Consider the following 110,013-nt stretch of genomic DNA (forward strand, 5'->3'; position numbering starts at 1 on the left):
TTGATCAGTCCTGACAATTATTCCATTCTTTTTGCCATACCTTCCAGTTTATTGGAGTCTTTGCATAGTCCAGTTGGGTGCTGGTCTATTCTATAGAGTGTTTGGTCTAAAACTCTATCTCATATTCTTAGACAGGTAATGAGCATTTCCTCCCTTGGGCTCCCGCTTCGTATCCCACAAACTCCTACATGTTTTGTGAATACTGTACAGATGTCCCCCTGTGACCTAAATCCCAATATTCTTGCCAAGTTTGTGATAGTTTTAACCTCTGCTTTGTTTAACAGTAAACGTATGTCAATAACCGGTTGTTTTATTGATTGTTTAGCCTGCCTGTTCATTTCCTTTCAACCATACAACAGCACAAACTCAAAGGAAGGAGGTATCTAAACCCTGATTTTGTAATCGGAGCAGCACATAAAAACTGTCATACAATATATTCTGCCTGCATGACGTTTTTCCAAAGTTTTATTCTGCTGTCAGTTTAATGGCTGTAATCATTAATGTTGGACAAGATGAGGGAAGCACAATCCCTCGTACACATCAAATATAAAAATAACAGAAACACGCTTCGGCTTGGATGATTGGATGATCTTGGAGGATTTTTTAAAATATTCACAACCAGAGAAAGAGCAAGCTCAAATCGTATCAGCGGCAGCTAGCACTGGCAATTCCTGTGCCGCAGGAGTTGCCTCTGTTTAGAATGATGAGAATCCATAATACCTGTAAGACTGACGGGGCACCTCTTCCAAACAGAGGCAACTGCCGCGGCAGTTGTGAGCTTACCCAGGAGGTGTTGCAAATGCAGGAAATTGCTCTTCCTAGGATTCATGTTGAACATGACATTAGAAGAATAAATGCCGCATTTTTGATCGAAGTTTATCCATGACCCTACGGGGTCTATAAACCCAGTCCGGAAGGTGTGTGCCCTCCTCACACCTTTAGCAACAGCAGGTTTAAGCTGTGTCCCAAAACAGCGGCCGCATCCTTCGGGGGCTGCATTTGTAGACCGATTGCGTCACAGCGGCCGTGATGAGGCCGTCCAATTTCAAAGACTCCTTCTCATGCAGCTGACAAATGCAGCCTTCTTTTCCCAGATTCGGAGGATACAACTGATGGATCCTTCATGGCCCAACATATCCCAAGATTCATTGCGTGCCGGTGAAGTTGATTTTGATTTTAATCGAAATGGTGACTAGTGGACCAGCAACGGGATAATTCACATTTAAAATGAATTATTGAGTTTTAACTTACTTGAATATCTACCGATACAAATGTTAAAACAAAAAACAAGGAACCTGATCAGATCACACTTATGTTAAAATGATCGGTTAAGTTACGTGACGCTATTAACTAACTAGCTAACGTACCAGGAGCCGCTTTGCTATTTACAGCAGATCGTCCATTTTAAACTTTTAACTTAGCGTTACATCTTTTATACTTCTTTTATAACAACCGCAGCAGGTTGCCAGGAGACGGGAGCGGCAAAAGTCTAATTTTGGAGACCGCTCGGTCTTCAAGGCTGGGTCCTCCGAAGGCTGCAGTCGCTGGATTGGGACACAGCTTTTGCCAGATGACAACGACATTTGTGCACCAACAACATGGTGCAGGGATGATGTATTTTTGTAGGTTAGTATCTCACTGGTTACCTGGTTGCCCATGGGATTTATCCATTGGATTTTGGATTATCGCAGAAAACTAGCTCTGTGGCAAACACAATTTCATGATACTTACATGTTTTTCCAGCTGAATAACCTTTTTTATGAATGCAATTGCCAGAAGTTAAAAGCTAATGTTCAGAAGTAGAAAGCTAACGTTAGGCTATAAACGAACTACACCAGGGTCTTTTTAACTACATTTTACCAATGTCTATGCATTGAAATTGCCTATCTTTAGCTTCTGTTACTTTAAATTAATGTTTTATCATTCAGGATTCCACTGAGGCCTACCACATTAAGAGCCATTTAAGCACATATTTTTGGATTTAATGATATTCACCATCCCCTAGTTCATGTTCCGCCGTCTCCTGGTTAAATTCACGCTTGATTGAAAATAAGATGTTGTGCAGACTTAGTCGTCTAGGAACTTGAAACGCGTCAAAATCTGGAGGTAGCCCCTCCAGGTACACACAGCTCTGGTAGGTACCTGATGGTAGTGATGTCCTGAGAACGAGGGTTCGAGAACGATGGTTGTTTTCCAGGGGATGTTAGAAAATGTGTCTGGGACTGTGAATTAAACTCACTAACAACACTTCTAGGGGGTACACTTTATTTTTTTCCTAATAATGCTACATTGTGAACAACAAATCTGTGTTGAAATCTGTAGGACGACAGCTAGTTAACGTTAGCTGTTATCAGCCGGTGGGATGCAAATAAAAAAAATGCACTACAGGAATGTACAACTGTTTTTGATTTGTTTTTCATGTGTTTTTTGTGTTACAAAAAGGCTACAACTGCATTTCGTTGTGCATCCCTGTAATGCATAATGACAATAAATTATCCTTGAATCCTTGATCCCCCCCACCCCTCCACCCCCAGAGCACGATAAGAGAGATAAGCAGGATCTTTTCTTTATTTTCATTTTTTATTTTAATGAATCAGTTATTAGATGTTTCACTGAATGTGGGGATGTTGGGGAAACGGGAGCACCCGGAGACAACCCAAAACATCACATTTCATCTTCTACTTCTCCCGATATTGGAGATGGCTTTGCCCACAGACGAGAAGAACCTGCAGATTTTGCAACACTTTTCTGTTGGTTTAGACTGTTTTAGCTCTGTTAGAAGGATCCTGATTACATTGGTCCCAATGATGGGATTGGAAAGCTCATCACCTCCGAAGACAAAAGTGGGGACACTAATCTTTGCCACTGGATCTCTAAACTCAAAAGTGAGTTTGAGACATCCGGCAGGCTCAAATGTTCCATCAATTCCCTCCATTTTTGGAATTTTGTTGCCTTTTCTGTCGTTTTCATCATACTTATACTTCATCCTTGGCAAATTTTCCCCCATCCATTTCTCATCAACCGCTGTCATTGTAGCCCCACTGTCCAAATAGGCTTTAGTTAACTTTCCTTGAATTAAACAGTTAATTATCATAACCTTTCCTAATTCTAGGGCCTCTTTAACATTTCCAATGGGCTGGCACACAACTGAAAAAAGTTCAAGAACGTCCATGATTCCTTCCTCTGACGTTATTCTTTCTTCTTATCAAAGTAGATCTGTCTGTGGACACAGAGCAGATATGTGAAAGTCGGCGTAGGCTGGATTTATTAATACGGTCGAATATCTTTTATGCTTTCTTTGTATAACGTACTGGTCTGTTAGCTTAACAATGAGTTATGTCCTTGGGGTTATAAACTATTTATAATACAGAATAATAATATGTATTACTTCAAAGTCATCAGAGCCATTCTTGAACTTGACATCAAGATCAAAGACTGTTCCATAAACCCGCCCATCCAAACAAAGTGGGAAGCCAAGCCACTGTTGCTTAGCAACGGCCAGTTTTGTCAAATGACAACTACATATTTGCACACCAACAGTGGTGAAGGGCTAATATATTTTTGTAGGCCAACATTAGCATCGCACTGGTTCCTTCGCACAAGCTGATCTTCCATTGGATATTGGATTAGTGCAGAAAATAAACTCTGTGGCAAACACATGTTTATGACACTTACACATTATGTTAAGCAAGATAATCTTCACAAATACACTCTCTGTTCTGCTATTCTTTAAAACTATTTGATGTTGGATTCTATAACTGATGTTGGATTCTATAACTGATGATGATAATTTCATCAGCTGTTGGGCTCCACAGCTGACCACGAATGTTCATAGCATAAAGTCTGTCCCTTTTCAATGCATTCCGATGGGCTTGAACTGCTGGATTGATTGTTTATTATAAAGTGGATCTAGCCTGCACTTCATAAGAGTTGGTGAAGTTTTAACTTATGTGGACAAACAAAAAAAAATTGTTTTTTGTTGATTTCAGTTTTATAGAGCAGGTGACCTCTATAGTACAAAATATGTGGGATAAAGAGTGGGATAGAGTTTTGAACAGATCAGAAATGTTGCGGAAAGACATAATGAGGGGTATATACGTGATTTCAAATAAATCATGTATCACTGACGTGGCTCTGGATCCCATTCTACTTTTGGAGACTCTAGGAACCATAAATAACCCTTCATTCTGAGATCGCAATGCTCTATTAGGGTAATAGGGTTCTACGAGCTCCTTAAGATATGATGGTGTCTGGCCATTTTGGACTTTGTATGAGGAGAAGGATTTAAAATTCTACTCCTGATTTTACAGGGATCCAGTGCAGAGAACTAATGCAGGAGTTATATGATCTCTTTTTCCTAGATTTTGTTAGTACACGAGCTGCAGCATTCTGGACGAACTGGAGAGATTTAAGAGACTTATTAGAGCAGCCTGATAATGAGGATTTTTTGCAATGTAACATAGCTGAAAAAAAGGCAGTTTTTGACATTTGTTTTATGTTATGAGTTAAAGGACATATCCTGATTTTTAACGGTGGTGCTGGATGCCAGGGCAATACTATCAAGAGTAACTATATCATTTGATAATTTATTTCAGATGTGTTCAGGGCCTAGTAGAATAACTTCAGTTTTGTCTAAGTTTAACACTTTAGAAAGTAGCAGGTCATCCAGGTTTTTATGTCCTTAAGACAGGCTTGGAGTTAAGCTAACGGCTAGATTGATACACTTAATAGTGTATCATCTGCATAACAAAGAAAGTTTATGGAGTGTTTTCTAATTATATTGCAAAATGGAAGCATATATAAGGTGAATAAAATTGGCCCCAGCACAGAACATTGTTGAACTCTGTGACCAACTTTGGTGTGCATGGAGGATTACATTTACGTTTGGATACACAAACTGAGATCGATCTGATAATTAGGACTCAAACCATCTTATTGCGGTTAATTTAATGCCAATCAAATGTTTTAGTCTCTTTTCTAGGGATATGGTTGTCAATGGTGTCGAGTGCATCACTAAGATCTAATATAACAAGTAGAGAGACAAGTCCTTAATCGGATGCAATTAGAAGGTCATTAGTTATTTTCACCAGTGCTGTCTCTGTTCTATGACCATTATAAATCCTGACTAAAAATCTTCAAATGAACTATTGTTATGTAGAAAGTCACATAGCCGATTTCAGACTGCTTTCTCGAGGATCTTAGAGAGGAAGGGAAGGTTAGATATAGGTCTATAGTTAGCCAACACCTCTGGATTAATAGTGGACTTTTTAAGAAGAAGTTTAATTACAGCTACTTTAAAGGACTGTAGTACATGGGCTGTTAGTAAAGACAGATTGTTAATATCTAGTAAAGAGGTGCCAACTGAGGATAAAACTTATTTGAGAAGCCTAGTAGGGATGGGGGTGGAAGGTTTAGATGTAAAATAATTATAGTTAATTGGTGGAGGTTGATGGGAGAATAGCAGTCTAAATATATACCAGGTTCTACAGCTGTTTCTAAGGTTATTGTATTTGAGGATAGATTGGTACTGGTTGAGGACCAGAGATTATTGATTTTGTCTCTGATAGTTAGAATTTTATCATTAAAGACATTCATGAAGTGATCTATAGGAAAACAGTGAGTCGGTTTCTGTACACTCTGACAGAAGCCAATCGAATCTATTAATGAGATGAATGCAGTACTAAGGCTATCATTATCGACATCCACATTGAAACTAGTGAATGAAACTCTGAAAAATGATCATGACCTTTAATTGCCTGTTATAGTTAGAGTGTCTTTCTAACAATAAAGCCAAAATATTGAAGCAACTGGAAGCTCTAAAAGGTTAATTTGTAATGTAAAAATATAGTTAAGGAAGCAAATCAGAATTATAGTATTGACTATACCTTTAATTCAAATGCAAGCGGTTTTCATATGAAAGAGCACACTATTGTTTTTTGTACACTTAGTTTTTTTTTTACTTAATTCTCTGAATTTAAGTATGAGTTGAATATTTAAAGCTTGTACAGCGAATGACAAGAGAGATGTGCAGATATTATAATTATAATGCAATTATTGTGTTTTATTTATTTCAACCTGTTATTAGGTGTTTCAATGAATGTTAGGAAAACCGGAGCACCCGGAGTAAACCTTTATGAAACACTACAGTAGACAACACACAAACTCAGAAAGGACCAGGACCAGGAATGGAACCTTCACCTTCTAGCTGTGAGCTCACACTGTTGACCACTTAGGTGGCCCTTAGAGCTCAAGTCCTGCCCCACATCTAGGTAACCTCCTGCTCACTGGTCTCTGTCCCTCTATGATGAAGGGCAGAGGACAGTGGAGGAGACAGTACTGGATGGGAGGCAGAAGTGGAGCTCTTTTTTAATTCATTTTGAAAGAAAAAAGAAACCTCAGACTTTCTTTTTCCTTCAAGATGAATACCATGTTAAGAGATTATTTACTTGTTTTTAGTGAATCAGTTATTACATGTTTGTATTCACTGAATGTGGGAAAACCAGAGCACCCGGAGAAAACCCAAAACACCACATTTCATCTTCTACATGTACTGATATTGGAGATGGCTTTGCCCACAGATGAGAAGTACCTGCAGATCTTGGAACACTTTTCTTTTGGTTTAGACTGTTTTAGCTTTGTAAGAAGGATCTTGATTTCATTTGTTCCAATGATGGGATAGGGAACGGTTTCGCCTCCGAAGACAAATGTGGGGACACTAATCTTTGCCACTGGATCTCTAAACTCAAAAGTGAGTTTGAGACATCCGACAGGCTTTAATGTGTCATTAATTCCCTCCACTGTTGGAATGACGCCACTCTTTCTGTCGCTTTCATCATACTTATACTTCATACTTGGCAAATTTTCACCCATCCATTTCTCACTCACTATTGTCCTTGTAGCCCCACTGTCCAAACAGGCTTCAGTTATTATTCCTTGTATTGAACAGTTAATTATAGTCTCCATTCCAAATGCTGGCGCTTCTTTAACTTCTCCCGTGGACTGGGACCTAGCTAAAAAAAGTTCATAAACGTCCATTACACCTTTCTCTGACGATCAAAGCAGATTCGTACCGGACGACTGTATAGGCTGGATTTATAATTACGGTTGATTATCTTCAATGCTGTCCTCGGATTACGTACTGGTCTGTTATCTTAACAATGAATTATGTCCTAGGGTTATAGACCCTAATATAGAATAATAGTATGTATTACTTCAAAGTCATCAGAGCCATTCTTGAACCTGGCATCAAGATCAAAGGCTGTTCCTTAAGCCCCGCCCATCCAAACAACACCAGAAGCTAAGCCACCGTTGCCTACCAACAACATATCTGAACTATTGACTATTTAGCCATTATCCAATCTGAAAGTTTGTTACTATAGAGGAGTTTTCAAATTCCTTTGCTAAAGGGAGAGATGTCTGCAATCTGAGAATCAAACAACCCCGGCAAGCTAGACTTGGTCAGTCACAATTGAGTCTCCAGCTAGTCGACCATCCCCGCCCAAAAGAGTACCTGCTAAATCCGAGCTAGTAACATGGTGATAGCAAAGCACATCGCTTATTCTGTCATGGGTGCAAGAACCAACAGTAAAGTGTCTGTGTAGTCCCATCATCTGAGGATGTGAAGGCCCAGTGGATTGACATTTTTTTAGACTGAAATGTCCACTCAACAATGTTGTTTTGCTGTTTATTTTGCAGGTTAGCCTGCTGACGTTAGTGTTAGCATGTTAAATGGAAAGTACTTGTAGAGCGCTTTTCTATTCTTTTGACCACTCGAAGCGCTTCAACACTACATGACATCTTTCACCCATTCACACCCATTCATACACTGATGACAAGGGCTACCATGCAAAGTGCCACCTGCCCACCAGGACCCTATCTAACAATTTATACCCATTAAAACAGCGCAGGCCCAGCCTGCGGGAGAAATTTGGGGTTTAGTGTCTTGCTCAGGGACACATGGACATGGCATAGCAGGGGATCAAAACGCTGATCCTCTGATTGAAGAACGACTCTGCTCTGCACTGAGCCACAGTTGGCACAGTTTACAATTGTGGATCCTGCAGGCTGGAGCAATGTTAGATTTAAAGTTATGTCATTCTGCGAGAAACTGTGTGTATCGTATGTACAGCCCAGGATCATGGCAGTTTGTGGAATAGTCAAGGAATGAAACAAATTGATTTTGTGTGCAGGGACACAAATTGCCTGTGTTTTTTCGTGTCGCTCAGCATCAAAATGCCAGAGGAAAGTCAATGCGGAGCCTTATTCGTGGTGAACACAAGAATTAAATGCATCTACGAAAAAAAGCAACAGTCACAGCAAGTGACGTACTTCATAATATTCAAAAAGACGACTATCAGTGGGCAGGAGGGGAGGTCAATGTGTCCAACAGACAGGACTTTAAAGCAGAAGACCAGTGATCGACTGCACGTTGTGGTTATATGTTTGTAGTTTTGTTGCCTTAACCTAACTGTTTGTGGTTTTGTTGCTGCTAACTGTTCTTGTTTTTTTCATCCAAACTTAACTGTTGGTTTTTGTTGTCTAAACCTTACTGTACGCAGTTATTTTAAGGCCAGCCATGATGTTTTTCTTGAGCTTACTTAGGGGTTTTGTTGCCTTAACCTATCTTTAATATAATGCCACCCGGCAAAATGTTGAGTCGTGCAAAGTGATACAAAAAAATTAAGAATAAACGGACAATTTGTGTCCCTATAAAACCAATAGATAGCATTTGTTGACTATTTTTTTTACAAACTAGCGTGTGTGCAGTGCCTCTTTGAGCATTACACAGTGGTGTGATCCTTAAAATATACAAAGACTCCATCATGTGACGTTGTGTAAGTGACTGACCAATGAACCTACAGCTCCTCTGTGAGATAAAATGTATTAATTCCTTATATTTCCTAAATCCCTCCTGTTTAGGCCTCAGTGCTCTCCGAGAGGTCGTGAACTCTACACTTGGTGTGTTTGAGGAAATGGTATCAAGTGCTCTTGAGGGCGAGCTGTGTTTGTTTGTTTAGAGTATCCAAATCCGCCCATCAGATGGATTATATTAAGGACAGCATTTAAAACACACAAGTTCATATAGTTTACATTAATGAAGAGGTTCTTGGCAGGCCTCTTATTAAATGTATACAGTACATGAGCAGCATCTTGTGGCTGTGAGAGGCACTGGCTCTTCGCATGGAGCTTCATGTGACCTACTGAACCGGTCTACACTTGACCATAATATTAAATTTAGGTACATGAACTGTGGACAGATTTAGCAGGAACATAGGTACAGACAGCTGCAAGGAGTTCATGTCTTGATATAACTGAAGTATATTTAAATAACAAATGTATCAACATCATCACAACATTATGTAATTTCAATTCTACACTTTGTTGACAGGTCAAATTTAAAATTCGAAGAAAAAGAACTATAAGCACTATAAGCACTAACTCACAATTAAGCAATGATGCAAAAAAAGAGGAGATCCCAAATATTTCCATCCTGACCAAAAACAAATAAACTTTCTGTGAAGTACTAACATCATATTGTTGCGTGGTTTTAATACACTAATTTATTGTAGTTTTCACAATATTTATTTCATGCACAGATAAATTCTACTATATACAATATTGGTAACATAGTATATCTATTAACCAGATGTCTTATGTTATAAAGTAAACAACACAATGTCATACAGTGTTTAATCAAGAGCCAATATTGTCAAATATAATTGTAATTGTAAATATAAAAGTCAAATTGAGAATGACAGTGGAAGCTCACTGGACAGGAGCTTCCATTATTTCGGTTGAGGGCCCTGGGAGAAAAAAAACAACAAAGAAACAGTGGATCACTGCACAAAAATGTTCCAATGACTGATTTTTAATTATTGTGCAGAATAAAATCTGTTGAAAACATTTGGACAGTTAGTGAATAATTACAGATCAGTTATAGAAGAGGCCTACAGTATGTTTAACACAGTACAATGTGTGTAGTAACATAACAGGTTACTATGTAAGAGATGAAAGATACAAACACATTTTGAGAATAACATGGCCAGCATCTACGAAGGATTGTAAAAAAGAAAAAAGTCAGACAATGGTCATGGCCTAGGTAGTGGTTAGTTATAAGTTTGTGGTTACCTTATTGAGCACACTAGATTTTAACTCAGGGCTTATCTACAAATGGAGCCGCAAGATCAGATAAAATTACATAAAAAATGTCTAAAGTCCCTATCATTTCAGGTTTTAATGTGATTTAGTGGTGCATAGTATAGGTTATTCACAAACAGCTAAGCAAGTATTTAAATTATCACAAACTAATTGCCACATGGTGAACCTGGAGTCTTTGGACCCCCTGGGGGCAGTGGCCATCTTTGCCTGGTTTCTAAGCCTTGTGGATGCTATTCATGCTTGGTAAACTCTTCCAATCCAACACTCATCTATTTTTTGGGAAAATGCATGTACGAGTTTGGAGGCAGTCCTCTCTCCATTGGAGATTTTTATAAAAAAAATTCAAGAGAAAGCGTCCAAACACACACAAGACACTGCACCATTAGCCAGTGTTATTGTTTACACCGATGTTGAATGCGTAGGCAGCGGGAGGGGGAGAGGCTCCTCCAGTTGGTTCAGTGATCACTCCCCGGTTCCCTTCCGACGGCTCCATCGATGGCAGCCTCCTGAAACCTCTAGCTGGAGAACCACCATGCAAATATATTCACCAAGCAGCTTATGTTTCGGATTGGTTCGTTGATTATAGGTAAATATGCGAGTCTCCCCGAAGCTGTGAAAAGGCGCAAGAGAGGAGAGCACGGGAGAAAATAAACGGAGACCGGTCGAGCTCAACTGTTAGCCCCTCTGGGTGAGTGGTCCAACGTTACTCGGCTAGGTAGCTAGTTAGCATTAGCAGCCACTGCAGATTCGGTGTCAACGACACCTTAGCAATTAACCTCTTTCCCCCTTAGATGGCGGGGACGCGTTACTACAATAACTCAGAAACGTGTGGTGAACTCTCAAACCACCAGCCGGGTGACATTTGCCCGCCATGCAGGCCAGGACCACACACCGTTCACGTCTGACAGCTTTAGCTGCGGGGTTTGTCGCAGCTGGTGTTCGGTTACAACGTTAGCGTGCTAACGCTAGCCCACTAGCCCGTTAGCCTGTTAGCCTGTTAGCCGTGTCGCCTAGCTGAGCTTTCTCCGCCACCCTTCTGACCACGTCCCGTTAAGAGAACAAGAGAGACAAGCTCAGGCTGGTTATCGTTCAATGGCATGCCATGTTGACGTGGATGAAGATAAATAGCTGGTTAGTTATCTACACGGGTTTGTCTTTTATTTTTGCGTAACAACGGAGCTAATGCGTGCCTTGCCCACTATGGAGAGGACCTGCCAAATCCAGTTGATATATGGGCGAAGTTATTGGTGCTGATGTAGCTCGTTAATTCACAAAGCAGTTCTTGTATTAAATATATATATTTTGAAATGGTTCATGCTGCTTCTTACTCATTTGTAATCAAGGAGAGCAGTAGTAGTTATATATATATATATATATATATATATATATATATATATATATATATATATATATAATATATGTCAAATACAGCAAAGTGCATGTTTTTGCTACTTAACAAGAAGGTTTTAAAGAAACATATTTTTAAATGGAGTTTGGTGTTCGCTGTTCATATACGTTGTTGATAGTTGACATGTGATTTGTTAATGTATCACTAGAGTGCATAATCCAGCTCCTGTCATCAGAGAGGACACACAGGTTTCATATAACCATAGACATTAAGTTTCGTTTTCTGTGGAAACTTCCAGCTCGTTGAAGTACCAACTGAATTAAACAGGTATTATTTAACTATAAATATTTTAAAGTTTAATTTCAACATGCAATTATCCCAACATAGAAACATTTAGACCAGACAGATCCACACTCACTTTTCCTAAATATTTATTCCTATATTTTTTTCTCCCAAAAACAGCATTTGCATCACTGTTATAATCATTAACATGTATTGTAAGAAAACCATGGAAGCTTTTTAGAATTCAGGAATTTATTTTTAGTAACTGCAGCCAATGGGAACTGGTTAATAATTGGTTACTAGGTAACAGCAGCAGTAGTGATGGACCTTTATATGGATGGATGCTCCGTTTTCTTATTTAGGCTCCTGTAAATGTGTCAGGAAACTGTTCATTCATTAAGCCACTGAGATAATTATTCAACATTTACCTTTTAACTGGCAGCTGTTCTCCAGCTGAAGAAGGAGAGGTTGTTCCCTCTCCTCTCGTGCAGCAGGTATCAAATACTGCGCAATCATTGGCACTCTATCCTTATGGGCAGCTGTGGCTCAGGAAGTAGAGCGGGTCATCCGGGGTTGCTGTTTGTGAATGACTATATTAGCGCCTTGTTGGTTAAGTTAGAAAAATGCAATCCATTTACTACAGCAGTAAAAGTCATGTCATGTTTGAATAGCGCCTTTAAGGGATATTTACATAACAGAAAATGATGTTTGAATAGCCAAAGATCATTTAGTTTAATTTAGGAAGCCAGAAATGTTACAGATCCCACTGCTGACGTCTGAACCTTACCGTTTGCTAGAAGCAAACCCTTTGAATTTAGCCATTTCTCATGGACATCGCAAAACGGGTTAATACAAGTAACATGCTTATAATATTAGTTCAGATGCGGTCTGGTCGGTATAAGTGCCAACTGTGTACATTGTTGCTTACTGTATTCTTGATTGATCAAATTCTCAACAGGGATTAATCATTGATAAGTGACATTTCTCTATTAATATCATTGTAAATGAAATCCACACCTTTTGGGTACTAAGAGAAATAATAATTTTATAGGCATTACTTTAATCTTCTAAAATCTTATGAGAATTTATTTTGGGGAATTTGTTTTGACTAATTGATTGATAAATTGAAAAACAGTGGGTTATTTGCAGCTGACAATGCAGATCTAAACATGATGCGTAGCTTGAAGACTTGATGACATCGGTGAGAGTGTTCCTTTCTGTTTCATCTACTAACTTTAGCTCCCTAAAGCAGCAATACCCAGAATAACATTATTACCATGGCTAACTCATGCTGCACTTCCTCTCAGACTGTGGCTGTACACCCATTTCCTTTTAATGGATTGGCAGACCATATTGCTCAGCTTTGAAACATTCAGTTTCATGTCTCTTTGGGTGTTGGAGTGTTGGCTAGACAACACAAGAGATTTTGAGATATTTGCTCTTTAAACCGAGACAGACTGATATTGAGTCAGTCCGCTTTTCTACAGAATTGTTTTGTTCTCTCTCTGTGTCACAGCTCTGAACAGATGACTATGGTAGTCAAGGAGACGCTAAGCATGAGGCCTCTGTTGTCCAGGCAGCTTCAAGAGGGTTTTCTTTCTTCTCTGTGTATATCACATACTGCTTACTTCTTCTTAATACGCTGCTATATTAATTATTAGATAATACCATACTTTCCTCCTGCACTTGATCATGTTATGATTCAGAGTTTGCATGGAGAGAGAGAGCTGTTCAGACTGCTCTTTTGTGTTTGAGAAAGGGAGAGAGAGGGGGGCAAGGAGGGGCTGTGCACTGCGCTCAGCTCTACAATGAAACAAGATTTTACCCATTTCAAATAGTAAAAATAAAAGATGTAGAGGTCAATGTTGATATTGTGACTGTGTGTAAAATAGCAGGGGACGCTTCCGGAAGACAATGATAAATTAACAATTAATGTTACAGCAGGGCTAATAGTTGGCAGAACTGGCAAAAATAGAGAGGATGGTAAAACATCTAGAGGGCAAGATGATTGCTTGCTTTTCTTAATTAAGGCCATCAGGTCTCATAGGCTGATAGGCTGGAAAGACTCCAGAACAGTAGGAGAATCAGAGGAGCAAGAGTTTCTTGAGCAAGTCCCAGGCTGAATACTGGACCTATTTGCCATTACTTTATCAATAAAAAAATGTAAGAAACTTGTTACAGTCATCATTAGAAAAGCATGGTATTGTAGAGACAGACAGTGAACAATTATATTAATTGTGTCAAACAATACCTTTTGGATTCTTCTTTGAGGAAAAGATTAAGTTAGCGAAGTAAGCCGTTCTAGCTTCCTTTACTACAATATTAAAATAAACTCTGAGATCCTTGAGGTATGTGTGATGCACTTCTAGCCCAGTTGTTTTCCATAACCGCTCTGTCTTACAACACTTACGCCTCAGGGTGCAGACAGCGTCTGTCATCCACAGAGTAGTGTTGTTGACAGCCCTCGTCCTATCCTTAAAGGTGCCACTTTGTCCAGACTGCATTAAAAATTCTACATCATTGAAATTCCTGTTAATATCAAAGCCAAAGTGCACTGAAAACTGCTCGGTTGTTTTCTGAGTAATACAGCGAGAACGCAATGTTCGTTTAAGACACAACTGCTCAGCATTTACAGAGCGATCAAAGAAAATACATTCATGATCACTGATCAGTAGGTCCTCACAACAGATAATAATTAATATATATATAAAATTAATATCAAGACCCAGAGAGAACACAAGGTCCAAGGTGTGACCATCACTGTGAGTGGCGCCGGAAACATGTTGCTTGAAATTAAAAGATTCTGTAATACTGAGAAATTCAGTGGCCACACAATTTGTGGTATCATTGACATGCAGATTAAAATCACCAACCAATAAAACTTTATCCATCTTGATAATGGAAGTCAAAAAGTCTGTGAACTCTGACCTGCTTGTCGATAAATTAAAACGGTTTTAGCCGACCCACTTTATCAGTGGTAGTTCAAAGGTTGCAAAGGGTTCTGTGTTCCTGAGTTGGCATAGGAACTGATTTTTCCAGACCACGGCAAGACCACCGCGGCCTGTCAAACGCAGGGTCCCGATAAAAGAACAATCCATAGGGCACAGTTCTTTAAAATGGATGTATTCCATATTCCGTTGCCAGGTTTCAGTCAGAAATAAGAAAGCCAAATTATGACTTGTGAATAAGTAGGAGACCCACCAGGCCGCAAAGGGGAGCTAGTGTGGACTGTAGGGGTTAGAGGGGTAGGCCTGTGTTTGTGGGATATTTCCATTTGAGGGCATGTACAATACACAGTCCAGCCATTTACTATGTTTCCACGTGGTCTTTTTTGTGGCTAAGAGTTGACCATATGTAGTCTGGAGGGGCAGTTAAGCTTTATTTATACTCAAGCAAGGCACCGCAGTGCGCACCTCCACAGATGGCTCGCAAGTTACGAGCATTCACAAATTTGTTAATGCTCGGCAGGCTGTTCATTGCATTAGACTCCGAAACGCCAGAGGTCGTACAAACAAAATTAATTGTGAAAAAGCCAAAAGACAACAAGTGTAACCGGCAGAACGCCACAAACGAACCTGGACAGTGCGGAAGAGGGATTGTAATTATTTGTAAACTCATATTTCATATTCAAGGACTACTTTATCACCTTTATACACGCCCTGTAAGGAAACAAGTCAAGTATTCTATTTTGATGCAAAATATAGTGTGGAAGGATGATGGTTGTTGTCAGATCAAATCTGACAATAACATCTCACCTTCACTTCAGGTGAACTGACTTTGACCAAGTAAATCAACCCTTCTCCTACATCTTTGGACCTCTATTCGGGAGTGGTCAATCTGTCATTGTACTTTTTTGGGTTGCAGAACGCTATAAAGATGCCTGAGGTGCGGGACCTTAACGAAGCTCTGCCAGAGATGCCAATGGACCCAATCACTGGAGTCGGGGTCGTAGCTTCCAGGAACAGGGCACCCACTGGATATGATGTGGTAAGTTACTGAGCACAACTCAGGACAGGAAGACAGCTGAATTACAAATGCTAAATAATCATCAATTAAAATATAAATAAAGCTGAGCTGCTTAAATATTTGAAAGATGCCACAAAAAGGCTTTGGCCACACTGGTTCTGATATTTTTCTTTTTACTTATTTCAAAAGTGGAGCTTAGCATAAATACACACACTAACGTGGTATCTTAGTGTATCTGTGTTTGCAAGTAATGCTAATTAAGTTGTGAAAATTCCAACCAGTATATTCTGGGTCATTTCATGTTTTGGTGCTTTATAGACATGGGTGTTGGCAGCAGTGAGACAGTGGAAATTTTGTCAGAATTTTTTTGTATTACAACTTTTCTGAAAATGTATGGGTCAATGACATGATGTCCATATTTCTGTCTGAGCCCATTATTTCTTTTTAGATTAATTTTATTAATTCATGACATATATAATTTCATTCAGTAAAAGTTATTTTACATTAATTTAATATAGCAATAAATAATAGGTTTAAGTGACCAAATAGTTGATAACTATAATGTTAATAACTATTGTATTGCATGTATTCATTTGTATATTTGTATTATTATTTTTTATCATTTTAAATGTAAAATCGGATGCTTAAGATACCAAAAACCTGGCCAATAGAATGCAATGATCTTAAATTATTAAAAATTCAAAACACATCCACAAAATAGATATGTGTTAGGCACTGTAGACACTCTAAGGCAGTGGTTCTCAACCTTTTTTCAGTGATGTACCCCCTGTGAAATACTTTTTCAGCCAGGTACCCCCTAACCAGCGCAAAGCATTTTTGGTTGAAATAAAGATGTAATACACAGCGCTGTGCCATCAGTGTCTGATTTATTAAACTGTCAACACTGACGATTGCATTGTTGCATTAAATTCAGTTTATGAACTTACACTTATATTTTATTGAATATTTATTAAATAACAATTTTGAAAGGATTTTTGAATGGATGCAAATTTTAAATATATTTTTAAAAAATCTCACGTACCCCCTGGAGTGCCTTCACGTACCCCCAGGGGTACACGTACCCCCATTTGAGAACCACTGCTCTAAGGGATACTTGCCAAAGATTTCAGTTATAATGAATGGTAGGAAATTAGATGTATTTTAACAAATATGTGGTTGCACCACCTAACATGTTTTAGCCAGTGAAGGTAAAAAATACTTTTAAAAAGGAATTTAACCAGACTAAAGAGAGACTTGTTCAAAAACATTGTTCCACACACAAAAATATGCATTACATCCAATTTGAAAATACTTAATTAACACTAAATTATCTTTTTAGAAGCCTTATTTGTCATTGACCCGTATGTCAGTATATACAATAAGGCAATTTGCACACATTTTATGAGCCAGGCTCAAAATCCGTCATTTTGTCAACATATAAAAGTCAAAGGTTGTTTACGAAGGGATTTTTGTATATCTCTCTATATCACTCCATAAATCATAAAATATTATCCATAGCCATAAAAATGCCCTTTCTGCCATGTTTTTTGGAATACAATGTTTTATAAATCAAGCTATTAAGGGTATATGAACAAACCCCTCTTTAAAAACCTTAAGAATATAGATAGGAATGCAACTGGAAAGTTTGGTGTATACTGAAGTGGAGATTTCAGGCTCAGAGTCTGAAAAAACAATAATTATTAGTAATTGGTGTAGAAAGATTTTGCAAGACACTACAGGACTGAAATTGAAAGTGCATGAAAAACCCTGTTTCATGTACTTGTAATCAAGACATGTGGGATATGCTGTTAATATTCAGGTTTTAGGAGTATGCTTTGCATACATACAGCGCATTCAAAATATGCGTCTCAGTACAGGTTTTTAGGGCAGACTGTGACACATGGCCTCTTACCTGTCACCGCCAGTTTGTCTGTTGAACATAAACCAACTAACCTACAGTTTACAGAGATACCCAGATGAGTATTCATATTAACTTGCTGGCATTACTCAAAACAAAAGTCAAAATATCCACCCTTCACTTATCTGCCTCCAGGTCTCTACAACAACAGACGGCCTGGATGCTGACCTGTGGAAAGATGGCCTTTTCAAATCCAAGGTGACCCGTTACCTCTGCTTCACAAGGGCCTTCTCTAAAGAAAATGTAAGTCAGCTCACCTTACCAACCAGCTATGCATGTTACAATATTATGCCATGCATATATATAGCATTTGAATGAATTGTGTCAGATTCATTTCCGGCTCTGGTCCTGTTTCTCCTTCTCTTCGTTTCTTCCTCTATAGAGCCATTTAGGGAACGTTCTTGTGGACATGAAGCTGATCGATATCAAGGACACCCTGCCTGTGGGTTTCATCCCGATCCAGGAGACTGTTGACACTCGTAAGTTATCAAGTCCAGTAGAAAAGGCATGAAGTCTGAAAAGGATTCAAATATATCTTTAAATCCCCAAAGATGTTGGGCCCTAATAATACGCCCTGCTGTATTCATTTTCATATCACTTTTTTATTTTGTTCCACAAACAATCATAGATGTTTCTATCTGCTAGTGTTAGCGTTAGTGAGCGTTACCACCATGGCTTATGCTAGCAACCAGAAACAAACATCAATGTGATTTTCTTTTGTTCCACAAACATCATAGATGTTTGTTTCCTTCTGCTAGTGTAAGCGTTAGCTAGCGCTACCAACACGGCTACCGCCGACAGCCTGGCTACTGTGCAAAGCAAGAAACAACTCTAAGAATCTAGATTTGAACAAGAAACCAAGATCTCAGTGCAATGATTAAGGCAGAGTACAACTACCAAAAAATGGAGCCTTCATTTTCCTGGGAAATCTTACCAGGTGGCAAACAGAAATGAATAGTAAAAGCAAGGCTTATAGGGAGCCAACCTACACATCAGTGGTGTCATTATTCTAAAGCCATTACATTGTGGGATCAACATTTACTCTGTGTGGATGAGGTTGCTAATACAATTTGCAGTTTTGTGTTATGTCCGTCCTGAGTCCATTAAAAAAATGACTATCGTCATCTTGATTTATTTTTCACATGCCTGTCTTTCTGTCTCTTGTGTGTCCCCCAGAGGAGCAGGCCTTCAGGAAGAGGCGTCTCTGCATTAAGTTTATTCCACGGGACTCAACAGAGGCAGCCATCTGTGACATCCGCATCATGGGACGCTCCAAGCAGGCCCCCCTCAATACACCTTTATAGGGTGAGCAATCGGGTTTCTTTTTTCGTTGTAGACTTAACAAATAGTTGTCCATAGAAGAGAATTGTATTTGAAACAAAATAACTGAGTGCGATTTCATGATTAAGATGAACCTCCTCACTTTTTCTGGTGTTCGTATATGCACTGGGATTTTCTGCTGGAATGTTGGTGGAGAGCAAAATGCACAATGCCAGCAGGTGCGGTATGTTATATTTTTGGCATGAAGTAGGGATGTCACGAGTACAGATGCTTTGGTACCAAGTCAATGCCAAAATTCTGAAAACTTGGCGTTGCTCATTTGTCTACAGTACCGCTTGTACCACAGGTACCATACGTACCAACATCCAGCTGGTACCGGGGGGCTTTAGACTAACGGCTTCTAAAATCCGAAAGGACGCAGGAAACTCTCTATCGACACACCCTATTATTTCCCTAATATTGCTACATTTTGAACAACAAATTGGAAAGAGGTCAGCTAGTTGAATGTACTAAATTTGATATTCATAGCATTAATATAGCCGTGTACAACTGTACACTATAGAGGGGTAAGTCTAACCTAGCAGTTAATAAAGTCTCTCTTCCGCTGTATGTGTAATCCGAGCTTCTCTGTGCTTTTTTTATATAGCCGGGCCGGATGGCCTGCCTTTTAGTGCATGTAAGTGCATTTGAGTGTGCCCTGCTGTCTAGCTCACAGCCGCCGCCCTGGACTGCTCTCATACGGTTGTTACAGTTGATAACGGCGCCCCGACCGACAGCGTAGTTGCCGATGCGTAGTACCAATTCCCGTATTTAGCCCCTTTTAAAGCTAGCTATAAGCTGTTAGCAGCTGCTGGGCAGCACAGTTCTGCTTGGCTAAATAACAGAGCTAACAGCACGTTAATGGAGGTTGCATTGAGTGTCACTATGATACGTTCAAGCTTGTTTTAGTAAAAATGTGTATTGATCCAAGGTCATTTATAAAGTTATCATGGATCAACTATGGTCCTTTACACCACTTTTGACTTGTGACAGCAAAAGCTTTGAAATTTTGACCTCTGTTTGAAACGGGGGGGGAAAAAAAAGTGTAAAAGAAACGCCTCAAAACAACCCCTGGGCATGTTCATCCACTGCATCCTGGAGAAACACACTTCCAGCCTCAATTTTTCACAGAAAGTATTAATAAGAACGCAAAATGTGGGAAAACATCATGCACTCACACTTTTCGGGGCTGGAGCAAAAGACAAAGTAGAAGTGCTTTTGTTAGGCCTGTAACTAAATCTGAAATGTCCTTTTCATTACGTTGTTTCACAGAGAGCTCAACAACATGGGAATCTGGTATCGCATGGGGAACGTACCTCGGGCCCAGGACTCCACACATACACCAACTACCAACAACATCCAGAATGTGAACTCCTCCTCCAGCTCAGCCCCAGTCCCAGCTGCTCCGATGCTCAAGTATGTTCCCTCTATTGAGGTGTTTTTTACACGTGTCTCATGTGTCCTCCCTCACCAAGCTCGCTCACATGTATCCTGCATTTACACACATTGCTGAGATACTCTGCTCAGCCCTTACACAAGGAAAGAGTTCACTGTCCTTAAACAGCATTTCATTAAGGGAAGGGAAACAGAGCTATCTTTAGACCACAGTGAAGTAGGAAACCAGTTTGTAGCCCGCGGAGGACTTGGAGACTTCAATGGGGACAAACAATGGAGCCCCGCTCCCAGCAATGAAAACGGTGCTCATCAAACTGTTTGGCGATTATCTCCACCTAAAATCGACTGTCCCGTCTACATCGCGCTTTGTGCAATTAAGCATGAGGGCTTCATGTTGCATTCAGGTGAACCTGTTAAACTCAACCTGTTGTTGTTTACACTCTCCTGCCATCTTGTTGATCTTTTTTTTGCTCTTTAACAGTTTATTCCCAATTCATAGTTTTCAGTCACGTGACATGCGCGGCGACCTCGAGAGCAAAACAAAGCGCCAACATGGCGGCTCGCGCTGGACTCTCCATAGAGACACAGCACAAGCCGGTCAATTTTCCTCCTGTTTCAACCTACACATGTTTGAGTTACCTCTCAACTGAAGAAAAACAAAGATATCAGATCAAACTGTATGTTTTGGGCACTTGCGATCTCTAAACGGCTCCTGTCGCCATATTTTCAGTCAGTAAAATCCGCCACATCCCGCAAGAGCTCTACTTCGGCAATGTTAACATCTCTCTTTTAGATAAAACCTCCACTTGCTGTCGCCAGGATGAAAGCTTACAATAGTGTTTACAACTCCTATTCACGCAACATCATATGATACCACTAAACCATCTGAAGGCAAGGGCTGTTACTGTGGGGAGCCTGTCCTCCATAACGAGGACGGACCTGAGTGTAAATCAGGAATCTGTATAAAAATGTTCATTCACAAAAGCTGTTTAAAGCTTGACACCACACATTTAAAAATATAAAGCTGGAAATGCAGCGGGAGATGGCTTACTAAAAGAGTGTTAACAGGGGAAAAAAACTGCACACTGTTACATAAACCTCTTCATACGTACACACAGTACATTACGTGCTTATGTAATGAAAACAGACTTTAAAAAACGTCACAACATATATGTTATATAGTAATTTTCTTTACAAATCGAATGTTTTTGCAGTGTCTTAGAAACAGGATTGTTTTCAGATAGAAGTCGCACAGATTATTTTGTATTTATGCTGATGATTGATAATATTTAGGGGTGCACGTTATGGAATCGTTCAGCCGATATGATAACTGATTATTTACTCCTACTCAAAAATCGAATCAAATGGTTAACTTAAGATGCAGTCAAATCTAATTGGGAACCTGTTCGACCTGTGTTGGACCCATCAGTGTTTCCCATAGGATTTAGTAAGACTATGGCGGGTGGACCTTGGACCCTCTTGTGGGATCCAGGGGCCTGATCCCCCAGAAGAAAATGTTATTTTAGTTTATCATTTAACTAAACTAAGAAATATAATGAAATTCATCAATCTGGTACACTTTCAGAGCAAAATTAAGAGGCACGATCTATGAAAAACATTTTTAAAGTTAATATCAACAATCAGCTGTAGCAGTCTTTTTTGTTTAGTTAAGAATGATGCAGGTTTTATGTGTGTCATGAATCCACTTAACTGCACATTTCATGACTAATACATGTAATATGTAATGTACTTGAAGCCTGCGAGGAAATGCATAGTTTATAAGGGATCCCTTAGAGCCCTTTGACTTCGTGTGAAAGTGAGGGCAGGAGAGAAATCGGAAGAGAAAAGAGGAGCCAGCTGTTTTTTCTGTCCTGCAGTCAATTCCTCTGTAACTTTGTACTTAAGACTTTTAACTAAGAAATATTCTTGACTGTTAAGGCCTTTCAGAAGACACATCACTGAACACCAGCACATTATGGACGTGCAGCAAGGGACTGATGTATAGATTCACAGTTTAGTCTCCATCGAACTAACCACATTCTGTGTGTTTTTTTTCTTCTTCTTCTTTTTGTCCCAAGACATATTTCCATGACCCTCCCAGCCAGCTTCAGAGGGAAGAACACTACCAGACCAGACTATGAGCACCAGAACTCCAACCTGTATGCTATCTCAGGTCAGCAGTTTGTCTCCTTCTCACAGCCTCTCCATCAAACAATGTCTTTTTGAAATGTGCCAGTCAAACTCATGCCACAAACGGTGTTGTTGTAAGTGTGTGTAGAAATGAAATTTACATGCAACCATTTCCCCTCTGCTTCAATGATGGGCTTAAGGGGATTGAACTGGGAACAGCCAGACTTTGCAGATGTACTAAAGTATCAGCAAAGCAAAGCAAGCTACAAGGTCTAATAAGATGGCCGATGATAACATTTTATCAGCGCTGTGCAGTTATCTGATTATAAAGCATGACCCTACCAGCCATTAAGAATGAGGTATTCTCTGCCCATGTAATGACGACCATTAACTCTCTGTGCACAAAATAGTGCTACTCTTTAGTTTGAAGCCAAGACACCAGCTTTGTTTGCAACTGATTTTATCTTTTGTGTCTGTGAACACCAGGGTTAACATTGAATATCTTTTTTATTGCCCGGTCGAGCAAGTGAGTCAGAAATCCACTTGCCCAAAGTCAATTTTTACCTGCCCCAATACAAACTCTTTTATTTATTTTGTAGTCATCAAATAACAACAAATACCAAAGTCATTTGTAATATATTTTTATTTAAGTAAATGAATCAGAACAAGTACACCGTTTGTCAAAGAAGCCAAGCTACAAACATTCTTAATACTTTAATGATAATAATTTCAACGTCAACGTTGTGAATGAGGCTTTGGTACAGCCCTGGTTATGGATATTTTCCGGCGACGGAACACGTTGCTGTGATATTGTTGCATCAAGCACAGACACAAGGGAGCCGTTTTGAATAGAGGAGATATTTCTATTAAATAGATTTATTTTTTATTTTAAAGAAAATGTTCATACTCTTTTATAAATATTTAACTTAAACTGTATTGCTTGCAAAACACTTTATATCTAATTCCCTGTTTTACATGTTGGTCATATTTTAGAGTAAAACTTCCTTGTTTTCTGATCCTCCCCTGTTTGCCCTTGTTAGATTTTTGTTAAGTCATCATGCTGTTAATACAAGCTCAACACTTCCTGTATCAATTTCCAATTAAAAGCCATCATTTCTTTATAAGGCTTTTATTGTTAAACATTTGCAGGTCTTTGTTGGGAACAATTCCGTTCACGGTTCACGTGCTACTTTAAGTTACACTGACATCTTGTGGCACTTGTAGGGTACTACAAAATAAAGTTGTGTTGGGACATTAGCACACACACCCAAAATGACTGAAATATGACAATAACACTTTAGATTAGTAAGTGTTGACAACAACATGATTATATTGTTGACTTTATTAGACTAAAGTGCAATGGAACTGTACATATTCTTAGTTGGCATGCACTATATGTGACCGGCACCAGGAGTTTATCAACCCTCATTTTTGACCCCCGGCCTGTATTTGGGATCGGCCATTATTTTAGTTAAACAATTAAATAGTTAATTGCATGTCAAACATTTCTTCTATGACAGCTAATCATCAAACCTGATCTCTATCCCACTTCTCCCAGTCCCTTGGCACTGCTGCCCCTACATGATCCATGATCTGGTTGTTGCCCTTGTGCCGTTAGAATAAGGACCCTTGGTGTTTTCACATTTTTTTGAATTCATGCTTTTTCTGTAACTTCTTTGCTGTCGCTGAAAAAGACACAGTTTGGAGCATTTATTCGTGTTTCTCTTTCAGCAATGGACGGAGTGCCTTTCATGATCTCTGACAAGTTTGCCTGTGCCTCATCCGATGTAAGTTGCCCGTGTTGAGTCTTTCTTTGGTGGCAGGTTGACCTGATGGCGGGTCACATAGTTTATCCTCCCGTAGCAGAGGTGTCCAGACGTGTGCTTTAAACACTTCTTGATTAAATAGCTGGACAACAAACTAACTAACTAACTAACTAACTTGTCATTGTCTATCTTCAGCTGCAGCAGGTGGACCTGATGGGCATTACAATCAAGTCATTGGCTGAGATTGAGAAAGAGGTAAGTTGAGAGATGTAATCAAGTTGGAGTTACTAGAGTCCTGCTATATATATATATTATATATATAGCAACAACTCTGATCATATATATATATATATATATATATATATATATCTATATATCTATATCTATATAGCAGGACACTAGTAACACCTGCAACATATGACTCAGGCCCTCCATATATATCTTACATGCATTAATATCTTCCAATGGATTAAAATGGAGGCCTACCTGTTTCCATGTTGAACCGTGGAATCGGAGCTCCATTGATGATGGCTTTTTTCATTCACCACATACCAGCTTAACTAAGATTGAGCAGACTTGGCGTTGATTTAACAAACTCTGATCAGCTATTCTGGAACCAAAGACTCAGAGTTTCCCAACTCAGGGTTAGTCAACTCAGAGTTCAGGGTTAGGCTTAGAGTTGGTTAAACCAGCTTTATGAAACAGGGCCCCGGTGTGAATCCACATTTTCCATTTATGCACTCAACAAATAGAAATGTTCCTGTAATTACACGCTATTTCCACCAGAGGACAGTTCAGTCCTTGTTCTACTGTATCATTGTTAATCACAGACGTTTGCTGATGATTTGATGAACTCTCTGTAGATATTATTGTTAACATAATAGTGACGTTTGACTCTCCCCCTGTCAGTATGATTACAGTTTCCGCACGGAGCACAGTGCAGCAGCTCGCCTCCCCCCCAGTCCCACGAGGACCTCCCTGAGCTCTGAGGCCTGAGGGTCCCCCTCCTAACACCCTCCCATCAGCAGGAGAGGCCTGTACACAACTACTGAGGACCTGCCCACAACAAACAGTCCCTGAGAAGAAAAGAAGAAAAACTACCAAAAAAATGATTTTTCCCAACTTTTGGATGACGTCATTGTCTCTTTAGTGTTAGTTGTGCTGTTGAATTGTAAAGTGAAACTGAAAACACTGAGAGAAAGAGACACAACACTGAGGGACTCTGGGACTGGCTGAAACCACTACCAACAAGAACATGTGGGCAGGCTTTTAGGATGAGATGGGGAAAAAACAGACCTTTCCCACTCAAGGGAATTGAAAGGAATCTCACTCGTAAGATTTTAAAATACATTTTCTTTTCTGAAAACAATGGAGTTTTGTTACCTGCAATACGAAAGACCACATCTGACCTGAAGGACTTGTTACAAACGAGATAAAAGGATACTTCTGACGGAGGGCAACCGTTGCCGAGTCTGAGAGCAGTCATCATGTTTGCATCATCGAGGGCAAAATCATCCCTGTAAATACAAAAGGAAATATCATGGTAGCATTTTTTTTTCTCAAGCTTTTACTTCCTATTTTAATTGGGAACGATTCTCATTGTTACCTTGATGTTACTGTTAATATACTGGCGTGACTGTGAGTGCACTTTGTGTTTGGGAATTTCAGTGTGCTTCCTGTTTGCCACAGATATTCTGTTAACCACTCCTCCACTGTCTGTACATGAGCCGAGCTGGGCTTCACTATAGAACCACTGTTACTGTTAATAGGTTACACTGCTGGACCTCATATGCTACTATTCTTATGATTTTTGTCAACCATTGCTAATATATTGTCTGGCTTTTCTTTTTTTTTTTTTTTTTTTTTTAGAGCTGGGTGTCATTTGAGCTTTTGTACCTATAACATACTTTTTTTTTTTAATACCTTACTTTGAATTACTATGACTATAAACATGTTTATAAAAAGAAAGAACAAAATCATGGAAAGAGGAGCAGCTCGTTTAATCTTAAACACTCCTTATCTTCTTCCAAAAATGTATTAAAATGTACGACAAGCACAGTACATTTCTTCAGTGTCCTTCTCCCCGTCAGGCTCAATCCCTCTACAACTAATGAGAGTCACTTATGTAACCAGGGTTCTATGAATTCTGTCTGGCTCTGTTACACTAGCTTCCGCATCTCTATACAATCTGCAGTTTACTGTCCATGTTGAGTATTCACTACGTTTAAAAGGAAGTTGGACAAAACCTTTGTTGTTTTGTCCAATGTTATTGGGGGTTTTTTTTTTGGGGGGGGGGGGGGTTGTAAATACTCTGTGCCACTGCCACATTTCGGACAGTAACACAAAAAGGTTTGATACCCAGCCCTAGTTTCTTTACATCATCAGAACTACCTTCACAATTTTTTTTATTTCTTTTTGGTCAATGCTTAAAGGTGCTAAATTTGATATTCAGAGCATTAATATAGCAGCAAACAACTATGTCAATTCGGAAACGTATAGAGGAGTAATGTCTACCTGAGCAGAGAATGAAGTCACTACCGATCTGTGTGTTATCAGAGAGTCTGTGTGCTTTGTTTAGATAGCCGCCCAGCTGAAGGTGCTTTTTGGTGCATGTGAACGTGCCCGCTGGCTAGCTCACAGCCGCTGCTCTGGTTACGTCTGATTACGACATCGACAGAAGCGTAGCAAACAGTGCTTTGCACCGTAAGCACTGTTTGCACTGTCGGCTGCTAGCCGCCGCCATGTTGAGAGCCGTGAGGAGGCAATAGATGCTCTGGATTTCTCATTGAGCACCTTTAACAAACAGAGATGGCGCAGTAAAAGTGTTACAAATAGTTCTTCACACCTGAACAAAGGCAAAGTTGCCAAGCAAAAGTGCTCTTTTTTTTGGGGTGGGGGGTATATTGATTACAAGTGAAAAACCTTTGTGCCTACAGTGCATATTTATCCTCTGTAACAAAGCTACGTCTTTAATTGTGCTTGTTTTCCCATTTTAACATGCTTGTCATTAAGCTCGATAATATTTTAGAAGTTGGATAACTTGAATTATCAGTTTTATTTTTAACCCATTTGACATGTGAACTCAGAACCACTAGAGTACAGTTCTTTGTAACAAATGAAAAGGTCTTACCTTGAGGGATTGTATCAGGATAACTGGCCCTGTGTAACCCTGTAGTCCCAATTATTGATATCAGAATCTTTAATTGGATTTTCCATTGAAACCCGAGAATACTGGGATTTTGACAACAATATTTCAACAGCTTTTTTTACATAAAAATACAAAAACAAACAAACATACTTTTACAGTCAAAGGCCCCATTTCTCCTGTATTTCAAATATATTTGATCATATTTTGTTTTCAGACGTTTTAATTTGCTTATATCGCAATCTCAAACTTTCCTCCGTGTTTACCTATTTTGATCATTTCATCACCGATTCCTACAATACAAGGAAGAAGCGAGCCACTGCTGATCTTCTTGTTTGCCGTTCAAATGAAAAGACTACCAGTTGCTCAGAGGGTCATAATCCTCCTCATTCCCAGTAAGCCTTTATGTTATAGACACAATCTTATTACTTTTAAATGCACTCCAAATAGTTCTCTCTGTGTATTCTGTACCGCTATTGTGTTGAGAAGCACCAAGGATTTTGGTGACCCTGTGTTATTTTGCTTATTTCACTCCATTTGTTGTCTCTGCAATATTGCCAGGTCATAAATGCATTAACTCCTTTTATATTTGACATTGTTGTTCGTGTAATTTATTTGTTATTTCAGTATTTTAAACCGTGTTTTCCTAAAGGCTCTCTATTGTTTTGTTTTTTAAGAAATGTAACGTATAACATTTGTCAATTGCACTGCCAACATGTTGGGTGGGCTGGTGTCCATGTGAAGCTCTGTGTATTTGAGCTGAGTGTTCCCCACCTGCTCTGTAATCAGCTCCACGTATTATTTCTCAGCTGTGGTGTTAACGGGAAACATTTAATGGTGAACCAATATTGTGTCTGCATTAACAAGTAACGATCCTGCTTTGATATGTCTGTTAGTTTGCATGTACGGTGGCATAAGGTGTCGGAGGTTTCAATAGGACAGTTATTTTTGTAGGTTAGTCATCAAAAGTCACCAATTTTGTCTCATAAATAGATTTGATCCACTAATGAATGAACAAAACAGCATCAGTCGACTTTGCATTATAAGTACGTTTTATTAAACTATGATGAACTGGAGTCCTTGACTTGAAGTTTGATTTCATTTTGGTAATGTTAGTGATGTCACTCAACTGCAAAACCTGATCAACATTAGACGTGTGACGGGAATACAGATGGAAGATATTTGAGAGTTGAAAAAATTCTTATTATACAGTGGAAGTTGGTGGCGTGAAGAAGTGGACCCGGAACACCTAAACCAAAGTAAGGTATGACTTCTAGAATTGTCCATCCATGTTTGAAGTTGGGAAGTAAGTACAGATCACCAAAGGGTGATGGCTTCACTTATCCCGACGGATTGATAGATGGATCGGTCCATCTATCAATCAGGAGGAATCAAAAACAAACACTGAACAAACAGTCAAACTGTGGCCAGGATCATGAAGGGGGTTGCCATTATTCTCCAAAAAGGGAGTATAGAGGAGTCCCTCATTGAATGGAACATCCACAAACTCACATGTCTCTGCCACCAAAAGGGAAAGACAAGAACCGGTTTGACCATTTGATGATCAACCTTTACTGGAGACGCTCTCTGAGGGATTTCCAATTGCGAAGAGGAGCCGATATTTCCATTGACCCCCACTTTGTTACAGCAGACATCAAACTAATGCTGAGAGGGGCAGGACCACCAGCCAAAAGAATCCCAAGAGTTCATGTCTGAACTCGTCCATAAAGAAAAACTTCCAATTACAAGTCCTGCTCCCCTGTGGATGTACCATCACCAAGCTTGACTCTAGTGTCACCTTTGTGCGAAGATGTCATATTTTCACACAGGATACCTCATTACCTAATAGGATTGTCAGGTAATTATCTGAGCACATTCAACCTCCCAGTGGGATAAACATTTTTTTGTTTTTAAAGACCTATGACCTTACCTCTACTGAAATGCCACCCCAATGACAAATTACACTAGTTTAAATGGTCTTAGAATAACAGAATTGTCTGGTGGTGTAACCAAAATTGTAGCCTCTAAGGGCTTTTGAGTAAGTTGTCGTACTTCTCTGGGTTCCATTAGAGCTTCAAAGCCCAGTTCACAGCAAGCCTCAGAGAATTAAAAGCCCACAAAAGCCTTTTAGTGTGGTTGTCTTCCATTGCTTTGAATTGGCACACATGCTGTTGGTGGTTCATTTCTCCTGCAGTGTTTCATCTCTGTGTGTCTTTATTTTATCAGTGGTTTACTCACAAACACGAGTCAATTAGCTCTCCAGCAAACATGTGGTATCTCCTGCCGGGAGCTTCATGGAGTGGAGTAGCTGATAAGACATCTGGAGCTGCATCACTGCACCACGACAGACGGAAGAGGTGGAAAAACTAAATGGTCATGTGTAATTGTTCTAAATTACAGTGACAGATTGTTCCAGTTTAATGAAAGGAAATATAAATGCAAATCTTAAGAATCCCACTAAATAAATATGAAGTCAGAGTGCAGACTGAAATACTCTTTTTCTGGCTGTGAGACAAGTTGCTGTTTTTGAATATCATCTTCCAATCCCATGAGCATTACAAATGAAATCCCATTCTTCTCCATTTTATTGGGGTACAGACGGATTCCTCAAAGTTTGGATCATGTGACCTCGATATTGAAGCTGTTCTCTGGTGGTGCTCCGTACAGATCCTTGGCCTGATACCTGTAGAAGTTCAGGATCACACGACGAGGACCTTTAAGTGTTAGTGGTCTCGCTCCGGTGGAGAACACAGGACTTCAGGCCCCAAAAACAGTTTCATGAACATCACTACAGTAAATACTTGATCTTCCTGCATCATGGTCACAATACCTGATCCCCCTCAGAACGGTCTTGAGCAGATGTCCTCAGCATAGTGCTCACCTTGAGATGTGAGTTCCGGGAATACAGTCGAGCTTAGATTTTAGTTTTTTACTCTGATGTCAGTCAGTTGGCAACCTCCAGCTCTGAAAAGTGAAGCCAATGTTGACGTGTCTTAAAACTTGCATTCTCTCTACTGATCATCAGGGGTCGACTCCTCTGGTTCTATAGTAGTCTGGTTCTATAGAAGTCTATGAGAAAATGACTCTACTTCTCTCTTGCGGTGTAAAAACAGCAAAATTCATTAAAACTTCCTACATTTTCTGATTGCATTGGGTGTTTTTTTCTAGTTGACGAGTTAATTCACTCCGAAACCAGCTATTGGAAATGCTGCTCCTTTTATTGTATTTTTTGTGACATTTCAAAAGTTGCTCTTGGTCGGCATTACCAGTGATTCATGGAGAAAGGTACACTGTAGTGCACGCTCTCTCTGATCACACTGATCACACAGCCCTCCTCACAGCGGTTCACACAGTCCACCTCCTCCTGCGGTGCAGCCCTCCGATGAGTGAGACCGATTGTCATTACCTGTAATTAACATGTCAGCAATTACTGTGTGATAAATACTTGTAATGGGCTGATGACAGTGCTGTGCTTGGTTGATTAATAGAGCCCTGACTTGTTTCCACATGAATGGCCTTAGTGCAGCACTCACGGGCTGTGGAGCGATGGAAGCTGGTACAGAGGAGCTGCTGCTCAGCTGAACGGCGTGTTAGGTCTTTAGTGGGATCGCAAGTCGGGTTGGCACCAGAAACAGTAGTTATTCAGATTCTCTTCATATGGCCGTTGTAGCCCATTCAAGTCCACGGATAAATGGCTACAGAGTGCCGACTGGTAGCTGAAGAGGCGCCCGTTCAACTCTGGGCTGCGGACGTGCCCTCAAGCAAGGTACCAACCTGCTAACTGCTTGGGGTGCTGTGCTGTGCTATCATTACTCCCCAGTAATGATGTGTATTATGCGTGTAAATGAACTAAATAACTACAGAGTGAAAATAATTTGCCAACGAGAACTAATACACTTTTGATCACACGTTATTCTGATCTCCGATTTCATTTTGACCACTTCACACCTTCACCTTTAGAAGTCTTTGACTGAAAACAGAATGACCCAGTAGCTTACCCTCTTTTCTGTATATTTCTTATGGATGCTTGGGCATTTGCAAAGACATAAAAACTGGAACTTGTAGCTCAATTATTGAAAGCACGGACTCATGTAGCCTCTCTATTGACTAGTATACTGAGCCATACGCACATTGTTTGCTTTACACTAAGAATGAGATTTTAAAACACGTTTCCCAACAACTTACACACGGTTATCTACATTAGACACACAATTCAAAACTAAAAGCCTTTGTGCTAAATTATCAATAACCGGCACCCAGAATGCACCTTTAAAAGCACCTGTAACAAACTTAGAAATCAAAGCTTGAACACTCTAGATTGGACTCAGGTTTGCTCTTTGCTGTGAACAACAATGGAAGCCTATTTCAGAGAAGAATGGGTGAGTGGACTGTAGTTGCAGTATACTGTATTCTGTTTAAAGTACAAAACAGTAACTATGTTCATGTCTACGAAAGTTAATGGGAGACAATACTGTGAGGTCAATATGGTAACAAAAATGACATTAAGACAACATTTTTTGGTATTGCAATGGTACATTTCGGTTAATTTAGGAAGATCTACTGAAACAAATAGACCAAATATTTTTTTTTTTTCGATTTTCTGAAAGACGACGTATTATGGAAGCAAAATAGCTCAAAAATCTCTTTTTTTTTTTTATTGTTATGGACATATGAGCAACTGAGAATAAACACATTGCATTTGTGTTCATATTCTATATGTACAGCATGCAGCAAGTGAAAATGCCGAAGCCTTTAGATAATAGTGTTTTATATGTAGCACATCAGTGTGCAGTTGGCATGCAGGAAGAGCTTTTATGTGGTGCTTGTGTGTAGAGTTTGGACAAAGACGGCCCTAGTTGTTGTGTTTTAACACGTTGTTCTTGCCTGACTTTATAGCTTCGCTTGTTAAGCCATTTTATAGTGTAATTTTAAAGTGCTTTTACTTGAGTGGGTAACCTGCACCTTACTGAAATTGTAACTAAACCTATAATGTTTCCTTCATGTCATACATACTATTTTATTCATTGAATATTTAAAAAAGACAGAAACAGACCACTGGTTTCCTCTCTTTCTAAAGAACGAGACACACAGTTGGCAGAGAGACCAGACCAGAGTTTGTGTCTTAAGATGTTGGCTTCTTTTACCAACTGTAACCATGATATTTCTCAAACCTTAACCAAGACCTTTAGTTCCCTAATACCGACCCTAACTTAACAAAAGTTTATTTGACATAACTACAGTCTTTCTCTAACCTTTACCATAATTAAACATTGTTGAAAGCAAGACTTTGATATTGCAAAACCCAGATTACAGTCATGGTCATACCAGGCAGCAACCTCTGATTCTGCCGACTGAAGCCAATAGGCAAGTGTCTTAAAACTTGCATTCTCTCTTCAGACTCCTCTGGTTGCAAAAAGAAGTCTGGTTGTATAGAAGTCTATGAGAAACAGACCCTACTTCTCACTTGATTTGTTACCTCAATAAACATTATAAACATGAGTTTATGGTTTAAATCTCTAGTTTCAAGTCTTCTTCAATACAGCATGATGTTCATTTAGGGTAATTTTTCTAAGACAATCTATTTTATACAATCAATTTATACAATCAGAGGAGTCGCCCCCCGATGGCCAGTAGAAAGAACGCAAGTTTAAAACACTTCATCATTGGCTTCACTTTTCAAAACCGGAGGTTTGCCGCCTGATTTTACAGCAGGCTGTTGCACACATCTACCCAGAGTGCTTTGTGTTGGTGCCAACACAACTACTTTAAGATTGCTGCCTAATTTTCCACTGAACTTTCCAACTGCTCAGATCACACAGGACTTTATACACGCAGACATTATAAACAACGTGTTTACAAGGACGTCAGCTGCTACAGATTTCCCGAGAAACAGTTTTACGGGTCTCTTTGACAAAAGCTGCTCGTTAAAATCATAGAAATGATAGAAGTCAATGTGTGGGGCCCATGTCATCAAAGAGCCATCGCTGCTCTGACACTCGTATCCTCATGTATACATGTGTTGCATTATATTTACAGGCAGTGAGTGGCCTCTGATGGTTAAACTCATCAAACCTCCTCTTTTCTTTGCATCTGTTTTATACAACAGCTGCTGGCAAATTAGCTGAAAGAGCTATTAGGGAGTGTGTTGATTAGAGCTCATGCATGGCACACGCTATAGGCCCTGGGGTAAAAATGAGCTGTGGGCCCCAAGTGGACTGCTGATAAAGATAAGATTAGATACATTCATCCATCCATCCATTATCTTTAACCGCTTATCCTGTTCAGGGTGTCCAGGGGGGCTGGAGCTGATCCCAGCTGTCATTGGGCGAAGGCAGGGTTCATCCTGGACGGGTTGCTATAGAGACAGACAACCGTTCACTCTCACATCCACACCTATACGGGCAATTTAGAGTCTTCAATTAACCTAAGCTGCATGTCTTTGGACTGTGGGAGGAAGCCGGAGAACCCGGAGAGAACCCACGCTGACACGGGGAGAACATGCAAACTCCACACAGAAGGTCCAACCCGGGAATCGAACCCGTACCCCTCTTGCTGTGGGGTGAACAAGCCACCCCCTGCAGCCCTAGATTAAATCCAGATGAAGTTAAATTCTGCAAATGTTAAGGCAGAGATATGGTTTAGATTTTCTAGAGTTTCCTATTTTTTCTTAGCAAGGCTAAAACCCTAGACTTTGAATAAGAAGTGGACGTAGTCACTATGAAGTAACCCATTTGTTTGTGGCCTACTGTTTTGAAGGCTGGAGTTTGGCATTTTTCAAAAAGGTTACAATAAACATACAACTCCATTCCCTAAAGCATACTCTGCTTCATGGTCTATTTGACTCTAAATGGACCATATTTACTAAATGAACATCATGCTGTATTGAAGAAGACGGGTTCAATTCCCGGGCTGGACAACCTCCTGTGAGGAGTTTGCATGTTCTCCCCGTGTCAGCGTGGGTTCTCTCCGGGTTCTCCGGCTTCCTCCCACAGTCCAAAGACATGCAGCTAAGGTGCATTGAAGACTCTAAATTGCCCGTAGGTGTGGATGTGAGTGTGAATGGTTGTCTGTCTCTATATGTCAGCCCTGCGACAGACTGGCGACCTGTCCAGGGTGAACCCTGCCTTCGCCCATTGACAGCTGAGATCGGCTCCAGCACCCCTGCGACCCTTAACTGGATAAGCAGGTTACGGAAAATGGATGAAATTAATGAACTTCTATACAACCAGAGGAGTCGCCCCCTGCTGGCCAGTAGAGAGAATGCAGTTTTAGAACACTTCAGCATTGGCTTCACTCTTCTGAGCTCGACCTTACCACCTGGATACATCATGCTGTTGTTAGCTTAGTTGTCTACAAAAACATCCCATTATGGGATGGTTGTCACATGTGACTGATAGTGATTGACTGACATACAGATCACTTAAGTAATACTGTTCTATGTATTGTCCTTTAATTGTTATATAAGAATAAGAAATACACTTTTAGGATGATTTTTCCTGTTCATGTTCTCTCAATGCAGGAGATCTGTTAGGCTGTTTCATTAGTATGAAATTCGACCTTTTTTAAATTTGTTTTTAAGATTGCCTCCCATTAAAATAACATAGGGACAACCAACCCCATAGTGTTTGACAGCCAACCTCACGACGTGGACGGCTGTCACAAGTACAAAAGACCCATTTGAACACAGTAGGTTAAAGAGTAAGGGCGGCTGTGGCGTAGTGGAGAGCAAGGTAGTTCTCCAATCAGAGGGTCGGTGGTTCGATACCCGGCTTCGGCAGTCGATGTGTCCTTGGGCAAGACACTTAACCCCAAGTTGCTCCCGAAGGCTTGCCATCGGTGTGGACTGGATGTTGCATGAATGTTAGTTAGAGTCTGATGGTGGCACCTTGCATGGTAGCCTGTCATCAGTGTGTGAATGGGTGAATGATATGTAATATACTACTGATTGTAAGTCGCTTTGGATAAAAGCGTCTGCTAAATGACTGTAATGTAATGTAATGAGTCTGTCCCTTTAGAGTAAGGACACTCATTCCTACCTGGTGTTTTAGGCTTCCGTTAAGGGGATATAGATGTATGTAATTCCAATTTAAAAACATTCCTATTGTATGTGACTTTATTTCAGCTATCCTGTTTCCTCGTCTTCTGACCAGCTGTGCATTCTGGCCTCCAGTGTAGTTTTTCTGGGCGAGCTTCATCTTTTAACCACAGGGCGTCAGGATTGGACACTTTATGGAGATGGCCCTCCATCCTCCCCTTTACTGGGAGACTCAATGCCGTCATTGGTTTGCTGCTTTTACCTGTAAATAAAACCTCGCTCAAAACAAAGACAAGTATTTCTGTTTTGATTGAAATGATTTTGTTAATTATGGAAATGAAAAAAAAATGCAAACGTTTTCAAGAATTAATCTTTGAGTTTGAGATAAACATGTTCATCAAAAAACAGGTTTCCATGATGCAGTGGCCTCATATTACTCACATTAATAACATTGTTAAATTGTGATACATTTCAGAGTAAACGCCGTGTATGGATCATCACCTCCTTCATTTTACTCACAACTACTGACATTCTAAATCACTGTTCACAAGATTTGTCTTTAGAAATATGCACATTATTTTCTTTGAAATACATTTTTATTTGGCCATCGTTCACAATTCCTTTCGGAACTTTGAAGATTTGCTGATGGTACATAAGCTGCTGCATAACTCATGTTTTTCTAAACTGAAACCACTATTCTTTTTTCCCTGAGATTTCTTCCAAGAATGCTAATAAGTCACAATAAAGATACTAATGTGTGTTGGATGGGCCGTCGGATTTATCCAATCAACCCATAAATGTTCTCATCAACCTCTGTGTTTGATCATATTGACTGGAGGACGGGTCTGCACAATGTGGCCCCCCCCCCGCTTAATTGAACCCGACCCGCGCGCATCTTTCAATACATTTCATTTCCCGTTAATAAAAGCCTCCTCGCGCCGCTCGTACATCACCAGCAGCACGAGCCACAGAGCGGACAGCTGATGACTGTTTTATTGCTTTCCACGCAGCTGATCTCAGGCCTGCGGCGGAGCGCTGATCAATCTGGTTTATTTGAAACCGCCGGATATATGTCTACGTTTCATATCACACCCGTTTAGAATCACGTGATGTTATCTGTTGGTAATATTCAATGATAGAAACATTCATATTAATGTGTATTGTGAAAGCAGTCGCTTCATTATGCAGATTCTACATCAGGCTGCACGTGCAGATTTAATCTCGGTTCCAATAAAAGAGAAGCTCGTCTGCGTTGTGATCAGTCTATAGGTCTACCGTTCAAACGCAAATGTAAATAAAAGGTACATAAGAATTAATACAATTATGGATTATGTTATGAACAGCAGCAGTAACATGAGCAAATGTAGAATATTTCCACATGTTTTATAAGATTTCATGGTGCGACCATTTTCAAAATGACAGAGGTAAATACAGAAATAATGACACAAGTAGATAGAGATACATTGTGATAGTATAGAAGAACAGTAGCCACGATGTTCCCTCAGCATACCCCTTAAACCCCCCCTCCTCAACAATTAGAGACACTTTTTTCCAAATTGCTTGTAATTATTTGGAACTTTTATATTTCAAAATTCAGTTAAATGTGAAATTATATATTTTTTTATATACTAATCAGGATCCTCTTATCTCGTCAGGTCTTCAAATGAGACACTTCTTGGTTGTGTCACTTTTTTGGTTGTCCACAAAGGCTGCTGGGCTACTGTTCCACGTGATGTAGGGTCAACAGCTGATATGACTAAATCATATTTAAGATGCTGCTAGCAATACGTATAGTAATGTAAAATAATGTATTCTTTAAAGTCAATTGATGTAGTGAAATTTAGTCAAAAAAATTACATAATAATATATCATTTTCTAAAAAAACCAAATGCACAGAGAACTGACAGCAGGTGTGACGTCATCATGCAAACGGAAATGTAATAATTGATGTTTTACATCTGCGTGTCGCTCCGTGATGTTAAGGTTTATGTGCTTCTTTGGTTTCAGACAGGACCGTGCAGCTCCTCGTGGAGGCGGATCCATCCGGACCGCCGGGCACCAATACGGGCAGAGCGGCGGAGACTGCGTCCAGCGGAGGCCGGGGAGGAGGCCGGGGAGGAGGGGAGGAGGCCGGGGAGGAGGCCGGGGGGAGGAGGAGGCCGGGGGGAGGAGGGGAGGAGGGGGAGGAGGCCGGGGAGGGGGAGGAGGCCGGGGAGGAGGCCGGGGAGGAGGGGGAGGAGGCCGGGGAGGAGGGGGGCTTCTGTCTCCGCCGGAACAAGAGCTCGGGATGGCACATCAAGTTCAGGACCGTCGGACCCTCCTCGCCTCACACCTCTGGATCTACATCAGCTGATGCTTCTCTCTTCCCCGGAGACTTAAATCTCGCTTGTTTTTTGTTTTTTTCCCACAACTTGGCGGATTTAACAAACTGACTTTTGCCTCGTTGCATAGTTTGTGCCGCTGCTCGAGGCTCTGTGGGGGTTCTCACGCACACGGGTCTCACGGATCTCACGGGTCTCACGGGTTGTGGAAGTTGCAACAGGTCCGGACCGTGCGGACCCGCGCTGCTGTTTGGAGGATGCTGAACGACATTAAGGTAGAGGACCGTCTGCGGAGCGATGCGGGCTCTCTGGATGAGATGATCGGTGAGTTCTCCGGCTCTCTGCTCACTCTTTTCCCCTTTCACCTTTTCTGTTCTTTCTTTGATGACGCTGCTGCAGATTTCCATTCAGATATCTGCTCACTGGGCTTATTGGCTATAATAATAATAATAATAATAATAATAATAATAATAATAATAATAATAATAATAATAATATATGTGTGTATATATAGGTATATTTATTTATATATATATATGTGTGTGTGTGTGTGTGTGTGTGGGTGTATTTATATATATATATATGTGTGTGTGTGTGTGTGTGTGTGTGTGTGTGTGTGTGTGTGTGTGGGTGTATTTATATATATATATATGCGAGTGTGTGGGTGTGTATGTATATATATATATATATATGTTTATTTTTGTGTGTGTATATATATATATGTGTGTGTGTGTGTGTGTATATATATATACACACACACACACTATATTTATTTATATACACATACAAACACACACGTGTGTATATATATATATATATATATATATATATACACGTGTGTGTTTGTATGTGTATATAAATAAATATACAATTATTTATATTATTATTAGCCGATAAGCAATAACATACATCTGTCATCTGTCATCTAAGGACAACGGAACTCGTTTTCATATCTGCCAGCTCATTTCGATATTAAATGTCAACGGGACTATCCTAGATAAAAAATACATGAATGATAAATAAATAAAAAAGAGGAGGTTAGGTCTTGTATCTCATCATCAGTTCCATTCTTCTGTGCAGCTTGTCACAAATCACTGCTCTATTATCTGTAATGATATAGTTGTTTTTTGTGCGTTTTGTTGTGTAACAAAATGAGACTGCAATCTGCGTTTCATTGTGCAATGACAATAAAATAACCTTGTTACATTTTTTTCACTACTATGTTTTATAGGAGTGAATGCTCTTTGGGATGGGGTTACTTTGTAATTTAATCAATAATCTAATAAAATAATAAGGTGTTTTTTTTATCTCGCCCAGATGTTTTGAATCTCCTAACTGCCCGACACATTATATGTTAATTTACCCCATATAATCAGAGGAGTTGTGTGGTCTACATCAATGCTCAGGCCTCAGCTAGGCTATATGAGAATATAACCGATGTCATTGCTTATTAATGTGTTGATGAAGGCCCGCAGCAGGTATGTGGTGACGCAGGCCGGGACATGGAGCGTTATCTTTGCTCTTCGCCATATTAGAATGGAAACTGAGAACATGTCACATCACTGCTCCTCTTTATTCACCTCTTCATGTGATTTCCTCCCCCTTCCTCCCCGTCAGGCGGTGACTGTCTCCGGCGGGCCGTGTGCGAGGGCTGCACGCGGGTCATCTCGGACCGCTTCCTGATGCGGGTCAACGGGGCATCCTGGCACGAGGACTGCCTGCAGTGCGCCGCGTGCCAGCGGCCGCTCACCGCCACCTGCTACGTCAGAGACACGAGGCTCTACTGCAGGACCGACTACCAGCAGTAAGACCTGTCCTCGTTACAGCTGTGGGGCGGGATGTGTTTGGAGTCGGTCGGGGAAATTGAAAGTAGCCTAGCTTGTACCTTTAAAAACATACAATAAATACAGCCTCGTTTAAGCGTTTGAGCCGTGAACTGACGGCTGGTCGGGCCTGTTCAGAAGCACGTAGGCCTACGTTGTGTTCCAAGTTGAGCAATGTCCCTGAAGTTTTTTTTCTTCATCCATACTGGGAAGATAAGATAAGATAAGATAAGATAAGATAAGATAAGATAAGATAAGATAATCCTTTATTAGTCCCGCAGCGGGGACATTTGCAGGCTTACAACAGCATAGAGTAAAGTGCACACAAGAGACATAGTAGAAGAAGACAAGCTAAAAATAAAAAATGAAAAATAAAAAATAAAAATAAAATAAAACAAGTATTATAAATAAGCAATAAAAAAAACAGTAGAAAAAACAACAATAACTGAAATATTATATTTACAGACAGAGAAAAAAAACAACAACTATTTCAACTATTTTTAACTTTTTTAACTATTATTGCACAGTGTAATGTGTAATGTATTGCACAGGTTTTTATTGTCATGTTATTATTGTCATGTGGTCATGTGGTCTATTCAGGACAGTTTTTCTCTCGAAAACAGTTAAACAACTGAACAAGAATCAGACCTGCTGTGCAAAGAAAATCACATTTAAACAAGTGAAACGTGGATTTAAGCTGTGAAAGGTGCACTATTTGAATTGACGAAGTTGGCATAATTTATTGTGGGGCTGCGTTGTTTTTTACGCAAATGGCGTAATTCACAAATCCACTTTAATTACTCCAGGAAAACATAGGCTGCCGTGGCCGTTTCTCTGAGGGCATTACAATATCTTTTTTTATACACCGAATATCTGTTCTATTCAATTCTAATGATCTACTTTTTAATGACAGATATTAAAAATTTAAAATATTTTTATTTGTGAAACACGAGAAAATTGGCAACTGAGATCTAATAAACATGTAGTTGAGCAAATAAGAGGTTGCATTAATACTAACCGGAGAAGCACACACACTAATTGCATCCCTTCTGGATGACTTTATGAAACATGCTAACTCATTGACCTTAATGTTTATAGACCTAGTTCCATTCATTGGGAATGAATCGGGTCTTTAACACACATATATAATAGCTTTAATTATGGCATAATTAATAATGTTGTACATTTAAACAGGAAAATGCGCTGTAGTTAAACGGCTGTTTTGACCTTTGAGTGGAGCGTCTGTATGCAGGTGTTGTGTTATTACAGGATGGGACCGACTGGGCCTCCATATGCTTTAATGCACCTCAAAACACACACAGTAAACTAAACATCATTACGCACTAAATTTATAAATCACAACAGTTACCAGTAAGAAAATTCACATCACACAGCTATTAAAAATGATGCATGATTCGACTCCTACAGTTTGCTGTTGAATATGGGTGTCTTATTTTTAATGTCCTAGGAATATATTGAAAAAGGCACAGGAGAAGAGTGCTAAGTTGTGACCAACATGAGAGTGTTGCTCGGAGCAGAAAGCAGCGTGGTGTAGGACTGTTTCATGTGGTTAACAGAGTGTTGGTGCAGCTGGGTGGTCTTGCCTTTTGAGTTTTTTTTATTTTTTTCCCAGACAGCCTGTGCAGAGCGCTGACAGCGGGCCGTCTGACTGTCACATCATCTCTCTGCTGGGTATCTCTGTGAGCCTGTCTGCTTTTCTTTAAGGGCCCTTTGTCCTGTATAGCTCTGGAGCTTTAACACTCGCTGCCATGTGTCACCGCTGCATGCTGGGGGTCCGCTGACCACAATGGGCAACACGCATCTCCCGTATAGCATCACACAGCAGAGACGTCCCATTCGCAAACAGTGAATTTCACAACACAGATTGACCTTTTAACCTTTTTCACTTATTAGTCGATGTTTCAGTTAGTTTGTTTTCGTAACACCAATGAAAAACAAATCTCTTGTTACACATAATAAAGATGTTGGAGATTTAAATGAAGGGTGTACCAGATTTAATATTAAACCCTGGAACCTGCACAAGACTTAGAACCTTTTATTCGCAAAATATACAAAGTGCACAGATATTTGACTTGGTGATACAGTGCGATGAGACAAAAGCAAGGTCAGCTATAAATTCAAAAGGTAAAAAGTAAAAAAAAAAGATAAATGCAAGAATTATATACAGTTATGTACAAATGCTATGTTATGCCACATACAATCAAAATGAAATACAATCAAATTAGTCAAAAAATGCACAAAAACTTTAACTTGGATGGATATATTTGAAATGTTTATCTTTTGAAATGTAGATGTTATCAAAGTAAAACCAAGATTTCACAAGGCATAGTGACTTACATTTCTCCTTCTTTTATAGCGAGACATTTCAAACTAAACTCCAATATACCAAGCAACAAAAAAAACATTAACAAAAATGAATCCTGGTGTTCTGAACAGTTTCAGTAAAAAAAAAAAAAATCAGAGTTGAATTCTAGGTGACAGCCGTGGTGTATTGGATATTTTTGCATTTGATGAAAGCAAATATACAAGTAAAATTCATCATATAGGAGAAACCCAACAAACTGCTAAAACACTACTTTGCATTTCAGGATGTGGACATTAAGTAAAATGCCCAAATTCTTTAAAATGTATGTATTTCAGCCTCTGGTAAATTTTAACCATTTCCATGGATGACAAAAAAAGGCTCCGTAATTTGATTTAAACAAAATTAATCTATATGTTTTATTATTTATATTTCTTTGTTATTTTTATGTGATCCTGATGTGGCTGTGTTGGGTTTTTGATCGTCATGCGTTACACTGACGGCCAACTGGCAAACAAATCTATCTCATTGTACGTGGAGAAGCTCTGGACAGGACAATTAAACGGCAATAATACCATTAACGTTGTGCAGTTTAAACACTCCCTGGAATCCCATATGGATATGAGAAAAAAAGCCATTTGTGTGACAGGAAACAAGTTACAAAAAAATAAATGTATTTTTATTGACCTAATAAAGCCACATGAACACAATAGTGAATGACAGAAATAGGTTAATATTAGGAATATTTAAAATCATCAGAGTACTATTAGGAATTAGACACGTAAAAGGCATAATTTATGAGTGCCACATAATGATTATTAATACAACTTAAAAGGTCCTTTTAGCTGTCTTTATAACCACGTTATAGTGTGTTCTTAACCAGTGATTCCTCAAACAATTTTTCTTGTGGCCATTTAAAAAAAAAAAAGGACAACATCATCTCACAATTTAATAGAGTCCTATAAGGCGTCTCTACGTCACTCCTCCGCAGTCCAAATATGGTAACTTATGTTCATTGGTTGCGAAAAAACCCAACATGGCGACGGCCGTAATTCAAGATGGCGATGGAGAAATTGCTAAACTAAAGGCTTCAAAACGGCAGTCCACTACCAATGGGTGAGGCCAAGTTGAATGTGACCACTTGTTATATACAGTCCATGGTCCTGACCCGTCTTTGGGAATGACCGCTCTAAACCTTTTATTATTGTCTACATACTGTTGATAATTGGTATAAAGCGTTACTCTACCTTTTACATTCTTGCTTGCTTCATCCCTGTGTGATTGCTACAGTCTTTGTTGACTACAACAGGGCATCCTCTTATTAAATGTTGTTTTTTAATCAAGTGCAGCTCAGGATCAGGGTCAGAGTTTGGTAGATTTCTCTCGGGCTACCGCCTCGCTGTTTTATACTGTGGCTTAAATTGTTCCCCCTCATCTTCCTTCGCCATCCGGGGAGAAAAAATATTGATGTAACGGCAATAAAAGGAATGACTGAGGGTTTAATCACGGCTCTTCAGTCCTCACAGACTCAGCCTTAGAGGAGGTTAACTCTACTGCTCGGTAGCTCGTAGGGTTATGGTCATGTTTTTACAACCAGGAAACACACACACATATTATCAGTAGTCTCAAAGCGCTTACAACACAGTTACATTTACTCCCTATAAAGCAGACAGACATTTATTCAAAGGTGGCTTCAGATCTGATTTATTTTACATATCCACGAGTTCCATTGAACTTCTCAATAAAACATGGCTCATTAGATTTTAGTTCTTAATTTAAAGGGAAAATAAAACAAATTTTCAGGTTCATACTTGAATTTATGGCTTTTTTTTACTCTTTGGTTACACAAACATTCGCAAGTTGTCGCGGTTCTTGGTCCTGCACCTCTGAACTTTAGTAACTTGCCGCGTGCGGGGCTTGTGCGATCACCTGACTTTCACAAATAGTTCACTGATAAAAGCCCTTTTTGCATGTCCAAGGATTTAACAGAGTAGGCCATTTCAGTTTTAGATGCTTTAGAAACAGGAGGTCTTATGATTCTACATTTGAGTAAATATTTTGCAGCCAAATCAAATTGTGTACTGGATATTAATACTTTGTTTCTTTATAATGTCTGTAATACTTGACTTCTCTTAATCTCTCCTCGTCATGGTGGAGGTTGCTTTATGGCTTTATGCCGGTTATACCTACAGTCTATGTGCATTAGGGCTGTAAAGTCCTAGTCGACTGGTCGACTTATTGGTCGATACGTTCTGGGTCGACCAAAATTCTGATTGGTCGATTTTTTGCCGTGTTAATTTCATAAAGTCGTCATCAGGAGGAAAGTACCAAGTGCTAATGGGGGTGTTTTCAGAGCCCTGTTTCACAGCCCCATTAGTCGATTTTTAGTCGAAATTTCAGGGTTTCAGTCGACCAAGAATTTCTTTGGTTGATTACAGCCCTAATGTGCATATCTATGGGTTACACTCGTTGTCTTTTAGGTTCTTCACAGTTCATTTTGTTTGTCTGTCCTCTGGCGTTTCAGAGAATAATGCAGAGCACCATGCATAAATTACAAGCAAAGCTTTAGTAGGGTCCTGCTGTTGCCGTTGTTTTCACTGTTCGTGCTGTTCGCATCGTTAACAGACCCGTCCGTCGCCATGTTGAGAGCCGTGTGGAGGCAACCCCTCTGCTCCAAATGTCCTATTTAGAACCTTTAAGGTTTGAGGCTGTCTTTTAGTCTTCATGAAATCAAGTGACGGGGACTTTTTGAGCGTTCTGAATCCCTGGTGTTAACAGCCATATACTTGTCGTGTCTAGAAGGGAATCCAGGAGTTGGGAAACTATCGTGAGAAAGTTCAGGTTAGGATAGGTCGTCTGGGAGTTTTTGCACGTTTTTGCAACCCCCATATACCTACTCTTATTATTATCTATTCTCTTCAGATCAGAGTAGCCTCTTACAGCAGCATGCTGTCGTACTTTCTCTTCTAAGTACTTTTTCATTTGTTATCATATACAATATACAGTGTGTGTCTCTGTGTGTGGCTGCATCTGTCTCAGGGGTTCATGCAAATCACTTATTTGAAGAAAAAATTGTTTGGGAACTGCAGCTCACATTATTTTAGTAGGCTTCTGATTTAGATGGATAACCGTTTTCCAAACAGTTTTGGAAGTCTTTTATGTTTAAAGATGCTAACACAGGCGCTAAAAACGGCTAACTCATCATCTTCCACTCAAACTGTCCTGATTCCTTCTCCTCTTCTCTTTGACTTTGTCTTTGTAGGTTTTGTCTTTTTTTTTTAAATGTTTTGCTCCTTGCCCTTGTGTGTGAGCCCTCCATTATTCATTTTAAACAAGGACGTATGTGGGACATGTCATTGTAAAACGGAGCAGGTTTATTTTATTAGAAACCAGAGGACCTGGTGTGTTCAGCATTAATCAAAGCAGAGACCCCTTCAGGTGAGGATCCAGGAGTAAATCCTGGACCCAGACACAGCAGGCTGTCCAGGAGTCTAAATACACTTCGGACCCCCTCCCCCGGGAGCGGAGGGCAAAGAAAAGAAGAGGGGGGGTGTACAAAGTCAACCCAAAGCAACAACAGAGGAACCAGCGGGATCTCCTTAAAGCGCTGTTCTGTTTGGATACCACAGCTGATCAACGGCCGAGCTCTGCACTAGAAAAATAAGCCCTCGTGAAAACTTTGCAGATTGGGTTTCATCGACCTCTCCAGACTCCTGCCCCGGCAGCCGCAGGTTGTCCTCCTCCCACAGTCTCCGACATCATCTAACTACAATGATTTATGCCACCGGTCCTCTGACCCCACCTTGACTTCAAACACAGGCAACATGAGTTGCCTCTGTTTGGCACAGTCTGTGGTCGTGGCTTTTAGGAAGCAGTGGAGGGACTTTTCAGAGAGTCAAGATACTGCTACTGTCGGAGGAAAAAACAAAATCATCCTGATTTCTATTGAAATAATGGATAAAGGGGTGAAGTAAAAAGTGATATATAGATTTGGATTTTGAAAAAGCTCTCTGCACAGATAATACATACTTCTTGGGTATTAAGATGAGTGTAAAAATACAGAGGGTGTAACTCAAAGCTATAATCTGTATCTTTTTGTCACAAAAACAACCCAGTCGCCAGAAAAAAATTATGTACAACGTAACTACCGTGAATAAATAACAACCACCCTTAGCTGACTTTCTTACATAATGCTATATACTTAGCATAAAGTCCAGGTCAACTTTTTGGTTTTACACGGGACAGAAACGGCTGCCTCTTGTGTGAAAGTCCTGCGTTTGTTTGCCCTGTCCACGAACACTTAAGAAATGTATTGCTTGGTTACACCTTTTTTCTGGAGACTGGGCTGCACAAAAACACTACTGGAAGTGGATTGAAATTGCCCTGAAATTGCCCTGGAAATTATTTTGTTAGCTTAATTTTCTGTGAAGTAATTCCTATATTAATAAATTGATAAAACATGACTTTCACTTAAACACCACCTTGAAAAAAAGACAGTCTTATGTGACTCTAAATAAAAGTTGTGTAAATGGTAATGATCCAGGGGTAAAATAGAAAAGTGGAAAAAACAAGTGAGAATATTTATAATAATATTTATTATAATATTTTAAAAAATGGAGATTTATTGGAGAAAATGTCTATTTAAAATTGTTGGCATTTATTGCAAGCCTCTAGCTCACACTCTCAATAACACAACAAAGTTGCAACTTTACTGTGTCCCATACATGTATCTCATACGTTGACCAGTGACACCCACGCTATTGAGGAATATAAGGAAAAGGGAAATAACAGGAAACGACAAAGGAAATAAATTAATAAAAAAATTAGAACAAAAAAAATGTATTTGTAAAATGTGAAGTAATAATAATTGTCTTTAGTTTTTCTATCTATAAAGTTGCATAGCTGGACAGGGCACAAAGCACAGTTCATTGCTACATTTTAGATACATTTGATTACACTGTCCCTTTACACAGTCAGCTTCCTGTTGTTTTCTTATCAGACAAGGTTAGGTGTTAGTCATTTAGGAAGTGATCTGCGTTTCTTCCCGCTGACCTCAGAACAGCTTGGCATTCCTCTACCACACTGGGACGGACTCTAAAAGTTGAGAGAGCCACAAATCATTAGGGGCCGCAGGCAGTCTCTGTTGAATGCAGCCGCTCTGAGAAGACGATGATGAATCTGCATCTGAACATTTATGCCATCCCATAAATCATAGCTTAATACCACAGAGTAGCCGTTTGAACTAATCCCTGGTCCACATTCAGTGCTATGTAAAATGATGCGTGAATATCTTTCTTTTCTTTTGTGCTTAAAAATTAAGATTCTCATTATTATTATTACTGTAACTACAATATCTGCCTTACCCTAACTAAGTTTTAGTTGCCCTACTTTAACCATGCAATAGTTGCGATGCTGAAATATTCAGCCGTTTCTAATATTATTAGCCAATTGAGTGGCTGTTTGGCTAATGGCCTTTCCTGGGAAAAAGTTATTTCCAGAGAAAGTTAGTTTTTTCTTGCACTGAGAATAAAGGCATAAACCATATGAGCTCAAGTTGTTCAGAATGTACATATTCAATATTTACAATATACACTCCCTTCAACCTTGATAAAGGCAGCCAAACCAGATCCACTCTTTCTGTCCTTAACATTCACATAAAAGCCAGACATATACACTACGAACCTGTTAACCAGAGTAACTCAAATTCACTCAGAGCCTTTTTTTGTTCTAGGCAACTCAATAAAATAGCTTACTGTAGCTTAGGCTGAACACAAATTTACATTGCACTGTGGAAATATGTAATTAGAAATAACTCTTACCCCAAAGCTATGATTCCCACCGGGATGTACACACGATTAACTGGTCCTGATCATTCTTCGCTGGACAAAACACATCATGTTAAAATAAATTACATTTGTGCATGAATATAACTTAGTTACCTAGCCAGCTAGCAGGTATCGCCCGTGTTGGCATTGTGCCAGACCACTGATGTAGTTCGCTGATCGGTTTCACACAAATCTAAATGATACTACGACAAATCTACGTCAAACTGCAACTTGAATTGCAAAATTATCTTTTGAATTGACAAACATGAGGAGGTGTGGAGTCGGTACACTGGATACAGCTCTGATAGTGACAGCGACCTGTCAATCACAGTAAGCCCGCCCTAAAGCATACTCTGCTTTATGGTCTATTTGACTCTAAATGGACCATCATTTACTAAATGAACATCATGCTGTGTTGAAGAAGACTTGAAACTAGAGATTTAGAACATAAACTCATGTTTACAATGTTTACTGAGGTAATAAGGAATTCAGTCGCCCCCCGCTGACCAGTTGAGAGAATGCAAGTTCAAGACACTTCTGCATTCCCTTCACTTGTCAGAACCGGAAGTTGACGTCTCTGCCTGTATGAATCATTTTGATAGAAAATATTTGCAGGCGAGTATTTCACCTTTTTCCTATCATTTATCCGTCATGCCCCTGGTGCGTAAAGGCCTTAAGGCTTCAGACGGGCCAACCTGCACCTACATCAATGTGAAAATAAAAATAAGCGATGTGAATGGAAACAAAAGAGTTTAGGTTTAAGCATTAAAACTACTTGGTTAGGTTTAGCACAAGGGAGTGGTTTGGTGTGAGTGGATTCATTTAACAGATTTTTGTGTTTCACTTCCCACAGCATTGAAGAATAACATTTAAAAAGTGCCGCAGAGAAACAGTAATTCTATAATCCACAGCCCACATTGTGGGACGTTTTTATCCATATTACCTTGTACCAAGAAAATGGTCCCAATGAAAGCTGCTAAAAGGGAGCTCTGTGAATTAAACAGAGTAACTGGGACATTGTTTCTGCAAAGAGATGTGGCTGTTGAAATGTTATGGTTTAACATTAGTCATTATTTAATATGAATATTTTAAAATCCATAGTATTGTTTGAGGAGTTAATCGGGATGCTTTTATTTTGGATTGATGGACATTTCTTGGTTTGCTAACGATATGTTTGTGACATGGTATAATAAGGGGAAATTTCAACCACAGGGACAATCTGACATCATGCCGCTGTTTTTACGATTGTGTGAACTCCCCCGGCTCTTGTGTTGTTAGGCCTGAGTGAAAGTCAATAGCCAATAAATAGTGGCCGGCCTGTGGGTTTTTACTTTCTAGCAGACATGCCACATTTTTACCACTCAGGATTTTATCTGTGAACATTCACTTCTCAAACCCTGACACCACCTCTGCACTTCATCCATGTCTATGTTCGGGGAGCCGCGGCTCTAAATGTGTCCCGACATGAAAGCGTCCATGCAGTAGATTCATAATGGGCCCGCGGATCAAAGAGTGAGCCACAGCAGCAGAGCCAAACCACCGAGCCACCTGGGGGTGGAGGTTGGGGGGGATGTTGCAGAGGCTACTTTGTCATGTGGGCCATAACACTTGGATTCAGAGAGTGTCCCAGGGTGGGACGGCATGTCTGAGGAGTTTGTTCAATTAATTATTTTTATTACCAGTGACAGGCCGGAGGGAAAAAAAGAACCAATCCTCGCTGTCCCTCAAAACAATAGTTCACATGTGACAGACGTACATCAGTGTGTTTTATATGTCCCCCACTATGTCATGTCTTTGCCCAAGACTTGGCCAGACTACTGATTGTTTTATTGCTTTAGTTTCTCAATTCCACTATAGTCTGTTGTTTTGGCGCTTACTGCCCACCTCCTCCTCTTCAAACACTGGCTGATTTTAAGGCATATTTCCACCAATTAAATATGGACTCAGGATAACTTCAGTTCAATCAGGAGGGACTTCATTATCAAGAGTGATTAAATCGCAATTTACTGACATGGAGCACTATGGCTCTCACGCTAACAAGCTGTGGCTGTGTTCACAAAAACCACGGCACCACTCCCTCATCACTGCTGCACAGACTCCGGCTCCAAAATCCGTAGGTTTGGAGGTATCTTATCTGGGATATTTTGGCGCATCATCCATCCAAGAATGGTCTCATCTAGCATTCATAGCAATACCGTGAAAAATAATGGGCTGTTATTTGAAGATATCCAACAAATGTATTTTGTATGTTATCCACGTAATCATGGACGAGGACGCACATAAAAAGACTGCTGAAACAGACACGGGAGGGAGGATTGGTCCAACAAACAGCGATCGTTCAGCCAGGAGACCACCGTTTATTCCACGTATGAAACGAGAAGCCAGCATCGTTTTTGTCACGTTACCTCCGTGGTTATTTAAAGTGGCCCTATTATGCTTTTCCACTTTTTCCCTCTTCTTTAGTGTGTTCTATATATTTTTGTACATGTAAAAGGTTCGTAGAGTGTAAAACCTGAAGTCCACGCCTAAAAGGAGTTACCCTCCCCCTCAGAAGCTCCTGAGCTGCATGAAACGGCTCCATTGAATTCTCTCCTTCGCTTCTGTAACATTATGAGGTCATAATGTTACGGAAGTGACGTAAAACTCCTTCCGGCTAGTTTGACCCTCAAACAACGAAAGAGAGAGATGGAGCTGAAGCTCCGGAGGAAGAGTTTTTTGAAATGTGAAACGTTGACTTATCACAACAGAGCGGGCTAGCTGACCAATCAGGGCAGACTTTGCTTTCTGGAGGGAGGAGCAAGCTCTACACCGGAACATTTCAGAGAGAGTGTGAGAAGAGGTGCTGCAGGACAGACAGGATGAGAAACATAAGGCGGATTATGAGCATTAACGCATGTAAACATGTTGTAACTGTAACTTGAGATAAAAATATGCACCCGGAAAAGAGCATAATAGGGCCTGTTAAACCCAAATTATGATCTTTTTCCTTAACCTAAAAAGTCATCTTTCTTGTTTATAATAGCTAAGTAGTTTTCCTGATAAGACAGAAATTTATTTTTAAAAGACTGCATGTAACAAGACAAAATTGACACGTCTTGCAGGCTTTTGTAGGAAAATGCACAAAAAGTAAGAAGTAATTGTTTTGCAGGACATCATACAGAGATTTTTATGTGGACGCAAAAGTAATTGACTTCTGGGAGCACGGTGACATCACCACTACAAAGTCTGACGGGTCAAGAAACAAAGATCATCAAGATTCAGACTATCAAACTAAAAGCAAGCGCACCGGAAATGTTAATGATCTCTTATTGCATAAGAAAATGAAGCACAAAAAGTTGAGTGAGCTTGATCCTAAACTGGGATGGACGTTTGGCAGTCAGGGTACCGGTCACCTTCGTTTTACTGATCTAGAAGTTTGTTTCCTACCTGTCTGATTGTCTGACTGCTCATGTTTTCTTGCCCTGTCAGAAAATAATGACATTATTGTTGGTATGACTGAAGACAGCAGCTCTCTGCTCTGACAGAACCATGTTTGCCAGTCTGTGGTTGGCTGTGTCTCTCTCTCTTTCTTTCTCTCCCCTCCCTCTGCTTTCCCTTTCCCCCTGTTTAATCGTTGTATCAGCGCTGCTGGCCTCTCCTGGGAATCTGGCTGGCATCTAGAAGGCTGAGACGACTCAAGACCCCAAGGGCTCATCCAAAACCTGCCTGCTCCAAGCTGTCCACGTTATTAGCTTCCTGCTCTCAAAGGAGACATTCACACACACACACACACACACACACACACACACACACACACACACACACACACACACACACACACACACACACACACACACACACACCAATACAATCACACCCTCCTTCACTCTGTCTTTATGATTCTCTGTTCCCTTTGCGTTCTCTTGTGTTCTGCCTCTGGTTCTCCCCGGAGGAACATGCAGAATACAGAAACCGTCTCCACCTCCAGTGTTACAGTAATCACTTCATTGATATTCCTTGCCTAATTATGCTGCTGTGGCTCATTTGCATAAATCTTGTCCCTCTTTTTAATAATGAAGACAAACAGACGTCCGTTATGTTGTTCGTCTCTTCCACTGCAGCATACATTATGTCTGCCTCTGGTCTGCTCTCTCTCTCTCTCTCTCTCTCTCTCTCTCTCTCTCTCTCTCTCTCGCTCTCCGTTTCTGCCTGCCTGTCTCTTTCTCTTTAGACAATACCTGGTGTCAGTCTGTGACACCAAGGTGACCAACCCATTGATTTTTTAACCTGCCACTTGCCCCTTAAAGCTATAGGCATCGCTGCCCGATCAACTATGGATTATGAGGCAGAGCAACAACTATGGCAAATGTTTGTTTCAACGAGGTGGCAAACCTTTGGTTCTGCTGAGTGAAGCCGATGTGGAAGTGTCTCACAAGTTGCATTCTCTCTAATCCAGTCCATGAGGGGGCGACTCCTCTGGTTGTATAGAAGTCTATGAGAAAATGACTCTACTTCTCTCTTGATTTATTCCCTCAGTAAACATAGTAAACATGAGTTTATGGTCTCAATCTCTAGTTTCAAGTCTCGTTCAATACAGAATGATGTTAATTTAGTAAATTATGGTCCATTTAGAGTCAAATAGACCATAAAGCAGGGGATGCTTTAGGGCGGGGCTACTGTGATTGACAGGTCGCAGCTGCTACTAGAGCTGTATCCTGCGTCACTACGTAACAAAAGAGGAAGACTTTAAATTCCTATTTAAATTTCACAATATTCTAGAGAACACTGTATCACCTTGTAACGCTTCATGTTGACTGTTAGATGCTTTTTCTGAACAGAAACTATCATTGCTGCTGTCTGTTTAGTTATGTTAGCTGTTAGCTCTGTTAGCTTTGCTAGTCTCATTAGATGTTAGCTCCACAGGCTGCTAACAGCCAACTCGGTCTCATCTTGCCAACATGAGATGTAAATAAAATATGCTTTCCTGATCCTTCCTGCATAATCAAGAAAATAATGCCAAATACAGGCTATTGTCTTGTCCATATATCCAGCCAGCATTACACCTCTGATATTTCTTAATTCCTCCATGACCACAGCAACAAAAACAAGCTTAGAAAAATCAGATTTGCAATTTTATTCTCTCTGCATTAACATATTTTAAAATCCACCGCAATGTATTCTTACACGTAAATACCTCGTGGAACTAGCTATGGGGGATTTATTAAGTTCTGCATTAAGACACGAAGCGACGTCGCTGATGAAACAAGTGACAAATTAAATATTCTCAACACTGGATATTTATCATGTTTGTATCGTAGTGTTGTGGATCCAGGTATTAAATGAAAAACGGGATCCAGGTGCTACTTTTTGATACTACAACAGAAGTTTCCAAACTTACATAGTGGCTTTAAATATTATGATGTTAGATTTGAAATCTATTGGTCTGGCAAACATGATCATTCTGTCCGCAGTTAACTGATGTCACTTTACAGGATTTCTGATATCCCTTTCTGCCATTTGGTGCCACCAAAATCCAAAGTTGCCAAGTGCAGCTTTAAGGAGATAATTCCAAGCTATTCAAATATACAATGTAAACAAACATTTTCTTTGTTTTTCAGTGCAGCATCAATTTTGACAATCTGGAGCACAGAGCTCACAAGTGATTGTCAAAAAACATTTGTCTATCTGCTGACACGTTGCAAGACAGGAAGGAACTAGTATGTTTACTACAAAGAAAGAGATGAAGACATGCAGCGATATTCTGTCTCATTTTCAACATTTCTGAAGCTGATGTTATTCCACACACAACTTTAGATAGCACTTTTTGGAAACGGAGATTGTTCTTCTCATCGATCCCTTATGTTAAAAGTGACCCAATTCAATTATACTTCATCAATTGATGTTCCATGTTTGAGCCTGTGGCAATCACCCACACACACATGGTAGTTTGATTGACATGTATCAGACCATCTACCACCTCCTCGTCACAGCTATTGTGCTCTGGCTTCATAGCTACATTGTTGACATTTCTGGCTGGATTAAGGCCAGCTCTGTGAGTAGATGGCCCGTCAGTAAGTGTCTATGCAGTCATCAGAGCCATGAAACGTATCCTCAAACAATGGAAAGATTTTGTTATTTTTAATGCAATTTCTTATACGCTTGATGAGCATCAGTGTGCCTGCACAAGACCTTGCTGTGATTAGACAACAAAATAGTTCGAAATAAATACGTTTGATGTACTGGGTGAAGTCTGGGCTTCGTTAGGTTTAGGAAAATCATGTTTTGGGTTAAAATAACTACAAATCATCATCTGGGTTAAAACAACTTTGGAAGTGGCGTCACTTAAGTATGCAAGTTAATTGACAAGTAAGTCATGTTTGGGTTAAAACAACTATAGAAGTGGTTAGTTAAGTACGGAAGTTCCCCGATAAAAATATCAATGTTGACTTCTGGTTTCACACAGGACACAAACAGCTGTCTCCTGTGTGAAAGTCTCGTGTTTATAGACCTCTCCCCTAAGCGTACCTGTTGTTCTTTAAACTTATTCACCTGTCCTGACTCATGCTTACGTGGGTTATAAAGGAACCAAAGTGTTTCACTTTTCATAAGTATAGCTACAAACAGTGTATGAGAACAGCCTAAATCACGACACAGGCTTTTCTAATCTGAACCTGGGTTCTCCTCCCCCTCACAAGAAGTTTCTATAAAACAAAGACCCAAAAAACACCAGTCTTGGTGCAACACATTCACCCCCACCCTGTCCTCATTTATTACTGGGCCTCAATAAAATGATCTCATCTCAGAGGTTGGAAATGGTGAGTCAGCATATTTGTCTGCTATTTTTGTGGCAACGTATGTGTTCAGAGGGAGTTACCTTTGTGATATCTGATGTGTTAGGCTTAACACATGTGACCCAGAACAGTGCTAAAGAGTTTGTTTGCCTTTATCTTCCATCTAGTTCCCCGGGTTCTCTGCAGAGTCTACTGCAGTGGATCATTAGGCCCTTTGAAATATAGAAACCATTATCCAATTATGCAGTTAGAGTGTCTGAGCATTCACAGAGGTCATCTGATCTGGTAAGTTCAAATACCAGCAGTGACATTTTCAGAGCAGGCCTGCTGGGCGCACACTGCACCTACATGAGAATGCGTGAATGTTTCAGAAAAGCACCTCTGTTCGTGGAATGAAGAGTCTATCTTGCTTTTTCAAAGCTCATATTCATTCAAGAATTCATATTTTCAGTCAGTCACATGAATTTTGATGGTCTTAAGTATTTATTATGAATGTCTGTTAAGAGTTTTGATCTGATAAGTCAACCCTACAAAACTACGCTCCAATACAACTAAGATGCATTCTCAAATATGTTTGCGTGGGAAACGGTTTGAACACGTGATTAACGTTGTAAATTAAAAACAAAACATTTTCTTTTTTACATGTAGCATCTTTGCCTTTTCTTGTTCTAGTTTATTGAACCATGGCTAAAGCACTGGGGATATCTTCAGCACATTTTCTGTGCCGTTCACAGCTTTAAACCCTAACGTGAGTTTCAGCTCCAAATGACACAAACAATAAAAGAGAGCGTGGGTGTTTCAACTGCAGCAGTTGTTTATGAGGCTCAGAGCAGAAGGACTGACTGCTGCTGAGAGTGAGGGCAACCATATTTTTATGTGATCTGCTCATGAAAATCACTGCTGTTCACTGAACACTGTTGCAAGTTGTGTTTAGCTTTATTCTTTGAAAACCTGGACATTGTGGCTTTACGGACCTTTGCGTTGTAAACGTGTGTATTTATGTCCAGCATGTGTGTATACATACGTGTGTGAGGTGTTAGTGTTGGCTTCACATGGGAATATTGGTGAAATGCTTTTTTTTTTTGCCAGTGACGGACACCATATTAGAAAAAATATACATTTCTATTCCCTTGACAGTTGTACGGCTTAAAGAAACCCAGTCTACACTGTGCTACAGGGTGACCGGTGAAAGATGTAAAGAGTGACTAGATGACATACAATATAAAGTAAGGCAGACTTACACTACATGAGGTCATTGAATGCAGCAGCATCATGGGTCACAAAAACCTACTGTGAATTAAAAACAATCATATAACTGATCTTTTACTCATTGTATTATCCACTCAGAAACTCCTATTAATAAAGAAACCCTATCAGTAAACAATACAGTAAAAGAAAAATTTGTGTAAAAATACATTTATTTAAAAACCCTTGTGGCAGTGGCCCAGATGTCCGTCAGATTATATTTTGGTGAGACTCCCGTTCTCACTCCTGATTCGTCAATGCCAACGATTGGTCAGTGGTCTTCACGTCTGATATCGACGCACCAGGCTTTCAACTAACTCTAATGTAAACTCATCTCACACTCACAAAGGATAAAGAGCAAGAAGTCTGCTTAGGACGGAGTGATGGCGGAGGAGGTACGGACAGATGGACAAACACACAACTTTCACCCAAGACACCGCTGTTCGTGTCCCCTGTGAAACAAGGTCTACGTCAGCATATTTTATCTTAATTTTGTGACATAACTTCTGCGCTTTTCTAACGGCAGTTACGGAACAAACACACTTATTTGAACCCAAACCACGATGTTTCCCTAAACCTAGCCAATTATACCTAAACACTTAAAATATCTACGTCGGAAGTTTATTTTTAAAGGACGAGTTGGTAGCGAGAACAGGTTGACTGCAGAAGCCTGACTGGCAAGCACGATAGATTTTAACCCCTGTATCAATAGAGCAACAAATAAAAGCAGTCTAGCCCAGCATAGCTAATGTTGCAGGTTTTTTGTAAAACATGAATCTGAAAAACAACAACTGAGAATCAAATGTCTTGATGTTTTTTCTCAGTATATGAGTCAAATTATAGAGCATGCGGTAGGTTGGCAGTTATGACATTTCTCACAACATGCGCTACATATAACCATTATAAGCTCATTACGTCTGCAACAACACTCCTCTTCTGCCTGCTGTCAACTGCCTCCACCTCCCCAGCCTCCCTTAGTTTGCGCTCTTAATCATACGTGAATTTTGATGTGCTCAGGTAAATTAAATGTTGTGTATCTGAAGCTCTGCCAGAGGTTGTGAGCTAAAAACTCTGTCTCAAGCTTGACCTGATTTGTTCCAGAGCTTAACGTAAGCAGAGCCACACCACCAAACCAAAATCTCGAGTGATCTAAGATAAATTGGACGTTTTTAGAAGTCATTTTTTGCGACACCAATAGAAATGATGAGAACCCACACAAAAAGACGCGTAGCAGCACCATCAGCATCATCAGCACAGCCTATAAAAGTGAAAGGTCATCCCTCCTTTGCCCTCTCTGTCAGACTCAGAGCCAGGTATCAGTCGGTGGTGTATCAATTCTGTCCTGTCCATGGAGAGGACTGTGGAGGCTGGGCGGGGGGTTTACAGACACTCCGAGACAACCTGCACTGCCAGCAGTGATGTATTCTTCCTCAAACAAATGTCGGGCTGGAGGATGGGGGGGATCCCCTGGGAAATAAAGTCTGCCTCCATCCACAAACCCCCCTCCCCTCTTTATCTGCTCAAAGCCGTGTCTATTTATGAGGGTATAAGTGGTGTTAAGTCCCTATGCCTCCAGGATGTTTATTAGTAACAGGTCCAAGCTGACTGACACACTCAATGGAAATTATGTCTCACCTTTGATGCACGTAGATTAATATGTCTGAAGGCATTCATTAAAAAACCTCTCTGTTACAGAGCAGTCATTTTCAAACTAAGACAAGATGAGACTATCTAGAAGAAATATTCACTTAAAACGAACACTCGCAATGCCCCTACCAGCGGGAAAAATACCCAATGGCAATATAGGGCCCCCCTTACCTTAAGCTACAGTGTTATGCTGAAGTCTTACACAACCTCAATACGCAATGTACAAGATTTCATGGATGCAAGCCAACATACACATACATACATATACAAACACTGCACACACATCACCGAGGCTAATATTGTTAACAAGAGACACAACAATATAGACTGTAAGCTTGTTCTGGACCAATACAAAGTGTCCTTAGGCCCAAATGATGTGTGCTAAGTTTTATAATTAAGACATAGACAGACACACATTTGACATTTACACTTGAAATGGAAGCGCATGACACATACATTATAATTAACATGTTCAAAAAATAGGAGTGGTCCTTATTGCCTCCAACCACTGCATGCATTAATCCTTTCATTTGTAAATTCAAGGATTGCATTCATTCATTTATTATTGGCATGCATTGTAGAAAGACTCAGTGTGCTTGCAAAGTAAAATAACTGTATTTTGCAATTTTTACAAAATACAGTTACTTAAGTATAGGGGTTTGCAACATGATGATATTGGATCATGTTGGATTTAGCTTTATTTATACTTGTGTGTGGCACCGTAGCGTAGGCCTCCGCAGATGCAGCTTGAGCTACTAGCACGCACAAAGTCGCTAATGCTCAGCGCGCTGTATGTTGCAATATTTTCTGAAATGCCAGAGGACATACAAACAAAATGTACTGTGAAAAGCCATAAAACAACGTACCTTTACAGAGAGATCGCTAGTATTTGGCTTCAGTGCACATTGTATCACTAGCTGTTCTATAGCTCCAGTGTTTCCTTTGCACAGATCCTTATTGTTCTCCATGAAGTTTGCTTAGAGTGATGTAATGTAGGTAGCCCTGGTGCGTTTTATCTGGAGTGAACACTGCACCAGACTCCATTTAAAAAATAAAGCCTTTTAAATGCCATATATGATACTTAGGAAATGCCACATATATGTCCGTAACCACAAGGTTGGTGGTTACTTAGGAGGTGTCCTTGAGCGAGACAATTTGGCCATTGTGGGACTAATAAAGGCTTAAATTATTATTATTATTATTATTACTTATATGGCATGCAGTTAACACATCAGTCATAATTTCATTTTAATGAAAACTCAAATCATGGCAATTGCTACTGGTTTTCTTCACCACTGTTTGGGAAAATGGAAATACAGTGAGTAACAGGCAAACAAACTTTAAAAGTGACCGATTTTCTTTTAAAATGTGTGCTGTGTAGTGGATGTTAAATTTGAGAATGGAATTTGGTGTGGTGTTATTGTTACCTATAACTAACTTTTTTAAATAGGGAAATAAGTTTAGTTTTGTTGTTCAGTAACTTGCCAACTAGTCTTCAAATCCAACATAAAAAAGAACTTTGGTAAGATCCTAAAAATAAGATCCTGGAAAAAATCATAGACATTTTTGCTATGTCGCCCACCCTTTGTACTACTAAAATTAAATGGCAATTATTGTATTTTTTACTCAACTACATTTATTTATATGTTTAGTTAGTAGTTACTAGTTCCACTTGACAAAAAATAATTTTTAATACTACTTAATTTTTTAACACAATACTTATTGGTCATAAGCATCACCTATACCAGCTGCAACATTAAAGTAATGTTCACAATTAATGCTTCAAAAATGACAATCCAATAAAATATCCTATTCTGAAATGGGTCATTCAATGAGTCTATTTCCTTTTGTGCTTTCACTTATATCATTTGGTATGCAGAGTATTACTACACTGTGGTATTTTACTTAAGTAAAGCTTCAAAGCATTAAAGCTTCAGCTCTATACTAGTCAGCATTCAGTATATAAAAACCATGTTTTCTTAACCTTAACTAGGCGTTTAATTTGCCTAAACTCAGGTGAGAATAACCCAACCCAAAATCCTGCAGCTCACACCTGCCCTTCGTGTTCAGAATGTAGAGATCATTGTCAACAAAAGAGAGCCCTGTGATGAATCAGTGTGGGTGTGCTGGTTAAATTGGACACAGGCTTGTCACCACCTCTCAGTCTGCAGCTGGGACATCAGGCCTCTGTGTGTGTGTCTATTATCCTCTCGCACACAAAAGGCCAATGACAGTCGTCACACAAATAGTTCTATTCCAACACTGATGATAACCTCCATGTCCCAGTTAACCATCCCTCACATATAGGCCCTTAAAATGGCCTCGTACAAGATACCCAATACAGTTACCCATAATCATAAACTCTGGCGCATACATAACACTTATGTATTATTGAAACACAACCATGTGGTTTAATACTTTGACTTTGACATAAATGACTGTAATGTAATGTAATGTAATGTACTTTTATATATTTTGTCACAAGGAATAATTATACGCTAACAGTGTAAAAGGAACTCAAATAATGAAGAGTCATACAGTCAGCATACTGACTGAGTTATGTCTGTTACCAACCTGTTCTCACTCCCGACTCATCAAATACCGCTGCTGGGTCATGTATGAGACACACAGGACTTTAAACTAACTCCAATGTAAACCCATTGTCTGTAAACATAGTAGTTTATTTTGAAAAGATTCTATGCAATTAATGAGGGGAAACTAGCACACCATCCCTGAGCCATCCAAAACACATTAGAGGATACCTAGAGCGTCATAGTTTGGATCGTAGGGCCACTGACTAAGTTACGGTATTTGACAAGTTGGGAGTGAGAATGTGTTGCTGTTACACGGCAGTATCCATCTTAAGTTCACTAACATTAGCTAGCATTAAAGCTACTAGTCATACCAGACTAATAACATGGTTGTAGCAGCAAAAGCCCCAAGTGTACTGAATTTTGTCAAGGGAGATTTATTGTTCATGATCAAAAATACATGTTTTTTAATGAATGTGCAATTTTTACTTTCAAAAGTCACAGTCTCACTTGTTTCAACCAATAAACTAACTGACCATGACTATACTTACATATAAATAAAATATCTGCACTTTGTCATAATAATTGGGGTATCTTTTCTGAAGCTTTTACCTGCACCTCACGGTTTGCATCAGTGTAGGTGTTTGCGCGGTTTAAACGATCAAAAATAACAGCTGCACAAGTTACTTAATTTTTCATGTTCATTTTACAAAGCTCTCCCATAACTTCAGCCTGTTTTTATAGGATTTATTCCACATGACTTCTATCTCATGACATTTTCCCTTTAAGTTTAAGTTCCAGCATTTTGTTATAAGGTTTTGTTCTCATTTGTGCTCATGTACCAAACACAAGACACTCTGACGTTGCTATGTCCTAGTTACAAAGACAAATTGCTTGATTTGCATTAAGTTCTTTTATTAATTAAATATTAGTAAGGACTGCCCGTGGAGGTGGATGAGTCAAAGGCGCGATGATGTGAGCTGAGCAGCGGTGAGGAGCACAGGTGAGAGGTTGGCCACGGGGGAGGAGGGGTTAGCCTGAAGGCAGGGCTATTGAAGGCTTTGTGTGGTGATGGACAGCCGCGTGTCTGGAAACAAATGAATTGTGACAGCCAGCTGGAGCACCAGCCACACCAGCCAGTGAGCCTGAGGCTGTAGTCACTTTTGGAGGCAATGATGAGGAGCAGCCGTGATCAGCCTGGGAATATGACTCCATCCTGACCCAATGCTTATGGGAGGGATGCACAGAGGCCGGGAAGTTTGTTGGCTCTAAATGAAGCCCTCCAGATTGCCATGACAATGCTTATTGTACACATTATGTCCTCCCACACCACATGCAACAATTATTATCATCTCTGTGAAATGTAATGTTTCATAACTATACAGGCAGATACAGATAGATACAGGTAGATCTATAGTTTGGTTGTCTTGAGTAGACCTGCAAGCCTCGTCTGGGCTGAAGTGACAGATCGTACAGCAAAAGTCACACACATACCATATTAGTGTTAATTTCTTCAGCTATATTTAGATTTGTATATCAATACTGTGTTAGTTTAAGCCTGGTCTTATTCTCAGGGTGTCAAATACCAGCGTTTAGTCACGGCCGTTGGCATCTGATGCTGCATATAAAGCACCCTTCAGCCTCTGTAGGAGACTCACTCCAATGTCAACCATCCGCATCGTTTATCTTATCAGAACGGCTGCTCCGGCAGTCAGGTGTTATAAAGTCTGGGTAGGGAAGAGGTCGAGGTAGATCAAATAACTGTTAAAACTGTTTTTCTGTTTTTGTTTTTTGTAGCTTTCTCTTTTAGGTAGCTCCGCTTCACTCTTATAAATAGTGGCACAAAGTATGTTGTCATGGCAACACATCACCTGTTGGTTGATTGGTTAGCAAAAATCGGGAATGTGGAGGGAATGTCAGACTGAAGATGGTAACGGAGTGTAATGTTCGGACAATTCTGTCAATATATCAGGAATGATTTTCAGTGCTTACTGATAAGGAGGACGCTCCATTTCATCAAAAGACTACTTTAATGAGACAAGAGTTGGATGAACCAACTGTCAATCAAATCAGTCGGAGAAGAGCGAAAACCTATTTTCTATCGATAAGAGCTTTCAGCGAAGTTCTTTGCTCTTTTTTGGATGAAGAGACAATCTCCAGTTCCAATAGAACTAATGCTATGGCAGCATCTAAGCTAACCTCTTTGGAAGCCGACTTGTTTTTTAGAACCAACAGTCACCTCTCTGTCGTCACACACCTAAGCCATAATCCAGCTGCAGTGCAGGGTGAACAGGTTTGTGCTTTGTGTTTATTTGTAGATGTGCATCTGTGTGTAGAAGAGGGTACCCTCATCCCTTTATACACACACCCCAAAAGAAAGCAAAGAAAAAACACACCACCCCAGCCAGGACTGCTGCCAGCCATATATTCCATGATGCATGATTCTTGCATGACCTCTGGCTGTTTGACTTTGAGAGGCGTAAATCGTTTCAGTAGTAACCATGTGAGCTATTGTACAGCATTAGATCCCATCAGTCCCCTCCATCAGGCTGATGAAGAGAACATTGCAGCGTCTGCTTCTGTCCTCTGTATTTCCATTTCCTGCATCTGCAGCTCTGCCTCTTGGTGAGCAATGACCTTTGAGTTGACTATTACTGTACTCCCCAATTTAATATAATAATAATATTCAATATTCTGTCTGGTTGGCATTCAGTTTGTCGTCGGCACATTTGTCCATATCGTGAAACTGCGCTAAGATAAGGTATAGGTAAGAGCATCAGAAAAATCTAACTAAGTTGGATAAAGTAGCAAAACAAGGGGGAAGTCAAACCTACAGACAACGTTTAAATGTGATAATAGAGGGGATTAAAAGAGCATACTGAATTAATAAAACTAGGTTCTGAATATGCCATCGATTACTATTGGGGCCAACTCAGAGTAGTGACAATGAACTCTGGGGTGTCTACTTTTTCTTTTCAAGAAAACTGCAACAGGAATTTTAGCAAGTTGTTTTCTATTAATTGCAATGCTCGTGTCTCTCGGTCCCCACGTTGCAAATTGGTCCCCATGGCAAGCGTGATATGTAAGGTGATGGACCCCACCAGGACAGAAAAACAAAACACACACTCTGTGTGAGAGGAGTAAGAAATCCCCCATATAGAGATGAACAAAACTATTGTAGCTGCATGTGGAGCAGGATTCTCTCCTCTCACTTCCTTTCCTCTCCTGTCCTCCCATTCCCTTCCCATTTCCTCTTCTCCCTTCTCCTCTTCTCCCTTCCCTTCTCTTCTCATCTCCTCTCCTCTCCTGTCTTCCCATTCCCTTCCCTTCTCTTATCCTCTTTTCTCCTCTTTTCCCTTTCCATTCTCCTTCCATTCCCTTCCCATTTACTCCTCTCCCTTCCCTCTCCTCTCCTCTCCCTTTTTGTCTCCTCTTCTCTCATGTGGTTTGCTTCAAGGACCTTTTTTTTGCTTTGTGGTGCAAATGTCTAGACAGTATGCCAATCAGAACAGACACACGCACACACTTGCACAGTAAGTTACAGAGCTGTGTTTTAGGTAGTGTCGCTATTGTTATTGTTCGGCCCGTTGTCATGGGAACTACACTCAGAGACTACCGTCTTTTTCTGTGTCTCTGTCTCATTCTCCAGTCCTGCTGGTCTGTTTGTCTTGCTCTCTAAAGATATTCTATCTTACTCTGATGGGAGAGGATTGAATAGCTTTGCCTTAGTGTTGCACTGGAAGCTGGGTGACCCATATAACAACACATTCACACTCCCGTCAGTGGTCAGTGGCCCTAAACTTCAAACTATGACGCTCATGTACTTAGTTTCACACAGGACAAGAACTCCTGGGTAAAGATCCTGTTTTTATTTGAGCCATTCACCCTCCCTCATATGCAGACTATCTCACTTTTTAGACTCCATCAGTGTCTCTGAGCGTCTTACACTGATGTGGATGGCTTTATATTGGAGTTAGCTGCAAGCCTGATAACTGACAAACATTGGTATCAGACGCCCGATGGCACCGTCCAAGCTTCGGTATTTGATCAGTTGGGAGTGAAACCGGGTTGTGTTTAAATCTATATACCACCTGATTCACAACTGTCCACTGCTGGGTTTTACAACTGTATGTCAGGGTCATCCAATTTGCATTTTTCTTTTGTTTCACTGCCACCAATTGGACCTGAGGATCTCCTGAGGACCCTCCTGGCTGTGGACTCACCCTCCTTCACTTTCTTTGACTCTCTCTGTGTGGTACTTGGCTTCACATTTTGTTCTGCTTTGTTGCCAAGAGAAGGCAATCGCAACTTCAGCTCTCTCTCTCTCTCTCTCTCTCTCTCTCTCTCTCTCTCTCTCTCTCTTCTCTTTACAACACAGCTCTGCTGTATCGATGGAACAGACAATCACCTCCACCTGCTGTTTAAACATGGAGCGTACCTGATTGATACTACAGTTTAATTTGATAAAGTATACAGTGCATTGGGCACACTGCTTAGTCTTGCTCTGCAGTCTTAAAGCAGGAAGAAAAACCTCAAATTGTACTGTAGATAAGTATGTACAAACAAACACATATATAATAAGCATGGAAACATAATTTCCCTTAGGCATGGATACACAAGATTGTGAGGATCCACCCGTCTCACGCAGGCAGTCCACCACCACTCCATCACAGACAAGATTTAATATCATATAACCTGCCAACGGCTGTCATGGCAACCTGCTTTTACCCGTAATCCAATTTTCCCACTGTCCCTGAGCTCTGAGGTACAAGTCTCCGTTCTCTCTATTTGTATCTTAAGTCGCCTTCATATTAGAGAGTATTGCTTTAGAATGAGCAGTTGGCAGTTTGAGTTTGGCTATTGATTTGTTTCTTCATGAAATGTCATAAATCAATTCTTGGTCATTATTAAGCTTATCCCAACCTTTAAGCCAAGGTACCAGGGGGGATGGAAGCCTGATAATCAAACAGAAATTGACATTTGATGTGTTTTCTTTTTCTGCATGTCAATATATTATTTCAAACTGTTGTTTTTGCCACGAGTACTTTCATACAAAACAAAATATTATGTGGCCTAAAAGCAATGTAATTTTATTTCGCAACAAGGCTGATTTTTCTGAGCTTTTGCATCGCAAATTAACCAACCACATTGAATCCCAACTTAGATTTATTTTCAACTGTACTGTGAAGGTAGAAAGAACAAGCATTTCTTTCAAATCCCAATCATTTTTGTTTTTAATAGATACAGAGCAAGACAGATCACATCAATTATGCACACACCTCTTGGAAATAGAACTACGGTAGATATCTGTTTTCTTACAGGCTTGCAGGTAAGTATACATACTCAGATTTCTTGGCGCGTCGATGGGTTGGTACATGGTTATGGGTTGTGGTCTCAAGTACCCATGTTTGTGTGTAAACAATTGAGGAAAAAAAGTAACTGAAATGTTATCGCTCCAGCATACAATGATATTTCAGACAACAGTGTTCTTCCAGCTTTGTGGCAACAGTTTGTGTTTGTCAACATGACAATTCACAAAGCCAGATCTATAAAGAAGTGGTTTTCCCAGTCGGCTGTGGGAGAACTTCACTGAACCCTTTCCAAAACCTTTGGGTGAACTGGATTTGGCCAACAACAGTGTTGGACCCCTCACTATTGCTCGTGTGGTTGAATGGGAGAAAATCCTTATAGCTAGGTTCCAACATCTGGTGGAAGCCCATGGTGTCATAACCACATCTTTAACCATCACATATGGCAAGAATTGGAGGATTTGGCATATTTTGTTTGGGTGTCCACATACTTTTTAACATGTGAATGTACATAGCGTACATGCAAGGATAGAATGGTTTATTTTCTTATCATATTACTCACACTTCCCAAATACTTCTTTTTCCAACACCACCACCCCTGATAGACTGCCTCAGTGCAAAGTGAACCTCCAGAAGGTGAATAAATGAGTGCATCTGATTGATTGCTGAGATCATTTCCCTGCTAACAAACATGTTGAAGTGAGTCCCCAGAGAATCCCGAGGCCTTACTCTGACTTCTTGAGCTTTGACTGAGCAAACAGCACATCCCCACTCTCTGAATCCGGCTTTTATTTCCCTCTGCCTCCTTCACAATCATCTTTTGATTATGCCTACTAATTAAACCTCCAACAAGCTGCCACCCGAAGCCGCCACCCAGCCTCCTCCTTTAGGTCACCCGGCTCCCTGAGGAGAGAGAGCAAACAAGAGAACAGTGAAGGAACACACACAGTCTGTTTTTTCTCTGCTTCATCCTTTCTCCACTCCTCTTATCCTCTTTAATCCTGTACCTCTTTATGCTTGTTAAGCCGCTGGAGCAGTGTGGAGGCATAGGGCACAGGGCCAGGGGGTCAAGGAGGCTCCTCCAAAGAGGTGGCCCCTAGCAGTGGTGGTCCAGGTCCTCACTAAAATCAACCGCTGAGGACTTTTCATGAATCCTCTGTTGGAACAAATGTTCGCTCACATTGAAAGCTGCACCAAATAATACTTTGATATAACCAAGATTAAAAGTCTAGAGCCTCGGTAGAAGCTGTTTGTTTAAGTTTAAAGCCTCGCTAGCTGCTCCTTGAAGCTGCGAGGTTCCGTAGGCCCCACGTGTTGGACAGAACCACCAGCAGAATGCTAAGGTGAACTGTTCCTATTAATAATACGTTTGTCCAGGGAAAGCTCAAAGGGTCCTTAAAGTCAAAAGGTTTATCCTCTTGGGAGCATACAGTGCTCTGTATATTTCAGGAAAATCTGCCCGCCGTCCATGTTGGCCTGTGTGCAGCCCAGAGTTACTGTTTTCAGCAGTTATTATGCTTACCTTCCAAATAGTTAATATATGGCTAAAGACAAAGCTTCTAGCAGAGCTCTAAGCGCAAGACAGAAGGAGTGTATTTTTACTCGTAAGGCTAAGAATAGCAATACCATCAACACTGAAGTTCATTCCAGGCAACACTGAGTATAATGATGACAAAAACCCCAGTCAGCAGATTAATTTTTTTGGCATGGTACGATTCTGGAAACCACGGTTTACGTTGATTGTGTTGTTTCTGAACCAAAAATATGTTTCTATACAGTATCACGCTTGAATAAACGCACAAATACTCCTGGTTAACATTAACAATGTGTTAGGTTTAGGCAACAAAACTACCTGGTAAAGGTTAACAAGAAGATCAGCGTAATAGCATAGCAACGTAACGTAACAACTGTAACGACGTAACTATTGTGGATAAATAACAAACGCCATTAGTGGACTTTGTCACGCAGTGTTATGTAACAACTGTAAAGTCAACATTTACTTTTGATTTCACACAAAACATTAACAGAGGCCTCCTGAGTGAAAGTCCTGTGTTTGTATGACCCTCCCACCACCACTCCCACCGCTTGCGTTAAATTGATGGCTTTAGCTATAGTCAGCTTTAATGTACACGCTGCAAAGCTTTCTGGGGCACAACCGCATGAAGCTGTTAGCCTTTTAATGTTTTTTTTTTGTTGTCTTTTTTCATATTTATGTGTTTCTCATTCTGTATGTGCCCTGATTGGCTAGAGAACAGAGCAGTGGGATGACTTGTGAAAATAAATTAAAACTAGATATAATACATAACAGATTGTCATTACTCTGTTATTTTCTTTTCCAGATCATAGAAACCATTTGAGCTTTCTGTAGTCCCATGTGTCAGCCATGTGTTGTTGAGTTATTCTGCAGCAAAGCTATTTGCATCATTATGAAAACCATGCAGCTGACCAACACATTGCCTCTGAACAGTTTCCTTTTGCTTACCTAACCAACCACAGTGTTGGAATGATTACAGCTATTGAGTTTTTACAACTTAACGTGTGAAAAACTGAGGACTGAGTTTAAAAGAAGAACATGAACCCGTAAAAACTGTTGTAGTGACAAATTTCTAATGACGCTTACATTTAGTAGTTCAGTTCACATCCAGCTGGCATTTTTTTTTTAAACAGCTCAATTTGCATGCTTCTTTGTCAGTGGAGATTACTTTTTTTAAAGGACAACACTTCATTTTATGAATACATCATTTCAAATGTATGTAGACTCTGTTAGAACAGGTACATTTGGTGAAATGCCAAACGACATCATCACATTCAAGCAAAACTCAATCTTCACAGCCACTAATGACGTGCCTGTAGTTTAAATGTAAAGGAGGGAGTTGGACAGCAGGGAGAAAGAGCTGTTGAATAGATGAGGGGAGTCCTACTCAGAGAGGAGGAGGAGGAGGAGGAGGAGGAGTGCAGCTGTCCAAACACTGAGCTCTTCTGTACCTGCCTTTAAGCTACCTCCTTCCTCCTCCCATCCCTCTACCCTGCCCTTCTTTAAACCTGTTTCCAGATCACACACCACCACTAACACCAGTAAGCCACACTATGATTATTTCCAAAATATCTAAAGTAAAGTGCATCAGATTTTATCAATGATTTATCCTTTTTTTGTTATAGCAGCCACTGCCAAAATACATTGAAATGAGTGATAAGACCTTTGATGCCCTCCAAGAATCTGCTAAAGAATCTTTCATTTTAAAAATTTAACAGATAGCTATTGCTTATTGTTTTGGATTATGTGCCACTTAGGGGAGTGCAACATGCTAAATACATGTACATCTGGATGTGTAAATGTGTGTCTATTTAGACATCTAAAAGACAAAGAGTGCTGGAGCGATTCGCTTACATAATCAACTTCCTCAACTACAAAATATGTGGATTTGAATAATGTGAAATACTGATCGTTTGTTAAATTAATTGTTATATTAATTGGGAGTACATTATATTAGAATAATCAATACATTAGTCATTAGATTAGTTGGCTAGTGGAAAAAATAATTGTTAGATTAATCTATAAAAAAAATCATAGGTGCAGCACGAACACAGAGCAACATTATCATTCATAGTGAGTGGTGTTTGTTTCCAGCTGATGATTGTGACTAATATTCACTCTCCTTTAGCTCTGCTTACGTCTCCACCAACCCCTGAGCTGCTAAATGCTCCACTATGTTCACCAGCTGGTCTCCAACTGTGTCAATATGCTTTTTTCTTCTTAGGAGATAGTGTTCAGTGGCTTTATCAGAGCCCTTTTACTGATACCAGTTCTGCTGCTGCTGAAAACCAGGTTAATGAGACTGAAGCAGAACTGTTGTGTGCCGTGAGACCAAAAGATTAAGCTGCAAGTCACTATAAAGCTTCATAGAGCTGAGGGGAACTGCAGAGTCAGTAGAAAATGATCTGTCGGTTCGGCACAATGATGAAGAGCTCTCACCAAACCTATGCGATTTGATCTATTGTTAATATAAAATTGTTAATTGGTGAAGCTTTAAGTAAAGCTATGTCTGCCTCTATAACAACAAACTTGGTAGGGACATAATCGAACCCCCCCAACATACAATCTAATAATAATAACATAACAACCATGATAACGTAACTAACTATACAGTAACTAAACCTAACCAAGTAGTTTTGTTGCCCAGACCTAACCTTTTTTTTTTAGAAGATGCATGTGACTAGTGGAAATTGACACCGGTTGCTTGAATTTCTTAGGAGAACGCACAGAGGTATAACTTTTTGTAATATATCATACTAACCGGTGTATGAGATATACGTTGAATATTTAATCAGGACCAGAAAGAAATCTGTGTGCAGTGAACAAAACCCTTTCAGTTGTCTAGAGGATACCGTTACAACTTTTGTGAGACTTTGGTTGGCATATTGTAGCAAAATAAATGAAATATTGTTGACAGTGAGTATTTTGTACAATGTACATTCAGGGAAAACATTTTACTATTGCAGTAAAACAGTTTAGGGATCCATTAGTGGACATTTACTCATTAAATTATTTACTGCTGCTAATTCGTTAAAAGGGTAATCTTTAAAAGAAAGTGTGGGTGATGTTGGTTGGTTGGTTTGTGACCTGATGTGTGTAACCTCCACAAGATGTGTAACAGGCAGATTGCAATAAAATTAGCTGAGTGCCTAAAATGTTCTGTTTGGTCAACTACATAGTTATTTCTGAATATCTCGCTTTTTAGAAAATCAGTCAGTTTGTTACAGTCAGAACCTGACAATTTACCAACGTCCAGTCCAGAGCAAGGAGGTCCAGAAAAGAAAGGTTCTCTTCACTTCATAGAGCGCCCCTCCACCTCAACAAACACAAACACATTGTTAACAATTCCAAAAGACCCCCCCTCTCTCTCTTTCGTCTTTTGTGCTCTGTCCTCGTTTTCTCTCTCCTTGGCTTCTCTTCTCTCTCTTCCCGCTCTTTTGGAAAGCTTTCTCACTTTTTCTCCGAACTGTCAGGAGGAACACTGTTTCTATAGAGAGGCAAAGTACCTCCCGTTCCGGAGTCCCCCATGGGACCTTATTTCAGAAATTATGTGTAATGTAGCCAACCGTGAGCTACAATTTGTTTTTGATGATCATTTTTTACTCTTTTAATTGCTAGCAAGCTAGGTGACTTGGCTATGTTCCAGGCACGTAAGAGAAAGAACAAGCAAGACCATGTTCTTCAGTGAGTACATCTCACCTAGAAGTACAAAACATATGGGCATCGTAGCTTCAGGGAGCGAGATGATACTTTGGTGACCTTTTGTCTCTCAATGTTAACGAGACGGCTCACTCCAAAATCTTACCTGTAGTTCTATTTACCAATCTAGATTACTTTGGTGTGAGTTTCCTTGTTTTTGAAATGACCAATCATAAAGAAATTTGGGGGCTGTAGAGATCTGTTATGGCTGTAGCTGTAGCGGCTCGCAGCTAACAGGGGTAACATTGCTAACAGGGGTAACATTGCAAACAACAGCAACAGTTAATCCGAGGGGTAACCAGAGGGTGAGTTTACACTTCCGCAACAGTGTAGTCTACCCTCAGTGCACAGCAGTGGACTTGATCTAGCCACTGGCACGTGCGCTTACGTGCACTAAAAAGCATGCACTTTGAAATTGAACCCGATTCTTTCTATCTGAATCAGCCATTTAAGAAGGCCTCATTTGGGCCAGTTACAACATCCTGTCACATCCACAGAGAGCTAGAGGGGTTAAATGAGTGCTAAGGGATAACTCATATATTAAGCTTGAACATATCTGCCTTCTTTTCTGGTTTATGTTTTTTCTATGTGGGATGAATTTACAGCATACACATATGCAGTAATTACACAGTGTTTGCCATGGAAAAAGTGTTGTAATTGTCACACTGTCTGCTTTTTTCATTGTTACTCTCTCTCTCTCTCTCTCTCTCTCTCTCTCTCTATCAGAGGACTTTGTGTTAATGCCAATTCATTTTTCCCACTTGTGTTTTTGCCAGCTATGTTCTGTGTCTTTGCTGATAAGGATGTACCAATCTGCTGATATTTCTGGAGAAGCGTACCTGGAATTTCTTTTTTCATTGAATTTCACAAATTAGCTGAGTAAAACAACAGATTACAATGTGTGATGAATGTAATTGTAACTGTGTGGTGAAAGATGATATTACATTGCTAATCATGGAATCATTTCATCTGCAGAAGGGAAGTCAGATGAAGTTAGCAACTTGATTAGTAACTTCATGCCACTGTAGAACTGTGACTGATCAGGTCTCTGGGGGAAAACAAATGTAAAAGGAAGCACCAGTGTCCACACACCAATGAAACCGTAGAAAGTTAGCAACAGATTTCAGACTTCTCTGCTCGTTCATTCTCAAAACATAATATAACCAGTCTCTATCCATCCATCCATCCATCCATCCATCCATCCATCCATCCATCTCCTTCCGCTTATCCGGGGCCGGGTCGCGGGGGCAGCAAGCCAAGGAGGGTCCTCCAGATAGTTCTTCTCCCCAGCAACACTTTCCAGCTCCTCCTGGGGAACCCCGAGGCGTTCCCAGGCCAGACGAGATATATAATCTCTCCAGCGTGTTCTGGGTCTACCCCGGGGCCTCTTACCAGTTGGACGTGCCTGGAAAACCTCTAAAGGGAGGCGTCCAGGAGGCATCCTGATCAGATGCCTCAGCTGGCCCCTTTCGACGCGAAGGAGCAGCGGCTCTACTCCGAGCTCCCTCCGGATGTCTGAGCTCCTCACCCTATCTCTAAGGCTGAGCCCAGCCACCCTACGAAGGAAGCTCATTTCGGCCGCTTGTATTCGCGATCTCATTCTTTCGGTCACTACCCAAAGCTCATGACCATAGGTGAGGGTTGGAACGTAGATGGACTGGTAAATCGAGAGCTTTGCCTTTCGGCTCAGCTCCTTCTTCACCAAAACGGTCCGGTACAACGCCCGCATCACTGCTGACGCTGCACCGAACCGCCTGTCCATCTCCCGCTCCATTTTACCCTCACTCGTGAATAAGATCCCGAGATACTTGAACTCCCTCGCTTGGGGCAGTGACTCACTCCCAACCCAGAGGGTGCAATCCACCGTTTTCCGGAAGAGAACCATGGCCTCAGACTTGGAGGTACTGACTCTCATCCCGACCGCTTCACACTCGGCTGTGAACCGCCCCAGTGCGTGCTGAAGATCACGTTCTGAAGAAGCCAACAGAACCACATCATCTGCAAAAAGCAGGGATGCGATTCTGAGGTCCCCAAACCGGAAACTCTCCTCCCCCGGCTGCGCCTTGAAATCCTGTCCATGAAAATCACAAACAGGATTGGTGACAATGGGCAGCCCTGGCGGAGGCCAACACGCACTGGGAACAAGCTCGACTTTGTGCCGAGTATCCGGACACAGCTCTCACTTTGGTCATACAAGGACCGAATGGCTCGTAGTAACGAACCAGGTACCCCATATTCCCGCAGTACCCCCCACAGGACTCCCCGAGGGACACGGTCGAAGGCCTTCTCCAAGTCCACAAAACACATGTAGACTGGATGAGCAAACTCCCATGCACCCTCCAACAGACCTGCAAGGGTAAAGAGTTGGTCCGCTGTTCCACGTCCAGGACGGAATCCGCATTGCTCCTCCTGAATCTGAGGTTCGACAATCGGACGGAGCCTCCTTTCCAGCACCCTGGAGTAAACTTTCCCGGGGAGGCTGAGCAGTGTGATACCCCTATAATTGGAGCACACTCTCCGGTCCCCCTTTTGAAAATGGGAACCACCACCCCGGTCTGCCACTCCACAGGCACTGTACCCGACTTCCACGCGACAGTGAAGAGACGTGTCAACCAAGACAGCCCAACAATGTCCAGAGCCTTTAGCATCTCCGGTCGAATCTCATCCACTCCTGGCGCTTTGCCGCTGAAGAGCTTTTTAACTACCTCAACGACCTCCGCCAGGCATATGGACGAGACTTCCCCTGAGTCTTCAGACTCTGCCTCTTCCACAGAGGACGTGTTGGTCGGGTTCAGGAGTTCCTCAAAGTGTTCTTTCCACCGCTCGACAATATCCCCAGTCCGGGTCTGCAGTTCTCCCCCCCTGCTGAGAACAGCCTGAGAAAAGCCCTGTTTCCCCTTTCTGAGTCGTCTCACGGTTTGCCAGAACTTCCTTGAGGCCATTCGAAAGTCCTTCTCCATGGCCTCGCCGAACTCCTCCCACACCCGGGTTTTTGCCTCAGCAACCGCCGCAGCTGCAGCCCTTCTGGCCAACCGGTACCTGCCTGCTGATTCAGGAGACCCTCGGCCAACCAAGCCCGAAAGGCCTCCTTCTTCAGCTTGACGGCCTCCTTCACCGCTGGTGTCCACCAGCGGGTTCTTGGATTGCCGCCACGACAGGCACCGATCGCCTTCCGACCACAACTCCTAGCAGCAGCTTCCACAATGGAGGATTTGAACATGGCCCACTCGGATTCCATGTCCCCAGCCTCCCCGGGATGCACGAGAAATTGTTCCGGAGGTGGGAGTTGAAGACCTTGCGGACAGGATCCTCAGCCAGACGTTCCCAGTTCACCCTCACTACACGTTTGGGTTTACCGGGTCTGTCCGGCAGCCTCCCCCGCCACCTGATCCAACTCACCACCAGGTGGTGATCAGTTGACAGCTCTGCTCCTCTCTTCACCCGAGTGTCCAAGACATACGGCCGCAGGTCTGATGACACAACTACAAAGTCGATCATAGACCTTTGGCCTAGGGTGTTCTGGTACCAAGTACACTTATGAACCTCCCTATGCTCAAACATGGTGTTTGTTATGGACAGTCCATGACTAGCACAGAAGTCCAACAACAAAGCACCACTCGGGTTCAGATCGGGCAGGCCGTTCCTCCCAATCACACCCCTCCAGGTTTCTCCATCGTTACCCACGTGAGCGTTGAAGTCTCCCAGAAGAACTATGGAGTCCCCAGTCGGCGCCCTTTCCAGAACACCACCCAAGGACTCCAAGAAGGCCGCGTACTCCGAACTGCCGTTTGGTGCATAGGCACAAACAACAGTCAGAGACTTTCCTCCTGCGATTCCCAGTCGCAGAGAGGCGACCCTCTCGTTCTCCGGGGAGAACTCCAGAACAGCGGCGCTCAGCCGGGGGCTTGTGAGTATCCCCACACCCGCCCGGCGCCTCTCACCCTGGGCAACTCCGGAAAAGGAAAAAGTCCAGCCCTCTCCAGGAGTTTGGTTCCAGAACCGGTGCTATGCGTGGAGGTGAGCCCAACTATATCTAGCTGGTAGCGTTCCACCTCCCGCACCAGCTCCGGTTCCTTCCCCGCCAGAGAGGTAACATTCCACGTCCCTAGAGCTAGTCTGTGATGCCGGGGTCAGCACGCCCAGGTTTCCGCCCCAGCCTGCCGCCCCAGCCTGCCGCCCAGCTCACATTGCACCCGACCCCAATGCCTATCCCTGCGGGTGGTGGGCCCACAGGGTGGCGGCACGATGTAGCTTTTTCGGGCTGGGCCCGGCCGGGCCCCATGTGCCAAGGCCCGGCCACCAGACGCTCGCCGGCGAGCTCCCCTACCAGGTCTGGCTCCAGGAGGGTGCCCCGGTTTCCCTATTCCGGGCGAGGTGCCACAACCTTGTATCGTCCGATTCATTGAGGTTTGGTGAATCGCTCTTAGTCTGACCCCTCCCCCGAGACCACTTTGCCTTGGGAGACCCTACCAGGAGCTATTGCCCCCGACAACACAGCTCTCAGGATCACTATGGCACACAAACCCCTCCACCACGATAAGGTGGCGATTCATTGGAGGAGTGGCGATTCATTGGAGGAGTCTCTATGTCCAACTATAACCAGTCCACTCAGCCTCTTTGTTCCACCTTAACCAATCCGCTCAGTCTCTCTCTCTGTCCCAACAGGCTCATCAAAGTTTTTTGGCATGTTAGCTAGACCTAGCATGCACCTGTTTGCCATGCAACATTAGGGGTGTCTTTGATTTAGTTCACTTAAATGAGTGATTAATTAAGGTATATGCAATCTTTTTTTTTAACTATGCCAAGGTGCAATAATGCTAACTACAACCATTACTCAACCCCCCACCCCCAATCTCACCCAGTCCATCAAGACTTTTTCATGTACATTTTGTTTCGACAGTAAATGTAACTTTCTTCTCCCTCACCTGCACCCTAGTGTATAAATAAAGCTTTGTGACAGTGGGCCTCAGGTCCACTGGGAAATTATGTTTTGTGGTTATTGAAAACTTTCCCCATCATACATTATTCATGGTTAAAATTCCTCTCTCTCCTGTGTGTCCCCAGGTTGTTTGCCACCAAATGCAGCGGCTGTCTTGAGAGGATAGCCCCCACAGAGTTGGTAATGCGAGCTCTGGAGAGTGTTTACCATCTCGGCTGCTTCTGCTGCTGCGTCTGTGATCGCCAGCTGTGCAAAGGAGATGAGTTTGTTCTGAAAGAGGGTCAGCTGCTTTGCAAGACTGACTATGAGAGGGAGAGGGACCTGCTCAGGACAGTCAGTCCAGACCACTCGGACTCAGGTAACACTGGGGATACAGTGGTAGGCTATAACAAACACAGTGACTTCTGAAAACGCATCCTAAGAATGACCTAATGTACTCATTTTGATGTCAGCGATTGTTCCTCATTAGCATCATTACAGAGAAGACACAAAACTGCACTCAAGTCAAATCTGCAGTAAAATTAAAAAGAAGAATTGTGTTTTGTTTATTTCTGTCTGGTGATAGATAAGAGTGAGGATGAGGATCTGGATGTGAAGTCAGAGAAGTGCCCTGCCGCAGGAAAAGGCAGCATGGACAGCAAAGACCCTCGTCGGCCGAAACGGCCACGCACTATTCTCAACACTCAGCAAAGGAGAGCCTTCAAGGCCTCCTTCGAGGTGTCCTCCAAACCCTGCAGAAAGGTGAGCAGAGAAGATTGAGTAAAGTGAAATATGTCAATGAAATGATGCACTTATCAAACTGTAGAATGGCATTCTAAAGCTTTGCTTGGTGACCAGATTGGAAGTATCACCCCCTTGTTTCTGTTCTGTCATTCCTTTTTTGAAATCTGGAAATCAAATTAAGTTACATTGATAAAGGAAGTTAAAAGGAACAGCTGTGATCACTGCAGTATATTTTTTCAAAAACATTTTAGAACGGCCAAGACATTCTGATCTTTACATTGACAGAAGTCCAGATATCAAGAAAAAAAATGTAATGAAAATAATGCCTGTCTGATATTTGGGAAATATGCACAACGTTATGATGCACACATATGATATTAATGTGTGAAAATGGCTGATGAGATTTGCTGGGCTGTGACTTGCAGGTGAGAGAGACCCTGGCTGCAGAGACAGGACTCACTGTACGGGTGGTCCAGGTCTGGTTTCAGAACCAGAGAGCAAAGGTCAGTAAACCCAAAACATTTTATCTCCCAAATCACAGAATACGGCTGCTTGGTCAGTGGCCTTTACACTCATTTTGGGACATGTCATGGAGGGCATGATAGTCTCCGCTTGTAGTGTAATTTCAAAATAAACTTCCAAAGTATATGTTAACCCAGTTTTAAGGTTATCTTGGTTAGGTTTATCAAAATAAGATGGTGTTTTGGGTTAAGTAAAGTATGTTCCTTATTTAAAATAACTACATTTGTTAAGTACTATGGTAAAGTCAAATGAGTAAAAGCTGGCTTGGTTTCACACAGGACCCATTCAGCAGTCTCTTGGGTGGAAGTCCTGTGTTTGTCTCTGTATGTCATGTATGTATTGGAAGCACCATGTCTGTTGTAATGTCCACCAAGTTGGCCTACCTAATATGTAACAAGACACGATCACAATGCTGGCAGAATTTATCTCATTTTCCAGATCTGGATCGCATGTGAAAATTGGCTCTTAATGTCTTTTTTTGCCAAAAGTGCTTAATGGTCTAAACCAGTTTTACATCAGTTAAGCTTCAGTGGATCAAAAATGTATAATCTACTATTTGCTTGGCTCGGTGGCATTTGGGAGAATAAGCTTGTCAAAGTCTGAATAGCCAATAGGCCTTTTACTGAAGCCAGTTATCAGTCCATAAGCAAGTCACATAGTCTACAATATATCAGTCCATGCTGAAATGTTTGTTTAAGATTGGTTATGTTGTAATGGTCTCTGGTTTACCACTTCTCCCCTTTTGACAAAAATATAAGACGATCAATCAGATTCAGTGGAATTTCTTATCAGCAGGGAAAAACTGCTCAGGACACAGACATAAAATTCCAGTACCTATGCCACCAGTTGGCTCCTTTATATAGCCACCTCCACCCTCTGTCAGCTGAAAATACACATAGCCTCTGTTCTGCTCACAGACACAACTGCTTGACAGTATATGAAATACTAAGACGATTTTGACACTGAAAGGAAGTCTGGGAATACTTAGATTTATTTCTTATTATCATGAAATTCGACGTCCAGCGCCAAAGCAACAGTGAATGTGTCTGCTAAGTGTTGTGTGTGTATCTCAGCCGGATATATATTATTACTCTGTGCCACAGAGCTCTTACAGTGTCACACAAATTGAAGTGAAATATTTCAACTAGACGAATATGACAAATGCAAGAATTTCAGGCATTCGCCAAGCATCATTCGTTCCCCCTGACGTGACTTTGTGTCCACTTGCATCTTAGCATTGTCTTTGTAAGTAATCCCAGCTCACTACTCCTAATGCTAAGCATGGGTTAAATGCAATGTACCTGTACGTATATGGCGTCTCAATGAAGTTTAGGAGAGTATTTCCTCATTGAAAGAATAGCAAAGAACGGCACTGACGGATTTTCTCTCTCCTCTCAAATGGCTTTGGCAAGAGTTTGATTGACAGATGGTTCATCGAATCATCTGCCAATCATTTTTTTGAAAGAGCCTGCCCTTTCCCAAACTGTTTCCAATGACTGGCTTCTCAGATGGTTCTGTGTAGAAACAACAACAACCATCTGGCGTGCCAGGTTAGTAGAGCACCATTGTTGTTAAAAACGCATCAGTGAGCTCCACTGTTGCACTGGCTGACATGTTGCTTCATTACCATGAACACACACACTATAGTTTATTTTGACTCAGTCCCACACACACCGTCCTGCTGCCACAAACTCTCACTAGAGCACCAAATGTGGATAAATCCGCCGCTGAAAAAAGTCCCCAACAAATGCACTATTTCTTCCTGTTTGAGTGACGTTTTATAAAAACTGCAGTGACCAACTGTTTTAAGAAACTACTGAGAAACTAATTAAACTGTATGTTTGTGAGGTATGTTTTAAAGTTTACATCTGCAGTGTGAACCAATGGACTTGGGTCAACAGGGTAGTGAAATCAAGTGTTGGTTTAGGACTGTTTATGGGATTTGTTAACAATAATTCAGGATGACCACTCATGTCAACGTATTATCTTTCTCTATATTTTATCCTCACTTTTTCCCAAATAAAGTGCTGCTGGAATGAGCCCTAAAGCCCAGAAATGAGTTCCCCAAAGTCAATGGGTTTTTTTAATTGGTTTTTGGTTGGATGCCTTTTTAAACAAACTTAAGATATTTTAATGTTTTGTTCTTTTTCATAAAATATGTCAGTTAATATTCCACTCTTGAGTTTTTAAATTCACATTTGTTTACCACAGAGCTTATTTGCTGCAAAAATCCATAACCCAATGGAAAAATCACATTGGCTTTTTTGTTGAGGGAACCAGTGATATGCTAATTTCCAAGTTGGCCTACAAATATACGTCCTCTCTGCAACACACTCTATTGATTAAGTTGTTTTATGTCTCTTTATTTATTCGATTGTCCATAACTATATATTTCTTGTTAGAAGAAATGAATACAGGCCCATCGGTCCATTCCTTCTAAGCCCCACTTTACAATGGTCTTCTTTAGATTACAGTATTTCATTGAGATGTAAAGTTGTCATGTTTCTTGTGGTTTCAATATATATATATATATATTCTGACGGAATCCCACAGTTATTTATGTTTATACTGTACATATTATTTATTACACACCTCAAACTTGTACATGTCACATACATAATTCAGAGGTTTACAAGTGAGCCCGATGTGAGTGTGTCCTCAATAAATGCCTGTCAGCCACGTACCATGCTTTTTACTGTTAATGTACTTACAGATGAAGAAGTTAGCCCGCAGACAACAGCAACAGCAGGAGCAGCACAACAGCCAAAGGCTCAGCCAAGGTGAGGAATGATCTGTGGTATATACTGTACTGCTTAGCTGCTTTCTCTAAAAAAGCACAATTGATGTCCATCTGCACTATGTAATCTGTCGATTGTAATTGTAAGGACAGCGGTTACTGAGTGCTAGGTAATTTATGAATTATTTGGAGAAACAGTTTGAAATATTACAGTTATTGGGGGACCAATAAACAGCAAGGAGTCACTCTGCAAACACTTCCAGTTTTGTAAGCTTTAGAATGAGTCCCATACTCTGAAGCCAGAGTGACATCTCTGCTGGTATATATGAGCTTTTCCCAACAGCGGAGCTGTAAAGTGTGGTCCACGGCCATGATTCTCGCTGCAGCACAGCTCCTCATAGCTAAGGGCTTATTAACACTGTGGTCTCACTGCGTATATGAGCAGACAGTTTAGATAAGTGTCTCAGAGCTTTGCCAAGCACTGCCTCTATCTGTTCAGGGACTTCCAGCGTGTCAATATTGGCATAGCAGCAGGGTTTATTATAGTGGAAACTGCTGTTGTTAACCAAATGAGCTAAGCAAACCGGCAAACGGGGGTTGTTTGACATTGATGTTAGGATGAGATGAAGCCTCACGGATGACTGGTGTGATATCTTCAAGATCAAACAGCCAGTCAGTTTAGACAATGCATTTACAGTATATGCTCTTTTAAGAAAACCATTTGTTGTGCCGCATTTGTGGTGTGTAGAAAAAAAAACATGGATAGAGTGTATGTTTGCAACTTTGTGGATGTTTGCTGCTCAACGCACCAGAGAAAGAGAAGCATGTCTTTTTTAATATATGGAATTACAATAATGCATCCATGGCTGCCTGTAGTAACTTACTTCATGTTTGGCATAGATAATAAACATTAATTCATATATATTCATGATATAATTAAAATTGAAGGCTTTTACAAGAACAGCTACATGTTCTGCTTTTACTACAAGCAACCACAATGCATCCAGGTGATGGTCCCAAGTACACGTTATACAGATGTTCTGTTTGTTTACTTGTGGTCATTAGGTTGCCCTAGTTAGAGCAAAAAATGTTATATTTCACAATAACACAATTAGTTGATTGAATTGATTTATTCTGGGGGACTACCGCAGCCCTTAGACCATGTCTTAGCCCACTAATGTTAGCTAGCTAAGCTAGCAATTTTAAATTTGCCCCTTCTGTTGGAGCAGCTGAGCTATTCATAAATTCCTATCAAACATCTTAGACGTTAAAAGTCACGTTACAAAGAAGCCAGATCAGCTAAGGGTCCTGCCTTTACTATGACATCACACATTATGATTGGCTGTATGTGGGAGAGGCTTGTGATTGGCCATACCCTTCTAGGGTAACACGAACGCTAACGTTAGCCTAGCTATGACGCTTACAACCGCTAATAACTTAACAGGCCGAGAAAGAGAACTTTTGTTCTCGTAGTCCGAGTTAGACTACCCATTCAGAACAACAGGAAGCCTAGCATATCTGGTACCTACACCGGTATTCCCCTGGAATGTGTATAGGCATGAAAACCCAAGATAGTTTTAGGTTTACCAAGCAGGCAGACTACAATTTTGAGGGTTTTACTGAACACAGCAGCTATCTTAGCTGTAGCCATAGATCCCATTCACATAGACGAGCTCACACACCCTCCAAGTCTTAACAACTCAGTGAATGCTGTAGGTGTACCCATTGTAAATCCAGCAAAATGTATTTTAATACAAGAAGAGAAAACAACAACTGTGGAGTAACTGGGAGATGTGTTTCTCCTCTTACGGTGCTCCCTGTGCCACGCTAGAATGTCCCAGACTAGTCCGTCCACTTAGCGCAGAGAGACCAAACTGATAATAACCCTCCATCTAACTTCCAGTAAGACAGCGAACAAGCCAACTCCCAAATGTCAAAGGGGGAACAGTAACGGTAATGTAATTACCCTACTCGTTACTGAAAGAATGACTCACGTCACTGTAGCTTTACTGTAGCTTGTTAGTTGGACAAGAGGTTTGGACGAAAATGGTTTACACAGTTTCAGTGAAGACGAGATACCCTAACAAGTAAAGGAAGACAATTTGCACATGTGGTATGTGACCACTACTCCTGAGAGTTGTAACCCTGCTCACACTTGTTTCCACTGACTGTTGCAGAGGTGATGTCGGGTTCTATGGAAGGCCTGCTCAGCTCCTACTCAGGACATCTACCTCAAAACCAGCAGCAACAGTTTGTTTCCATGGAGCACAGCGGCTACAACACTGACCCCTTCCAGCAGGGCCTCACGCCACCACAGATGCCGGGTGACCACATGAACCCCTACGGTGAGCACCACATTCTATAATGGCCATAGCTGTGGCCTTTCTTTTATGTGTTCTCTGTATTCTCCTTGTTTCCTTTCAACACTTCCACCAACAAGGAACAGGTCACGGATAGATAAAGTTAGCTGATAAAACCCGCTACAAAATGGAAACATTCAAGGCTCTATGGAGGAGTGGATGGAGCAGTGCCCATCTTCAGAAAAAAACCCCACACCTGCTAAACGATATGCAGTGCCAAAAAAAAAGAGAAGGTTGTCTGATGGGGTCATGACACCAGAGAGATTCTGTGGCCGTGGGTGGCCTAGGTGAAACCTCTCTGCAGAGCTATTGGCAATTGAAACATGGGGAGTGGAAAAAGCAACCAAGCTTCGTAAACGATAGTCATCCTACTGACGCTGGACAGTTTTTCAGTGGTTGTACAATAAACAGCAACATAAAGATAATGAAAATAAGAGCCAAATAATAAAATCAATATAACGCTAGTCTGTTATATATATATATATATATATATATATATATATATAAATATGCTAGCTACTAGTTTTCATTCCATAGCAACCCCTGCTCCATAGCAACCCCTGCTCCATAGCAACCGCCTCGTCAGTACAGGCAGCCAACCAGGGAAGGCCCATTCTTTTTTTGAACATTATTATTTATTAATAAAAGACTATTCAACTTAGAATGTGTCTATAATTTTCACATGGCCATCTCTGATGATCGTCTTATAAAAGCAATAGCTTGCTTAATGAAGTAACAAGGAAGCATCCCAACAGAGAGCTATCTCCAACCCCAACACTCATTGTTAGTGGTTTATGGAATTAACTTTATGGTTGAGTCTCACTGTCCAATACATTGCCACAAAGATGCAGCAGGCAGCATTTTTATATTGCAGTAATACAATATGTCAGGTCTTGTTAGCTGATTGTGCAGTTCTTTCGTCCCCCCATGGCCAATAATATCAAAGCATCTAGCTTTAAGTAGAGATATATGTGTCAAAGCTGCTGCTCACTACCGTGGCCGTTGTGTTTGACTCCACAGTTTCCTCTCTGCTCTCCGCAGGCACCGACATCATCTTCCATGACATGGACAGTGACACCTCTCTGACAAGTCTGAGTGACTGCTTCATGGCCACTCCAGACGTAGGTTCCTTGCATGCTCAAGCGGGGAACCCAATAGACCGCCTGTACTCCATGCAGAGCTCCTACTTTTCCTCTTGAGAACCCACCATCACTGTTGGTACCAACCAACCCACCACACCGTAATTCCAGGCCACGAACATAGAGCCACCATCGGCAAAAACCCAAGACACATGTCCTGTAAGACGTGAATCAGTAAGGAGGGAAATGTGACTGCAAGGCCAAATCCACCAAATATACCTGACTGACCTCCATCAGCCAAAGGAAAAGGGAAAACTTGAAACTTAGACTCCGATGCCACCCGCTGTCTGCGTGGGTTTGAAGCAGTGGGCCTCCATCTTGCATTTCAATCGGGTTAATTTTGTTGGATGTCCACATTTGTACAGATTTCACAATGGAAGTGTTAAATAATGCTATAACATTCTGAAAATGTTGTCCAAATCAAACTGTGTCACATTAGGGTCCATGTTTCTCAGTATGTAAAATAGTTTAATATGTTCTTTAATAAGTTTGTAAGTTGTACGTTTTTTATGGGACAATTAGGCAAATGTAGTTTTGGTGATGTGATATTAACCGACTACCAAGCTCTTTTGGTGTAAAAAAAAAAAAAGTGAGCCAACTGATTGATACCTGTTGCAGAATGTATATAATGTTCTAGATGTAATTACTGTTCTTCAGAAACATTCAATTTTGCATGTTAGGATAGACCAATTTATTTATTTCTCACCAACGTGCTGGTAAACAATAAATCAAGAAATTCTATTTAAAAAGGCAATATGATACCATTGTCAAGTACAAAAACCCCATCCTGATTCATTGATTATTTGATTCTGCTATTTATCATGTTATTTGCATTGATTAATGAGTGTTTAAATTACTATTGCTTTGCTATTTATTTTTCCATTGAGATCATATGGACATTGTCAAGAGGGCATTTTAGATTTGCTAACTTATCAAAAGTGTGAAATAAAAAAGAAGCATTCTCTCGAATGAATGTCGTCTTTTGTTTGAATACATCAGAAACAGTTCAATGAACAAATGCAGGTGTATAGCATGTGGATTTTGTACATGCGAGAAATGCCCAGATGTATAGTAGATAAACAAGAATTTCTGAGTTTGAGACGTGTGCTCTATTGGCATATAATCGTCCCAAAATGCTCTTCAGACTGTGCAATGGCTGACAAAAATTGTGCATACGTATATACAGCAGGTAAAATAAGTATTGAACACGTCACCATTTTTCTCAATAAATATATTTCTAAAGTTGCTATTGACATGAATTTTTCACCAGATGTCGGTAACAACCCAAGTAATCCATACATACAAAGAAAACCGAACAAATAAGTTCAGAAATTAAGTTATGTGTAATAAAATGGAATGACACAGGGAAAAAGTATTGAACACATGAAGAAAGGGAGGTGAAAAAAGGCATGGAAACCCAAGACACCAGCTGAAATCTATCAGTAATTAGAAAGCAATCCTGCCCCTTGTCAGTGCAAATTAATATCAGCTGGTTCAGTCCCAACTGATGGCCTATAAAAAGGTGTCTCATTACCAAGGTGTCACACAAGAAACATCTCATGATGGGTAAAAGCAAAGAGCTCTCTCAAGACCTTCGCAACCTTATTGTTGCAAAACATACTGATGGCATTGGTTGGGGCCATAATCCGGAAGTGGAAAGAACATAATTTCACCATAAACCGGCCACGAACAGGTGCTCCTCGCAAGATTTCTGACAGAGGAGTGAAAATAATTATCAGAAGAGTTGTACAAGAGCCAAGGACCACTTGTGGAGATTTATTTAATACTTCGTACAAAAGCCTTTGTTGGTAATGACATGGAGAAACTAGTCGCATGCGTTGCTCAGGTGTGATTTTGGCCCATTCTTCCACACAAACAGTCTTCAAATCTTGAAGGTTCCGTGAGCCTCTTCTATGAACTCTGACCTTTAGTTCTTTCCATAGATTTTCTATTGGATTCAAGTCAGGTGATTGGCTGGGCCATTCTAGCAGCTTAATTTTATTTCTCTGAAACCAATTGAGAGTTTCCTTGGCTGTGTGTTTGGGATCATTGTCTTGCTGAAATGTCCACCCTCGTTTCATCTTCATCATCCTGGTAGATGACAGCAGATTTTTATCAAGAATGTCTCGGTACATTTTTCCATTCATCCTTCCTTCAATTATATGAAGTTTGCCAGTGCCGTATGCTGAAAAACAGCCCCACACCATGATGTTCCCACCTACAAACTTCACTGTTGGTATGGTGTTTTTGGGGTGATGTGCAGTACCATTTGACCTCCAAACATGGTGTGTATTATGGTATCCAAAGAGTTCAATTTTGGTCTCATCTGACCAGACTATATTCTCCCAGTATTTCACAGGCTTGTCTAAATGTTGTGCAGCAAACTTTAAACGAGCTTCAACATGCTTTTTCTTCAGCAATGGAGTCTTGCGTGGTGAGCGTGCATACAGGCCACGGCGGTTGAGTGCATTACTCATTGTTTTCTTTGAAACAATTGTACCTGCTGATTCCAGGTCTTTCTGAAGCTCTCCACAAGTGGTCCTTGGCTCTTGGACAACTCTTCTGATAATTATTTTCACTCCTCTGTCAGAAATCTTGCGAGGAGCACCTTGTCGTGGCCGGTTTATGGTGAAATGGCGTTCTTTCCACTTCCGTATTATGGCCCCAACAGTGCTCACTGGAACATTCAGAAGTTTAGAAATCCTTCTGTAACCAATGCCATCAGTATGTTTTGCAACAATAAGGTTGCGAAGGTCTTGAGAGAGCTCTTTCCTTTTACCCATGTATGGATTATTTGGGTTGTTACCGACATCTGGTGAAAATTTCATGTCAATAGCACCTTTAGAAATATATTTACTGAGAAAAATGGTGACGTGTTCAATACTTATTTTACCCGCTGTATATATATATGTATAATTTCAAAGCAAGAACAACACACAAAACATTGTAAAATACACTTGTTAATTAATTCATTAATGACTGCTTACAATAACTTATAATCACATTTTAATGCATTATAACAGTGATAATAATTACATATAAAAACATTATAATCTGTCACAACTATGGGAATTATAATACACTATGATACTTGGAAATTATTTTACAGTGTTATAAGCTGATTATAATGTTTGTTTTTTTACAACGCATCATAGTCATGGATAATGTTACCAATAATTTAAATTTGACTTAAAAATACGATTACACATATTTAGTGAAAGAGGTAATGCTGATTTACATTTGTAATAAACAATTTTCATTCGACCGCAGTGTGGACCGGTAACGTTGTGATCGATGTGACGCAGACGTATCGTTTGAGTGTATTAAAGTGTGCTGGTAATGCCATACTTAATTGTTCATTTAGTACACAGTATGCAGCACATACTAATTGAGTATGTACTAGTACGCAGCATGTTAGTATGAGTGTTTGAACACACTGTATGACAAGTCTGCATTAGCTTTACCACTTAGATGTTGTGATTGCTGCTTTGGATGGACCAACAATACAATCCAAAAATCCAAAAATCCTGATATGTTGATGTTTTTTGAGGGAAGCTTGCCACAAGCTGGATGTAATGAAACAGTCAGCAGAAAAGGTAGATGGGAAGGAGAATGGCAGAGATAAACGACGAGTAAGGAGAGAGTCAGATTGCAAAGAGTGAGGAGAAAAAAAGAGGTGGGGAATTCTCAGGATTCAGTAGGTGAGAGTTTTTGCCCGAGGTGAGCAACAGCGTGAGATGTTAGGCAACACCTGGCCGGCTCTTCCATCATTCTGACAGCAGATCAGTTCGACATTTGTGCTGCGCCTCGTTTCTTCCAAGCCTAACCTGAGATCTATCTTGATAAGCAACTGCTTTTTCTCAGAACTGGTTGTTTTTTCTTATTTGTTCCCCTCTCATCTACTGCACTTGAGTACCCTGAAGGAGGAGTGCTCTCCATTACTCATCAGTCCCTTCTCCTTTCTCTCTCCTCTGGAAACAAATAGATTGTATGCAGGGTTACTTGTGGTTCCTAGAGTATATAAAAGTAGGATGGGAGCCAGAGCCTTCAGTTATCAGGCTCCTCTTCTGTGGAACCAGGTTCCAGTTTCAGTCCGGGGGGCAGACACACTCACCACTTTCAAGAGCAGGCTTAAGACCTTCCTTTTTGATAGCGCTTATAGTTAGGGCTGGTTCAGGTTCGCCTTGGTCCAGCCCCTAGATATGCTGCTATATGCCTAGACAGCCGGGGGACTACCTAGGATACGCTGAGCTCCTCTCTCCTCTTCTCTCCCTCCTTCTTTATGTATTAATCTCCTATTTATGCACATTACTGATTTTGCTTCTTCCCCGGAGTTCTTGTGCTTTCTCGCCTCGCAGGTTCCCAGGAATCGGGGTTATATTTGGACTGTCATCGTGCCACCTACTGAGGCCCTGCTGACACCCACTACTACTACCACTATCATTATTAGTCACATTACTATTATTATTGCCTGTACTATTACGCTTATTGACTTGCTTCTACCCTGGAGTCTTTGTGCTTTCTCGCTTCGCAGGCTTCTATAAATCGTGGCTGTACCTGCACCGTGGATGTGCATCCTGCTACGGCCCTGCTGACACCGACTGCTACCACCATTATTATTATTATTACTAGTCACATTACTATTACTATTACCTGTACCATTAAGCATTTTAGCTTTACTTCCACCCTGAAGCCCTTTTGCTTTCTCGTTCTGCAGGTTTCCATGAATCGTTGTGGTACCTGGACCGTAGTCGTGCCGATTATTATTATTAGTCACATTACTATCCCTATTTTCATGGCTATAATTCTACTGTAATAATTGCTGCTGTTATTATAAGTAGTCTTATTATATGAATCATTTATGTCATATACATTGAATGTGTTGTATCTAAGAACTGTTATGCTGCTCATTCTGTACACATGACATCTATTGCATTCTGTCCATCCTGGGAGAAGGATCCCTCCTCTGTCGTTCTCCCATAGGTTTCTTCCTTTTTTCTCCCTGTTAAAGGGGTTTTTTAGGGGAGTTTTTCCTGTGCCGATGTGAGGGAAGGACAGAGGATGTCGCATGTGCACAGATTGTAAAGCCCTCTGAGGCAAATTTGTAATTTGTGATTCTGGGCTATACAAAATAAACTGAATTGAAAACTGAATTGTTACGCTGACCCTAACTAACCCTACATCAGAAGCCACAACACTATAGTATTATATATGCCTTTTCACAATCTGTAATCCCCAATTCACTCATTCTACTTAAAGTTGTTAGATGGAGCTATATGGGCTATAGGCTTTAATGGTCAATACGATTTTCAACATGTGAAATGTGAATTTATTGCAACGCTGGTATTTTGTTTGTAAACTTGTGGAAAACCTGTGATCTGAGATAGTCAACTTTGTAGACAACTACAAGCTGATCATATTTAGAATCATTTCTAAATATTATTTTAAAAGTACAAAATCTTATTGATTATTAAGTTAACCTAATAACTAACACCTCATCCTTTGTAGACTAAAGTTATAGCTGCATCGACCTTTACACTTTACACTTAATCTAAATTGTATTGTCTAAACTCTGACCCTCGGCCTAATCCTTTGGTTGCCACACATTCTGACCCTGGAGACATTTGATCCCTAAACTAATATTATACACACACACACACACACACACACACACACACACACACACACACACACACACACACACACACACACCTGGAGGTACACACCACTTCCATCGGCCCAGACCAGTTCTGCAAACTCCTACACCTCGGATTTGAATCCAATAACACCATGCAGTGTGATTTCCCTTCTGGAGTTTATATCTGGCAGGTGTACATGGACTATCTGCTTCACTTAAAAAGTACATGCAGTTCACGTACCTCTCAACCTGGTTTCATGACTGACAGACGGCAACAATATTTACCCACCGCGTAACAAATCCCTTCCTCCTCCGTATGAGCTGTGAGTGAGCATGAGTGGAATAACTCCCATTTGTTCCGCCCCAACGAGCTGCTGGATGAAAGACAAACAGCTGCCTCTTTGCCAAACAATTGATCATAAAAAAATTGATGCGCATACACGGCAGCACACAAAGACAGCTCATGGTTTGAATTCAGTCAGGTGGAAGGCACAGAGGGAGACAGATGTCAGTGGCTTTCTGCACGATGAAACCTGCCGCCCAACAACGTTTGGCCTTGATTGTTACCCGCAAACGTTTCTCAGGTGATTCAGAGGCCAAGGGAACAAAACGTGCTCACAGCACTCCTTGCTGGGCTTACATCAGTGTATTTAAGAATTTCTCAAAACATTTTAGTATTTCTAGAGCAACCCTGTATTATATAAAAAAAGTGCTTTGTGATCAACAAACAGCGAAGACTGTTAGTAGAATTTTACCAATAAGAAACTTTAGCACTACTATAGTATGATGGAGCCTGACCATTTAGGTCTTTAATTCTACTCTTAATTTTTTACGGTAAGGCTATTAGACATTGCAGAAAAGCTAATATTGGAGTAATATGATCTTATTTCCTAGTTCTTGTCAGGGAACGTGCTGCAGCATTCTGGATCAACTGGAGAGTCTTTATGAGTAGAGACTTATGGGAGCAGTCAGAGCTTATTTTTGAGACAAGCAGTGCCTGATTTTTGCAATGTTGCGTAATTAAAGTAAGGCGGTCCTTGAAATGTATTTCATGCGGGAGTTAAAGGACAAATACTGATCAAAGATAACTCAGCAATTCCTTACATTGGTGATCAAGGTCAGAGCAATGCGATCTACGGTAAACGGTACCGAGACATTCTTGATAAAAATCTGCTACCATCTACCAGGATGATGAAGATGAAACAAGGGTGGACATTTCAGCAAGACAATGATCCCAAACACACAGCCAAGGAAACTCTCGATTGGTTTCAGAGAAATAAAATAAAGCTGCTAGAATGGCCCAGCCAATCACCTGACTTGAACCCAATAGAAAATCTATGGAAAGACCTAAAGATCAGAGTTCATAGAAGAGGCTCACGGAACCTTCAAGATTTGAAGACTGTTTGTGTGGAAGAATGGGCCAAAATCACACCTGAGCAATGCATGCGACTAGTTTCTCCATACAGGAGGCGTCTTGAAGCTGTCATTACCAACCAAGGCTTTTGCGCGAAGTATTAAATAAATTTCAGTAAGCATGTTCAATACTTTTTCCCTGTGTCATTCCATTTTATTACACATAACTTCATTTCTGAATTTATTTCTTTGGATTACTTGGGTTGTTACCGACATCTGGCGGAAATTTCATGTCAATAGCACCTTTAGAAATATATTTACTGAGAAAAATGGTGACGTGTTCAATACTTATTTTACCTGCTGTAGATCAAGTGAATATTTGAGAGTTTTTTTAAACAACATACAGGGCTGAGCGTTGCAGTGAAGAACAGGTGAGATTTGATTGTTAAACATGAGTGAAGGCAGCTTTGCCTCTTCCACGTCTGTAGATTTGATCTCACTTACAGGAATGCTAATCCTCACACATGCCACATTCTCGGCACTCTCGTGTAAATATGAGATAAATAGCTAGTGTCTGCTGCTAGAGGCCCCCTGGGCTCCGCTCTGGGCCTGCTGCACTGAGCTGTGAGACAGCTTTTGACAATGCGCGTTTCTCTGTGTCTTATCCAAGGGTAATCTGACGTTGCAGGTGTGAGCGAACAGAGCAGTCAATCTGGCCGAGCCGCCACGCAGGCACGATACAGCTCTCTACCCTCGGGACAAGTGGGCTGTCTGAAGCAGACCTGCTATTGGCCGACCCTGAGACAGTTGGCTGACACCTTGGTCTCCGCAGATCTAGAAACAAACTCACTTTCTGCTCTGCTCTGTAACCTGTTGCCCTCAGTCACATTACTGCCATACTTTTCCTCACCTTGGAGAAAACACAGATTGAGTTTGTGTCTCAGACAGATGAATGGCTGCCAGAGGGCAGGTAGTTGTGCACACTCTCCATCTTTGATGGTTTTCACCCCCTCTTTTTCTTCTTGTTGGACTCCTTTTACCTTTTTGTTTTGAAGTGTACACAAAATGGTTGACTTCAAAAAGAACCAAACTGCATTCTCTAAAACTGTGTGTGAATTTCACTAGTCCTATTTTTCCCCCACATTTTAAGTTAACACTAACTAAAACATGTTGCATAGCGCCCATTTCTTTGAAGGTGGACTTTGAGGATTATTTAATCTATTGAATTTACTCGTATTTATGACATTTGAAGCTATAGCCATTGCTTGTTTGGATCTGGACTTGTTTTGGTTTTTAAAACCTTTAAAAATGAACCTTTATTATCAACAGAATGTGAAGAGGTTACAGTGTCGACATCATGTCAAAATCTTCTATGTATGTGTTGCAGAGATATCTGAAATTAGCATGCTAACCAGCTAGCCCCAGCCCATCCTATTTTGTAATACCACTCATACTTTTTGAGGCAATAGTGAGTCACAGTAACGTGAAGTCTGAATTCAGTCCAACATGGGGGGACAAGGCTGCACGGTGGTGTAGTGGTTAGCACTGTCGCCTCACAGCAAGAGGGGCCCGGGTTCAATTCCCGGGCTGGACAACCTTCTGTGTGGAGTTTGCATGTTCTCCCCGTGTCAGCGTGGGTTCTCTCCGGGTTCTCCGGCTTCCTCCCACAGTCCAAAGACATGCAGCTTAGGTTAATTGATGACTCTGAAATTGCCCGTAGGTGTGAATGTGAGTGTGAATGGTTGTCTGTCTCTATATGTCTGCCCTGTGATAGGCTGGCGACCTGTCCAGGGTGTACCCTGCCTTCGCCCATTGACAGCTGGGATCGGCTCCAGCACCCCCGCGACCCTTAACTGGATAAGCGGTTACGGAAGATGGATGGATGGATGGATGGGGGGACAAAGAAATAGAGCTGCACAGAGGGCTTGTCAATAATATAATCCATGGTCCGTGTGCATTTTGGTAATTTGTTATTTGGTGTAAATTGGCAGAACTAGAAAACTACTACTACTACTACTACTACTACCACGCCTCCTCCTCACCCCCGTCAGGTGGCTGCTTTGCCGGCAGTAGAGCATGTAGTGTCTCTGGAAGGCGGACAGCGCTTTGATAAAAAGTCAGTCAGAGTAAAACCTAGCTCCCGGGAGCTGCTGTTACACAACTTAGACCCAGAGCTACACGAGCCCGCTTTGAATCCCGGCGCTGGGGTTTTGCCAGCCAAATCTGAGCAACCACAGCCCCTAAAGAAAGCTTCTCACTCCAGTGAAGCCTCATGCTTTCCTCCTGGCGAAGCAGTGATGCTGTCCTTCTTCTTGAGGGGACACCTCTCATACCATAAAAACTTTAAGTCACACAACGGAAATCTGAAGAAATCTGTTTCATTTTTGAATGACTTAAATGGCTGTGTATTTTCTATAAAGAATACAATTCTGAAGCAAATAATGCCTTTCTATATGAACCTAATATTTTAGTCATGGCCCCATTCTACAGTCTGTCATTACATGAGGCCCCTGTGGACCTGTTATATGGTAATATGAGTTGTTTCCCCGACTTATGACGCTGATTTGTTTATTGTTTTACAAAGAGCTCCTTCTCTGCTGAGATGATTTGAAGCTATGGACTCATTTTAGTCCTGAACTTTCACTGAAACCTAAGCCCCCGCTGCCAGACATTATTCATTAATAACAGCAGGCTCCTGATGACATCAGCAGCACACAGGGAAAAGGAGCCCTGTCATAAACATTAAAGATGGCTGACACCTGTCTGCAGCTACATTAGCAGCATGCTAGAGTGCCAGGAGTGTATATGAAAGGCTAGTCCTTCTGTCACCTGCGGCTTCAGGTAAGTCTGAAAGACGTTTGTCACCAGCTGGCACAGACTGAGAGGCAGACTGGTGTTTATACCATGGGAGTTGAAATAAAGTTTATCATGTATTCCTTAGCAGCCAGGTCAAAATCTAGAGCACTAACTAATTCTGAAATACTAAGGCACCCATAATGAGGCATGGGTGCAGTTTAAAAAGATATAGAAATGTATTACAGTCGATTTGATATTGTGGACTGAATGTTCAACAATAAAGTGTTCCCTTTAATGCAATGCCTGTAGTCTGGAGGCCTGATGAAGACTGTGGGTATAAGGCTGCCATTAGTTGCCGATTTCAGCAATCAATTCTCCTCCCTCTCCGTTATCTCTGCTATCTATTTTGCAAAGGCCCCCATCGCTGCATCCTTGGCACTGCCCAAGACGATTGTGATTGGTTTAAAAAAATACAGCAAGCCAGAGCTTTTTTTTTCCTTTTACCAGAATGCTTATGTATGTAGACCTTTTGTGGAGGAAGGAACGACTACTGGAGACAACACTGCCAGCAACCTGTTGTCCAGTTTCAAAACAGTGACACTCATGTGCTAAGGCCAGGTACGTGAATGTGTTCCAAACAATAGTATAGGTCTCAGCCATGTCTGTATCTCTGTTTGTTTCTGACACAATGCCATTGACAGTGCCTTTTCCAAATATGGATTGATGGATGGCCTTTTTGATTGTATATCACCAATATATACAATTATTGTGTGCAATATGAAAGGTGTCACTCATAGTGAGGAAGCCAAAGAGAATTATCACCCCCTCTGGGTGTGTGTGTGTGTGTTAGCACTTTTTGCTAACGCATTCTCACTGATAATATGTCAGTGCTGTGTTGTCAGCTTGCTCTGATACTGCTGAAAATCCATCCATTCAGCTTTAAAATTCCTGAAACCATCTCATAAATGGAACTTACATTTGATGAGGCTAAACTTTTTTCTTCTCAGCTCCACATTAACCCACAAGTACCACAATTACTGTACAAGTTAAAGTATTATCTTCAACACATTTCTTATTAAACAACATGTGCAAACACCTCCTGTATATTTTCATTTTTGAATTGCTTCAGTTGACCATTCATGCTTAATTTGTCACAGGAAGCATATGAAGTTTGAACAAATTTTAAAGTGATTGTTATTCATGATGGGAAAGGAGAGGGCAAGCAATTGATGATAAGCAACAATGTTTTTTGTCATTCAAACAACAATAACTGTAATTTGGTTTCCAAACATGATATTAACAGCATTAAAGAAATGTTCAATATCAATATTCTCTCTGATGCGTGTGGAGGAAAATGCAATCCAAGCCATGTTGTTCATATTCAATCTTACTTCCTTGTAGTCGTGTAACGAGGTTGACGACAGTGCAGTAAGCTATAGCATTTACTGTGCATTTTCCCTTCAATAACTTTTCAGGTGAGGAGGTAATTACAGATTTTTAATGATATATGCATGTCATGCTGCTTTATGAAAGCTTTCTCAAAGACCAAAGTGCTTTATCACCTGAAGCACTGGTGTCTCTTCTCATTAGAAGGTTGAATTCCCGGGCGATCACATGGCTCCAGCGTTAAATTTGCTCCATGGGTACATCCCAAGTCTCTTAAATTGCCTCCTCGATTCCCTCACTTGTGTCCTTTCCTTGCGTCTTAGTCCCGCCCACCAGGGATGCATGGAGAGACGCAAGGAAACCAGGCGAGGAGAGAGGAAACGAGGAAATGTGTTTTAAGAGACATGAGACGTCCTTTCCTCTGTAGCGTCACGTGAAGCGACGTCTGTTTCTGATGACTGCGGATCAGCTGTCAGTCGGCTCTAACAGCTGGAGAGACTTTTGATTTTATGTCTGCACACATAATCACTGTACTAATATTAATAATGAAACACAGTAATCATCACTGTACTAATATTAATAATGAAACAAAGTAATCATCACTGTAATAATATTAACAATGACAAAGTAATCATCACTGTACTAATATTAATAATGAAACAAAGTAATCATCACTGTACTAATATTAATAATGACACAAAGTAATCATCACTGTACTAATATTAATAAAGACACAAAGTAATCATCACTATACTAATATTAATAATGACACAAAGTAATCATCACTGTACTAATATTAATAATGAAACAAAGTAATCATCACTGTACTAATATTCATAATGACAAAGTAATCATCACTGTACTAATATTAATAATGAAACAAAGTAATCATCACTGTAATAATATTAACAATGACAAAGTAATCATCACTGTACTAATATTCATAATGACAAAGTAATCATCACTGTACTAATATTAATAATGAAACAAAGTAATCATCACTGTGCTAATATTAATAAAGACACAAAGTAATCATCACTGTACTAATATTAATAATGACACAAAGTAATCATCACTGTACTAATATTAATAATGAAACAAAGTAATCATCACTGTACTAATATTCATAATGACACAAAGTAATCATCACTGTACTAATATTAATAAAGAAACAAAGTAATCATCACTGTACTAATATTCATAATGACACAAAGTCATCATCACTGCCAGAGTAGAAATGTATTTATCTCTGCAGCCTGTTACCTGTTTAACAAACTGCATTGTGTATTCATACTGTGTTCTGTGTATTCATACTGTGTTCTGTGTATTTATACTGTGTTCTTAGTATTTATACTGTGTTCTTAGTATTCATACTGTGTTATGTGTATTCATACTGTGTTCTGTGTATTTATAATGTGTTCTGTGTATTTATAATGTGTTCTGTGTATTTATAATGTGTTCTGTGTCCTGCTCATGTGTGCAGGACCGATTTCTACCGGCGAAATGCGTTTGTCTTATTTATGAATTATTAACGTCTGTATATTTTGAAATTCGGATTGTGATGTCATTATTAAATAATCCAGAATATGATTATGTTTTCTCTTAAACGATGGAATTAATTTATTAGGCTCAATGTTTCGGGGTAAATTGTAATTACATAACTCATCAACCCGACACTCAGGAACTATTAGCCTCATATGAATGAATGGAAATGAAGATAAATGATGTAAATGTTTCTGCTAAAAAACAGACAGACACCCAAACTCTTTAACTCTCTTTCTAACTTTAATCCATTAAATCTGTGATCTGTCATCACTCTGGTATGAAACTCCAGTGATGATGACCTATATCTAACCTTCCGTTCCTCTCCAAGATCCTTGAGAAAGCAGTAGCAAATCAGCTCTGTGACTTTATGCATAACAATAGTTTATTTGAGGATTTTCAGTCAGGATTTAGAGTGAATCATAGCACAGAGACGGCACTGGTGAAAATTACCAATGACCTTCTAATAGCTTCAGACAAAGGACTTGTCTCTGTACTTGTATTGCTAGACCTTAGTGCTGCATTTGATACCATTGATCACCAAATCCTATTACAGAGATTGGAGCATCTAATAGGCATTAAAGGAACCGCACTTAGCTGGTTTAAGTCGTATTTATCAGACCGATCTCAGTTTGTATATGTAAACAATGAAAGCTCGATGAAAACCAGGGTCAGTCACAGAGTTCCACAGGGGTCTGTTCTTGGACCTATTTTATTTACCTTATATATAACACTCAGTAAACTTTCATTGTTATGCAGATGATACCCAGTTATATCTATCAATTAAGCCAGACGAAACTAACCAGTTCTCTAAACTTCAAGCATGTCTTACGGACATAAAAACCTGGATGACCTGTAACTTCTTAATGTTAAACTCTGAAAAAACAGAAGTTATCCTACTAGGCCCAGATCACCTTCGAAATCAATTATCTAACGATATAGTTTCTCTAGATGGCATTGCTCTAGCATCCAGCACTACCGTTAAGAACCTTGGAGTTATCTTTGATCAGGATCTGTCTTTTAACTCTTATATAAAACAGATCTCAAGGACAGCCTTTTTTCATTTACGTAACATTGCTAAATCAGGCAAATCCTGTCTCAAAGCGATGCAGAAAAACTAGTTCATGCATTTGTTACCTCTAGACTAGATTACTGTAACTGCTTATTATCAGGCTGCTCTAATAGGTCTCTTAGATCTTTACAGTTGATCCAGAATGCTGCAGCACGTGTTCTAACAAAAACTAAGAAAAGAGATCATATTACTCCAGTATTAGCTTCTCTGCACTGGCTCCCTGTTAAATCAAGAATAGAATTTAAAATTCTTTTACTTACCTACAAAGCTCTAACTGGCAAGGCACCGTCTTATCTTAAGGAACTTATAGTTCCATATTATCCAACTAGAAAGCTGCGCTCAATCAATGCAGGGTTACTTGTGGTTCCTAGAGTATATAAAAGTAGGATGGGATCCAGAGCCTTCAGTTATCAGGCTCCTCTTCTGTGGAACCAGGTTCCAGTTTCAGTCCGGGGGGCAGACACACTCACCACTTTTAAGAGCAGGCTTAAGACCTTCCTTTTTGATAGCGCTTATAGTTAGGGCTGGTTCAGGTTCGCCTTGGTCCAGCCCCTAGATATGCTGCTATATGCCTAGACAGCCGGGGACTACCTAGGATACGCTGAGCTCCTCTCTCCTTTTCTCTCCCTCCATCTTTATGTATTAATCTCCTATTTATGCACATTACTGATTTTGCTTCTTCCCCGGAGTTCTTGTGCTTTCTCGCCTCGCAGGTTCCCAGGAATCGGGGTTATATTTGGACTGTCATCTACTGAGGCCCTGCTGACACCCACTACTACTACCACTATCATTATTAGTCACATTACTATTATTATTGCCTGTACTATTACGCTTATTGACTTGCTTCTACCCTGGAGTCTTTGTGCTTTCTCGCTTCGCAGGCTTCTATAAATCGTGGCTGTACCTGGACCGTGGTCGTGCATCCTGCTACGGCCCTGCTGACACCGACTGCTACCACCATTATTATTACTAGTCACATTACTATTACTATTACCTGTACCATTAAGCATTTTAGCTTTACTTCCACCCTGAAGCCCTTTTGCTTTCTCGCTCTGCAGGTTTCCATGAATCGTTGTGGTACCTGGACCGTAGTCGTGCCTCCTGCTGTGAGCCGACTGACACCCACTGCTACTTCGATTATTATTATTAATCACATTACTATCCCTATTTTCATAATTCTAATTCTACTGTAATAATTGCTGCTGTTATTATAAGTAGTCTTATTATATGAATCATTTATGTCATATACATTGAATGTGTTGTATCTCTGTTATGCTGTTCATTCTGTACACATGACATCTATTGCATTCTGTCCGTCCTGGGAGAAGGATCCCTCCTCTGTCGTTCTTCCATAGGTTTCTTCCTTTTTTCTCCCTGTTAAAGGGGTTTTTAGGGGAGTTTTTCCTGTGCCGATGTGAGGGAAGGACAGAGGATGTCACATGTGTACAGATTGTAAAGCCCTCTGAGGCAAATTTGTAATTTGTGATTCTGGGCTATACAAAATAAACTGAATTGAATTGAATTGAATATCAGATCAGTACGATCGGCTGCAGCGTCCAATCAGATAACAGATGAACAATGAGGGGGCGTGTCGGCCCTCACAACACTTCCTGAAAGGATGATCTCGTGCATCCTCGCTCATGGCTCCTCGGAGATCCCTCCTCGCTCCTCGATCCTCGCTCCTCTGTGCCGAAATAAGAGCTTTGGGACGGCTGTCAATATGGCGGCGCAGAACAACTTCCGGTTCAAGCGAGGATCGAGGAGAGAGGAGACGAGACTTGGGATGTACCCCAAGTATTGATTGGTTTGTTATTAGTTTGGGAATAAGTACCAGGCTCTAGAGGAGGAAAGGTTTTCTTATAAACATTAAGGCTTGGAAGAGTGAAACATGTTCACTGTAAAAAGATGGAACTTGTAACTGCTAAAGTCAACTTATGATATTCCTTCAAAACTTGAATTAACTGATTTAGTTAAAAATCGTTTTAAGGGAGTATTCAATTAGTTACTCATATAAATCATAATTTGATGATGTGATGTAAATCTGAACAATGACTTTTTCATCATCATCAGATTATTATGTTGGTAGCCGTGTTTGTCTCTCCAAAAAGTATTGAATTGTCATTACCATGACATTTTGTATTGATATTTATGACATATAATGATTATTGTGACCCTGTGACCTTTATTCTAGCATCACCATTAGCCCAAAATGCCCTGAGGGTTGGAATATTCTTGACAAAACAGTGATTTTGCATCCATCATGCCACCTGCTTCAAGAAGAAAATGGCCATTGCAGTTTCTTGTACACAAGTTCAGAAAATGCTTCAAGTAATAAGAGAATAGAATAGAAACAATGAGTAAGAAAACACAAATTATGAGTATTCCTCAATATCTGTACCAAAAAAATAAATGGTTAAACTGCATGTACACTACAAACTATATTTTTTAAATGAACTCTTTACCTGGATTTTTGTGTAATTTATATTGTATACATTTTTTTTTAATTCAATAAATTCAAATACCAGAAACATATTACATTTATAAAGCCTTCATGTTCAACCCTATCACCAGCCAATTGTTTCTAAAGCTCTTTTATTTCTACAATAAAATATATAAATATTGTTATTGTGGTTATGGCAAATAAACAATGGTAAAAATAAATGGTTAGAGCTAGGCAGCTAGAGCACTAGAATAATGTTAGTGAACGATATAGCTATGGTTAAAAAAATATATAAGTGATCAGATAAGAAATAAAGGCCACACTACCTCTAACACTGGTACTGGACATACATTGTATGCAATAGAATCTTCCAATGTGAACTTGTAGGATACAGATAAATGCCCTGATTAAAGGCAGGTGATTGTGATGATCAATTCATCCTCTTCCTTGGTTGAAACAGTAAAGGGGATCAGGAGGTTACTGTTATGGTTACCAATTCTTTACCAATCGATCCTGCACCAATGCCGTTTGTTGGACTTATGACAGAAAATCAACTTAACTTGTATTTTTTAACCATCAGCATTGGCTTTCACGTTTTAGGTTATATGAATGTGATGAGTTTCTGACACTATATAATCCCTAAACTATCACAGATCATCCAAGGTACTCTGACTCCAGACCAAAAAACACAATCCAGAGGACACGTAAACATGGGAACAAACGGTCAACGTTGGATTGCACTGTGCTCCTCAGTCTAAATACACATGGTTCATATTTTCTCCTCTAAATCCGACTAAGGTGCTTCTTAAACAGAGTTCTTCACTGCGGAAATCCCAAGTTAGATACACAGGGAGATAAATGGGAGCTTGTCCCCCAGACAAACTTAGCTTCTTATTAAAGCATTAAGGACATGTTCGCAGTGGATGCTTACGCAGGCTGCTCCAGGCATAGATTTTGCCTTTGAAATGAAAATATTACAAAACAGAGCTATGGGAAAATGCCACCTGTTAATTCAGAGAGGTAAGGAAAATGGGGAATGATTTGTGTTACAACACATAAATACACAATTATTTGTATGTGTCCCATTATACAGTCTTTACCAACCAATATAATTTGCTTATGAACCAGTTAAAATGAATATGTTGGATAATGAATGACCAACATATTATCCAACATACTATCCAACAGTTTGGCTTAGTCCAGGAGATCTTGAAAACTTGATATAAACTAGATACTAATATTCCTGGTCCCCAGAGGACAATTCGTAATGATATTTGACTTTCATTCTTGACCTTTCTTTGCTGTCTGGAAAAAATTAGCTTTTTGAACAGGACTGCGTCCATAACAATGTAGTATATGTTGAAAACTAAAGATGATGATGAATCACAGAGGTCAGCTTTAGCCCTAGCTGTAGGCCATATTTTGCACATATCAGAAAATATACCAAATATAAAGCCAAACTGTTACATACCACCACTCCAAAGGTTTGGTTATACAAAATACTATTAATAGATAATAATTAACACAGGAATACTCATTCAGTGTTAACGTATGTTTTATTTATCACTGCCCACAAATACTTTTTTTAATTTTTCCTCTCCAGACCTAAAAATACAGGTCACTCAATAATACAGTAATGTCCCCCCATGGTCAGGGGGAAAATTACCATGGTTGTGACATTACTCCTTATTTGTTGAGTGAGTATCTCGATGGCATCAGCTGGTAGTAAGGATCGGATCTGTTCCGGCTCGTTTATCTTCAACCCCTGTCCATTTCTAATTTTAACAGTATAGTAAAAGTATAAGAACAATGCAATTTTTATCAACTATCTCATTAATTTAATGACTCTTACATCCTATCTCCATACCAATCTGGTTTCAGTGTGTGAGGGGAATCAGTACGATCTTATGATCTAGGAAAAAGTGTACCTAAAGGTTCGTTTCTAGGGTCGTTGTTGTTCTCTTTATTTATTAATGATCTCCAACAAGGGCTGCACGGTGGTGTAGTGGTTAGCACTGTCGCCTCACAGCAAGAGGGGCCCGGGTTCATTTCCCGGGCTGGACAACCTTCTGTGTGGAGTTTGCATGTTCTCCCTGTGTCAGCATGGGTTCTCTCCGGGTTCTCCGGCTTCCTCCCACAGTCCAAAGACATGCAGCTTAGGTGCACTGAAGACTCGTAGGTGCATTGCCCGTAGGTGTGGATGTGAGTGTGAATGGTTGTTTGTCTCTATATGTCAGCCCTGCGACAGACTGGTGAACTGTCCAGGGTGTACCCTGCCTTCACCCATTGACAGCTGAGATCGGCTCCAGCACCCCTGCGACCCTTAACTGGATAAGCAGGTTACGGAAAATGGATGGATGGATCTCCAACAAACCTGTTCTAATTGTCATATTAACAATATACAGATGATACAGTGATTTATTCAAAGCCTGACATCTTACAAATTCAATATACATTACAGCCTGATCTTGATGCCTCTCAAGTACCATACCTTCTCACTCCCAACTTGTCTTCTTTGGCATTGGAGATCAACAAACTACAACATAAAATATCTATCTATCTATCTATCTATCTGTCTGTCTGTCTGTCTGTCTGTCTGTCTGTCTGTTAAAACTACAGTATGTCCTCCCTGAGGCTTTTGTGTAAACTTCATTGTCAACGAATAAACCCAGAACAGACCCAGAGGCAGAGCTTTTGGAATGTTATTAACCCTAACCTATATATGTATCTGGATTACAGCAAGGAGAGCATACATTTTTTAGATCTTAAAATCTTTAAAGACAATAAAGGCACTCAACATACATCTATATTTAGGAAACCAAAAGACAGAAAAACCATACTACATGCCAGAACCTTCCATCCCAAGTGGCTCAGAGAGAATGTGGGCCTTATGGCCAGATCCAATGACTGAGAAGAATTTGAGTTTTAGGCCAAATCCAAGGAAATGGTGACACGCTTTTAGGAATGGTGATATAGAAATACTTCCCTACAGAAAAAATATACCTGAACAAACATCTGGACAGACATACTATACTATATACTAAATGACTACAAAGAAATGTTCCCAAACAAACAAAAATAGTTACTGCATACAGTACAATAGCAGATATCATCAAACAGATATATAGGAATTCGGATCATTGAGAGTGATGTTATACTCTGTCAGATCTTCCCTGAACCACCAATAAACAGTTTAGGAGTTGCCAGACTACAAGACAAACTGGTACACAGCCATCAACAACCTAACACCCAACAAACTTGGTTGGGTCCAAAACCCAAAGGATCCGCAAAGTGTAACTATTGTAACCAGTGCACCAGTGTAAACCAGACCCAAATATTTATGGATTTTACATTCTAGAAGGAGTTCAGCATTAATCCTTTAATTACCTGTAAAACCTCAATTTTGATTTCTAGGCTAGAATGTCCCAGTTGCCACGTCTACTACATTAGAAGCACAAAAAGACATCTGTTGGACAGGCTGACAGAACACAAATATGCCATTCACACAGGGAGTGTAAACTACACTATGGCTATACACTGTCTGGACTTCCATAACAGTAACCCATCCATACTACAGTGTTATTAAATTTTTCTGGATGTGCAATAGGTAGAGTTGAAAAGTCTGAAAGCACCGTGCATGAACGATCTCCTGTATCACTGCTTTAGACACCAGGTTGAATGATCATCCCATCTTCCATACGAAATGATGACAAAGGAAGGAACAAAGAGGAAGCCTTTTGAATCTACAAATTGAAACCCAGGCCTGAGGACCTAGATTTGACTGTTTTTTGTAAACATATACTTGTATATGTAAATATCTATATGCTTTTGTTTATATATATATAAACAACTTTTTGTAACAGACAAAAACAGCTATATGAATAATCCCCACACTTAATATGTCCTTTATAACTGTATATAAACTTTGGACCTCAGCTGCATGTTTTCTAAGATAACAGAACAGGCCTCATCCTTTCTATAGTATATCCTTAATACATACAGTGAATGTGCAATGGCTGAAGAAAGAAGCTGAGATTCCTCCTGTCTTTGCACATGGATAACACACACACACACACACACACACACACACACACACACACACACACACACACACACACACACACACACACACACACACACACACACACACACACACACACACACCAAGGGATCTGGTGAGTGAGACAGGAATACAGATGAAAAGATGTGCCCACTCCAAACAGGTTGGAATACTTTATTGTTGAGTGAAAGGATGATTGATTTGGGTTGTCTGTTCTGTATCTCTGTTAGCCTCTGTTAAGTCATATGTGACAGAATCCTAAAAGGAAAAGTCTTACTCGGCCTGTATGACACCCAGGCCATAACTTTAAATCTAGTCATAACGGTGGCTAAACTAGAGAACTTTGAAATTTAAAATGGTTTAATATTAAATTAGTACCATGCTGGCTGTTGCAAACAGCATACTTTCTGCTTACATTCCATGGTCAAACAGATGGAGGAGAGCGTTCACCTTTGTCTGTAGCCACTTCCAGTAGGAAGCTTGGATATACTTTCTGCAGGAACCCTGAGCAGCCTGGCTACCTCAACTCCTGCCAGAAGTGCCTGCAGTCACCCTGAGCTCCCGGATCATGCAAAGCTGCCCCATATCCCAGCAGATGCTCCGGCCGCCTGTGAACTGCATCCAGATGCTCAAGCTCTCAGCTTTCCTATCAGGATCCACACTGGAAGGACCAAAAGTTCAAACATCTACTGCTGCCTGATCTTCTTTGTATCCTCACTATTCCTACTTTTATGAACCTCTTAGAAGTCTGACTATGGGGTTACACCACAAAAAAATCTTAGAACAACAAGTAAGTAGTAACTGTTACAAGTAAGAAATACATACTTGTAAAGGTTTTTAAAATAGTTAACTTAGTGCTGCTATCTTGCATGTCTTCAAACCATGTTTGTTTGGCACAACTGTAACGGGGTGTTTCGAATTTAGTCTACAAAGTAAAAGTACATAATTAATTTGGAGTTGGAAAAGTAAACATTTGGACAACGCAAGGGAGTCTTTAGAGGGACACTGTCCTCCACAAAAAAATGAAAGATTTGTTCAAATGCTTAAAACCACCTATGTTTAACTATTTCTGACAAGTCTCTCGGAATCAGAAGTGGAAGAAGCTTGATCTTTAATCAAAATTGTGAAGAATTACATTTATCAACAACCTCTCTTTGAACGACAAAGACCAGATGTTGATAAAGCAAAACTGACTTTGTTAAAAACAATAACTGTAACTTAATCTCCATGCAATATCTTTAGAATTAAAATAAAAACAATCATGTCCATGTTAATTCATCCATATCTCTTTCTTGTTATTGGATGGCTGCATATTTCTCTGCACAGCCAACTAAATTGGATAACCTCTTGCTTCAGACAAGTTTGTTCAATATGGAGTGTTAGGCATGCTACCCATGCTAAAGAGTACACAATAGAATTGGTACAAACATTTGATTGTCAGTGTTTGTTAAATTTGAATAGCTCCAATATTTTATTTTTTTATATTCTCCCTCCAAATGTCTGTTAATGGTATTGTACAAATTATTACTTATTAATATAACACATCTATGACAAAGTCTAGTGCACTACTACCACAAGATCTAAAGGATGACACATCATCAGTGTTTATTGTCATTTTCACAATCCATTATGGAAGTTACATATTTACTGTTTTGAGATGAGCTATCTTAATCAATACCCAATGACTCAGATTCCAGGTGGTTATCAATAATTTTAACAGTTCAGTTCACCCAAATCACCAAAACACATTTTCTTCCCCAACTTTGCAACCTCATATCTGAAAATATGCAGGCTAGAAAACCAAAGATGTTGGACAGTTCTGGGGATTTAAGTGAACTGACACTCAGTTCACACACAGCCAGAGTTTTCAGATTGCTCCACCCATGTGTTCTTATGTCAATAAATATACTGGTGTAGTCTATATCGTCTATTCAATAAAGGATTACATCAGTAGATGTAGTAACATCATGCAAGTTCCCTGAAATCACTGGTAAATAGTCATTCTGTGGCTACTATTACAGTGACTTTGAACTTCTGCTTTGGCTTTGAACTGGAAGGACTCGACAGGAAGACATGATGTCAGTATGGACTCGACAGGACTGAAATATAGAAATACAGAAAAGTAAAAGCATTCAAAAGAATATCAAATAGAGAAGATCAGTAATGTAAATTTGTACAATGTCTGTGAGAAGGTGAATAAGATAAATACATTTAAAAAATAAATAAGCAAGTTGTCGCGACGTACTGGCTTAAGAACAGTGATTTACATATTCTATTTGATCTGCAAAATAAGTGTAGCTTGTGACTGTGAGTGTGTGTGTGTGTTTCTCAGGTTTTGGACAAAGAAATAAACAAGCTAACGATAATGATTACAACAAAGTAAGAATATTTAAAAAAGAAGAAATAAAACAGGGTTATCTAGTCTAGTTGGCTAGGGTAAATATGCTACCACAACATCCCTGGTTTCATTCTGTGTTACATATCATTCTCCTTCAATCTGTCCCCTTGTTTCCTGTTTGTAACAAATAGAGACAAAAATGTTTCAAACTAGAATCATACAAAGGCAGCCTCTCTGGGAAGGTGGGAGGAGTTGTTGAAATATAAAGTGTCTCAAAATGTGTCTCAAAATCAAACTACAGCTGGACTGTTGTGGGCATGTTTGTTGTTTAATACAACAGCTCCATCTACTGGATATAGAAATACTAAACTTAAAACTTGAACGGCCCATTTACTATTAATGACTAACTCTTCCCAGTGGATGCTGTGAGTTGTCCGTTTCGGTGTTGAATAGTTTTTGATTACATGTTCCAACGATGCAGCTACATATTGCCTGAAGGTGGTTTCTGTTCAGCTCTATAAGTGGACCCAATATTAAGAAAGAACTCCCATGCTGATGGGTACTGAAGATCAGAGTCTTGCTAGAGGTGAGGTTACTAAAATTATCTTGAAGGTGGCACTAGAATAAGATTGCAGGATCAATAAAACAAACGGGTCCATCATCTGAGGACCATGAATGTGCTCAGCATATTTTATGGCAACCTGTCCATTAAATCTGTAATTCACAACCAGGGGTTTGTGTACCCCAGGGCATATTTCAGCAGTTGATGGAGTAGCTCAGCAAAAAAAAATAACCGATTAACTTTAGCACATGGATATCCCTCACATAACTCCGTTCTAACACCTTAATACCAGAGATAAAGATCATGAAAAGTAGTTAGAAAGGGAGCAAAGGTCAAATAGAAGCCGGTGGTAGTGGATGAATACTTGCAAGTCCAAATTCTGCAACTACAAGTGGTGGTGATAGGAACGCAAACCTGATGCTACAATAAAGAAACCGAGCCTCCATCCAGGATAACTGCGTCCTATATAAAAACATAAAATGTAACACTATCCACTTTGATATAATAAAGAGTTTTTAATAATATCCAGTTAAAAAGCAATTCAAATAAACACACTTGAAACATGTCAGTAGCTGTCCATGAAGAGTTATTTTTGTTCATCTGATAGGACTGCGGAATCCTCTGGGGACCATGAATTTCCTCTTTAAACATGTTACTGTATTAATAGAGGGTATTATTAATTTCCCTGTAGCATAACCATTTAACTGGTCAATATTCCCAAAGAAAGGAGCTATATTATGATAACCACTTACAGGGCCCCTGAGGATTCCAGCATGCCAGTAAACTGACCAAATCAAATTTGTTTCTGATCTTTGTTTTCCATTATAATGGTGAGTTCTTACATTAGGTGATCCTACTATAAAGGCCAAGTAACGAAAACAGCACTGCAGGTCACCTGGAGAAACCTGCACAGGAGTATAAAAGATCCAAACGTATCCTTGCCACTATTCCAGCTCATGTCCGAGCCACACACTATGGAATGACCTGACACTCACCCCATCCTGGTGTGATGTCGATCTTTGCTGATGGGGGCATCAACTCAAGATAATGAGTATAAGTGCTTCAAAAGCATTTTGCTGCTGTTCATACCAAGTCCATGCAGTGCAGTCAGGTGACCTTCACCAGAAATCTTAATAGAGCTGGGACATCTGCTGACTCTTGTATTTCACTGATTGCTTTTGTTTTGAAAGGTTCTGCTTTGAGCCCTTCACTTTTAAAGACGTAGCCAACTGAGCTGACCTGGTTCAGCAGGAACCTGCACTTAAGAGGCTAAATGCGCTTAATGTGCATCCTGGTTTCTTGGTTGTCCTTTTTGTTAGTCGCAACCATAGATGACACCCAATCGCTTGGCTCTGGACAGGAGTGATGACACCCAATGCCTGCATCCTGTCCAGCTCAGCTTTTAACTCCTTCATAACAATTCAATTCAATTCAATTCAGTTTATTTTGTATAGCCCAGAATCACAAATTACAAATTTGCCTCAGAGGGCTTTACAATCTGTGCACATGCGACATCCTCTGTCCTTCCCTCACATCGGCACAGGAAAAACTCCCCTAAAAAACCCCTTTAACAGGGAGAAAAACAACGGGAATATGATGTACAAGACAAACAACGGGGTCTCTCACATCCTGGAATAGGTTTCAGGCAGCTTTACAAGGTCATCGGTGATAGATCGCTGTGTACTTTTTGGATTTGATGGGACAGATTATCATCAGTGGGGCTTAACTGGTGAAAGTCTTTACTGAATTGGCCCCATTTTCCTGCATGCGTGTAGCTTCAGCAGTGGCCGAACATCCTCTTGGATGATATATTGTGGAATAACAATGTGTATGGCTGTCCCTCAAGGTGGCCCTACATCTTGACCATGGCATAACTGTTTTGATTGTGCTGCCTCCTTATGCTACAAGGTTTGTGATTTTAATGCATGCTCTTATTTGTTCCTTGATCTTTACTTATTTAAATGTATTTTTTGACACTTAACAAGTAGCAGGTTCATTTGAACTAGAGTGGCCCTAACTTGCAAAGTGACAAAAGATTTATCATTTTCTTCTTCCGGTCCATCAGTTGAATCAAACGTAATTTGCAGTGTCAAGCTATCATCATCAACATAGAATGTTTCATCTGTACCAGCTTGGTCACGTTCTAGCTGGTGAACAGCCTCGTATAGGACCCTGCCTGTTGTAAATCTGTTGTTTGGAATTGCAGCACTTCTGTTTAATGGTAAATGGTAAATGGACTGTACTTGTATAGAGCTTTTCTAGTCCTACAAGCACTCAAAGCGCTTTTACACTACATGTCATCATTCACCCATTCATACCCATACTACCTGCCCATTCTACCTGCCCATCAGGATTCTAACTAATATTCATACACATACATACACCAAGGAACAGGCTGCAGGAGCAATTTGGGGTTAAGTGTCTTGCCCAAGACTGGGCATTTGTCTCTCTTAGCTGCATTACTACCTTAGCAGGTGTTTTTAGTTGGCATTACACTGTGTCCCAGTTTTTTTCTGTGTGGTATGCTTTTTGTTCTGATGAACCTCACATGGACTTCAACAACATTTGTGACAGAGTGCTGTGGAGAACACAGTGGTTTATGTTGTCATTTTGATGAATTGGACAGGTAGAGACAGCCTTAGCTAATGTCAAATTACTATCACACAGTTGCACTTGTCAAATTGTTATTATCATTACCTCAGACGAGTGCGTCTCTAATAAGCTCCTAACAGAGATCTACAAATCGTGAAAGTGCAGGATTGCTTTGACCCCTAAATGATTGACTTATGATTCAGTTGTCTCACCAGCCTTCTGATTGTGTGGTTGACTTGTTTATTTCCGTAGTAACATTGTTTTGGTGGTTGCATATCTTCTTCTAAATTTTCAAAATGTTCTCTTGAATCATTCAGGATCGCGTTCACAAAAACATGTTAGATTGTAAAGAAAGTATGCTTGGGTACAGGCTAGGTTGTCAGAGTGCATGGTGACCAAAATGTCATATTCTTGTTCAAAGATTAGAGATGCACCGATTCTGAAACTGATATTGGATATCAGCCTGATACTGACTCAGATAGCTCAATTTGGTCTCTGCAAAAATAGGCCGATCTGGTATGGAATACCATTATTTTAATTAATAAAAAGTCAGTACATTTATATAATTTGTTACATGTATTCACTATCGTGTTATGTGTGATTGGAATACAAATCTGAGATTCAATTTCCATCTTGTTTTCCTATTTATGGTGATGTAACTAGACATTCATGTGACATCACTGTAGTGTACATATTCTGATAGGCCAGTTTGCCCTGAAAAGTAGCTTTGTTTATAACATGATTGTGCATTACAGAGTTGAGGTTTTATACATGTATTATCACAAAAGGAGACCAGCCAGACCAAAAGGAAAAAATGGCTCGGACCTTTTAAAACCAAAATATAGCGTCCCTTTATGGAATCAATCTTCTTTGAGATATAAGTAAAGTTAAGGAAGTTGGAAAAAAAATTTTTGTATCACATTCATTTTTTCTTTGTTTTTATCTTAAAAGTTATAGCACATTACACAGAGAATGAATGGAGAGTATGGAAATGAAAATGGCCCTGTGACAGACTGGCGACCTGTCCAGGGTGTACCCTGCCTTCGCCCCTTGACAGCTGAGATCGGCTCCAGCACCCCTGCGACCCTTAACTGGATAAGCAGGTTACGGAAAATGGATGGATGGATGGAAATGAAAATGTTTCAGAAATCAGTATAAAAGTGGTTACACTATCTATATAAGTGGATGTAACACTGCAATAGGAGATGCATTTTAAAATCTTGAGCTCCATAGGGCAGTTGTAATTTTTTTTTTGATTAACTCTCCAACCTGAACTGTGCCAACACACCATCATAATTTACCTTAAGTAAAGGTAGGTTTCTAA

General features: G+C 40.4%; 2 protein-coding genes across 2 annotated transcripts; both read left to right on the forward strand.

Annotated features, from left to right (window-relative positions):
• Nucleotides 1-10,436: 10,436 nt before the first annotated feature.
• Nucleotides 10,437-26,571, forward strand: mvb12ba (multivesicular body subunit 12Ba). Its single transcript, XM_054612247.1, is given in 11 exon segments — nt 10,437-10,744; nt 15,653-15,775; nt 17,808-17,915; nt 18,055-18,151; nt 18,849-18,950; nt 18,953-18,977; nt 20,265-20,408; nt 22,466-22,560; nt 24,249-24,304; nt 24,479-24,538; nt 25,193-26,571. Coding segments are annotated over 10 exon segments (885 nt in total). The 5' UTR covers nt 10,437-10,744; nt 15,653-15,664; the 3' UTR covers nt 25,280-26,571.
• Nucleotides 26,572-38,041: 11,470 nt separating this feature from the next.
• On the forward strand, nt 38,042-82,970 carry LOC129102586 (LIM/homeobox protein LMX-1.2-like). The gene is made up of 8 exons (XM_054612803.1): nt 38,042-38,108; nt 39,402-39,588; nt 75,555-75,787; nt 75,995-76,170; nt 76,578-76,655; nt 79,388-79,454; nt 81,589-81,756; nt 82,813-82,970. Exons 1-8 carry the CDS (start codon nt 38,042-38,044, stop codon nt 82,968-82,970), a joined length of 1,134 nt encoding a protein of 377 aa, XP_054468778.1.
• The last annotated feature ends 27,043 nt before the right edge of the window (nt 82,971-110,013 follow it).

This window comes from Anoplopoma fimbria, chromosome 14, assembly GCF_027596085.1.
Source record: "Anoplopoma fimbria isolate UVic2021 breed Golden Eagle Sablefish chromosome 14, Afim_UVic_2022, whole genome shotgun sequence".
Lineage (NCBI taxonomy): Eukaryota > Metazoa > Chordata > Actinopteri > Perciformes > Anoplopomatidae > Anoplopoma > Anoplopoma fimbria.

Bases quoted from the DNA above. Each gene is read 5' to 3' on its own strand.
- LOC129102586 (XM_054612803.1), top strand. From the start codon at position 38,042: ATGCTGAACGACATTAAGGTAGAGGACCGTCTGCGGAGCGATGCGGGC. The intron at 39,589-75,554 runs GTAAGACCTGTC...GTGTGTCCCCAG, and splicing joins TGCAGGACCGACTACCAGCA to GTTGTTTGCCACCAAATGCA. The intron at 81,757-82,812 runs GTGAGCACCACA...TGCTCTCCGCAG, and splicing joins TGACCACATGAACCCCTACG to GCACCGACATCATCTTCCAT.